The sequence below is a fragment of the Crocodylus siamensis genome, chromosome 2 (assembly GCF_052110815.1).
Source record: "Crocodylus siamensis isolate JL-2025a chromosome 2, ASM5211081v1, whole genome shotgun sequence".
Taxonomy (NCBI): Eukaryota; Metazoa; Chordata; order Crocodylia; family Crocodylidae; genus Crocodylus; species Crocodylus siamensis.
Genome location: NC_143396.1, coordinates 279,164,936 through 279,289,155, shown reverse-complemented (window position 1 = coordinate 279,289,155; position 124,220 = coordinate 279,164,936). Strand labels below are relative to the sequence as shown.

The 124,220-nt window shown below is 44.8% G+C and overlaps 2 protein-coding genes across 9 annotated transcripts; both read right to left on the bottom strand.

Annotated features, from left to right (window-relative positions):
- Positions 1-7,668: 7,668 nt before the first annotated feature.
- PLD4 (phospholipase D family member 4) lies at positions 7,669-27,902 on the bottom strand. Of its 3 annotated transcripts, none has more exons than XM_090035012.1 (11): positions 27,779-27,902; positions 23,704-23,793; positions 21,868-22,076; positions 21,361-21,544; positions 20,212-20,332; positions 19,646-19,773; positions 19,187-19,387; positions 18,128-18,267; positions 13,220-13,271; positions 10,968-11,064; positions 7,669-8,755 (listed from the first exon to the last, which is right to left on the bottom strand). In XM_090035012.1, the coding sequence occupies exons 1-11, from the start codon at positions 27,779-27,781 to the stop codon at positions 8,541-8,543; spliced, it is 1,440 nt and encodes a 479-aa protein (XP_089891138.1). In that variant the 5' UTR covers positions 27,782-27,902; the 3' UTR covers positions 7,669-8,540. The 3 variants fall into 3 exon arrangements, with proteins under 3 accessions (XP_089891138.1, XP_089891139.1, XP_089891136.1); XM_090035010.1 differs by having other exon boundaries at positions 7,672-8,755; positions 13,106-13,271; XM_090035013.1 differs by lacking the exon at positions 21,868-22,076 and having other exon boundaries at positions 7,671-8,755; positions 13,106-13,271.
- Positions 27,903-39,670: 11,768 nt separating this feature from the next.
- On the bottom strand, positions 39,671-120,869 carry CEP170B (centrosomal protein 170B). Of its 6 annotated transcripts, none has more exons than XM_090034154.1 (21): positions 120,727-120,869; positions 119,011-119,120; positions 118,100-118,235; positions 103,756-103,845; positions 96,748-96,826; positions 90,561-90,619; positions 89,025-89,163; positions 77,370-77,483; positions 70,542-71,018; positions 65,183-65,946; positions 63,217-63,405; positions 62,984-63,092; positions 60,175-61,953; positions 56,524-56,665; positions 53,263-53,422; positions 48,776-48,814; positions 47,932-48,075; positions 45,419-45,507; positions 44,690-44,783; positions 43,779-43,830; positions 39,671-42,196 (listed from the first exon to the last, which is right to left on the bottom strand). In XM_090034154.1, exons 3-21 carry the CDS (start codon positions 118,202-118,204, stop codon positions 41,961-41,963), a joined length of 4,860 nt encoding a protein of 1,619 aa, XP_089890280.1. In that variant the 5' UTR covers positions 118,205-118,235; positions 119,011-119,120; positions 120,727-120,869; the 3' UTR covers positions 39,671-41,960. The 6 variants fall into 6 exon arrangements, with proteins under 6 accessions (XP_089890280.1, XP_089890277.1, XP_089890276.1 ...); XM_090034151.1 differs by having other exon boundaries at positions 56,524-56,770; positions 118,991-119,120; positions 120,727-120,868; XM_090034150.1 differs by having other exon boundaries at positions 56,524-56,770; positions 120,727-120,868.
- Positions 120,870-124,220: the final 3,351 nt, after the last annotated feature.

The following is a 124,220-nucleotide window of genomic DNA, read 5'->3' as shown; positions in this document are numbered from 1 at the left end:
ACTGGGATGGGGGTAGATAATAAAATGGGAAGTGGAGAGGAAATGGGGGTGGGGAAATGGAGGAAGTCAGCTACTGAAAGGTAAAATAAAAAGAAGGAAAAAAAGAATTTAAAAAGCAATAAAGAGTAAGTCAATTAATGAAGGTCTCATTTTTAATACATTGGGGTTTGGGATTGGGGTATGGGGTGTGCTGGTTATGCTCCCTGGGGTGGCTGGGAGGTGGGAGTAGTGAGGGAAGGCATTTTTGGGGGAGCTACTGCCCCTGCTCCAGGAAGGAAGCATACATCAGATCATGGGGACCCAGTCTGGCTCCCCCACTTGTTCTCCCTCACCTCCAACCCCACTCCTGGACCAGTCCATGCCCTGCAACCTGGCTAGCTGGCATGTGCTCTGCAGGCTGTTTGCATGGGGTTGCATCCCTGGAGGTGGTCACAGAACTGCGCCCTGGGCAGTAGAGTTCAGGGGGTGAGAACTTTATCTACATGGAAATGGGGGAGGGGACACTGCATCCTGGGATGCTGGAGGACTGCAACTTGGGTGGCTCATCTGTGGGGAGTGGCTACACATTAATAGAGCATGAGCTGGGTAACACAGATCAGAGAGAAACCTGCGCTGGAGTGGCATAACTGTATTCTGCCTAAAGTGTGCTTAAAACTAGCTTCGGGTGTTAATGTGTGGACAATTCAGGGGTTAAGAGCTCCAGGAGCTGTCTAAAATTAATGTGTAACAAGGCCCATAGAAACAAAAAGAAAGTAGATGTTGAAGGCTCGTTCAGCACCACTGCAATCTGCTTACTAATTCCTACCTGCTGCATACTAACTCTACAGTTGGTATTAAAACTGTGCTTTCTTTCATTTATCATTACTGTTTATTTATCAGCCTCCAATATGTGCTAAACATTTATAAAACTAGCAACCGTGCCATTTGGGCCCAGCAGGCCTGACTGTCTTAATTTGACATGGTGCAACAAATGCCAATCATAAGTATACAGAAAAGGGAACAGAGAGAAAACGGGCAGCCCTCGAATCACCACAGAATCATCCAGTGAGGCATGGATGCATCCTTATTGTTAAGTTACTCTGGATTTAGTGAAGATAACTTAACACACACCCCCTCTCCTGACATATTGGTAAGATCCTAGAGCAGGGGCAGCCAGCCTGCGGCTCTGGAGTCACATGCGGCTCTTCAGAAGTTAATATGCTCCTTCTTCAATCTTTGCACAAGCACACAGCGTGTGCCATTTGGAAGCTCATCACCGTGTGCTTGTGCAAAGATTCAAGGAGATGCATATTAAATTCTGGAGATCCCCATGTGGCTCCAGAGCCAGAGGTTGGCCACCACTGTAGTAGCACCTGAATGTGGCCAGAAAGAGGTTTTGGACAGGGTCTGAGTTAGAAAGAGCTACGTGCAAGAAGCCACGGGAAGATTTGAGAGCGAGCGTGGTGGGTGGAGTGCTGAGCCTGGCATCCAGGATAAGTAGGAAACTCTCATTACACTGTGAAATCAACCCCTGCATGAATTGCTGTTACCATATTTCTCATATACAATGCGCCCCCCAAATGAAACATGCACCTTGTTTTTGTAAGGCAGAGCATAGAAAAAAAAGATTTTTCTACAGTCATGGCTGATCGTGTGACAGAGCGAGTCCTGGTAATGCAGAGCATCCAGGAAGTGTGGCACCAGGAACTTCCTTGTGCCAGCTTCCTCACCCCCTTGTTTCCTAGAATGCCACACTTCCTAGACAGTCTGCATTTCCAGGAGGACTTACCATGTCACGCAGAGTTAGGCCCCAGACCCTTGCATGGGCAGTAGCAACACTGCTCATTCTTTACATAAATTCATTAAAATAAAGTGTTTTCACATCCAAAGCCTCATCAAGATACCAGCAACTGACATGGTTATTGCATGAGAGCCCCAGCTGAGATTAGACTCCAACCCACATGTGGTGATAATCTCTGCCCTGAGATGATTATAACCTAAAGGGAAGAGATAGCAAAGAGTGGGAGATACGAAGGATTATTATCACCACCCTCATTTTACAAACAGAGGTGTGAGGCACTGGGCAATTCAAGTCCAGACTCGCAGTACGTTCCCTCTGTCTGGCTCTGGGTGGTAAAGGACCCCTAGTGTAAATGATGGTCAGGCTCTTGGTGACTCCTCAAAGGTCACACAAAGAGTGCCTGTACATGGGTGCGGATGCTGCTATGACGTGCTTGATTTACAGCGCGTTGGCACAGGCTCAATTAATCGAGTTTGCTGGAGCGTGGTAATTACCGCACTCCAGCAGCTTCCTGCGACTCGTATATCAGTGACTCCACACTTCAACGTGGTGGCACTTCAACTACTGTCGAATGAGCTTTTGTACAAGTGCCCTGCCGCCATTTTGAAGCATGGCAACGCTGATGCATGAGATGCTGTGGCGCTTTAATTAAAGCAGCTCTCAGAGCCACTTTAATTAAAGGGCTATCCCTGTCCCCGTCCCCACTCCCCACCCCCCGGAGCATGTGTAAAAGTGCCCGAAGGTTCCCTGAGGCACAAGTCACTGCCATTATCATGAACCTACCTTGGAAACGCAGGTGCTTTGCACGAAAACTTGGCACAGTACAAGTGATGCCAGTCAAGTAGAGGGAATTTCCCACATTTAAGAATTTCCCGGTTGCTTCCACCACATTCCCATTATCATTGATACTTCCATTGTTAAATGAATCTCCAGCCCAAAGTGTGCTTTTACACTCCGCACTGCTTCCCCATTGGCAAACCCCCTCCCCACCAGCTTTTCTCTGTGTGCTGCTCAAAGATTGCACCTAACCCCCTGCATACAGATCTGGCCCCATAGTCACAATTGTAAGGCTTCCCTAATACAATTTCTGTCTAGGAATGAAGCAACATCTTGGACAGACTCTTAGCAACATAAGCACAACCACATATCTGCTTAGAAACCCGAGTTTCTGTGACTCCATCATCCTGAGGGTCTCCTTTCTGCCCAGAGTCCCTAATAACAGAACTAAAATCTAGTTCAAGGCCTATGGCCTGCCTCCATGGAGTAGCCCAAGAGATCTCTTGTTTCTCCATAAACATGACTTGCTAGAACCAGCTCTTGGGGCAAGAGCTGGCTCATGAGTGCACAAGATAGAACTTTCTTATTCTTATTTCTGCCAAATTCGATACAAATCATTTTAGGTTATGAAAATATAGCTTTGATGCCATCTAGTGGAGCTAATACGGAGGATAAAATATTGTGGACAAGATCTTCAAAAGAGCGTATGCCCCTGTTGGACACTTGTGATGAAAGGAGAGGCCAGACTTTCCAATGGACTCAGCACTCTGAATCTTTCACTTGCAAATGTTGGTTAAGTGAGTGGTTTAGTGCATGCACCTGAGCTAAGTGTGGCTCATGATGAAACACAAGGATTGGCTAGGAAAAATAAAGCTCATCTGCAATATGATACCATGCGAGAGTTAGAGCTGGAACCTAGAGTTAGGCCTAGTTTCTGCTTTGCAAGAAACTCATGGCCCATTGGTAAATGACAGGCAGTTTCAGGCATTAAAGCAAGCAGAACATGTAAGTCAATTATTCAGCAGACCTTAAAATATGGAGAGAGAGCCCTAATACGAAATACATTCATGCAAAAATAGGGTAGTAGTAACCTTTTCAATAGCTATTCTGCAAATCCCCAAAATGCCAGCTCTAAAAGAAGTCATGTTTATTTAGCACGATGAAATTAGTGCATTTGCTCAAATAAATGTGCATGGTCACCAGACACCATAAGGAAACAACTGAGGTGCCCTACAAATATTTTAGAAATAATTAGAATAGGATGGGGTTTAACACTGGTAAGTGCAAGGTGTTGCACATGGGGAGGAAGAACCGGCACCACACTTACAGGTTGGGGAACTCCCCTCTTGCCAGCACGGAGACGGAAAAGGATCTTGGAGTCGTCATTGACTCCACGATGAACATGGGCCGGCAGTGTGGGGAGGCAGTCAAAAAGGCCAACCGTACCCTGTCATGCATCCACAGATGCATCTCGAGCAGGTCCAGGGAGGTGATCCTCCCCCTCTATGCAGCACTGGCCAGGCCGCAGCTGGAGTACTGCGTCCAGTTCTGGGCGCCGCACTTCAAGAGGGACGTGGACGATATGGAAAGAGTCCAGAGGAGGTCACTCGTATGATCAGGGGTCAGCAGGGCAGGCCTTATGAGGAGAGGCTACGGGACCTGAACCTGTTCAGCCTCCACAAGAGAAGGTTAAGGGGGGACCTTGTGGCCTGCTACAAACTGGTCAGGGGGGATCAGCAGGCATTGGGGGATTCACTGTTCCCCCGAGCACTACCAGGAGTGACCAGGAATAACGGTCACAAGCTGGCGGAGGGTAGGTTTAGATTAGATATTAGGAGGCACTACTTCACAGTCAGGGCGGCTAGGGCCTGGAACCGGCTTCCAGGGGAAGTGGTGCAGGCTCCTACCCTGGGGATTTTTAAAAGGAAGTTAGATGAGCACCTTGCCGGGGTCATCTGACCCCGGTGCTCTTTCCTGCCAAGGCAGGGGGTCAGACTAGATGATCTACCTAGGTCCCTTCCGACTCTAGCTACTATGAAACTATGAAACTAGAAGCATCAAAGATGCTGCATAAGGCATTTCATAGCATCATAGAAGTGTAAAGTTTGAAGGGACCTTAAGAGAGCATCTAGTCTGACCCTCTGCCTGAAGGAACGATGATTAGACCTAACCTTTTCAGACAAAACCTCCACTGAAGGAGGTTATAAAGAACAATACAGAAGATTCCCCAGTCCATTCAACAATTCCCATTCCAGTAAGAGGAAAAGAAAAGTACCTTTTCAGCATAGCAAAGGTCTTCCATTCCCACAGGTGTTGAAGTAACTGTTTTTAATATGCTCATGTATAATTACAATGTTAACAAAAGCAGAAGTGTTATCTCTTTGAAAAACTCATCTCTTTGGTCTGTATCTATAAAGAATCCACATTAACTTTCACCAAGCAATTAAATTACCTCTTGTTTTTCACAATAAAGTTTTATGTAAAAATGGGTTACTCTGACACAGAGCCTTGGGCAGCAGCTATATGGACATCTAACTGGCTGGTTCAAGTGAGTGAAAAATGCTACAAAGGCACGTTCTTCATAGCATTTTTGCAATAAGTCTGGTGATCTAATTCCTGTACAGGGGGGTGAGGTGTTTCCAAAAATATTCACAAAGCAAATCACACATGCAGACACAACTACTGCCTTCCATGCTCAACAGAGGATAAGGAATTAGCAAAAGACAAATTACCTCTCTCTTCCAGGGGACTGTCCTGGCATACAAGAAGGTTAACATCTTGATTTTACATCCATTTAACGAGCTATAAAATCCCCTTCTGTCTCCAGTGTCTAAGCACCACCTTGCATCACTGTTAAACTTATCTTAATCTTATCTTAAATGTGGAAAAGCTCACTGTAAGCATGCAGTGAGTTGAAGGCAGCAGTATTATTCTCAAACAGTGCCATCTTCTGGCATGTGACAGAATATTTTAGCACCTCTTACAAAATTAAAATTGGCTTTGGAGCCTGGGGTAGACCACAAGCCAGATTTTGCACTTGAAAAGCCCTTCTGAAATGTAACAAGGGCTTGAACGACTTCAAAAATGGACCTCCTAGTCCTGGAGTTCGCTGCTTTTCATGTCTCTGACATTCCCTATGAGACGTATACAATAAGAGATCACACAGGGAGCTTGCGCCACACTGTACGGCTTGTTTAAAAGAAGTTTAACCAAGGTGCTGAAGGGCCAGCCTGGTTTGGCCACTATCCATGTGACAGCCCCAGAACACCCACGTATACATGACGGATCCAAATGGGGAGGAAGATCTTGTCCGCATCCCCCAGCACGCCCAGCGAGAGGCTGCAGGAACAGATTCCCTAAATACCTCAAAGGCAAGAGATACCCACAGGTCGTGAGTCCACACAGTCCTGAGTGAAGGAAAACATCTCAGCTGCAGACAAGGCGGCACAGCCCAGAAGGCAGATCATTAGACAAGGATGTGGGACACCTGAGCTCAATTCCCTGCTCTGCGACCAACCTGCTTTGTGACCTTGGGCAAGTTGCTCCCCTTTGCAAGGGACTGGAAGGGGCCCTAGGGATCACCTGATGATCACATGGAGTCAGGAGTCAATGGGGAGGAGGGCACTGAAGGGACACAAGAGTGGCAATTATTGCAGGAGAAAGGCTGGTGGAGGGGGAGGGCCTGGTGGGCTGCAGGGAGAGCGCCTAGAGATGACCGTGTGGGTGGAGGCTGAGAACCTAGGGCAGCCTGTAGAGGGGCTTGCTCTGGGCCTCTGGGACAGCTCCCTGAAGCCAGGTATCATGGTGCTCCCTCCGTGACACAGAGGAGCAACCGCTGGAACCAACTTCCAAGAGAAGTGGTGCAGGCTCCTACCCTGGGGGTTTTTAAGAGGAGTTTGGATGAACATCTTGCTGGGGTGGTTTGACCCCAGTATTATTTCCTGCCATGGCGGGGGGTCGGACTAGATGATCTGCTCAGGTCCCTTCCGACCCTAGAAACTATGAAACTATGCCTTGTAGCTCAGGCAGTTTCTGAAGACTGGAGCTAGGATACAGCAGGTCCAACAGAGCTGCCACCTGTAAGTCAGAGCAGATACCTCACAAGGAGACAAACTGCCATCCTGCAACATGTTGGAGTAGGATCTTTCCTTGACTGGCTGACACATTCCCAAGACTCAGTGCCTAAAGCCCAGCGAGTGATCAAGGTTTCGAAATGCCAAGAGCACTTTCCCTACATTTGAATTAAAACAACCGTCCGAGAGCTCACATTCATATATATTCTCAACCAGCAGCAGGCAGAAATATGTGTTTTGATAAATGTTTATTAGCACATATGTGTGTGTCCTGAGTGTTTTTATCTGCATTATTTAGTAGCAGTTGTGGCTGAAATAAAGGCTGTTCTTTTTAAGAGCTACATAAGAAGTGGGGCACCCACAACTCTCGTCACTCCCACTCCTCCATTACAATAGGATGAGGGGGGTTGCCCTTCCCATACAAAGGATGAAGCCTTAAAGAAGTTTGCTGAGCCACATTCGGTGTTCTGGCTTTTCACGATACCAGCATCTGATGCTGCTGCTCTGAGCCTTTATTACAGTGTTTCCCAACCAGTGGGCCATCAGAAATGGACAGGCGTGCCATGAAATTTTGCCATGGCAATGAGCTACAATATGTATGAGGATGGGGAATGCCTTAACAGATGTGCTGCAGAAAATTTTTATTAATGGAAGTGTGCCTTGGGCTGGAAAAGGTTGGGGCACACTGCTTCATTGCTTATGTGTGGGTGTATCTACACATGCAATTAATGAGACATGATAAACTGTAGCAAAGTTTGCACTGGAGTTGGCTGCTTCCAGGTGCAGCGTCTACACATATCCGCAGAAAAGTGCATGTGTAGATGCATCCAATGTGTGCTATATTGGCTCCCACTGCTAATTCAAATCAACAGGCAGCCTTTGAAAAAATATGCCATGGGAAATGAACAAGTGTATCAGTCGATGACTAATTGCAAACGTGGATGACTTTGATCAGGGAAAGTGAAGGTACGACAGAGAGAGACGCATGCAGTGATAATGTGGGTTGTACTTTATTCCACCCCACACTCCAAGGAACCGTCACACCTTTCTTACAGCCCCCCAGCTAGTGAGCGTGGATGACCAGGACTATGAGATTACTCCACAGAAAGCACTATGCATTTGAGCTGCTTAAGACTCCTTCACTTGGTGGCATTGTTGAAAGGATACCCATAAAAAGATGGCCTCCCCATGCCTCAAATCTGCTGGGGATGGAAGTGGCTTTCCCCTAGCTCCATTTGGGCATCAGGTCTTGGCTCCAGCCACCCTCTAATGGTGGGAGGGGAGTCTTGAAAGATGTAGACACCTCGAGGCTGACCTAAGGAGCCAGCCAAAATATTTAGGACTTGGTCACTTAACTCTTTTTGATTCCACTGAGATTTCAGTACATAACTTTTTTAGACAATCCCACCAGCAGCTTATCTGTATTTTTAGTGCCAGGGTAATTTTTAAAATCTGGCCTTTAGCACCCCAGGCATCTACTTTTTTGACTCACAGCTAGTGTCAGGACTTCAGTAACCCTATGTCACTGGAACATTAATGTTCACATGTAAAGTCTTCTCAAGGCTGGTAACACAGGGTTCAAGAGCCCATGGACAGCTATATCGATGTCTTTCTGAAGCTTGATTGTATTAGGATCAAGTTATTCCTTAAAGGATCACTTAATACTGGATAGTGTGTTGCCCAGATGTGGACATATTTATTTCACACAATTGGTCAGCTAATCAAGTGCAGCATATGAATATTTTAGACACTGTCACAGATGATTTGATTATACAAGTGCTCTGGAATAAGAGAAGTTCTCAGAACACTAGGAAATTATTTCTTTGACAAATCATTGAAAATACCAATTATTTTACATATAAAAAATCTTCAGGTTTCACCTAGAAACGTAAGTATATTGAACTTTCTGATTAACTCTGGGATCCACCTTTCCATAGGCAGTCTTTCTGTTGATGCCCATCTTCCAAATTCACTGAGTATCTGGAATTCCAGTCTCGTTCAAAAAGATTTTTTAATTGCTCTTGCATTGATAGATTCTTTTTGGAGGGATCAGCTGAGACCTGGTTGATAATCAGCCCTACTCCAGCTGTAGTAGTAAAGTAATCTTCTGACCAATTGGAAGTCCCTACAGGGTAGAAAACATCACATTTAGTCACACTGAATAAACAAATACAATATTATGTCAACTATTTTATCAGGCAGATGAGAAAATGGGAGCATGATGGTGGACAAAATTATCAAGCCTGAGCTCTCATTTTACATTCCTAAATCCTTATTTAGGTTCCTAAATGCAAGTGGCCTGACTTACAGGTTTCTATGGGCCTCATTCAGTGGAGCCAGTGACTGAGATGCACTGGATTTCCCTATTATAGCAATTAATAAGGTTTGGCTATCAGTAGGGACCTACTCAAATCACGATTTCACTTTCCATGAAAAGCGGAGTTTCCTGTGATTTTTGGTGGAATTGCCAGAAAAAAAACCAACTTACTGAAAATAAAATGCTGGCTGTCCAGTGGGAGACAGCATTTCTCACAGTAGCTGGCACACAGAAGCTAGCCCAGATGGTGGCCACCCCCTTCTCCTTCCACCACTGACTAGTCAAGAGGACTACCCATTGTGCAGCCCTGTCTCTCTCCACCAATCAGCTGTGAAGGGTGGAACCACATGAACAGCAGCCCTCTGGTGAAGGGCAGCCCTTTCTGCCAATCAGCACTGAGGGGTTGGGCTGCCACTGGGGGCCCTTGGCAAATCAGCAGCATGGGGGGGGACCTTACCATGTAAAACCATGAAAATGGCAGTGGGCACCACTACCAGCCTGCAAAATCATTCGCCTGCTTCCTTGATTTCAGTAGGTCCCTAGCTATGAAGATGATGGGGAGGGAAATCAAATCTAACATTTGTTTTGGGCTCATGTATTTCACTCTTCCATCCCCCTCTCTTCAGTGGGGCCTGAGCTGCCCTGCTAGCAAAGCAATTTCTAAGGACTCCTATATACATGCAGGGAAGCTACTCTGACTTGCTGTAATTACAGCATGTTGGATCAGGCTCGATTAATCGAGTGTGGAAATTACCGTGCTCCAGCAGACTCCAGTGTCCTGTAAATCAGCATCCCCATGTTGAAAATGATGGCGGGGAACTTTAAGCCAAAGCTCATTCAACAAGCTTTAGTTCAAAGTGCCCCGGTGCCATGTTTCAGAGCAGGAATGCTGATACATGTGACATGCCAGGTGCTTCAATAAGCATGCTCTCGGACCTGTGCCAATTAAAGCCCCACCTCCCCTGCCTCCCAGAGCACATCTATAAATGCCCTAAAGTTCTTGCTTCTTCAAAAGGAAATGGCTATAAATAAACAATTTTCAAAGCTGAACCTGCTAAAAAAAAAAAAAAGATGGGCTCCAGATAAATAATACATATGGTGGTGAGTTAGATACACAGGTGGGACCCACAGGTACTGTGCTGGACCCATTAACCAGATGTTCAAAGGTAGAGACCTGGTTGGATCTGATCCCTGATGCTTTGTCAGAAGCCCCCCTGCCACATAGCGTTAAACACTGTGAATATATCATAAATCCTATTTTAGTACTTAGGGCGTCTCCTGAGGCCAGTCTTACCTGGACAAATCTATTGATTCCAAAATGACCATTGGTTAGAAAATAACTTTACTGAGAAACTACCTGTGTTTCTATCTTCAGAAATTAATTTAATAGGAGACCATCCTACATTGGTTAGAAGATGAAATGGATGACCTACCAAGCCTTTTTTAGCCCCTTACTCTGATCTACAATTCTACTATGAGAAGGAAAATAAATGCCAGTTACTAATTTAGCAGTGACTGAAGCTACTGTCTTCTTAAATCCACTCCTGGAGTTCTGTTTAACGAATACCCAGTAACAAATACCCTGTAAAGTGGATACTTGACAACAAATGATTTTATTAGAGCAAGATAATATTTTTCACTGGAATGTTAACTGTCACTGTGCGACTCTAGATACGCATCTCACTACTAGTGTGTTACAGAAATAGTTACCTCTGCTCATTTGGGGCCAGGACTTGTCTACTTGCATTCTTAATGGTTCACAATCTGATGAAATAAAGCTCTTGCTGATTTTGTCTGACATTATTCCCCACCCCTCCCTCCGCTTCTGCCCCATCATATCTTTGCTCCTCTATCGGGTGCAGAGATTCTGCCAAATGCTATCCACGGTGCTATGGTTCTGTACTTTTTCCTGATGAACTGAGCTAACATTTGACATTTCACCCAATTTCATTTCAGTGCTAACTCTGTTTTTTCTAATCATGTCTTAAACTATTCACATTTAGAGCAGCAGGGTGCTTACCAAAATAGGCCACCTTATCAGTGACCATGTACTTGTTGTGATTCACTCTCCCATAAGGAATGTTCGTGTGATTCAGAACTGGAACAATGAAGAGCTTCTGCATGGAAGGAAATTACAAAGCATACACAGAATTATTTGAGCAAAGCATAGATAATGTTATTGGACACTGAAAACTTTCCCTGTTTTCCAGAACAGAATAGAATCTACAAAAGCTCTGGCTTAAGATGAGTTAGAAAAGATCTTACACATATCCAGTAAAACTAACTTGGACAAAATGATGACTCCACTGTATGCATAATTGGATAATCCAGTGGGATCAATTAAGGATAATGTGTATTTCATACTGTTCCATCACTGCAACAACTATTACTACAGGAAAGACAACTAAGTGCAATTCTAGGCAGCTGTTTAATAGCATTACTGATCTCCAGTCATCATTCATTGGTACTTTATTACATGCTTGAATAGACTGGCCCCAGACAGGGAGAGGTATTGCAAAGAGTGACAAAGATTTTTAATGTTTTTAAACTCTAATTAAAAATTACATGTGAAGTCCTTTTTTTGTTATCCCACTAGATAGTCCTCCCTCTTGATCTTATTGCAGTCTTCTCTCCTTGTATCCACTCCAAGTTAGGAGGTCCCAACAGCCATCGATACATTTCTAAGTATTGCTTAGCATTGGTGCAGCGATTAATTTGTAGGTAGGTGGGCAGAGAGGAGAATCATTCATCCTGAGTTGTGCTTGGTATTAAATCAAAGTGTCATTGATGAATACCTCACACCACAAAAAGTAATGCTGTGGAATTTGATATTGGGTGTGAAGTGCATTCACGTACTATGTAAGCTGTCACAAGAATGGTGCTCAGTCTGCAACCCTGCCTTGGATTCATATTGCAAACTAGTTTTAAATAAATGCCAACACTTTCTTGAAAAATTGTACCTGGGCCCAGTTTTGAAAGGGCTGGGGCTGTAAGATCAATAAGTATACCTATTTATGCAGGCAAACATTTGCATTTATGTACACAGTAGGCCTGTACAAAGCGGCTAGTATTTGCTTCAGATTTGGATTCGGCTGATTCAGGGGACAATGATGAGATTCAAATCACTGTCCCGATTTGATTTGGCCGAATCTCCAAATCTCTGACTCAGCCAGGCCAGGCCCATCCCCACCAGCCCACTCCAGTTCCCAGCACTTGTTGAAAAAAAAAAGCCCCGCTTCACCGGGTGCTACTGGGCAAGGGGGGCGATCCACGCTGCCCCCAACTGCCCCATGCTGCATGGGGGGCTCTGCATGAGCCCCTCGACCCCTCCTCCCCTCCCCTCACTCCCCCAGCTCCCCCCACAGGTGCCCCGCCCAGGCCAGCTCCGGCCCTTTAAGAAAAAAAAACAATGAGAAAGTCTCTGGACTCTCCATTCCTGCTGGCAGGAGTGTTCCCCACTGCCCCCGCTGCCCCATGCCACATGGGGGGCTGAGCATGAGCCCCCAAACCCCTAAGGCTGCTACAGGAGTGGTGAGTCCCGGGCCTTTTCTTGAGTTTTTTTTTTCTTAAAGGCCCAGAGCTGGCCCAGCCAGGGCACGGGTTGGGAGGCCAGGGAGCAAGGGGTGGGGTCGGGGGGCTTGTGCAAAGCCCCCCATGCTGCGTCAGGCAATGGGGGGCAGTGGAGATCGCCCCCCTGTCTGGCAGCAGCCGGTGAGTACCGGGGCTTTTCATTAAAGTACCGAGCTGGGGCGGGCAGGAGAAGCCATCGGGGGGCTGGGGTCCCCCCATAGTCCCCTCCCCCCTCACCTGTCCCTAGCACTTACCAACTCAGAGTGGCTGCAGCTTCCTGCTGCAGCCACCAGGGACTGTCCGAATCATTGAAGCTCTCCAAATCTTTTCCAAAGATTCAAAGAGCTTTGAATCGATTTGGACCTTTAAATTGGTCCCCTGATTCAGTTCAGATTTGGAGATTCAGCCACCGAATCAGGCCAAATCTCCTCCGAATCGAATCAGCACCCAAAGCTTCGCACAGCCCTAGTACACAGCAGTGCATTTAGAACACACACGGGTGCAGTGACTACCGTTCCCAGAGACGCACACTCAGAATCTGCCTTCTTATAAGTACAGCCCATTACAGCAAGAGTTTTCCTGTCTTACCACTTCCATGCTGATGTGGGTATCTGGATCATTGAGAGCACGCAGTGACTGCAGGTAATGGAGCATATAGGGGTCAGTGTGAAGCCAGCAGCTGATTAAAAGCCGGATGCGTACCTTGCGGGTGAATGCTACGCTTCTCAGAGCATCATCAATATCTGGCCAGTATCTACAGGAAAGGAAGTAAATTAACAGAAAAGCACTTGCAAAACATATCCATCAAGAGGTCTAACATTACACAGGATGCATCTACATGTCTAATTAATGCAACAAAATAAACTCTGGAGCATACTATGCCAGAATTTATTGCTCACATGTGCTGCATTTGCACGTGCTCCTGGGACTACAGCACATAGAGCCAGGTCAGAGCAGCCCAGGCTGGCAGAGGATCCAGGGGGCTCAGCCTGCCAGCCGGGCGTTGCTCTGACCCAGCTCAACATGTTGCTGAGCGGTTGGCTGGGACATGCGGGTGCTTCAGTGTGGAGCTAGTCAGCGGGCAGCCCCTGCACTGAAGTACCCTTGTGCTCCAGCCAGCTTGGTCCCCATCTACACATGTGTTGTGGTAGAGTAAATTAGTCTACCACTGGATAGTACTTGTATATACGGTGGAATAAATGAGTTTATGCCAGTCTAATAGTGTTGTATGTGTAAACGCTGATGTTTTACTGTAGAGCTAATTAGTCAGCTCTGCAGCAAACATCTCATGCAGATGCACCTGCAGATAACTAAGTAGCTATAGCACTAATATAGTGCTAAGGCCAGACCTTTAAAAGGCACAATGCAGCATAAAGACAGTGTGGAGGTCAGGGGCAGTAGATTATAGTATACTTTAAGATGCTTAATTGCAATTTGGTAGAGCATTTGCTTGCATTCTCTTGACCAATGTTTGGGAAAGAAAAGAAGAGGCAAAGAAATGAGCAAGCAAATGAGTATCAGAGGCAAGAATAATTTTAGCAAGTACAAGTGAAACAGGTCAAAAGAAAAAGGCTGCATGTTGTTTGCATTTGTTTAAATGTTGAGTACATTTTGTGGTCAGTTAGATCTCGTTTAGGAAAAGATATAGTTAAATTGGGAGTAAAAATAGGCACATAAATATTGATTTGAGTAAAACTTACTAAAAACATCTTGTAAAATGTGGGCCTTACTAAGCTCTGTGATAATGAGCTAGGGAATAGAGGATAAAAATCTGAGTTCACCTTGGAACCTTTGCTCTACAGCCTCGAACTACAATTCTTGCTGAACAGCCCACCAAGATAAGTGCTCTTTTGAAGCTTAGTGAGAAAAGCTTAGGTGAGAAATCCTTTTCCCTAAAAAATGGGTATCCTGTGGGGCTGTGTGAAGCTTTGGCAGCCATTTCATTTCAGAGTTGTTCTGGCCCGTTTCAGTGCCCAAGACACCAAATCCAAATCAGAACAGGAGACTGAGAAAAAGCTCCAAAATAAAATGAAAGCATCTGAAACTTTTTGGAAACTTTCAGAGTTTTGGAGCTAGGCTTGCAGGGAACCAGAAACTAAGAAGAGGGAGGGGGAGGAAATGGGGGAAGGACTGCTCTGTAGCTGGCCAAAGTTTGAGATCTGTCCCTGAGGTCCTTTCCAATCCCAGTGCTCTGGGGGAGGGGGAGCAGCTAGCTGTCATCCTGCATGCAGATCCGGGGTCCGTGCCCCCCAGGAAGAGCCCAGCACAACTGTGCAGACTCCTCCTGGGTGGTGCAGGCCCCCAGATCTGTGTAGAGGATGACGGGAGGCTGCCACTGTCAGCTGGGGCCAGCAGCAGCACCAGTCCTCCCAGCACTTGGCGTGGGCTGCGTCGAGTGCTGGTCCCAGCCGGCAGCAGCAGCCTGCTGTCATCCCTCGCACAGATCCGGGGGCCCATGACCCCTGGGAGGAGTCTAGCAGAGCGCCGCAGCCCTCCTGGGAGGCGCAGGCCCTGGATGTGCACACGGGATGACAGCAGACTGCCGCATTGGCAGGTTATACGAATTTTGCTTTGGACAGTTTGAGGTGCAGTTTCACAAAAACCCCTGCACCTATCTCCTTGAAACTTGGAGGCTTTAGAAGGGGCTACCATCTCTCCAATTTTCATCTGAATCAGCCAAAAAAATGACAAAGTTATACATATTTCAGTGATTCCCCCTTATAGTCTATGGCTGAATCTCCAAAACAGCATCAAAATTCCAAAACCGTTTCGACCAAATCGAATCAGGACCGTGAATTTAAACACCGAATCAAATCACTCTGAAATCCGAATCCGAATCCAAACAGCCATTTCACACAGCCCTAGTAACCTGCTAGAGGCTATTCTGAAAACTTTAGGACTTAGAGATAATTTTATTTTTTAATTCTCTCACATGTTAATTTGATTGATATTTCTTTAGATGAATGCACATTTTAGACATTGTAATCATTTGCTTGATGTGTGCCTTACTAGTACTGTTCAGTGATTTATAGCTCATCTGTATTTCATTATTAAATTTGCTATGAAAGGGTTTCTATATTTGTGCTTGTGAGTTTTTATCGTTGAACCTTTCTCAGTTCTGTGAATATCTTTGGGGCCCTCAGGAGCTGTTATACAGAAAGCCTCTTGGAAATATTATGGGCAGAGCCCTGGCTCCCACTTAAGCTCCATCCTATTCCACCAGTCAACGCACATGGAAGTGAGCACATGGTACCACTTCCCGTCCATCTCTCCTTGCCCCTTTAGTATTCAGGACAAGAGCGTAAAGGAAGCACAGAGCTCTGCTCTCTGAATGTAGGGACCGTAATTCCTCCTGGCACCTGTAAAATATGGTTTCCATATTTTGAAACCAGCTCCCTAGTTCATGAACACATAGTTATTAAAACAGAAGCCTTGTTCCTTCTGAGTTCATCAGCCTCATCTGCTGCCACATGCCCTGAACTAATCAGCCTCAATCTGTAACATTATGGCTGGATGCTGTGGAAATGATCTGGGGCCCCAATCCCTTGTCCCACGGGCCATTCATATGCGCAAGTGTCAGATGAAGCCCTAGACGTCACAAACCAGGGATTAAGGCTCAAGGTGGAGAATGAGCAACATTAACAAATGGATTCTCAAGGGGGAAAACTGGTTGTCAGGCAACTAATTTTAATCCAAAACAACGGGTGGCAAGGAATAAGTCCAATCAAATCTATAACAGGAAAACAGAATTTCTCTGAATTGTTTGACTTGCAGAAGTATCTGTCCAGTGGCAGACAGACTTTAAATATTTGTTTTAAGGCCAACATCATCCATCTGTATCTCACCTCCATGCCCACAAGCTTCTGAAAGCCCCTAGCTGTAGCCTTATGCTCAGTGATCATCATACCAAAAGACACATAGTAGGATAAGACTGTTGATAGCAACATAAAACGAATGGAAATTCAGGGCTTCTCATTTCCTTACAAGCATCTTTGAGTGAAGCGCACCTAATTACATATAATCATCTCTCCTTATCAGTTCTTTGAGAACCACAGAGATGTCCCATGCATATCAAGTACATGTAAACGTCCCAATCAAGTGCAGTTGAGAGGTTTTTCCTTTTTAATACCTAATGACTTAATAGCTTTCTCAATTAGTCAAAGCTAAGGTTATACACAGAGTATGTAAAATATCTAGCCACAGTGCTTACAATTCTGGCTCCCGCTAGTTCCCAAAGCAGGAAGCAAACATACAATGCCATCTCCCTGCCCTGTGCAAGTGTGCATCCCTTCTTGAAGAGCCTGGACAACCGTAGATGCCTTCGTAATGTAAGGGAGGGAAATGCATACAGGCTTCATTTGAAATATGGTGGAAGGAAGCAGAGGAGCACAGACACTAGCAAGATATACAGTAAGTCCAGAATCAAGGGTTTTAGCAGGATTGAAGGGTAGAAATAGATGTCGCCGAACAAAAGCTGATCAGCTGCGATGGGACATGATCCACCACAACTAATCCGCTTTGCTGGGGGATACACACGTCGCCCCTTGTTCTGCTTCAGACCCCCTGGCTAATGTGGGACTAGGGGTGGTGTGCTCCCCTTGCAGTGTGGAGGCACAGGTCAGCACGGGGCCCAGCATGGGGAGATCTGAGAAATCTCCACTCCTGCGCCCTCCCTCCCCGCTCGGGCCAGACCCACGCTGACCTGCGCCTCTGCCTGCAGCACAGAGCAGAATAGGTCCCGGCAGGGAGGCAAAGGGCAGTGCAGGAGCTGGGAAATTCATGAGGCTCAGTCCCAAATTGACAGATCCTGGCATGGAGGCAAGGGGTGCCGGGAACTCCCCGGTTCCTGCATCGTCCTGGGCCTCCTTGCCGGTACCAGCGGTGACCCGTACTTCAAGCAGAGGCACGGGTCAACATGGCACAGGGTAACACAGAATGGCATAGGACCTGGGGAATCCCCAGCACCCCGGGACCTGTGGTTCACATGGAGACAAGTCAGTGCAGGTCTCAGCCTGGAGGCACAGGGTGGTGGGAATTACCTGGCTTCTATGCCCCGGCCCTGCCAGGTCCCTTACCGATCTGTGCCTCTGTATGGAGCATGGGCCAGTGTAATCAGCTTCTCCCAGAGCCAGAAGCCAAGAACTCATAGGGAAGGTGGCAGACTGGAGGTGTTGGGAAGCAGAGGAGGGAAACAAAGCAGCTCACTTTTTGGAAAATTTTGCACCAAAATATTTCTGCAAATCCACTCTCTCTCTGTCTCCAGGTTCTTGCGGTTTCAGCTTGAAATAAGCTGGAGGTTAAAGGCCTGATTCTCCTGCCCCTGTGTTGTGGTTTACTTGGATCCAAAGTGAGGGCAGAGCTGGCGTGAACTGCTACCGAACAAAAAGGGAAGTATTTCGTACCCACCTGGCAGTGACATGAATGACGGTCCAAGGTGCAGAGCAATGAAGAATTGGGTCCAAAGTCTCTGCTCCCTCACCACATGTGAAAGCACAATATTTACATGTGTGCAGGGGACGGGGCTGGGGCATTTCTAGTAAGAACAAACTGTTATAGCTAGCATTTAGTTATGAATATATTTGTCTGATTTATTTAGATTTAGCATCATACCTAGCTGGGTGTGTGAAGCGGCTTGTAGGGAAATACTCCATAACAGAAGCATATACATATTCCTGTGCATCTCTTATAATGCTGATAACAGAAAGGAGGTCATGGGTACGACCCTTCGGGCAAAAGGCAGGAGGAGATGCCTGCATGGTGGGAAACATAAAGCCTGATGATTATTGTATGTTTCTCTGTTTATAACCTACCATTTTCTCTGAACCACTGTTAAGACACTGGTATACATTAGTGGATATTCATATTTTGATTACACATAAAGATGGACAAAGTAGATTGAGCACAAAGGGGTAGACTTGCCATACGGCAGCTGATCCAAGGTAACGGTTGTGTATGTCTGCTCTGTCCCACAGCAGGTGAAAGCTATACCAGGGCAGCTCATCCGGAGGGTCAGCCTGCCCACCTGGGGCTACTCCGAACCAGCTCAGCATGCTGCGGAAGGGCTGGCCGGGTCACGATGGTGCTCCAGCATGGGGCTAGCCAGCAGGCAGCCCCCTCGCTGAAGCACCCTTATGTCCCAGCCAGACCTATCAGCATCTACATGCACTGATACTACAATGCACTGTAAGATTGTACTTGAGTTGACAGGTACTAACCTATAGCAGTGTAGTTACTAGTTTACTGTGACCTAACAGCACTGCATGTGCAGATGCTGAGATTTTACTGTGGAGCTAATTAGGCAACTCTGCACTAAATGTCTCGTGTAGATGCAGCCACTGAGTAATGAATTACTCCACAAATAGTCTCACTGAAAACAGTTGAACTACCTGGGAAGTAAAGAACAGGACAACGTAACTAATAGATGACAGGACCCTGCACTGTCTTCCTCTGAAGACAGAGGACTCAATTCTTTATCCCTTACTTACATTTCCTAGAATTTTAGTTTATGAGTAGTCCTAGTGAATTATGTGACAAGGGTCTTCTCAACACAAACTGGGTGCAGCAGGAGTCTTTAGTAAACAGCAATACAGAATAGGACATTACCAGTGTAATGTGGCATATTTTACAATGGATATAAAAATAGCAGGTTTGAATTTTAAATTCACTTACAGAAAAATAGACTTTTGTCAAAGTTCCATTAAACTGTACTTCCAAAGGCCTATCCTTGTTGATGTTGGTGGAGTAATTGGCTGGCCATGGGTCTGGGATGGAAGCATTAGCATGTCCTACATCCCAGTAAGTGCTAAATGTTTTCCAGAGATCTTGGGCTAAGCAGCTGCAGTTGTATATTACGGCACCAACTTCTTTCACCTGCAGAGTGAGTAAACAGATGTCAAAAAACCCAATAAATTGCTTAGACCTCAAGGGTATTCTTCGCTCTGTGCTGCTTTCCTGCTGTGCCTATATTCTAGCTTACCATTACCATGAGCTTTTGCAAGGAGAGCTAAGATAAAATACGTGCATGATGAAAGCATCTCTCAGATGGCTCTGAAATCCATCACATACCGGATGTCTAACTCCACCTAGATTTTTTTTTCTAAATTGTTACCAGTCAACAGTGCAGCTCACCTGAGATAATGACCTCCAGTCCATATTGGCACTGCCAATATAGATATGCTTCATGTCTACAATCCAGAATTTGGTATGCAGGACACCGTTAGTTAGTTTTCCAAAATCAATTCTTCTTACATGAGCCCCTAAGGAAAGATAATGAATAAGAGAAAAAATGGGTTTAAATACCAGCAATTCCCAACACAGTTTTTAAGTTTAATATTAACAAGAAAACGGTAATCTGTATCATTCTTCACCTAGCCAAATATTTTATGGATTTCAATCGCTTTCAATCCACCTAGCAACTATTCCACCAAAACTAACAAGCACAGTTTGCTGGAGATACAGTTACATACATGGTAACAGTTACTATAGCTTCACTTTCAGACAAACACCATAAAGACAAATCAAACTACATTGAAGACCTTTCCAATAAAGCCCTTCAGTACCTGATTAATTTTAAGCACATGAATAGTTTTACTGTGCTGATGTTAAGCATGATCTTAAGTGCTATGCCAGCTTGGGGCATTAGTGGCCATCCTACCACACTGAAGAACTGAAGATACTATTTGAATTAGCAATACCTTTTGCCTCCAAAACATTAAGGTCAGTTGATTTTACTGCTAAAGTTGGAAGACTGGTTGCTATATACACAGAGACATTCTCCATAAGTAAACTTTCCAACTTCTTCAGAATATCTTCACCCTGAATAACACATCATTCATTATAATGGATGATGATGAGAGAGTTAGGTAACCATATGAAGAAAGTAAACACAACCCGAGGGTAGGGCATACTTAATCTTGATTAAGAATGCTTCGACTAGAGAGGAATTAAAGATACAAAACGAAGCTCCCCATCCAATTCAGGAATACCATTTTGCTTCCTATAACTGATTAATATAATCAGTTTTAAGACACTTCCATGTAGAGCCAAACACAACACTGAAATAGCGTGGAGTTTAAAGATGAAACCTAAGCAATAACAACAATTCCTGGATGATGATACTTTTTAATTGATTTTTCACATAATTTTCCTTTAAGGATAAAACTTATAGGGACTATCCCAGGGTAAACTGGCCCATCAGGAGTGTTGAGATTCAGTTGCATGGGTGCTACATCTAACTCTCCCCTGCAGCGTGGTAGAAATGTGTAAAATAAGACTTGCTGGAGAGGCAAGGGCAAGGGCATGGGAATAGCAGCTTGTGATGATAATCAAGAAGAGAAGACCTAGAGACAGCACAGCCCTGGGAGCAGGTCTCTGTAAGAGTGGAAGAGCAATGGGTTCAGGCAGAGAACTTAGGAATGAGCAAGAGTGGTTGAGGCTGGTCAGAAAGTCCAGGGATATACAGTTCCCAGAGCATGGGTTCCTCCTATGTTGCCGCCTGGGGGAGGAGACAGGGCTTAGGGTGGGATGAGGCTGAGTCCCAAGTGGTGGGAAAGAAAACAGACCCTTTAAAAAAGGAGGTAGGGTTTATCTTTAGGCTAAGGTAGAAGAGTCTAGGCTTTGTGTTTACCTAGAGTTGGACACCTCTGAAGGGATGAACTTTTTGCATCTTGGCTGGGGGACTGGGTACCTCAGGGACTCAATCTCTGAAGGCTGCAAGAACCCAGATGAAACGAGGGGAAGCTAGAGAAGCTGATGTGGGTGTGGTCACCTGGGGAAAGTGCTCTTCTAGCTGTCTCTGTATGTCTGCACGATCACATATAAACCCATTTTTGCTTTCTTTTTACCTTTTCAGAAGACGAGTCATTTACACTTATATCTTTTCCAGTAAGAGACCAATAGTAGGAAACCATATGAATCCTGTCCTGAGCCATGTTGAGAAGACCCATCCAGGCTTGGTCTAAGGGTTTTGCAGTGGTGCTGTTGCTTTCGTAAGGCATATCGTAAGGAACACTTTCCACAAGTTCAAAACTGCAATGGCAATTGAATATCATGAAGCAAACATTCACAACCTGAGAAGCCCATGAACAAATATGCAGGAGACTGAATAACTCTCAGTATATTGTAACAGACATTTATAACACAACCTCTGGGCTTAGACAAGGTGACCCAATAGTGTTTTCTATTTCTAGGCTCTACAGTTGCATGATGTGTAATCAAATGGGTCAAATGTCCTTCGAAACTAGTGCAGCTTTATTAAACATTGCAGTAACTTGTTTGGTTATCTTGCGCCTTTTTAGACTAACACTAGAGCACTTTGTCTGCCAGTTAATTAATTATCAGAAGTGACTTACATGCATGAGTCCTTACATCTATTGACAGCGTCTTCCTTAGTAATCCTGTCTTCTACAATCTCTTCAAAGAGTACTTGATCATGTCCCTGATAGTAGATGCTGATAATGGTTTCTTCATCCTCTGGGATGACTACAGTGATGTGTTTTAGGATGTAAATAGCCATCAGGGCAACAAAAACAACTACTGAAATGGCCCCCATGAGCTGCACCTAGAACAGAGTTCACATTAGACATGGCTTGACCATAGCTGAAAGGGCCTCCAAGAACTGGTACATCATACTGAATACTTACCACGTTGCAAGCAAAGAGGAAAGTAATTGAATGTTAATTCTGCTTTCAGCTACTGTCAAGCACAGATATCTCATTTACCTTTATTTTAACTTTGTAATCAAGTTGACTTATCAAAATATCTTCCCTTACTCCAAATTTATTTGACATGTTTCATTTTATTTTAACACAGGAATAGTAGGTAGGTATTTTATCATACTTTCTCCAATCAAAAAAAAAATCTAGAATGCAAACATTAAACATGGAGTCATGCCCAGCTCCAATGTAATAGGTATGCTTACAAATGTGAAAGAATGGGCAGCTTTGCTGTTATGTTAATGCAAAGTCAGAAACAGGAACCATTTTGCAAGTTCAGACTGCTTTGCTTTTATATTGCAACTCAAAAATGTCAGTTTTGAAACTGGACCATCACAACACCACTCTTACACTACTGTTTTTTTTAATTGAAACTCAGCAGCTCATTAATCTATGAAGTGGACAGTGTTCCCTCTTTACAGTTTCATTGCAGTTAATCAGATTTGTTCACCTTTATGTGTGCATTTCAGAAGAAAAGCAGGCAGCTTGCACTGCCCACATCCACAGCATAACACTGTCTTCTGTAGTCAGGAGACAGAACTCTCCACTGATAACTGTGGGCAAAAGGATCGTTTTTACTCTATCAGTTAGGCTCTAGGACCCGATCCTCTGAGGTGTTGAATACAAGTCTTGAGAGCTGGGAAGGTTCAGCCCTTTGAGGAAGGCTCTCAGGGCATGTCTGCACCAATTCCATGACTTGCTTGGGATACGCCTGTGAAGGACAGCCAACCCCATCCCTGTTCTGCACGTGTTGACTCCCCCCAGTGAGGTGATGCACCCCCATTCCCAGCACATGTCCAGTACCACTTTTACATGTGCTTGTTAGCTCAGGGCAGCTGTAAAGCGATTCTGTTGCCTCATCTCTAGGATTTGGTGCATGTGGCATGGGAACAAGTGGACAGAAGGTAAGAGAGCTGGAGTCTCCTGCCTCATTACTGTAGGAAAAATGGGCTACAAGCCAGAGGTGTCAATGTGGACATGCAACAAATAATTGTGAAAAATAGAAATTGCCACAATTATTAATTAATCTCTTATTTTGATGCTAACCACTCCATAAGATACCAGTTTAAGATCCATTTACACCATAAAAAGCTACTTAGTTTTTTTTTTAATTTGGGCATAACTTCTCTAAATTATAAACAGCTGTTCTCAGAGGAAGGGTGAACCCCTTGATCATTTGACTACTAGGGAAAGAAACAGGACTGCTTGCATGAGTAGGGATTCCCCTGTAAGCAAAGACTATAGGATTTAGGCTTCGTGTTATTTCAAGCAGCAGGGTTTTATCAGACCTTTAGTTGAGTCAACACACACTTTTGGCAGTGAAATCAGCAGCAAACAGGATAAAAACTACACAATTCAAAACTTGTACTGAAGTATTATAATGAAATTGCTGTTTCTTTTCCAGGATTTTGGTACAATGGAATGCAGTTCCCAACTCTGATAGACAAAAAGCGATGTACTCAAATAACCTACCATTCTGGTGTCTTTTTGATCATTTGGATTTAATTTCTGATAAAAGTACTTTTTTGACATCTGGGACTTTTTAAATATCTTGCTCTCACCCTGAAAAACAGAAATGTGCATGTAAAAAAGTAAGAGATGTAAGGAAGTTCTAGAGTAAAGTTTGCCTAGAGCCTGTTTCATACAGGAATCCAGGTAATTGCTGTGTTTTATACACTATTCAGACATTAGAGTACAGAGCAATTGCTATACAGTGGGCCTTAGGTGGCATGAAAAGATTTCAAAATGAAGGGGAGGGTGAGTTTTCTGCAACTTTTTCCGTAGGGCTTTTGCACAAATAACACCTCCCTGCATTTACTGTATAAGGAACTAACCCCTCCCCCCCTTTCAGATCTCTCAACACCCAGCTTTTCCCATAATACATGCGAGTAAGGTGGCCACTAATAATGTCAAGGTCCAAAAGGTGGAAAGGACAGTGCAGTTTTTCCAACATCTAAATGATTTTACATTTTGACTATATTTTATTCCTCTTCCCTGCCCTTTTATGCACTGATCGTCGTCTCATTCTGCAGCCTCTTCAAGGCAGGGATTGTGTTAAGGGACATTGATCAAATAGGCCTAAAATGTCCGGGCCTCTTTTCCTCCAAAACAGCCATGTTTCAGAAGCTAGCTAATCCTGGTGTACAGGCTGTGTTCTCCCTGGATGCATGAGTTCTCCAGGTCCACATCTACAGAAAGCATGTCCCTGCTTTTGTGTTGGCACCAGCCAGCAGAAATTGCCCCAAAGAGTTAAAGAAAGCGTATTAATATTTGCAACACATGTGATGCTTTTATAATAGCAAAATATCACAAAGACACCCTGGAGCTCAAAGAGGGTTTACCTTTCTAAACACTCACAAGCAAACACTTCACATATAACTAAAGGATCAAAATGATCCCTGGAGTGACTCCACTGATTTCAGTGGAATTACACCAACAGTGAATCTGGTGCGAGGGGACATTAGTTGTTCCAGAAGCAAAGGACTTATCCTGAGGCAGGACGGATTCCATTACGATAGGAACAAAAAGTGCTAGTACAACATGAGCAGCCCTCTTGATCACTGTTCCTGAGCTGTAATGCACCCCCACAGTGCTTAACCTGCAATTGGAAGCATGATTACAGCATGGAGTTTAACCTAGCTAGCCCCACAAGTATATTCCCTTGGCCCAGGCAGGCTTGTACTGCCCACATTGTCAGGGCTTCCCTGATATTGTCAACCAAAGAGGCTAACGCTAAATGGGGTATGTCTGGCCCTGCTGCACTCAGACCTCTGGTGCCTATCCACATGCTGGTTTGCACTCTAATTAGAAAGCATCAGAGCAAATTCAATTAATCAGGTTTGCTCCACTCTCTAATTAGAATGCTCCAGTGTGGCCTCGCCATCACATGTATAAACGCTTGTGAGTTTTAAAATGGCTCTTGGGGCACTCTATCTAAATTTAAATAAAGCATCCCGCAGCTATTTTTAAATACATGGGCACTTAATACATGTGACAGTGAGGCTTTTTAATTAAAGCAGCTCTCCAGGAACCACTCTAATTAAACCCCCCACCCTACCCCTAAGCATGTGTATAGGCAGTTTCTGGTTCTGGTGTGGACATACCCAAAGGCTACTGAGTCCCAAGAGTCAGATGGAAGGGAGGAGAAACCCAAATGACAGTAAACAACTGAGGATGTGGACCTCAAATAGAGGCTTGGAGAAAAGGAGAGACTCAGATGAAAGTGTAAAGGCGGCAGAACAAGGACCATAGAACGGTGTGGAAAAGGAACAGAATAAAAGGATGGACACAGTCATGTAAAAATAAACAGTCCACAAATGCAAAGAGGACAGCTGTCAGCCTCTCTCAGAGTCAGAAAACGAGGTCTATGATTGGAGTGTTGAAGCACAGGGTCCATTGTGTTGAGTCCAATACAAATACAGAGTTGTAGACAGTCCCTGCCCCAGAGAGCTGATGAGACAGGCACAGGGTTGGGGAAGTCCATTGCACACCAGCAGTGACCAACATGAGGGCAGCAAATGTCAGGGCAGTGCCATGAATTTTGGGGGTTGTTTTAGTTAGGAGGAAAGCAGTTACGTGGCAAGAAAAGGGGACAGAAGAGGAAGACAGGGCTTGACTGGGCAAGGGAGGGTGAGGGAAAGAGGGGCAGGTGTGAAATGGGTTGAGGTGAAGAGACCACTGAGAAGGAAGAGAGTAGAAGCAAACAGCCAGTCAGCACAGGGCAGAGAAAGTCCACTCAGTGTGAATAGGCAAAGATCCTTTTAGCTGCTTCCACATCCATTCTTGAGGCCCCAACATGCATTACATTTAGAGATGCGAATGACAGGTTTAAATAGTAATCGGACACACATGCAACTCATTGCAAGATGTGATAATGCAGTAAACAAGCCACAAAGTTATTCCGCTTATTGTAAGTCCCTTGCCTATACTGTGGAATAACTTTGTGGCTTGTTTGTATCACACCTTAAATTGAAAGTGTGACCAGGACTGCCCGGGGAGCACCCAGCTGACAGGACCTGGTATTCAGGGAGCCCTGTATTGACTGGGTTGCTGCAGCCTAATGTTGAGGTCCCTGTGCTCTGGGAACTGTATAAGCCTTGTGTGCCACCCCGCTGAGCATCGAGCTCTGCATGTGCTGAGCAGATTGTTGACCAGGGTTGGGGACTGGATTGGTTCTTGATCCCAATTGACAACCAACTGATTGGATTCATCTTACTGGTGCAGGGAGGGTCTGCACCAGAAAATGAAGTGCAGTTGGGATCACTGATCCCAAAATTGTTCATCCTGCCATACATATGTGGATGCATGACTGTTGGAATCGAGGATTAGATCCCGTCATGTTTTAAAGTGAATGTCTGTCAGGGGTCTAAGCCCCTTGCACAGTTCTGGGTCCACCCTGCTGGGGAAAGGGTAGCCTCATGCCCCCACTCCACTCCTCTGATTTTGGTTGCTTTGGCAGGTCCTCCGACCAGTTAGAGTCTCTGGTCACAACCCCCCACACTTGGGCACCTGGAACCACAGCTCAGGGGCTGGAGAGGCCTGTTAGAGGTCAACAGCCCATCCAGATCCCAAAGCTAAAACATTTTCTGCAGGACATCGTCTGATGCTCTGATGCCAGCAGGAGCCTTTAGAGGAATTGCAACTTTCTGTGCACTCCCAGTGAGGTTATGCCTTCAAAGGGTGGCAGCTCGAGGGAGTTATAATTAATGTGTTTCAGTTCTCTTTTTTAGTGACACAAAACAGCTTTGGGAAGGAGCAGCTTTCTTTTTAAAACTGACTGAGCAATTTCTCATACGCCATAATATGCAAGAGGAATAAAACCCCATCTTGTTCAAATGAAGGAATCCTACAATCCCACTGACCATCAGGAATTCAACCCCCAGAGCTAGTTCTATTGACCAAAGCCCACAGAAACGCATCAAACCACAGCAACAGAGGATCTGGTACCAACATTTAATATTGGAAAAAAGAAAATGAAAGAGAATTGAAGCTTTTAAGAGAAAAAAACAAGCCCAGTTATGGGCTATTAATTCACCATAACTCGTTAACCACCTTCTTCGACTTCGCCAGCTGCTTCCAGTGCCTGAAGTCTACCAAAGGGCAAGGAATAAAATGTGTGTTTAATATTGCTAAATATTAGCAATATCCAGAGAAGCTAATCCTAGTATTTGGAGAGCATGTTGGACTATCTGATGCTGCATAACACAGGGTTGCTTTCTAATATATATATATATATGTATATGCATGCATGCACGCATGCACGCACACACACACACCCCCCTACATACATACACACACACACACACACACACACCCCTACATATCCCTTCTTGTTACAACACAAGAAAGCTTTAGGCTTGGGCATCTTTTGAATTTTTCTCAGCAAGAAATTCAAAACATGCATGTCAAGCCCTTACAAAGATGAGTTTCTAAAATAAAATCTCCTCCCTGTGAGCTCTTTGATGTACCTCAGATGAGCAAGGTACATTCATCTCCCTTTTTTGAAAAAAACCCACAAGACAGGAGCATAATAATTCAACGTACTTACCATCTTGGGAGCCTGCTCACAGCTCAGAACGCTGCCTCTTTCTGATCTCACTCACAGCTACAGTTACAGCAGAGAGCAAGCAGCACAAACCTCCAGTAGATTTGTATGCGTTATTTTTTTCCTTCCCCATTTGCTCACTGCAGCAAACACTTCCGCTTACCAGCAGGAGTTAACAAGATCTGCCAATAAAGGGATATTTCAGGTAGCTGTTTGGCAGTGGTTACCTTATTATCTGATCTTAACACCTGAACCTCAACAGATGAAAATCATCATGGATCCATTGGCTTGCTTTCCAGCCAGCCCCTGGGGACCTGGATCTGTTACAGGGGACCTGAATGGCAAAGTTCCCATTGCTTTCAAGAGAAAAAGGTCAGACTCTGGGTCGGTGCTGAGAGCTTGAAAAGGTAGGCCGTGTAGGAAAGAGTAACACATTTGCAACGCAAGTAAACTGTTATTCAATTTGTTGTGAGCATTTTAAAACCATCAAATGAGAACAAAGTGGCTCCAACATTCAGGCCTTTCAATACATCTTAGGGACAAAGGCAGCAAACCCACTCTTTCTTAAGGCAAACAAAAATACCTTTACTTACCCACCTTAAAGATTTCAATACAATATCGCCCCTCCATGCTACCCCTGACTCTCCCTCATCATTACTCTTTTCCCAGCAAGTCAGAGAAGACAAGCCAGTTAGCCTGAAATAATATAAGCAATATGCTTAGTTTGGAATTTATTCATTTTATGCCGTTTCGGCACATTGTTCTAGCCATCTTAAAGTGATGTCATCACCTGTGTGAAGAGTTGAAGGCCACCAGGTAGCATTGTAAATGGACATGTCAACAATGTGGGACATGGTTTGAACTTGTCCACATGGGCATTTGCTGCTATTTGAATGAAATATAATTTTACTGGGCTGGGCACCTTTTAGCCTACAATTCCCTCTTTACCAACAGTGTAGTAGAAATTGGTATTTAAGCAGCCGGGTGGAAAGGTTGGTGTCTACAACAGAGTGACACATTTTAGCTTTGAACGCAAGAGGTTATTGTCATCTCCTCTCATTAGCAGTGCTTTTTTTTTTTTTTGTGGACACAGTGTGGGAAAAGTAGTTGGAGAGTCTCCTGTGCAAACAAGGCTTTAGCATTTCTTGCAATTAACAGCCATGGATGGAAAAGCCACAAGAAGTTGGAGGAAAGTACAGGATTCAGCCAACACAGTCTGAGAAAGAGGAAGATGTTAACAGTCAAGACTGAATGGTTATAGCCAAGATATACCATCAACAAGACTCAAAGCAAAAGCACTGAAGGCAGAAGAACAGTAGTGATGATTAACTTACTAGCTAAAGCTTTCCTCGGTTGATTGCTTTGCTAGCTGCTGCAGCATGCTGATAAACCATTGCTGGGGCCATCCGCTACTCTCCTTTCAAAATTAGTCATTTGTCAAACCAGAAATAAAAGAAACAGGGCCCCAGGCACAAACTCAAGGGCATATACAACAGAAGTCTTACCAGCCAGCCATTCTACTTTGCTCTGTGGGTGAAAGCCAATACAGGACTCCCTTTGACAGGACCTGGATTTCTCCCCAAGAATAGCGTCAGGTCCTGCTTACCATTAGATCTCGAGCTAGATTTTGGTCACTTCTATCACTGGAGTAATCCTACATTATTTACCAGTATCCTCTCATTTATTAAATACGTGTTGGAGCCTGTGATAACAGCAATGTATCACAGTGCTCAAACCAAACATTACATGCAAATTCAGTTGGCCTGAGGGACAATCTAACACAGTTGTCATCAAACAGTGGATCTCGATCCACTGGTAAATATTGAAGCCTATTGCAATAGATCTTGGAGTCGATCTGAGGTTGGGGTGGGGGGCCAAGTGCCCACGTGCATGCACGCGTGCACCCCAGCCCAGCAGCTCAGTCTGTGGGAGGGAAGAGGCAGGGGCTAGATTAAGGTCACCGCAGTGAGGGACAGCGCTGCAGAGGCAGGAGTGGGGTAAGCTGAGTGGGGTCCTGGGTGGGTGGGACTTACCTGCTGGGGGGGTGCACCCCCAAATAATTTTTTCTCTCTCTGTCTTGATGTCTATGAAATCTATGAAATCAGGGGCTGGAAGGGACTTCATGAGATCATCGAGTCTAGTCCCCCTGTCATAGGCAGGAAGTCAGCTGGGATCAAGTGACCCCAACAAGAAATACATCCACATGTTTTTTTGAAAGAGTCCAGAGTAGGTGCTTGCACCACTTCTGAGGGGAGTTTGTTCCAGCCCCTGGACACTCGCATCATAAAAAACTTTTGTATTATGTCTAGTCTAAATAGGCCTTCCTGGAGTTTATGGCCTTGTTATTCCTTGGGGAACTGTGGTGAACAGCTGTTCTCCCAGGTCCTGATGCACCCCTCCTATATAATTATAGGCTGCCACCAAGTCCCCCCTGAGCCTTCTCTTCTCCAGACTGAAGAGTCCCAAGTCCCTCAGCCTCTCCTCATATGGCCTGCCCTCCAGGCCTTGGATCATACGAGCAGCTCTCCTCTGGACTCTCTCAAGCTTCTCCATATCCTTCCTGAAGTGGGGGGGCCCAATACTGGACACATCCCTCCCCCATAATTTGATATCATCCACAAACTTAGCCAGTTTGCATCTGACTCCCGAATCCAGAACATTAATGAAGATGTTAAAGAGTACCGGCCCAAGTACAGAGCCCCGAGGGACTCCACTGCTCACCCTGCACCACATTGATTTGCTCCCATCAACTAGTACTCTTTGGGTCTGACCCCATAGTCAGCTGCCTAGCCATCAGACCATATGATGATCAAAGCCACAGTTCCCTAGCTTAACCATGAGGACATCATGGGGAACTAGGTCAAAGGCTTTCTTGAAATCCAGATATACGATGTCTACGTCATCTCCCTTGTCCAGGGCATGTTACCTGGTCATAGAAGATGAGGTTGGTCAGGCAAGACCTGCCAGTCACAAAGCCATGTTGGCTGGCATTCAGATGCTTGCCTTCTGTTAGACTGGTGTTGATGGATCCCTTGACAATTTTTCCCAGGATTTTTCCAGAGATGGACATCAGACTGGTTGGTCTCTAATTCCCCGGGTCATCCCTCCTCCCTTTTTTGAAGATGGGGAACATGTTGGCTCTTTTCCAGTCTTCTGGGATCTTACCTAAGTGCCACACATTTTTAAATGGATCTCGCAGGGGCCCAATGCTATCTTTGTTCTTTTTTAATTTCCTACGCATCTGAAGAAGGACTTTTTGCTGTCCTTGATTCCCATAGCTAGCCTGAGTTCAGTTTGTGCCTTGGCTTTTCTCAACTGCTCTCTAAAGGTGTGGGTGAGTGCTGAGTAGTCCTCTTTGGTGATGCTTCCTGCTTTGCAGCTGGTGTAGGCTTCTCTTTTGAGTTCAGTGAGGTCCAACAGTTCCTTGTTCAGCCAGGGCGGCTTCCTTGCCTGTTGACTGCATTTCTTGTGAGATGGTATAGCTTTCCCTTGTGCTTCTAGGATTATGTTTTTGAGAGATGACCATTCCTCATATACTTCCTTTTCTTGGGGGGGAGGGAGAGGAGGGGAATGACCTCTAATTGCCTGACTGACCAAATCTCTGAATTTGGAAAAGTCAGCCATCCCAAAGTTAAGGACTTCTGTTTTACTGAGGGGTTTGCCTGCTCTTTGGTGAACTAAGGTGACCAGTTCATGGTCTCTATCACCAAGCTTCCCTTGGATCCTCACATCACTCACCAGGTCCTCCCCTTTGGCCAGAACTAGGGCAAGCAATGTCTCTCCCCTAGTTAGCCCATAGACCTCCTGCATTAGATAGAGGTTATTAAAATCTGTCCCCCACTTCCCTGCCCACAGACTTACCTGCTGGGTGGGGGACAGCACATGGTAGATCCTGGGTTGTTTTTAAATGCTGAAAGTGATCTTATACTTAAAAAGGTTGGAGACCACTGATCTAACACTTTGGTTGTAACCCCTGGGTAGTGAAAAGGGGATCGAAGTCTTGGCTCAGCATTTTCATGAGCACCTCATCCGAGATGTTATTGGTGCCCAACTTCCTTCTTCTGAAGAAGGGCCTTTCTTTCAGAAACTGCTGAGCACTTACCTGGGCCCCTTTAAAGCATTTTCTACCTAGGTACTAAGATGACGAGGCTCCAAAAATCCCAGCTTATACTTAAATTCTTCTCCCCCTCCATACGCTCAAAGCAATAAGAATCTACAATGTTGTGGCCAAATTCCAGGAAATGAGACCTTATTTCTCCTTATAGTTTCTGAATTTCTACCCATCTACAATTCTGACTGATATATAACCTCCTGCTTTTCAACTCAGTATGGCCCCTCTGTCCACTATTGGATCTCTCACACATTTTCTAACTCCTTTTCTTCTTTCTTTCAACAGTTGGGATCTCTGCATCACATCTCCTGTTGACAACCAACTGGGACTCCCTCACTTCCCTTCTATACACAAGGTAAATCCCTCTCACCTAAAGACTCTCTCCTTCACTTTAACCCATGCCTGATACTTCCTCCCTCTGAAAAGCATACTGGGCCCCAACGTTTGCTGGAGAGAAATATAGACCATAAATGTACTGGAAAGTTAGTTAAGCAGAAGCTACTAATTTAAAATGCTGCAATCACTAATGGTAAACAAGAGGCATTTTCAGAATGATACACAGCTGGTTATTTGAATATAGTCACAACAAGAGGCAAGAAGCACCAGGGGCCAGATGTACATTATTAATGCAGTGAAAAGTTCGAGGCAAAAAATGGTTCTTTTTGGTGGTGGTGTTGCCAGAAAATGCATATGCAGGTCAACGAAACATTTACAAAAATCACTTCAAACTTACTGAAGTTGTTTCAGTTGGGAAAAAACCAAAACAAACAACAAACATTTTTTTCTTCATTGCAAGGTCATGTTCCATTTTGGAAATTTACCTGGATTTAAAAAAACCCATAAACTAAAATAATGATAAAATTGTAACTGAAACAGTTTAGGGTTGAACAAAACATTTTGCTCAACCTCAAATAATGAATTTTGGCTTCATTTTGGTTGGAAAACAAACAAACAAAAACCAAAAACAGGACATTTCAGGTTGATCAGAAAGTAAATGAAAAAAATATATTCAAACAGGGCTATTAATCCTTTCAAAAAGAAGCACACTGCTGTTCTGTACCCATCAATAATTGGAAAGGATATCCTTTGTGTAGTAGCTGCCACCCATAATTTATCAAGGATAGAAACTTATGCATCTTGCTGAGTGATGAATGAAGTCTCCAGTATGTTTCTTCCCACTTTACAGTACCCCTGGTTTGTTCCAGGCTACCTCCTTGTCTTGGGGATGCTTTTTGAGCCAGACAGTCGCCAGCCGGATCTCATCCTTCTGAAAACCCCCCCAGCAAAATGTCACTTTTTCACTTCCTTACTTCCTGTAAGCACACACACGGCATTTTATTGTGACCCCAAGCAGCATCTGTCAGGCCAGCTAGCAGAGGGTGTGTAAAAAAAACCCCAGAAATTGCAGTCTAAATTTACCGAGTGAGCAGCATCCCCAAATATAGCAGCACCAGTGCTAGCATGGACAGACAAAGCTGCACTTTAGGCCTGTAGAGCTTTTCCCTCATGGGTTTGCAGTGGCAGCTACATTCATGGTTGCCTAGCTGGCATGGGCAAATTCTCTCCTGAGTGCAAAAGCGATTATGATATAGCTGTTATTTCTGCCATGGTGTGTATAGGGGACTTGGGGGGGAAGGGATGGGATTCCAGAGCAAAAACCTCACAGCAATGGTCAGCAATATTTTCTAGCAGTGGGTAGGAGCTGACTGCTGCCACTGCCACAGGCCGTGGCATGGGTGTTACCTGTCAGCTCCATGTTCTTGGGGACCCCTGACACAGGACACAGACCATCTGACTCACAAAGAATCACCCCCCATAAACAGAAGCTGATTCAGATGCAGTGAGACACACACCTAAAACCCTCCAGATAAGGGGGACAAAAGTGAAACAACTGCCCTAGGTCTCATTTGCAACTGAGATGGGAACAGATGACCATTCATTTACATGAGAGATGGAGAACAGAAAGCCTGAAGCAGAGACTCCAGTGAATTCTGGGATCAGCGAAGCAGGGAAGCACTGCATGATGGGGAAGCTGTGCTCCAAATGCTCATCAACCCGCACACCCAGCTCAGCATTTATCAGACCAGTTCTAATCTGGATTTACCAAGGACTTTTCCTCCCCCCCCACACACACCTTTAAGCAAGAGTAAGTTTACTAGGCATCTTGGGCCGTACGTTCCCCGGTCCCACTATGGGAGGCCGATGTAAACTTAATTGGCTACAACTCGGTTGCCGGGTTAAGAAATGCTGAGGCAATAGACCGAGTCAGAGGGGGTATGGGCAACATTTGAACAATGGTACAGGGTTCATCACAGCGTCCAGCCCATTGGAGCCCTGTCCACAAGTGTTGTCATATTTTTCCCGAGACGACTGCTGGAAGGCCTCTCCACAACCGGTTATAAACACTCCAATAAGTGCCTTAAGTCTGTTAAAAGACTATACTAAGATCTAGAAAAGTCATGCTAAGCTGAGACTTGTTCACGGCAAGTAAAAATCCAAAACGCTGATGCTAAAATCTATTGTTTCTGAAGACACCAGGAGATATCCCATCAAGTATATGTGCTATCCATAGGAATGTCAAGCTGGCTCCAAGTAGATGTTTCCTGAGTATCAATCAAGTTCCTGAGATGTTCCAAGCAGATAACCCCTTGTCAATAGAGAAGACAATTTGATTTACACTATTGAGAATGCTTGAAAGAAGCTGAACTGGGGGCATAAAAATCTGAAAAAGAAGCAGCAGTGTGTGTGCTGACACCACTCGCTTTCTTCTGGAGAGGCTGAAGGAGGCAGATCATCTCCCTTCAAGGATCATGCTGAGAACTTGGACCTGTCGGCTTTGCAACCTGAGTGCCTTGGACTGGTGAGATCCCAGCTCTCTCCCTCTCTTCTCTTCTCTCTCTCTCTCTAAGCAGAGATTTCTGAACTTGAACTGTATTAGTTAAGCTTGAGCTAAGTTTCCCCGAATACTTAGTGAAACCAGGGTATACTGTGACTGTTTGTGTTTGTTTTTCCTTTGCATGTCTATTACTACTAGTATATATATGTATTTCATCTACTTAGCAATAAATAACTTTTATAGTCAAGCTGGTGGTAATTGGGTATATTTTGCCTTCTTTACTTCTCTTTCCCCACTTGCTCTGCAGCAACGCCCCTTTTACCTAAGCTAAAGATCCCTGTGAAGCCCAGAAATACTGTGGGGTCTGCTCATCGAAAGGCTAAAAGATTGGGACATGCTGAGTGCGAAACACATAAGGGGATCAGCTTGTACAGGCTGATTGACCCAGTTTGGCTCAGATGCGCCCTAATGAACTGAATGCTGGCCCATGAGGGTGTCATCTGGACACCCAGCCAGATTCAGAGGTCTTCTGTTTAACTGTGCGCTTGTGTCTGATTGTAGTTTATTGTTGCTCTGATGAACTGATTCTTGGTATATGAAGGTGTCAGTCAGCCTGTCCATGCTGATCAACCCAGCCAGGTCAGGCGTGGCATGTTAATCCGGGTGTGTTTGTGTGTATGACTGATTTGGGGACTGGAGGAACCCAGCCCCACTGAACTGAGTCCTGCAAGGTAGCTCCATTGGTGGGGTGAGGGCTTGCAGAAGGGAGAGATACAGCTCCACATAGAAACACAAGTAACACAAGCAGCACATTGATAGAATTACCAAGACCCTAGCCCTGATAAATGAGCACACCCCAAAGTAGCGGGCAAATCTGGTAACATGGGCAAAACCACGTGCTGCTGGACTGCACCAAAGTCCCCTACTGCTGAAAAGCTGCTGAAGCCCCACAAAAGCCCACTGGGTCTGTGGGCCAGATCTGAGCAACGGGCCATAGGGCAGCTGACCCCTACCCTGCTGTTTGATTGCTCCTTTGGCAAGAACTACATTTATTTTTTCAAATTAATATCAAGAAAGACACCGCTTGTAAAAGGGGAGGGAATACTATAGCTGCACGTGGCATCATCTTTTTGCTTTAAATATATTCTAGATGCAGGGACCTCAACAATCCCCTGCACAGATTCACTTTTCTTAAACCATCTTAGGTAGGTGCCTAGGCCCCTTTGAAAACCTCCATAATTTCCCCAGGTAGCTTGTTTCACTGCCCTACTGCTCGAACAGTTCAGGAGCTTTCCCCGAGATTCACCTGCTTTGCCAGAACTCACACTCTTTGCCATGCATCCTGCTCCTAGCAGCTAGGGAAACAATGTTTCTCCATCTCCATCCTTCTTTTCCTCCATCTTCTTTATAGCAGCATTTCAGGTATGTCTCTCTTCTCTCAGGGGCGGCAGATGACAGAACAAGGAGCAATGAACTAAAGTGGCAGCACAAGAATTTTAGGTTAGATATTAGGAAAATCTCTCTCACCGGGAGGATAGTAAGGCACTGGAACAGGTTGTGGAACCTCCATCCTTGGCAGTTTTTAAGACATGGGTAGACAAAGCCTTGGCTGGGATGATCTAGTTGGGGATGGTCCTGCTTTGAGTAGGAAGATGGATAGATGACTTCTGGAGGTCCCTTCCAAACCTAATTTTTAATGATCATATGAAGGACTCCATATAAGCAATACGAGGCCTTTTTGTAAATTGCATTTCTGTTAAAAAAAAAAAAAAAAAGTGAGTTCAAAGTCAGACATCGCTGCTTAGTTTAGGAAATTAAGTTCGAAAGTCAGGACTCAAATCAGAAGTCCTTGCCAATGAGAGTAATTCCCAATGCCATTGAGCTACTCCTGTAAGAGAATGAAGAATCAGGCACACAAATGTCTTATGCAGGCCATAAAATCCTGAAAGATTATTATTTTTACTCAGCCAATGAAAAAAATAAATGAAATGGTTGCACAGTTGGTTTGAAAGGGCTCTTTGCACTTTAACATGTACAATAATTGTCCAGTGGGCATGAACAGAGAAAAACAATTATATCATTGTAAGGGGAAAGAGTTTCACAGTTTTGCTTTCATTTGTCTGATTCTATTCCACGACAAGTAGAAATGAAACTAAGGCAATTTACCCAAAAATGGAGCAGAAGTGAATTCCTACCATTTAGCTTCATTGCCTGTGAGATAGGAAAGGACAGACAAAAGGGTTAAAGGGTCAACTGATATGTAGTGAGGAGCAGCAGGCCTATTGTAAAGGTGCAGAGACAACACAGGAAAGACAAAAATCAGTGCTGCATTTTAGAGACTGTGGGGGCTGTGTCTGTAAAAGTGTGTTAGATGCATTGCTCCAAAAGAGCCTGTGAAATCATAAAAAATGCTGCAAACATAAGGAAAATGAAAACCCACCCCCATTACTAACAGGAAAAGCTAAACTTATGGTCTAGGGCTCTAAACATCACACTTCTACTTTTCAAGGGCCCGGTCCAAAGACTACTGGGACTCTGGCGGGTTTCAGCTGGGCCTTCCATCAGGCTGTGAAAAAAATGAAAACAAAAATGACTGACTTTGCAGTATTTCGATTCATCACTGGGATTATCTACTACCAGTTTCATCAGCTTTGCATTATCTACTACCAGTTTCATCAGCTTTGCATGCTGCCTTAGGCTGTTTGGTTACGAGTTGGGATGGAACAGAGGAACCCAGAACAGAGTCCCACTTCTGCAATGATGTGCGCAGTGTAAACTTCTGGAGCTCCTTAGAGAGATTGCAGAGGAGGAAACAACACTCAGGACTCCAAGAGAAGACTACAGAATTTGAGTATGAAAAGAAATTATGGTTAAATAGTGAGGCATGTCAAATCAGGTGCTATTTAAACCCTAAATATGCCATTGTTAGTTATAGACAATGAATCAGGTACTCCAAACTTCAGCGTGAACCCAAATATTTAGATTTATAAAGGTTTAAGTACAAGAGGGTCCTTTTTTTTTTCAGGTTGCTGTCCCTGCACCTGAGTATCCCTGCAGGAAACCCTGTGCTATTAAACTAGGCTCTACGAGATCAACAGGTATGAATCTAATTGCATTATGATCTTTCTTGTTACAGCAGAAGATTAATAGTTTAGTTCTCCAAACAATTTTCTCTCTCACAGAGTTAATATTAAAAAAACCCAGAATCATATTTGTCACATGATAAAAGAATGATTTATTAGAGCAACTTTATGATAAAATTATATAAAATAACAATTTATTTCTTTAAAGACATCCACAATATCACCTCAGAACAAAATGTACAGATACTGCCAATAATCCAAACAAAATAAATTACCTTAAAAAAAAAATGGGGGTGGAAGAAGAGGAGGAGAGGGGAAACGATGGTGCGAGAAACTAATCAAAATTGTACACAAGATTTCAAGAAGAGGGTGCAGAAAGGAGAGACAGTCAAATCAATTCAAGTTATACAAATGTGTTTCAGCTTTACTCTCCTACAGCTTGGCTTGCATTTGTGTAGCATGCAAATGGAATGATCCAGTGAACAGTTTAGAACAGCAGAATCAGCAGCATAACAACAGCAGATAGTCAGATACACACAATTCAGCACAGGGCACATCAGAAGTGAACAGGGGGTTAAGTTATGTAATGATTTTGCAAAACGTTATTTGCTGAATTTCAAAAATATCTAACGTGATCTACAAAAAAAAAAAAGAAGAAAAAACAAGCATCTTGCACTTCAATATTTCTAATGATTCTATTTTTCAGTAAGCTGTTTGTAAACATTTGGTAAGGTTTTGTTTTTTATTAAAATATTCAAGGACTATACAGGCTTTATTTTCATTCAGAGCATGACCACAACATAATGTTAGTGTAGACACACTTGGATGCCTGCTCACAAAGCATTTCTACATTCTCTCAGGAATTTACATTCATTCCATCACAACAAAGTAACAAGAGAGTTTTACATCTGAAAACAATCTCAAAGAAAGCGTGGTTTTCAAGTAGAGTAAAAGAATGAGGCCTGGGATTTTCCAGATGCTAAGGACAGGAATCAAACGAACCCCATCAACATTCAGGAAAAAAAAATGAACATCTTCTAAAATCCCAGCCTAAATTATTTTTATTCAAATATATATAAAAAAAATATGAAAACAACATACAGCCAAAATAACTTCCATATAAGTGACACATCTGTCAAAATCACTGAAAGCTTGCCACCAACTGAAAGTCTAACCTACTGCCTGCTGAAGCCAATGAAGATCTTTCCATTGACTGTCAAGGCCATGAATCAATCACTAAATGCTTGAGATAGTCACATTAGGACTGGACATAGGCCTTTTTTTTTATTTTTTTTATAATCATATACAGTACCATTTAGAAGAGTGAACAACAGACAACGTTTTACAATTATGTGGCTTGCTCTTTGGCTTAACTGCAGCAGATAAATGTAAAGTGAGGTGCACTCTGTAATTCGTACCAAAAGCTACATTTCGTCATTGAAACAACTGCAAAGCAGGATTGCATTTAAAACACCTTGAAAAGTTTTGAATGTGAACTCTGCCGGGAAACAGGTATGTTTTATATATTGGTTCTGTCGCACTGAACAAGTGCTAAAGTGAAATAACATCAAATTGTGCTTCCTCCCGTGCGCGCACACCAAAATTAAAGTGTTTTCTATACTCATTGTTACATCTTTATTGCCAATCATTTTAAAAGGTATCATGTTGGATGAGTCTACCCACTTGGCATGAAGATACTGGTAGAGTACCTCAAACCAGAGCAAAGAGCAACACCCAAGCACCACTGAGCCAGGAAAGGAAAAACTGGAAAGTTTCAAGCGAAACTAAACAGAAGTGATTGTTCTATAAAGGATAACCTGTCAAGAAACAAAAACCACCAGAGCAGAGCCATGGACATGGGGATCAGTGTGGTAGAAAGTAAAAACAAATAAAACCAGATGCTGATGAGTGAAAAAGCAATGATCTGTCTAGAAGTAAAACTAATGATCCCTTGAGCTGCTAAGATCCTTCAATTCACAATAAGCTGGAGTTAGCACCTTACTGACTGAGAACCAAACTGAGAAGGCCCTGAAAACTAATGGATCCCATGTGTTAAGAGCCATACCAGCACTTACACAATCAGCCAAAGACAGAGCCAAGTATTTCAGAAGGAGACATCAGAATGAAAAGACAGCAACAACATAACAGGAAGTCAGAGAGATGCATGCAGGCCAAATTCTTTGTTATTCTGTCAAGTATGATTTACTTCATCCTCCTCCTTCTGAAGTCCAGCATACTTATCTGAATCCCTAGCCTCGCGGATGAGCTTTGCTCTCTGTTAGATAACTTGGTCACAGAACTGTGCTTTTTACCCTCAGTCAGCACTTGCAGAAGACACTAGAATGGACTGAATCCGCTTCTGCCAAAATGAGTGAAATACTCCAACTGGCTTCACTGGGAACAGAATCGTGCCCTTTGCTAATATTCACCATATGAGCTTCCCTGCTTATTCATTCATTCATTTATTTATTTATATATAGGTTTACAAATTTTTAGCAGAAAAGGCTCAGTTAACAAATCTATTCAGCTGGCCCACCCTGTCCTACCCCGCCCCCACCAATACCCAAAAGCAATTAAAGTGGGGAAGCCATTTCCACTATTAAAAATATACTGAGTGAGGGCATAATAGATTTTAGCCTGCTTACCTTCATCAGTAAATGTACTTTCCACAACTATGTGGACAGATTTTTTTTGCCCCAATTACCCGATTTTGTTGTTGTTGTTTATCAATCAGAATAGATGAATTAATAGATCCAGATTCCAGATTTCAAATTGGAAGCAAAAAGAAAAAAAAAAAGTAATCTGACAAAAGTCACCCTCCACCAAAAAACCCACCAAAACCAAATAAAGCCCCCTTTCAACCATTAGAACCACAGACTTTTAACCATTTAGAACTTCAGAATTCAACTGACAGATTGGTATGAAAAGCATTTTTTATGATATACTGCTCAGTGCTGCCACAAAATAATCCTTAAAAAAAAAAAAAACAAAAAAACAGACAGACCCATGCCACACTGTAACACCTGCTGCTTTACACTGTTGAATAGGTTCTCAAGAATACAACAAAAGGACGTGTATTCATGCATATCTGGAGACAAAAATCTTATGACAACACTAGTAATAAAGGCAGAGCTATATTTAAGCCATTATTTTGGAGTGCTGTAGTGTGAACACTTTATTCACAGCCATTATGTGATTACGTTTATTACATGAGCCATCAGAACTGATATTTTTCTTAGTAACTGGCTGATCACAGACAGCTTGCTCTTTAGCTAATTTCTGAGCGATGGGAGCTCAGTATGCAAGATTCCCCACTTTATTTTTTGTTTTTACTTTTTCAAAAAAAATGCCGTAATACAACACAGTTGTACTGGAATAATAAGACTCTGGCAAGCTCAACTGTAAAAAACTGACCTTCTTATATCTACATCTGTATACCTGAAGCTTTGTGCCTGAAGTATGTTCAGAAATTTTAACTGCATTAATAGTTTTGCATCCATAACATCATACTTAATCTTACACCTTCCCAATGCACAAAACCAAACCAAACCACCACCATCTTTTTTGGATCAAAAGCATGATGCAGATATGTTCAAAATGGTTCCTTTTTCTTTTGTTTTCTTTTTGCAAAATCACCAAAAACATTTTCCATACAACCAAAACAGAAACCAACTGTACTGCATCATCACACAGCAAGATATTCAAGTTGATTCCTACAGAACTGTAATGCACCGTTTCAATTAAAAAAAATGTAGTGTTGACCAAAAAAGGTATATATATTTTTCAAAGAGCTTCATTATAACCGATCAGAAACAACGCTATAAACAGGCTAATGCAAGAACACTTTAGAGCTTCAGCAGTAGTGAATGGAGGATATACAAAGCCTGTTATTTTTATGGCACGTCAGAAGAACTGAAGTGAGTTGCTTTCTCAAAATCATAGCTTGCCTCTATGCTGAATATGTGCTGCTCCACAGTGCTAGTCTTGATTAAAAGGCATACACAGACTTGCCATTCACCCACACAGCATAGATCTTTTTTTTTGTGCAACGTGTTAGCAATCTAAACTGCTCCACACAAAAACTGTCCACAACCACTCGTACACAATACTAACGCCACAGTAAATTACAATAGGACTGCAATACAAAATAGTGTGTCAGATCACATATTTCTTTCCATCTGAAATGAAGTTAGAATCCTGCAAGCTAGAAGATGCACAGTTCGATTTCTGAGTGTAGTTTCTCATCTGAACTGGGGACAAAGTCTCCAGCGTAGACCCAGCCATGTTAACAGTCCTGACCAGAGGAGCACTAGATTGTTTAGCAGCAGAGGATGCTTTGTTATTTGCAACCACGTCCAAGTTCCCAGTGGGATCAATGATTGCATTTATAACTGTGGAAAAGGGAAAAGAGAGAGAAAGAGATTAGCAACATTCAGGAAATTTTTTAAAAAGACAAAATTCTCACTTTCAAAACTAGGTAATTCTTATTTAGCCACAGCACTCCATTTTCTGTATAATTAACCCTGGACCAAATGGAAAATGGGACAAGAAAGTAGGTGAGCACCGATAAAGATTTTTTTGGGCTGATACCAATTACCAGTATGCAGCCCAGCAGCTTAGAGATCAATGTCCAGCTGGTAAATCTGCTGTGGGGAAGGGGTATGGGGAGCAGATCGAGGCCCCTGTGGTGAGGGAGGGAGTGAGGCTGGGGCTGGGATAGGTGCTGCCCAACTGGGGCAGGGAAGGGCACGGGACACAGCTGGCAGCATGTTCGGGGGCACAGGAGGGCGTTTCCCACCACTGTGTGTGCCCTCAGGGGCGGTACGGGTGGCATATGCCCCCTGGATCTGTGTGCAGGGGAAGAGCGGGCTGCTATTGCACACTCATGCGCGCTCTGCACTTCTCCCAGTGGCCAAGCTTGGGCCAGGTGGGTGGCAGCGGTGGCACTGGGAGGGGGCCTACGGAGGTGGCTCTAGCCCCCCCACCCGTAGCCCCCCTCCCAGCGCCACTGCCATCTGTCCTACTTGGCCCAAGCACAGCCACTGGGAAGTTCCCAGTGCAGCTCCTGAGCTCCAGCCTGCAGCAAGCAGCCCACCCTTGCCCTGCACACAGATCCGGGGGGCACATGCCCCCCCATGTGTTTCCCTGGGGTGCACAAAGCAGCAGGATCCACACCTCCCAGATAAGCCACCAGCTCCACTACTTCCCCCCACTCCACCCATAGCTGGGCAGCACCTGCCCCAGCCCCACTCCCTCCCTCACCACAAGGGTCTTCATCTGCTGTCCCCAGGCCTCTTTCCCTCTAAAGACTTACCAGCCAGGAACTGCTCTCTAAGTTGTTGGGCTGCAGGCCTGGCTGTGTGCATGCACAGTGCATTTAATCGGCAGCATTATCGGCCACATCAGCCAAAAAAAAGCTGATTCCCAATAATGTCAATTTTTCTTTTATCAGTGAACCTCTACAAGAAAGTGCAAGCGTCCAACCATTCATCAATCAAGAGATTTTTACATGTTCTTGTTATGTCTCCAGTCAAGATTATGTTTGTATCTCTACAGCATGGATTTTTATATATACAATTCAAGCCAACACAAACGCTTGCTTAACACTCCAAGATATGGCAAATTGCTTGAAGTGTTGCCAACCATTTGCCTATTTCAAAGATGAGAAGCTTTTTTTTACTCCATGTTGTAGTGAAATTGCAACAGACCTGAATAAAATGTTTCCGCAGCAATCATGTCCAACTACCAGAAATCAGCAATTTTCTCTTTACATTTGAAGTAAGGGAAAAAAATCCCACCACTTAATCTGTACATACACACACAAACATGTACACACTCTGAATAAGACTACTTTACATTTAGAAAGTTTAAACTGACAAACCAACCAATAAACCTTGTTAAAGGATTTTAGAATATTCTAGTAAAAGTCAATTACATATGAGATACCAACTGAGAACACTGTAAATTACCAACCTTCAAGTTGTTTCTGAACTCTTCTTAACTCCTTTAGAATAGAACTGATTTCCTAGACATGAAAGAAGCCAAGAAGATCAGTTAATTAACCAAATATTCATTTCACTCAGGCAACAAGTCTACATGTAATACTTAACCTTTTTTACCTTTTTCTAATGAAGTAAATTCAAACTCAGTTATTTTATTATCAAACAACAATAAAATTTGTATCTATGTATGAAGGCTTGTTTGGGTTTGGGCTACCATACTTTGCTAAATGTTACCAGGCTGCTCAGACAAATGTTAAGAGTTATTTTATTTGGGATTTCAGCTGCTGGCCAGGCATATAGATCCCAGTCATACAAAGGGGTTGGCAAGTACAGACACTTTGATCCTGCTCTTAAAGATGTACACGCATCTTTAAGCGCGAATAGTTTCTCTGAATCATCTGAACTATTTACATGCTTAACATTAAGCTTATGCTTAAGGCTTCACATTATTCCTGTGGGGAATCCCATTAAGTGAAACTAGGTGTCTCTGTCACAGGCACCCAATCTCTATAGAAGAAGAGAACATGATGGTAAAAGCTTATGTCCCACCTGCATCAAGGATAACTAACAGTCGCACCTTAAAACAGAAGAAGGAAAAAGTTCAAGGTACACATTTGGACTAACGATCCAGGAAAGTCATTTGGTTGACTTCAAAGCTCACCACTTTTGTTTCTTATGAATGCCTTTCCCAACTGTGATCATGTGCCACTTACGAGGTGTTGAGATGAAGAACTGAGACAAAAAAGTGTAAGAGGCTCTGGCACTGAAACACCATGAAAATTTGTTAAGATAAAGGCATGCATCTGTTTCAAGAATCCCTAATTCCATAGGATTGTGCTATGCAAGCCTCTCAGCCCCTTATTTTCTTGTTAAACCCTTTACCTTGTTTGAGGTCTTTAAAATTGGCACTTCATTTTCAGAGTTAATTTTGGCCTCCATCTCCTCCCAGGTCCTTTCAGAGTTCTGAAAGAGAATTCTGAAGCGCACAAGATCATACGTTTTGTGACAACGCCAGTAAAGCAAGCCATGTGTACAGTATCAAGCAGACACAAAACACAGCCAAGGGGCCCAGTAGATGTACCTTCCTCTTGACTGCAACTCAGAAACAACCCCAAACCATTTCCCACCTGATGGCTGTTCTATGGACTGACAATCTGACCCCAAGAAGGCATCCCAAAATGCATTCTTCATGATCTGCACTCTTGATGAAATTGGAACAGGGGACAGTACATTGAATGGAGTGGAGAATGTACTCCCCTCTTTCTACAGGGGAGACTTCTTTAAAGCAAAGTTAAGATGTACCACTGGAGGCAGCCCACACTTAGAAGTGTCATCAGTTGTCCAGGACTAAGTTGTCAAGTCACGTACAGAAAAGCGTGTGGCTTTTTGCCAACCTCCTCAGGCAGCATTATAGGCAGCCAGATTAGGACTTTGGTAATTAAGGCACAGACTGTTTTACAGGACAAATCGATTGAGAGTGGAAAGTTAATGGCCATATTTCTAGTTCTACTCCCTGTGCTGTTCCCTTTCTGTATGCAGACAACCGCACCTCCGCTTCTAACACTCACTCCACAGCACACATACATTTCAAATCCAAGGTGAAATACTTACTTCATTTTTTCAGCCAGGTTTTCTGTATTTTCACGGATTGCATGGGATAATTGCGACACTGGGTTCAACATGAGGTTGTCAAAGATGACCTAAACGTAAACAGATGAGACTGAAAAAATATCCTCCAAAGTTACTGTTTTTGTATTCCAGTTTTGACAAATTATTCTATTTAGACAAAACATAATTCCAAGGGAGGCTTTATCTATATTTAAAGTTCAAAGGGAGATGAGGGAGAATACAGCTTTGCTGTAGCACTTCCCTGAGAGGATTAGCACTAATCTGCTAAGATTTTATTTTAAGGAGTCAAGGAACAGAGGCCTGCAGAATTGTTTCTAGGTTCAGAACTGGGTAAGCATCTCTTTTTCTAAAACCAAAGACCTCTCATGCTTTTAAAAGGCCAAAACAAGCAACTAAAAACCATACACAAAACAGTTTACAGCTTTACTGTAAATCAAATCCAAGTTGGTTTTCTGAGACCAAAGCTGTTAAAGTAATGCTACAACCTTATGTTAGGAAACAAGTATGTCTGGTTACCACCCAGTATTCATGGTCTCAGTAAGAAACGCTTCATATTCTTGTTACATCAGCCTATGCCATCTACATTCACAGCACATCTAGCCAGAAGACTACAAGAAGCATGTTATATATCACTGGTTCCCATGTATTTGGGGGCAACAGTTCAAGCAAATGACCTCAGATTAGTCTAGGGTCGGGTATTTGATTGATCAAATAACATTTGGTCAATTGACCAGTTAAACACTGATCAAAAATTGTAAAAAATTGCCAATAGGTCCACATAATACACAGGAAACACACAAATTGTCCATTATGAAATGTGGCAAAAAAATCCAATTAAAAGTCATACTTCTGTAAAGAAAAATCCAAAAAAAAAATGTAGTTTGTTTTGTAAATTGCTATGATCTTTGACCAGTCAAAATTATGCAGTCAACTGACAATACCTGACCAGTCAATTGACTGGCTTGCCAACCCTAGATAAGTCTGCAACCAGCATGTCCCATTCACACTGTGTTTTACCCCTCAAGGAAGCACCGCTGGGGACAGGACATGGAGTAATGTTTCACTGAAGACTGGAATGAAAACAGATGGGACTGGGATGCTCTGTTGGGAGCAGCAGAACACACCAGATTAGCCCAAAAGCTAGGTAGGAAGGGCCGGATTCTGCTGTCCCTTACTGGTACCTTGGTCCATCAGCAGTTTCAGTTTGGCAGCAAACCCAAAATCTCAAGCCACAAACAGTAACTGGGACCAAACCATTACCAGGGCCAAGACTTCCAAAAGTGATTAACTTATTGTGGGTACTGAGTCTGAGGCGTTTTGAAAGAGAAAGGCCCAGTTTTCACATAGCACTGAAAAGGAGGCCTCTCTAGATGGCGTTATGTTGGCACCCAAAAATGAGACACCACAATCAGCAATAAGTATTAAAAATCTCACTCCAGAGCTTCCTAGGTTTTCCTAGCAGAATTCCACACGAGACGAACGTTTACGCAGCCTCCTCCCATGGTCAAAGTAGCAAGGATTGAGGGATTTTTTTTTGCCTTCCTCTGTACTGTGGGACATGGTTCTCTTCCTAAGATCCTCTAAGCCAGGGGTTCTCAGACTTTGAGATGCTGTGAGCCTCTGGCAACCAATCAATGAGCCAGGGGTGGGGGCTGCCTGCGCACCCACACAGCAGCGAAAGTGGGTGGCACGCGCAGTTGCTCGCAACCCACAGTTTGAGAACCCCATCTCTAAGCACATCCCGAAAACCACTTACTTCTCTATCAGTGCAGCAGCAGGACTCTAGCCATGCTGTGTCCCCTGCTTTTATTGATGGCATGTTGTACGGCATTCTTGGTGATGCTGGTTTTGGCCCGTGAAGTTGTGTGTGGAAGTGGTGATCTGGAGCAGCGTTTCTCAACCCACGGGTCTCAACCCAGAAGTGGGTCCAAAGAATATACGAAAGGGCTGTGAACAAACTTTAAAAATGGATTCTCCTTTAAAGGAGAAAAATGTGGGAAACTGTGGCTTTGCCCTTCCAGACTGGCAGAGTTCCAGCCTGCAAGGGTCTGTTTAGGGGCCCCCATGTCCCACACACAACCCCCGCCCCACTCTATACACCCACCCCCTGCCCCAACAAACTAGGGATCTGAGGCCTGGTGTGGGCGCAGTGGGTCGGGAGCGAGGGGCACTGGGTCGGGACTAGCCATTGATGTTTACAAATGGGTCTTGGTACAAAAAAGGCTGAGAACCACTTATCTGGAGGAATGCTCGTGTAAAAAGCTGTTTGCAAGTGCTTGGAACTGAACTCAATAGCTCGGGAGGCTCCTTCGAGTCCTATATTCCCTGCATAAGGGATTATTTTAATCATATTTCTATGGCTACAAAAGGTCAGGGGCTCTAGAGTGGTTGAGTTCTTTGAATTACTTCTTCTGGCAGGTTAAAAAACACAGATACATAGGCTGAAACCTCAGTATTATTATTTGCCATCTTGTAATTAAAGCAGAAAACCCTGCCTCCTCTCGATTTCTTGTCCTCGTTTTTCTTGAAGGATCCTCTTCTCTGTTATCATTCATGTTTTGATCAAAATCCTTGAGTTCCACTGACCCCGGAGGCACCTTCTGGTAGTTCAGACTTGCTTCTGGAATGTGCTGCACCAGCTTGAAAATAATAAGCAATAATAAGCAATGAATCAGTCAAAGTTACCCACCGCATAGATTTAAAAGGGGAAAAAAGCCCCACAAGATGGGCAAAGAGATGGTTGCTGAAGGCACTGCAGATTAAGAAAAGCCCCAAAAGACAGCTGCCCAGCTCCAACCCTTCCGAAGCAGGAATGGGTTCTGAAGCAAGTCACCTAGGCCTTAATATAACGAACAGTTGCACATGCCTGGGAGTTTCCCATGGGAAAAAAAAAATAATAATAATAAAAAAAAAATTACAGGATTTGCAATACCAGGGCTTAAAAGCAAAATGTGTGCCTATTATGAATTCAGGACAGAACTAAAAAATAATAATTCCCTAGTCAGACCTGTTCACAATGTCTATTTTACACTTTACTAGGTCATGCTCTGAAAGATTAAATGCAACCTTAAAAATAGCATTTAAGTTAAGCTGAAGCTATCTGAAGCAATATATGGAAAAGGCAAAATTAAAGCAATAAAATAATTGATAAATGTTTAACAATAGAATGAATAAAAGTAAAAAGAAGGCACACACATATGCACAGACACACACACAAGACAACTACTCTGTTAAGTTAAAATGGATCAAGCTACTTAGACAAACTTTGAGACAGTGAAGAGAAAAACAGCACTGTTAAAAAGAAACAGCAATACAAAAGAATGGGATGGAAAATTGCACCTGAAATGGATATGCCGGCCGTAAAGATCTACGAGCAATCTGTGTTAAAACAGAAACAAACAGGACAAAGAAATCAATGCTGACAGAATGACTTTGATAGCAATCATCCAAGAAAGCACGTGTACAGTATCAACCAGAGCAGGTGGCATTCCAAAGGAGCATTCCAGGGGATGCATGTTAAAATGTGCCAACATGCGTCCATGGGAAGTCCTAGCATAACAACTTGCATAGTAGCATACTGAAAATGTATTCACCAACCAACTCCTCAGAGATGGTTTTTTTGACCATTCTGCAATTACATCTAAAAGAAATGGATGACACTAAAATGGACTATCCTTGATTGAAGTCAACACTCTGGGCAGCAGAGAACATGGACTCTAAACAGTGCCTTTGGCTTTTGGGTGGGCATAGCATACAGCTTGCGAGAATGATATTAAAAGAAATGGGGAAGCTTAAGCCTTGGGTAGTATTCAAATACTTCCATTGCAAGGCATGGGTTATAAACTAGCCAAAAGGAATGAGATAAGAAAAAAAGTGCTACTGTGCATCAGACCAATGGTCTTTCTAGCCCAGTATCTTTTCTCCAACAAGTAGTAGAAGCTTTAGATCAAGATATGAATGGGGCCTGCCTAGAGTGATCCATCCCATCATACCCTTCTGGGCATTAGCCATCATTGGTTTAGGGATGTCAAAGGATAACTATTCTATTTAATAGCTCCCAAAGGACTTGCCATCCATGACTGTTTCATGCAAGGTGAAGCGTACACAACATTCAAGATATTACATTTCTGTAGATTAAAACTGAACAACACAGGGCTGAACTTTATTAGGAGTCTGAAGGCGTACAGTGCCTTATGCTGGCAGAGGTAGTGGCAAGGGCATTAGAACAGTAGAAATGATCAGTTCAGTGATAACGAGCTCTTTGGAACCATCACAGCATAAATCATGTCAATGTCTAGGGACCTAGAACCCCCAGATGCATAAACTGGATTAATTCTCAAGCACTGTGCTCTGCCATTTCCCTATCCACTTGCCTATATGATGCCAATTAGTATCTTTTAGCAGCAGTAGGCAGCCTTTTAAGGCTGAGAACAGGACTGAGGATAGGCTGGCAGGTGCACAGAGGTGCTGCTTTTCCCTGTGCCTGCTGTCACCACCTCAACACAGGGAGAGCACCACTGTTGCCATTACTTCCTTGCATGGGTGCAAGGAAACCACCTACCATTGCTGCTCTCCCCTATACCCACTGCTGCTGTTTTTCCCTATGCTAGCAATGGGAAAGCAACTGCTGCCAAAGCCCCTGCTGCCCGATTACACCAAAGCCCCATGTCCATGGGCAGGATCAAAAGGCTCTGCAGGCTGGATGCAACCTGCGGGCCATAGGTTACCAACCCTTGCCTTTGTATAAGCCAGTGGGTTCCTTGTGGTACAATTCAATTTCTGCACACATTTACTACCCATGTCCTTTCTCAAGCAGATTTCTGACACACTTAATACTGCCTTGCTTATCAAAGTGTCTCTGCCCCAGTCTGCTCCTTCACATGTAGCATTTAATATGAAGCTGCTTTATAAATACTTCCTGATTAACATTGCTTGGCATCCCTCTCTTGTGAACTTTGGACATCTCTTATTTGCTTTTCTTGCATTAAGCTAAAATAATCATTTCAGCAGGGATTTAGCAGCACATGAAGCTTGCTCAACACCCCCTTCCCACCTCTCAAGGCATGAGCCTATTACTTTTAATCCAATTTCCTACAGATATTATGCACTTTGATTAAATCCCACCTGAGTCTGCATATAGTGCTCCTAAGTAATGTAAAGCAAAGATCAAGCCATTCAGCATTAATGGCTTCCTCAACCTTGCAGTGAAGTCACTGGAAAATCCCACTGATTTACTCTGTTTCCCCACTAATGTAGCTTGGCTCCACCTACATTTGTAATAGCTGGCCTTCCAATATGATTAGCTAGCCAGCTGCTGACATTGTTGTGAATGTTGTACCATCTAAACTCATTTGGAGTGAGTCAAAAGTCTTTAAAAGGGTTTTAGTTGACTCCTGCTTGCACTCTCTAGAACTGACAAGAGCAGGTTAAAAAAATAACAGGAGGGGTTTGTAAAAAATTCCATCCTTCCTTTTTCTTGGGAAAAACTTGTTTAGCTTCCAGTGTTGATTGGGGGAAAGAGAAAGAAGAACTACTGATCTAGCTAGCAAGACATTAGGGGGAAATATTTCTAATATGATAAAGGCTCCAGAGTAAGACACCCTCTCACTTGCACCTCACTTCTTAAAGGCTGGCTTTCAGCAAGGCACCAGGGATCTTTGTCTCGTGGGCCCCCTTCAAAACTGTTCCATTTGACCAAGTTTCAAAAACATGAATGAAAACCTTGGATCACACAAGATGTCTGCTAAGCACAGCCACTGCATCAATGGGCTTTTTGGTTCTATTCCTCCCCCCATCTACCTCACAGTTGTCTTTGATTTCATCGCAGGGAACTTGTCTGTCAAGCATCTCAGCAAAGTGCCCCACCTCTTACTATTACCATGTAAATAAAAACAGGCATGTGCCTCCCTAATGTCAGGAAGTGGGTTTTATCCATTACTCACAGGCATTAAAAGATTTCAGTTGAAACTGGGAAGTAAATGGTACATTTATTGCTTGGCTGCTTAAAAAAAAAAGTTCTACAGGTGCAGCCCTCTTATTCAAGTAGAGCAATAAAGAGGTCTTTATCTTGCACCCCGAGGGTATTGTGAAACAACTGAAGTTTGCACGCAAGAGATGGCAGCTCAGGCTGCACTGAGAAAATACCCACTGCTTACAAGTTGGGTCTGGTTTGACTGCAAGTGCAGACAGTACTAACTGTACCTTGTTTCAGGCTAAACTCTGTCATGAGCCTGCCAGAGTAAATGCAATGTGTCCTTCCATTGGGGCATCTAGGTACTACTCTCATTCAAGACATAATTTTTCCTACCTCTTTGAACCTGTTTTATAAAATGCATAAAATTAGATGCCCCATAGTCAGGCTTCCAATAACACTAGTATTCAAATCCCCACTTGCTTGTAATATAGACGGGTGCACTTCTGACTCATGTTGGCTAATACAAATCAGCTAACTCAGGTTAAAGCAGCAATGAAGACAAGATTTCGATTTCAATTCAGGTTAGTAAATGGAGCCTATAGAGGAGTGTGGGGTTGACCTTTAGCTGCCAAACCAAACTGACCCCTTGGCTGTCCTGGTTTTCACTACTTATTTAATCCTAATCAGTTCACCTGAGTTAAGAACATGCCCTCTTTTTTTTTTTTGGACAGTGTGGACCCGCCACTAGCAAGAATACAGCAGGCCTTGGTTTAAAATGTAAAAATATCAGTACATACCAGCATATACCATGATCCCTAATTTTTAAGGAAAGAGAAGCCAATCTGAAAGGGAACTTCCAGAGCTGGTGGGATAGGGGGCCTATGAAATCAGCAGAGAAGAGTCAAATCCCTTTTAAAGGGAATGAGCTATAAGGCCAGTCTTGCTTTAGATAAATTATTCAGCCTACTGCCTTTCGGTAGGAGAGGAGTCCTACCTGGGCAAAACTGTATGGACACAGAGAAGGAGTTACTTAAACATTTGCAAAGTACTTGGAAACATTTGGAGGAGTGGTGCTGTAGAATAAGGCTGTCAAATGTACTGCCTCTGAGCCAAATCCAGCCCAGAGCACTGTGTTGTCTAGCCTCCCAGAACAGCTGGGCATTTGGGGGTAAGAGGTGACTGATAGCTGCATTATTCCCCATAGGCCACCACTGTCACATCCAGATCCAGCCCACAAGGATGGGTGATACCCCTGCTGTAGATGTACAAAATGAGATACCTGCTGCTAAGAAAAAGCACATATTGTAAACAGCCAGAGTGCTTACTGCCAACACCTTTGTTCTAGGCATATTAAGAGGAAGAATTCTCTTTCCCTCTCCCCCTAAGTCAATGCCCTACGGTTCAGTGAGACTACAGAGACAGAAGGCCACTAAGCCAAGCTCATACCACCCAGAAACCAAACCCTACATGAAAGTCATCACCCCACCGCCCAGAAACCTATCCCCTACATCTGCTAATCCGAAAAGATTCCCAGACCAAGGCCTGAGTAGGAGGCTTTAGGTACTTGAGAAGCATACTCCTTTACCCTTCAACCAAAAGACTGTGCTTTTTGCTGAACATTAAAATTAGGCCGTTGTTTTCCCATGACTGAGTGAATCTGCCACAATCTGCCAGGGAACTGCGAGCTTTGAGCCAAGCCAAGGAAAAATTCTTGCTCCTCAGTGCAAACTGGCCCGGGCAGAGAGAAGCCAGGACAAAACAAACGTGCAATAAATCAACAGTGTTCTTTTGCTGTCCCCTCTTTCCTCCCCACCCCAGTGCCTGGCATTGTAGCCCCTGGACTCATCACACAAATGTCCCCATCACTCCCTTAATTTTGTGGCTGACATTTTTGCCCTTTCAGCTCTCTTACCTCTTCCCTCGCGGATATGGTAGAAGCAGGGGTGTTGGGCACTGAACTGTGGGAGGTACTCGGTCCAGTTCCTGAAGAGCTCTGAGAATCCCCGTCTCCAGCGACATCATGAATCTCTCTAGCAAGGATGGCTACATCTTTCACCAAGGTTTGGCTTAATCTGTAGCACACAGCATAGCACAATCAGAGCCATTAGACAGCACTGTCTCTTCCAAAGAACTTTATATGAACCTGCTGAGAGTCACTAGTGTATGGTGGCAGCTACAAATGATTCTTTATTGGACCAAAAATGTGAAAGCTATACAAATGACATCTCTTTGCTGGGGCTACAATGAGCTTTGGGTCTCACTCCAAGGCAGAACAGACACTTTTGGCACTGCTGCCATCTCTTGGGTGCTCTGAGAAGCACTACCCAGCAAGACATGCTAAGGCAGGGCTGGGCAATTATTTTGACTCGAGGGCCACTTAGGAATCTGGGTGAGCTGTTGCAGACAGGGGCAGCGGCTGTATTTTGCCCACCCCTGTGCTAAGGGGAGGCGCCAAGTTACTCAGCACACCCAAGACCACTTTCAGTTCTTGCGATGGCCTCCTCCGAATCCTAGCATCTGGTAAAAGGAAGTCAGCAATCATCTGGTGGCTCTCAAGTAGTGGACTTTCCACTGCCGGGTACCAAGGTTCTCAGCAGAGGCAGCTCACAGACACCTGGGCCCTAGAGCAAGGGTGGGCAATTATTTCCGGCAGAGGGCCACTTACTGAATTTTGGCAAGCCATCGAGGGCTGCATGACAGGCAGCCGGGGCAGATAAATATTAATTTTCTAAATTTTTTCGGGGCCCTGCTGGCTGGATAGAATGGCCTGGCAGGCCACATCTGGCCCACAGGCTGAATTTTGCCCGCTCCTGCTCTAGAGTGAAGGGGATTCAAAACCATAATGTTTTCAAAGGAGGCCCATCCTACTAGCTCTATGTAACACCAGGAAATGCTCAGTTATATTGATAACCAATAAATAAAGGGCTTTATTTTAGAATCATGATCAGCCTTAAGGTTTGCAAATGAACTCCTTTATACTTTAAAAACCATGCATATGAAAATGGGAGACTGACAAAAACTTAGTGCAAAAAATATTTTCAAATGTTCTTCTGAGATTTCAATGACTTCAAAACCTGAAACGTCCTTCCCCTCGCCCTGTGTGAAGAACCAGACTCCCCAGAACAATGGTAAACTTCTCAAATCTCCCACAGGTAAATACTGTTCTTGTGTAGGAACACTCATATAAAGCAAAACTGAACAAGATGAAAGAAGTAAAAGGCCTGATAACAAACTAAGCCTTTAAACTTTCAAGAGTGATTAGCGATTTAGGATCCTGAAGCAGACGTTTTAGAAGGACCTGATTTTCCAGAACACAGGGCCCCTGGGAAGCTCCAGTTAGCACCTAAGAATGAGGACACCCAACCTCACTGACTTTTCAAAGCTTGCTTTAGATTCCAAAAATTATGTCTAACAATTGTATGTATTACCAACACAGCTTTAAAACAGCTGATGTTATTTTTTTTTTTAATCTTGACAGTATTCCCTCAAAAAAAACAAACCTCTCCCCTCACTGGTTACTTTCATTTTAATGTTTTGTGTTTTTTTTTGACTAGTCAGGCAATGGAATAAAATCATGAGGCCACCAAAATATTTTGAAGGAACTTCCTCCGAAACTAGTTGTATATTTACACTAATTAAAATAATACTTAGATGAGATGCATGTCTAACAAAGCAACTGCACTTGTCCATTTCTGAAACAGTTGCGATGGGATGCATCAATTATGTGATTACGCTCATTGTAAACAAGGGGAATTTTTTCTTTTAACGCTTGCTGACAAGTTTAAACCACTCCCAGTTAATTCAGGAGCAGCAGCGGAAATCAGAGCTGCAATTATGAGCCAGACTACTTGACCGAGTTCTCCTGAAAGTGTTCAATGTGCCGTGCCAGACAAATCTGATGCAACCTCTTATTTATAGCTTTTGCAATCTAAAGTGCTTTCTCTCTCTCCTAAGAAATCTTGCTATGAAGCAACAAGTCAATTTTTTCTCCTTTCATCAAACAGCACAGGGGACATAAAATGCTGTAAACTTTAAATTGAGTTGAAATTATTTATAAACATCACTTATTAAAGGAAAAATCCCTGCAGACAAGTGGTACAGAGAGTACAGATAACATAGGAAGACTGATTGCAGGCCACAGGACTCCTAAACTAAAAGTATTTAACCCATGGCAGCCAAAATCTAATTTCTACACAGTAGAACCTGGATACTTTTAGGTTCCTTCCACTCCCCTGTGAAGATGAGGGTTCGCAAAGGATCTGAATACAGGGCTGCAGCTAACACCTGCAGGGGACTGACAAAGTGGCCCAGCTGCTTACTACAGCAGATTGCAAACCATCTGGATATGAATGATCTGAGTTCTACTGTGTTTCTGGAAAACTAGCACTTTTTAAATAATTTTTTATAAGGCTAGAAAGCTAGCAATTTTATAATCCAGTTGTGCAGTATCACTCCTAGACAAGCAGTGCACTGCCAGGCATTTCCAAGTTACAAGAGCTCATTATATAATGGCCACCATGGCTCCAGAACCTACTTCATACAAGCTCTCAGTGGCTTCAAAGTCTGCTTATTTAAATGTGATTTAAGAAAAGGAAAGAAATTTGTTTGAGTGGTCAGAGCAAAGGCCTAAGATCAAAATTCTTGGTTCTATTCCCAGATCTGCCCAGACGGTGAATTTGAGGCATATCCCCATTATCTTTGTATAACATCCGATAAGAAGAGGCCACCAATATCACTTACCTACCTTACAAGTACTGTAAGGCTTAATTCCTGTAAATCTCAATTTATATATTTGTATTTTTAAATGCTTCTATGTAAAGGGGGGGAGGGGGGAGATCAGATGAGCAGGAATCAGGTGAAAAGTTATTCTCCAACCACATTCATTCCTGTAATGCTGATAATCCCGCTGCTCTTTCCCGTCTGGTTCAAACACCCAGGTAACCCAACAGACTTTCATAGACGTTAGGGCTGGAAGGGACCTCGGGAGATCATCGAGTCCAGCCCCCCGCCCGAAGGGCAGTCAGTCAGCTGGGGTCATAAGATCCCAGCAAGATAAGCATCCAATCTGCTCCTGAATGTGTTCAATGTAGGTGCTTGAACCACCTCCGATGGTATGTTCAATGTAGGTAACTTGCATTTTGACAGCGGCTTGACGCATCACATTCCAGCTCACCTGGCGATTTCCGCTATCTCTGCTGTTTGCGCAATGAAGTTGTAGGGGTCAGCTTCATCAAAGTCTTCATCATCATCCGTTTCTCTCCCACTGTGCTTCTGCCGGCTTAGCCCAGAACCACGTGTCCGCGGCGTCTGGGTAGCTGTTGAAGTATGGGAGCGTTTGTGTTTAGGGGAGCTGTGGTTTGAGCCATACTCCTCCTCGGAAGTAGAAGTGTAATCTGAGCCCTGCAGTCTCCTCCTTGAAGCTTATAAGAAATGAATTGGTTTCAGATGAAGAAAAGTAGTAGGACTAACTACGAAGAGCAACACAAAAAGTAATATAACCTAGCCCAAGAATGTGAGAAGAGGTCTGGAGAGTTTCTGTGCATCTTTTTTTGTTCAAGGAAAGGTTGGCCAGAGTTTTTTTTAGAACCAACTGTTCACACTTTTTAATGGCTTTGCCGAAACGCTGCAAATTTGAAGCTAAAAAATTCCAGTGGAAAAGTGTACCGTCTGCATTAACAACAGCAGGCATAAAGATTTTGGGTGGCCTCATTTCCTATACGCAGAAACTCCATATAAATTTGTTAGATTCCTAGAAATCTCCCACAAAAACCTTTTCTACAGAGAGCCCAATTTTCAAGTGTACTAAGCATCTTAGAGGAGAGCTGGCAGGAAAAATAAAAAGTGAGATTTTTGTGGTGCTTAGTCGCATTTTGTGAAAATGTGCATCTATTTCCATTCCGTTTTACCATTCTTTAATAGGATTTCAAATTCCTTGCTGAAGTATTAAAAGGAACGCTTAATACTAGCCCCAAGGTCCTTAAAGTGAAGAGAAAAACCTCTCTTCATTCTAAGAGATTTTGAAGCAAGTAGTTCAGACTCCAAATACCTATTTTAGGTATCTAAGTATGATGTTGGTCAGATGCCTTCCTTTGAAAACTGGGCTCCCAGGATTTGTTTGATTGTTCATATTCTATTACAATAGTTGTTAACAACAATTTCTTCCTTTTTTACATGCTGGTGTGAGGATCCATAGAACACAAAAGCAGCCAGTGTATTTAAAACGACAAAGTGTGATCTGAATTCATTTAAAAGCTTCACTATGTTACCAACATTGAAACACCACACCACTGCATTCTAATAAAGCCAACACCACTGCAATGATATAGCTTATGTAGTTTAAATGAAAGCATTATATTTGCCATACAAAATATGGATAGTAACTACAAACACACAGTTACTATTTAACTAAGAATGCTTCCAAAACAAATGACTACCTTGATTCCAGCCCTCTAATCAGGAGCAAATTTAACAGAAAAAAAAAATCAATCTGCTCACAATTCAAATTCAAGGAATTAAAAAAAAAAAGTCACTAAACTTGAGAATCAAAGTGTTATTTTTGCATTCCCGATTCTCCTTTCACCTGTATCAGCGTAAATCAGAAATTTGTCTACTGACATTATTGGACTTATGCTGCATAAATCCAATGCAAAAAAAATATATCTGGCCTCATGCTTTTAGAATATATGCTTGAAGTTATGTTGACAATCTCCTGAAAACTCATTTACAGTGGTTTTAAGATGGCCTAGCAATAATCTGGCATCTTATGTCTTGTGGTCATCCATCTCACTCTGTTTCTCTGTTGGTAAGATTAATTTTCCTATGGGAATGGCTGGAAATAATCTTTGTTAGCTAAGCATTTTAAGACATCCTTGAGCAAGTCTGCTTCATCCATTTTGCCACCTTGTGTCAAAGCCCATTGAATTTAAATTGTTATTGTATCACAGTAAAAATGCCTTGACAACATAACATTTAAGCCTATATAAGTTTCTTTTTTAGTCCTAGAATCAATACTGGCTGTTCATTCACAACAAATACATCATTAGTACAAAAAAACATATTAAGCACTATGTACAGCACTATACAACCCCAGTCTATGTAGAACTTGTGCAAGGTCCAGAAGCCTATCAAAGAATTAGAAAGTTAAAATTTTAGAGTAATTAATTTAAAGGAAAGAATTAGAATTATCCACCATAATTAAAACACAGGAAAAGTTATTAGTATTTTGCTAAAAAGCAATGGAAACTAAAAACCAATTCATTTAGCACAAGTGGCGGTCAACAATTTTGTTTTTTTCCTTTTTTTTTTTTTTTTTTATTATATCTGAAGTCTGTGATCCAATGTAAGGATAGTATCTATCTGCTATTTAGAGAACTACAATGATTTTACATTGCTCTGGATTTGTCAATGTTCTAACCAAAGAGAATGCAACTAGCGGCACCCTCTCAGAAAATGCAGGGGGAAATGCCATGTATATTCTCTTGTTCAGACTCTGCATTGACAGACTTGCATGAAAGGCGTAAAAAACCCCCTCCATAAGATAAAAGGGAAGTTTGATAAGCTAAAGAGTAAAAATTAAAAACAATCAGCATTGTATAAAACATTTCTAGCATGCAATGCAGAGTATAGATGTCACTAAAAGGACAAATAATAACTTAATTTACAAAAAAAAGGTTAAAATGCCACTTACCAAGAACTCTAAGGTCCTTTGACACAAGTTATGAAAACAGATTGGCTGAAGCCACAAGTCTAACAGCTCCAGTCAAATTTCACTGACAACAAAGCTCTTTGCTTTCCCTCCATAAAAGCCTAAGGGATTTGACACCGACTGTTACCAGTCTTAGTTCCTTGACCTTTTGGAACTAGGAAGGTCCAGCAGGCCACGACGCTGAAGTGCAGATGATGCTCACAACCATCTCAGACTACTTTGCTATATCTCTCATATGCCTTATTCCATATAGTAATCATTTAAATGTGCCAAATATTAATGTTCAGGATGCTGTTTCCAGGCAATGGGTCTGCACAGCTCATAGCAGAATCATGTGCTCTATGGTCCTCAAATATGGACCCAAGTACAAAGCTTCTGTACAAAGGGCACATTTTAGAGACTGTACTTCAGACCAATAAAAGCAAGCAAAGGGAATTTCTCAAACATGAAGCATTTTGAATTTACAGCATTGACCATAACTGCCTCCCATCTACTTGCACCTTTGCTTATTCCTTGCTTTACTATTTCTAACATGCTCACTCACCACTGACTTCAGCTGCCACTGGACAAATTCTCCTGCTGAGCTAATGCACATACCCTGGATCTTCAAAAGCAAGCAGTGAAGACTCAGGCAACACTGGAAAATGCTTGTATTCTCTTTCTCTGCCAAAATTGGCCAAGATTTTCAAAATTAGGGTCTACTTTTGGTGGCTCAGTAAAGGAGTGCCCAATTTGTGGCACTTCAAAAGGGATAGCTGATTTTTAGAAAGCGCTAACCCATGGCCCTCCCAAAAATCATGCCTGCATATAGCATCTCATGTTGATGCATTCCCAAAGTTGATGCATTAAAAATCACTGTTCACCTTTTCAAATCCTTATCTGTGTTTAAAAGAAGTTTCAAAAGGGCATGGAATATGCTCTACTATGTCCAACTCTTTGGTGTGTGTGTGTCATGTTGAATTTCCCCAATGTGCCTATCTGTGCAAACCCTTCCCTTCATCCCATTTTCTTTCAATTCTTCCACCTAACAGGCTGCCAGCCACTGGGCTTGCTATTCCTGTAACAGCAATGCTAGCCTCTAGAACAGTGGTATAAAGAAACGTTAAGCACAGTACTTACTGGAAGAGGATGAATATTTGACACTGCTAGAACGAGTTCTACTGAAAGGCTGCTTGGTAGAAGCAGCTGATGCAGTTTTTCTAGCTGCAGTTCTAACCTCAGACACCACTGGCTTCCGATACAGCTCTGCATTGCGCCCAGAAAAACCTGTTCTTGATTGTGTTGTTTCAGAGTCACTTGGCACCGTAAATGAACCTGCCCGTTTCCTTGGCATGGCGAGGATGTCTAGCCTGGACAGTTTCTTAGCTTCTGTGGATTGCTTAGAAGATGAGCTTGTGGTTTCTACCCCAGAGGCTGTTTTCTCCATATCAACACATTCATTATCTGATGCATCTCCCAGCCGGGCACGGCGGAGCTTTGAGGCTCTGGTGGGCCGTGGGGTCGACAAACTGTTGGACCTGGTGAGAACCTGCTGGATCTTCTGTGCTGTTGCTTTGCTATGCTCCTCTTTTACGGTCTGAGTAAAAGGTTTCCTCCTGGATGTAGGCCTGGCCACAGAATGCTCTTGATCAGAGGACGCTGTTTCAGTAACTGGCAAATAAGGAAGACTAGAGCTCCTCTCATCATCTGTAAAATCCAGAGATCCACGTGTCCCAGAGCTACGTTTCATTTGGAAACGCTTGGTCGTTTCAACTCGGCTTCCTGTCTCAGAAGGAAGTGTCTTGCGCTTTTCCGATAACCTCTCGCGAGCAGTAGGTTGGATTCCCTGGTCTTGCATGGATGGTGCAGAGGAAGATTTTTCTTTCTGCAAGCTGGTGACAGCATTAAGTTTTGGGACAGTGACTGGGACATTTTTTCCACTGACCAAGCTGACAGTGCTCGCTGTGTCCACATCAGAGTCCCCAGATAAGGAGTCTTCAAGTTGCCCAGAAACAACTTCTGAAGGCTCTAACTGTTGGCTTTGACAAAGGATTTTGGCTTCTAGAGCTGCCAAAGCAGTTTCAGTATCTTTGAGGATAAGATGGGTGTCCTGACTGAAGTCCATACGGTTTGACCGAGTAGAATCTAAATCTTTAAGCAAGGGATGACTTGAAATATGTGGGAGTTTGCTTTGAGGAACAACACTGCTTGATTTATCTTTGGTAAAACTTTCCTGCCTAATGAAGGATGACATTTCCTTTGGGGCCAAGTTTTCTTGCTCTTGAGGAAGACTCTGATGAGGGGGTACAACTATTTTCCCTGCTGCACTGACGTAGGCATTCACATCTTTGACCAGTGGCTTTCCAGAAACAACCATGCTGGCTGCCTTGAAGGGAAACACTTGATCTTTGTAGTCTTTGTCTGCTCGAGAATGAGATGTGCTCAGAGTGATCTTGGAAGGAACTCCAACCTCATCTGCTTCATCGCCAATGTAGAAGGAAGTAGATGCTGTCTCACTTACAGCTCTGATACTTGAACCCCGTGGAGCTGCTGGCTGCCAGCTCTCAGGTTTTCCCTCCTCTCCCCTCTGCCTTTCTTGCTCAGGCATGTTGCTGTTCTCTTTGTACTTCCTGCCTTTTTCTAAGCCAAAGCCATCATCAGATTTGCTGGCATCACTAAGACTATCAGGATCCAAGTCTTCTTGGATGAACAGTCGGCTGCTGGGATCCATGTAGGCCTCTGTAGTGTGATTCTTTATAATGTTCCTCTTTGACACTTCAGGATAAGAGTCTTGGCAAATTAAAACTGTGGGTGTGGGACTGTCGCATTTATCACTTGGAGGGAGCTGGGGAAGAAGCCTTCTTGTCCTTAAAGGCACCATGATCTCTGGCTCCCCTGGTTCACGAGCTGGGACACTTTCTAAGAGGATTAAAAGACATTTATAAATTGCTGTGCTAAATATTGTATTTATTTTCTAGGGGCTAGATCACGTAAAGTGCAATATAGAAAAGGACTTAAGTATGTACTTGATTTATGCCTTTACTTAAACATGTGCTAAATGCTGCACCACACTGAGGTCAGAGTACTAAGTACCTGGCCCTAAATCTAAATGAATATTCTTAAGGTACCAAGATAAAAAAACAAAACAGCATAGTCCAGGATAAAAATTCTAGTACAATGTGCCAAATTGCAGAAATGATCTCTACTACAAAGAGATTTTTCTGGCTTTAACAGCTTGACACAGATATTCATGGCAGTCTGGAGTGAGGACAAAAGCTCCTTGTATCTAAAGGGTGGCATGACTGATTCCCAGTTTTGGACACAACTGTACAACTTTGTTCTATCCCCCTCTTGAACATAGCTCCACATGCTGTACTCCCCCCTTTGGCATACTGGCTCCATCAAATCCAAGGATAGCTTGATATATTCGGCATAGTCTGGGAGAAGCATAACAAAACACAGCCGAGAGGGACAGTCCCCCCACCCCCTCCATACACGCACACTTTTATACACACATTTTTATACAATTCCCTAAGGAAAAAATTTTGGATTTCTACTTTCTTTTTTGCATCATAACTAAGCACAAGAAGTGTCTGAAGAATGGTTATTTTTGCTACCCTCAAGTTTTTATTCCCCCAGTCAGATGCCCTAAATGTCAACTATGGCTGTCACCTTTTGTGAGAACTTCTTGATGACTCAAATGCATACTGGACACATTCCCTACCTTAGACAAAGGAAGGCAAGCACTGAAACAAGAGATTTTCCCCCCTAAAAAAATATTTTACCAAAAACTGAAAACATGCCTTATGAAAATAAAGGAGCATTTCAAGATACGTTTTTATACTTCTTAAAGGAACAACAAAAGGGTACAGTCCCATTTGTCCTTCCTTTTCACATCACCTTTAAATAAATGCTTCAGTGCCCCAAAGGGTGTCACTATAGCACTTACCTTGACCACCTTCTCCCTGCGTGGGAGCAGATCCTGGCTCTGAGTAGCTGTCAGCAAGACTTGCCCACCTAGAGACCCATTTTTGACTGCCTTGAGATGCTGAAGACATCTATAAAATATTTTAAAAATGCACTGTCTTTTTAAACAAGATTTTGCTGCAAAACCCCTCTGAGGTCCTATTTGACGCGTACAGAAATGCCCACTCCCCTCCTCCAAATCTCCCCCTTCTATACCTGCATCTCGCCTGGGGACCCACTAGTGTTTTTTGAAGGGAATGCCTGGAACAGAGGTGCTTTCTGACTCGTGCCATTTTCACTGATTAGATGCTGGTGAGAGACCATTTCTTCTTTTTCGCCCTTTATAATAGGTCGAAAGGCTGAAGAGATTCTGGAAAGCTCAGGAGACTCAAGCACACCAAACACCTGAAAGAGTTGTGGGCAGGGGAGAAGAAAAATTACCATGAAATCAAAATCCACAAAGTTTTATTCACCCTGCAAGGAAGTTGTAATCTGTGCTAATAGAGTCATTTTCTACCAAGGGAAATTTGGGATGAATATCAAGAAAATGATCTTGACTATAAAGCTAGGGAGAGAGTTTCAATAGAAGGAAAGGCATCTCTAGGCTCGAGACATTTAAAAACACAGTGCTAGACAACAAGCTAGTGAGAGCACTGTCAGGGAGGTGGAATTGATAACGTAACTGGTCTAATTCTATTTCTCTAGTCTATTAACAATTCAAAACACATAAGTCATTTACACAACTGCCCTGTGAGGATGGAATCAATATAATCTCTATTTACAACGCCCTATAAACTGAAGCGCAGAGTTGTTTTAGAAACATGCCCAAGGTCTCAGACTGTCTGTGGCAGAGGCAAGAACAGAACTAAGGTCAACTAAATAGCATTTGCCTGTGCCCCCCGCCCTGCAAAAATATAATTACTTGTATTCTTCTATTCAACTACCTTGATCAACTCTGTGTGCGCTAGGATCAAGGCCTTGTGCTGTGCACAGTTCCAACGCAGATAGTCCTTGCCCTAGTTTCAAATCTTATTTCAGAAAAAACTGATGGGCAAGTGAATAAAACAATAGGGAGGAACTGAGCAGGAGGCTAGATATGGTAACAGCCATAAGGCTACACTGTTACACCTGGCAGCTCTATGTACAGGTTGGGAACTTGATTCTGCTACAGGATTATTTTATACTTGCCTCCACGTCTATTTGGTTTCATAACCTTTGCCCATTTTCTTTTAACAATAAGCAGCAGCTGAGGACCTGGAAGTCAGCCAAGCTTCAGAAAGTCCTGGTTTGATCTGGGGGTTGTTTTGTATAGTTAAAGCCTCTCCCACTGCCTTATTTTTCTGTTTTAATTTTGCATTCTTTTAAACTAACTCATGCATAATCACTTGCATGACTGCTCCAGGCCTCGACAGGCAGGGCAGAGATGCGCCTTACAGACTGACTAAATCAGGCACGTACAAGCTTTCATGAGCTTGAACTCACTTCATTACTTCCCTGCAGGGGGTGGCTTCCATCTGTCCTGCAGATGGACAATTCCTCTTCAACAAAGCTAAATACTAAAAGACCCACAACCACGAAATGAGGATGTGACTGGAGCTCCCTAGGTAAAGAAAATCCATCCTCAGTCTCAGGTTCCTCTGGCTTATTGAGGAGAGCACAGTCATCTTTTGGGCTGTATCCCATGTACTCAGGAGGAAGGGACATAAAGGACATACTGCATAACCCCCAAATCCTGCAAAAGCTCGGGCATGCAAGCAGTCCCACAATGTCAACATACTCACACACACAAGCCTCAGCAGGACCACGACTCTGAGCATATTAAGCATTACTCTGAGTATGCTCTTGCTCTTCCCTTTGCAAGCTCATTCTTGCATCTTTGTACCCAAATCCTATTTAGACATGAAGAATAAAAGTTGCTCTTGTCTGCTTTCAGATGGGATTTGTTATAGCTACTTTATCAGCTGCTTCCCTCCCTCTCCAATTTACATTACAGTGTAGCCCCCCCGCTACACTGTGCATGCTACAAACCCCTCCCTGCACTGGTCCACATGGGATCAGAGTCTGCTAAAGTCCAGCTAAGAAGTCTTGGCCTCTTCAGAGCCAGTTGCAGCAGGTCTCGAAATCCCCTGTTCAGTTCCAGTTTGCCAGTCAAGAGCAATCCTCTCTATACAAGAGATTTTACCTGATCTATCATTTTTCTGGCTTCTTCTACTTCTTTGTCCTGTGACTCTGTCTCAATGGTGTAGGTACCCGTTTCGCTCAAGCTGTCTTCCTCGTCATTCTTCCTCATTTGGGCCAGCTTTGAATCAGTGGGTGGCACAGAGCCAGTTTCTGGCGCTGATGAGATGACGACCCGCGGAGCCACAACCACTGGTGCAGGGGCTGGCTTCTCCATGCTTGGCTTTGCTGCTTGTGAGGTCTCCCTCAGATATTCAGCAGCAAAATCCTGAGCAAGTTTAGACTTCCTTCCAACACTGCCATATGTCTTGGCAGATGTCCTCAAAGTGGAGGAGGATGAACTGCTGATCCGATCCTCCGTCTTCTCTCTCTTAAAGTAGCCGGTTCTCTGAGTGGGCCCAGAAGGGGTGCTGGGTGTCTTGTTCACCTGGGTGACCACATGAGGAGGGGGCACCGTGCCCCCTAGCTTCTCAGCAGGCACAGTTTTGCGCTTTTCAACCTTAGCCTTCAGGCCCTGGTCGGTGTCGCTCTGGGAAGAGTGAGCGCTGTGCGTGAAAGACTGTGACCTCTTTTTCCGAGGTGTGTCATCGTCGAAGAACTCGATGACAAAGGCCTGCTTGTTGTGAAGCATCTCATGAGGATCACGTCGAATTTGACGCTGAAGCCTGGCTTGCTCAGCTGTGCGGTCACTGCCAGCAGTCTCCTTCTCGGCTTTGGGGGCAACTGGGTCTTCAGAATCACTCTGTGTCCCGTCTTCATGTCTGTTGCCTGGGAATAAAGTGCACACAATTGATTTCTACCCCAACTTTTCCTAGTAACCCTCTCAGTAACACTGATGCAACCAAAGCTTCCCTTTGGTAACGAAAGATACGTTAGACAACTTATAGGCTTATTTACAACAATGCTAAAAGGGAGGGAAGGTGGGCTTCTTCCCTGCCTTAGATAGCCGGCCTTAGGTAGGTGGAGTTTCTTTTCTGCATAATTATTTTTAATGCTGCTGTGGCTTCGTTTTCTTTACTGTAATATTAATGATGTTTCAGGAGCCTGGAGCTTTGTTTCGTAAAAGCTTTTTAAATAGTGTTTAAATCAAAATAAATCAAAATCAATTCACTCCATGATTTTGCTGTTCTGAGCGACTGGAGTAGTAAAAGATTATCTTGTTATCTTCTTTTTGTTGTAAGATAAAAATTGTCTGTAGATTGTGTGGGGGAGGGGGGAAAACCCTCCAGATTGCATTCCCTGAATCCAAACCGAGCTGATCAAAGAGCAGTGGGATCACAGAGCTTCTGACAAACATGCCTCTGAGCTTCTAGCTTCACCTTTACAAAGAGCAACTAAACTGACAGCAAAGTGAAAACTGAACTTGCAGAATCATGCATCTTATCCAAAGGATTAAGGCCAGGCATTCTCAAAAGTCACTGTACAGTCTGTATGTCATTTCCTTGCTGTGAAACATGGCAGACCGAGGCGGGGATAGGCAGCAGAACACAGAAGAGATTGGGTAGGGAGCACCAGGCAGAAAGCAGAAAGAAAAGCAGAATATCAAGCAGGGAGCACAGGCCAGGAATCAGAAAGCAGAACAATGGATTAGACAAGGGAAGAGGATCAGGGTGGCACTAAGAGAGGGTGTGGGGTTAATCGGTGGCATGCCTGCCAAAAGATTGGTTCTTGCTGACCTAGGGAAGGAGGTTAATACTGTTTTTTGATGGAGGGTTGTTTCTTACTGAACGCTGGTTTGCGCCGATAGCAATAACACTGCTCTGCCCTGAAGCAGCTTTCTTTGGTGAAGTTCAGAAAGGCGGGGAAGCTGTGATAACCCCACAAGATGGGAAAGCGGAAATATTGAGGAGATAAATTACTTGTTCAAGGACTCTCAGGAGAACTGGGGAAAGAACTCTGTCTCCACACCATAATAATGTGTAGTGAGACAAGGTGGTTCGAACCCCTGCCTCAAGGAAAACCATTAGGGGTGCACTGATAAAGATTTTCTTGACCGATACTGATAGCCAATTATTAACCAGCTATATGGCCAATACCGATCTGATAACCGATATTTAATAATAAAGCTCATCGAATGAGCTTTAGTTCAAGTGCCCCCACCGCCATTTTTACGCGCAAGGACACCGAGACAGGAGACACTGCGGCACTGTAATTAGAGTGGTTCTTGAAGCTGCACTAATTAAAGCGCTGCCTCCCCCCCAAACTCCTGAAGCACATGTAAAAGTGTCCCATGGCACTTGCAGCTCCTGCCCCTCAGCCTGCGAACAGCTGCGTGAACCTAAAGCTGCCCAGGGATGGACACCTTAATCCTTAATTCGAACAGATCTCGATGCCGCTCTAATTAAAGCACCCCCGCCCTCCCCGGAGGTTTCCTTCCTGCTGCATGGGGGGTGGGGGGAGCAGCTGGCCCAGTCCCTGCCAGGCTCTGCCCCTGCTTCCTGGGGACCAGACCCCCAGGCTCTGTGGGTTGAGACATGCTGAGCTGGGCCAAGCCAGGCCAGGAAGCTCAGCTCCACCTGCTCGTCCCCACCCCAGTCATGTCTGCAGCTGTGAAAGATGAGGGTTTGGCCACAAAATGCTTCAACCCCAGATGCAGCCCTCCAAGGAGCTCATTAGGCCTTTTATCCCAGAAAAAAGTGAAAAAGGAAATAACTTCTGCATAATGCTCTAAATATCAATAAAATTTGGCTACTGCTGGAGGGGGCCTCATGAATCACTGGGTCCCTTCCCCTGTATTCTCAGGTAACTGTTTATCCAAGGAGCCCCAAAAATCTCCATTTCAAATCCTCACACACAAGCAGCAAAGCATAATTTCCAAAGCACCATGAACAACTTATAAAAGGCCACAGGTAAAAGCAGAGGAGATAAGGGAATTGTCAATACAGAGTCATTGCAACAACAGGGAATATATATTCAATTTAAATGCTCATAGCTGAGAGAAATCAGCTCCAAATGTCAAAATCTTGGGGCTGTAGAGGAAGTTTCCTACCAGACTGTTAATGTCATAGAATCACAGAAGTCGGGTCGGAAGGGGCCTTGCAGATCTTCAAGTCCGAACCCCCGCCTGGGCAGGTGAAAAACTGGACTCCAGCCAGGTAGGCATCAAGCCTCCTCTTGAAGACCCCCAGGGTAGGAGCCAGCACCACTTCCCTTGGAAGTTGGTTCCAGCTCCTAGCCGCCCTGACAGTGAAGTAGTTCTTACGGATGTCTAATCTAAACCTCCTCTCCAACAACTTGTGGCCGTTGTTCCTTGTCATGCCAGGGGGCGCTCGGGGAAACCAGGTCTCTCCCAAACCCTTCTGGTCCCCCCTAGTGAGTTTATAGACAGTCACTAGGTCCCCCCTCAGCCTTCTCTTGTGAAGGCTGACAGGTTCGGGTCCCGCAGTCTCTCATTGTAGGGCCTGCCCTGTTGTCCCTGGATCATACGAGTGTCCCTCCTCTGGACCCTCTCAATGTTGTCCACATCCCTCCTGAAGTGGGTTGCACAGAACTAGACGCAGTACTCCAGCTGTGGCCTGGCCAGTGCCGCATAGAGGATCACCTCCTTGGCCCTGCTAGAGATGCACCTGTGGATGCATGACAAGGTCTGGGTAGCCCTGCCAACCGTGACCTCACATTGTCAGCCCATGTTCATCTTCGAGTCAATGATGACTCCAAGATCCTTTTCTGCCTCTGTGCTCTCAAGAAGAGAGTTTCCCATCTTATAAGTGTGCTGCTGGTTACTACTGCCCAAGTGCAGCACCCTGCACATAAGAGATGACACCTTTTCTCATGTGGCTGGGACCCAACTCATATAGAACTTACAACCAAAAGCTCAGAGAGATGGTTAGTCATGTTAGTCTGAAGACAGGCAGAAGGACAGAATTAACAGTCCTTCCATAGCATGTGACAAAGTAGGTTGCTGCCTACAAATGCTCGTGCCACCCTGTCCTACCTTCAACTCAAGGTCAGGACATTGAACTGTTCCTGGAAGCAATGAAACAACCAGTAAGAATTTAGAAGACTGGTGTAAAATGTTTTAAGGGCCTCTACTGCTACTTGAGGAGGCAGCCAAGATGTCTTCTATGACAGCCTCATAATAAGGGCACACTGTACAGGCAGTCCTTGACTTACAACATTTCGAGTTACAACATTTATAAATTGACACCCGGTTTCAACTTTCTGATGTCAGTTTTGACTTTACAACACTTGATCTGACGTGACACCACGCCAGCGAATAAGTTCACTGCGTTGCACATCTCCCTGGAGAACATCTGTCCAAACTTCCTTGGACACTTTCTTTAAAGCAGACAAGACTCCAGAAGAACCTGCAGCCAAGACTCCTGAGAAGACTCCAGCCAATAACCCTTCAAAAAGTCCAGCAAAGTCACATCAAAGAAGTCCTTCCAAATCAATACTATTGCTATTTACAATATAAATACATTAAGGTAGCTATATTACTCATCTATAATTGATTGAGTACAAAATCCTGGGTTGTTTTTGGTGAAAACAGGGTATCAGGCCTTGGTTCAGGAGCCAATCTTGCATTTATAACATTGTTTCCTATGGGGAAAATCAGTTCTGAGTTGCAACATTTCAACTTAAGATGTGGTTTTCAGGAACCAATTGTGTCATAAGTCCGAGAACTGCCTGTACAGTAATCCAGTCTGGACATCACAAACACACAAATAAATACTGGAACATTCACATGAGAGACATCCCTTTACCTACATGTAGGCAGACAAAGAGATACTCCCAACTACCAATACAACTCATATTTTTAGTGAAAAGGATACAGTGGCATTATCTGCATAGTGAAACATCAAAATATTTCAGTAGTGTTCCCCAAGCTTCACATGCTTTTTGGCTGGAGTAACAAAAGCACTGAAAACCACCACATGGAAAAATCAGAAGAGCAGGCAGCTGTCCCAACTGGAATCTCTATTAGATACAGCCGAATCACTCGCATGCATTCTCACCCACTGCACTTGAGATTCATCAGCAAATCTCAGTCAATGACAGCACATCCTGCTAACGGATCTAAAATCACTGGCACGGGCACCTGGGCAGTGCTCAAGAGAATGTCAACCAGCAAGTATGTGAAAATGAAATGTTTGATTTCAATTAGTGCTTTTGAAGATTCCCCATTATTAAAGCAGGGCAGGAACCAGTTTAGAGAATCTCAGTGCCAGCATCACACGTGGCATCAGGGACATTTGCTGTACAAGGTGGAGGGATATCAGCTGTGATGAGAAAGTGCTTCTTGCCTTTTAAATTTTAGGTTGGGAAAAACTGATACAGTTTTCCTTTAAGGACAGCAATATTTCTTCTCCTTAAGCTGAAAGCTGGCCACCAGCATGGTGTGCTTCAAAACAAGAGCTCACCTTTAAGTGTCCTCACATGAACGGGCAGATCACTCTTCGTACTGTACACGTCATCTCCTGGAGACTGTCTTCTCATTAAACTTGGATCATTCTGTACCAGCCAATCAGCCACTTTGCTCTCCGCTGAGATCATCTCTGTGTGGGCAGGCTCCTTACTAAAGGGTCTTCTTTGTCTAAGTGAAAATTTAGTAACGTGATCTTTTATCTTTATTTTACCAGGAGTACCGTCATCAAATTCAATGGTAAAAGAGGCATGGCTTTGCACAACGGGTGGAACTACTGAGTCAACGTCCTTGGTTGGGATCTCATGGACCTGCGTTTCAGGAGCTTTGGCCAACTGTTGAAATTCTTTAGTGGGGATTTCAAAGTAACTGGGTTCTCGTCGGAATGCGTATACCGACTGTTCCTGGGAGTCTCTATAAGCATTAATGTTACCGTTGAGCTCTTCTTCATGTTGGGGCATCTCCTTTGTTCTTTCTACGGATTCAAAAACAAATTGAGAGAAAAACCATTAGATAATTCAATCATTTTTAAACAAAATACCTAATTAAGACTTCTGGCAGATTCTTTTTACACAGTTACAAACAACAGTGTAATTACTTATCTGTGAATCTTATCTGTGCACTGAGTAATGTGACTACCATCTATCTCATTTATTTTCTCTCATCTATCCAAAGGAAAAAATTGAGTACGCAATGAAGCGTTTGGGTCTTGGTTGGATTTGGAATTTCAGTTTTGCTTTAGGTCTGTTCTGGAGGGGAGGACTGGCATTGTCAGGTTTATTCCATTTGTGTGTTGTGAGGTGTTTGCATACCACAAGGCTGGCCAAAAAGGCACCTTTGGAAGGTGGCAAAGTCTGTGTTGGTCCTCCATCCCTGACATTTCAGCCAAACTTCAAGTGACTTTGCATCCAAGATGGAGACTTAAAAGGGTAGGAGGCTCTTCTCAGCCAGACTGGCTGACCTGCTCGACCAGGCTTTAAACTAAGCCCGCCAGGGGATAGGTGGATAACCGCCAATGCAAGCCCACTAGGCAACTATTGCCTAACCAGCAAGTTAGGGCACCCAAGGGAATCCAAACCTACCCCCGCCCTGCAATGGTGTCCACCTGGAAGCGCAAGGAAGCCTAGGGCTTCCAATGGGACATTTATGTGTCTGTACACCAATGCCAGGAGCTTGGGGAACAAACAGGAGGAACTGGTTCTCCTGCTAAACAAGAATGACTACAATCTCATAGGGATAATGGAGACCTGGTGGGACTCCACCTATGACTGGGCCACAGGTATAGATGGTTATACCCTGTACAGGAGAGATTGTGCAGAGAAGAGGGGTGGGGTTGTAGCTCTCTATGTCAAGGAAAGCTACACATCCCTGCAAATTGACATTGGCACCCAGGAAGGACAACTGGAGTCCCTCAGGGTTAAAACACGTGGGGAACATGGCACAGGGGACATCATGTAAGAGTCTAATACAGACCTAACAAGAGACAAGAGCTAGATCAGGAATTCACCAGGAAGCTGGCTGAGGCTGCATGCTCTCGTTGCATGATTATCATGGGAGACTAACTACCCGGACATCTCATGGGAAGAGCACTCAGCCACATTAATAGCTCACAAAGCTTCCTCGCATGCATGGATGAGCTCTACCTGATTCAAGAAGTCTATGGGTCGGCAAGAGGTAAAGCGTTGCTGGACCTGGTACTGGCCAAAGGGGATGACCTAGTCAGTGACCTAAGAATCAATGGAAAGCCGGGTGATAGTGACCACGAGCTGATCACCTTTACTATCCATCACAAAGCTGGCAAGTCAGTCGGCAATGCAGAAGTCCTCAACTTTAGGAAAGCTGACTTTGACAAGCTCAGGAGGCTCACTGTCAAGGCCCTAAGGGACCATGACTTGTCAGGAAGAGGAGTCCAAGAGGACTGGTTGCTCCTCAAGGGAGCGATCCTGACAGCACAAGGGTTGTCCATCTCATCTTGGAGGAAGGGTAGCAAAAGGGTACAGCGACTCCCTTGGCTCAGCAGGGAACTTGAGGACCTCCTTTGCCTAAAAAGAGAGGCTTATAAAGGATGGAAGACTGGAATCACCACTAAGGAGGAATATTCTGAACTGGTCCAGACCTTCAGGGAGTGAACCAGGAAAGCCAAGGCTGCAACCAAACTCCAACTGGCTACACATATCAAGGACAATAAAAAGTCCTTTTTCAGATATGTGGGGAGTCAGAAGAAAAGCAAGGGTAACACTGGACCCCTGCTAAGCCAAATGGGACAACTGACAACCAACACCCAGGAAAAAGCTAGCCTGCTTAATGGGTATTTTGCATCGGTTTTTCACAAGCCCGAAGGGACTGCCCTGCCTAACATGATGCGGGACAGCCAGGGCGAGGGAGTATTTATACCCAGCATTGGTGTAGATCTGGTAAAGCAACACCTTGAGAGGCTGGACATCTTCAAGTCAGCTGGTCCTGACAGATTACACCCTAGAGTACTCAAGGAGCTGGCAGGTGTCATAGCCCAACCACTGGAAAAAATATTTGAAAACTCGTGGCAGTCAGGTGAAGCACTCTGGGTCAAGATTCAAGGGGGCCGTGGGGAGAGCAATTTGACGGTGGGGGTCTACTACAGACCCCCCAACCAAGGGGAGGAGCTGGACCGGGAATTTTCAGGCCAGCTTGCAGAGGCACTTAAGGCAAGGGATGTAGTTGTCATGGGTGATTTTAATTACCCGGACATCTGCTGGGAGGAACAGTCAGCCAGGACGGACCATTCCAGGAGGTTCCTGGCTGAGATACAGGACCTCCACTTAATCCAGGAGGTGCACAGTCCCACCAGAGGAAATGCCCTGTTGGACCTGGTCCTAGCCACAGGCGATGACCTGGTAAGGGGCCTCCAGGTTCTTGACCACCGGGGCAATAGCAATCACCGCTTGCTGGAATTCACCATCCAGCGCAGGGGTGTCAAGGGCCTGCAGCAAGATGGTCGCTCTAGACTTTAGGAGGGCCAATTTCAACAAGTTGAGGAGACTAGTGGGAGAGGCGCTGGGGTCCTTGAGGGCAGGGGGACTCAGTGTCCAGGACGAGTGGTCGTTCCTTAAGGAAACGATACTCAGGGCCCAAGGGGGGTCCATCCCAACAAGAAGCAAGGGGGCAAGAGTGCCTGAAAGCCCCCCTGGCTCACCAAGGGTGTCCGGGAATGCCTGATTGCCAAAAAGGCGGCGTACACCCGGTGGAAGGGGGGTGCTATCTCCAAAGAGGAATATACCTCTTCTGCTCGGGCCTGTCAGGAAAGCTAAGGTGGACATAGAGCTAGAACTAGCGTCCAAGATCAAGGATAATAAAAAGTCCTTTTTCAAATGTATAGGGAGGATGAAGAAGGCACTGGGTAATGTGGGGCCCCTGCAAAATACGCTGGGCAATCTGGTGGTTGCTCCAGAGGAGAAAGCGGACCTCTTTAACCAATTCTTTACCTCTGTTTTCTTGTGCAGGGACCGGGATTTCCCCGCTATGATGCAAGACGGACTCGAGGGGAATGCCTCCAGACCTCAGGTTGGGTAGGACCAGGTTAGAGAGCTTCTAGAGGGGCTGGACTTGAACAAGTCAGCGGGTCCAGATGCTCTCCACTCCAGGGTGTTGAGGGAGCTAGCTGGGGTTACTGCAGGGCCCTTGGCACGGCTTTACAAGCACTCGTGGTGCTCGGGCCAGGTGCCAGATGATTGGAAGATAGCTAACGTGGTCCCCATCTTCAAAAAAGGGAAGAGGGAGGACCTGGGCAACTATAGGTCCATCAGTCTTACCTCAATCCTAGGGAAACTCTTTGAGAAGATCCTCAAGGACCACATCTGTGATGGGCCGGCTTCAGGGATGATGCTCAAGGGCATCCAGCACAGTTTCATTAGGGGCAGGTCATGTCAGACCAACCCGATTGTCTTTTATGAGCAGGTCACAAAGGCAATGGATGCAGGTATAGCCATGGACATAGTCTTTCTAGACTTCAGCAAGGCCTTTGACACCGTCTCCCACCCCATCCTCATTAAAAAACTAGGCAACGTGTGGCATCGATGCCTACACAGTCAGATGGATTGCAGATTGGCTCAAGGGTTGTACTCAGAGGGTGGTGGCGGACAGGTCATATTCGACCTGGGGGGAAGTGGGCAGCAGAGACCCCCAGGGCTCGGTCCTTGGGCCTGCGCTGTTCAATTTCTTCATCAGCAATTTGGATGACGGGGTGAAAAGCAACCTGTTTAAATTTGCTGATGATACCAAACTTTGGGGTGAGGTGAGCACGCTAGTAGTGAGGGAAAGATTGCAGCAAGATCTGGGTAGGTTACAGGGGTGGGCTGACATAAACAGGATGCACTTCAACACTGACAAGCGCAGGGTGCTGCACTTGGACAGTAGAAACCAGCAGCACACATATAGAATGGGAAACTCCTTCCTTGAGAGCATGGAGGCAGAAAGGGATCTTGGAGTCATTACTGACTCCAAGATGAACATGGGCTGACACTGCGAGGTCGCGGTTGGCAGGGCTACCCGGACCTTGTCGTGCATCCACAGGTGCAGCTCTAGCAGGGCCAGGGAGGTGATCCTCCCCCTCTATGCGAAGCTGGTCAGGCCACAGCTGGAGTACTGCGTCCAGTTCTGTGCGCCACACTTCAGGAGGGATGTGGACAACATGGAGAGGGTCCAGAGGAGGCCATCTGCATGATCCGGGGAATGCAGGGCAGACCCTACAATGAAAGACTGCGGGACCTAAACCTGTTCAGCCTTCACAAGAGAAGGCTGAGGGGGGGACCTGGTGACCGTCTATAAACTCACTAGGGGGGCCAGAAGGGTTTGGAAGAGACACTGTTTCCCTTGCATGACAAGGAATAATGGACACAAGTTATTGGAGAGTAGGTTTAGATTAGATATCCGCAAGAACTACTTCACAGTTAGGGCGGCTAGGATCTGGAACCAACTTCCAAGGGAAGTGGTGCTGGCTCCTACCCTGGGGGTTTTTAAGAAGAGGCTTGATGCCTACCTGGATGGACCCATTTGAGTCCAGTTTTTCTCCCACCCAGACGGGGGGTTGGACTTAAAGATCTACAAGGTCTCTTCCGACCCGACTTCTATGATTCTATGAAGTACCCAAAGACTGGAAGAAGGCCAATGTGGTACCAGTCTTCAAAAAACGGCGGAAAGTAGATCCTGGGAATTACAGGCCAGTCAACTTGACCTCAATCCCCAGTAAGATTCTGGAGAATATTATCAAGAAGGGTCTATTTGATAAGATGGCGGATGGCAACATCCTGAGGGACAGCCAGCACAGGTTTGTTGTGGGTAGGTCTTGACTAACCAAATCTCATCTCCATCTATAACCAGGTGACGTATCACTTAAACAAGGGAGAAGAGATTGACATCATATATCTGGACTTCAAAAAAGCCTTTGATCTGGTGTCCCATGATCTCATCATGGAAAAACTGGCAGATGGTGGCCTCGGCTATACCGCAGTCCTCTGGCTGGCCATTTGGCTCCGAGGTTGGATCCAGAGAGTAGCAGTCGATGGATGCAAATAATTATGGAGTCCTGTGACCAGTGATGTCCCCCAAGGCTCTGTCCTTGGACCGGTTCTCTTTAACATCTTTATCAATGATGGGGACATTGGTGTCAGAAGCGGACTGTCCAAGTTTGCCGATGACACTAAACTTTGGGGCATAGCCTCCACACCTGAGGATAGGCTAGTGATCCAGGCTGACTTGGATAAGCTTATTAAGTGGGCAGACAAACTTGATGATGTTCAATATCGAAAAACGCAAGGTACTACACCTTGGGGGGAAAAAAAACCCTGCAGCACGCTTATAGGCTTGTCTGTGCTATGCTCGCTAGCAACATGTCTTAAAGAGACTTGGGGGTCATGATTGACCACAAGATGAACATAAGCCACCAATGCGATGTCACAGATGGTAAAGCAAACAAAACTCTGTCTTGCATCCATAGATGCTTTTCAGGTAAATCCCAGGATGTCATCCTCCCACTGTACTCGGCCTTGGTGAGGTGGCAGCTGAAGTACTGCATCCAATTCTGGGTTCCACAATTCAAGAAGGATGTCAAGAAACTTGACAGAGTCCAGAGGAGAGCCCCATACATGATCAGAGGGCAAGAGAATAGGCGTTATGATGAGAAGCTGAGAGCCACGGGACTCTTCAGCCTGGAAAAGCGCAGGCTCAGGGGTTACCTGGTAGCTGCCTATAAGTATGTAAAGGGTATGCATCAGGATCTGGGGGAACATCTGTTCACCAGAGTGCCCCAAGGGATAACAAGGACCAATGGTCATAAACTCCTCCATGATCATTTTAGGCTGGACATGAGGAAAAACTTCTTTACTGTCCAAGCCCCCAAGGCCTGGAATAGACTCCCTCCAGAAGTGGTGCAGGCACCTACTCTGGACTCATTCAAGAAACATTTGGATGCTTATCTTGCTGGGATCCTTTGACCCTAGCAGACTTCTTGCTCCTGGGACAGGGGGCTGGACTTGATGATCTTCAAGGCCCCTTCCAGCCCTAATGTCTATGTCTATAAGATGTCTAGCAGCAACTAGTGGCGTGATGGTGAAGTAGGATGCGACTCCTTAAAAAACTGGAGTACTGGGTCTAGACAACACGCATATAAAGTGGTAAGTCATGAGTATCAGGCAGCTTTTAGCCATAGGAAGATGTTGGTATCTGGCTTGCATGGGGTTAGGAAGTTTGGACACCCTTGTACTAATTGATTATAAAAAAATCCAGCAGGCCTTTTGGTGTTGCCCATTTTGTGTATGTTGAGTTTTCTTCTCAACAGGGCACCTCTGCTTACCCAAGTAATGTTCCTCTTGCCTTCTGTCCTCCTGTCTCTCTAGCTTGTTGTTTGCGTCGTCCTCTCCCCACCAGGAGGGCTGACCATAGAGCGGGGTGCGGTAAGCAGTAGTTTCTGGGAAAGGTAAAAGTGAAGTTAGAAGAGCAAATATCACTGGAAGCTATCGGATTCAAACAACCAACTGTGTACAGCCTGCTGACAGGAAATGGAGAAAATGGAACAGATAAGAACACATCCCTGCCTAGCCCACAGTCATCAAACTAGTCCTGATCTCCAGCAGTAACTGCATTTGAGCAATTTTTATGCACTGCACTACAAAATGTTGACTGAAAAAATCACCTCTCCCTCCCCTCCTGTTTAGTTCATGCCTCTTGCTTTGCTGTTGGGGAAAAAGAAGAAAGTAAAGAGAATATGTAATGCATGCTGTCTGCTTTTTTTTGCATTTTAAATATTCCCTGCCACGTTGTGAACCTAAACAGTATCATTATGCTATTGCCTAGAAACCAAAGAGCAAATCTTCCTTAGCTCAGTGTCCAACCTGAGCAAATGCAAAACAATAGAAAAACAGTGAAATAAGTCTTCCTGCTCTTCCTAGTTAAACAAGGATGGGTTAGCATGGGGGTTTTAGTTGTAGATGCCAGGCCTGTAGTGCTACAGTTTTGAAAGCTATGGAAGCTTTGTGATAACCTGCAAGATTGAACTCTAACAGAAACAAAATAAAGAAGAAAAGAGGCAGAAATATATGAGTAGGCCACCCACAAAGATCAAATCCTGCTCACAGCACCAAGCCCATGTAACAGGCAATCTTACTGGGCAAATCTTCACTGCAGATTCTCTCCCATGATCCAGGCACTTCTCGAGTTAGCCCACAGCGAGTGTGAAAGTACTCATACTGCAAAGTCAGTCAAACTGCTGTAATGCCATGGTGAGGAGAGCCACAGCATGAATTCTTTCATGGTGTATGGAGCAAGGAATGTGTTTGCCTCTGTTAAGCCCATAGGAGGAAACGTAGCTAGCTCAAGAACTCTTTAAAGTCAGTCTGCTTTGGGTTGGCATGCTCCTTTTTTTCTGCCTGTGGTCTTCATTCCAGCCGGCGGCAGGCAAGAATCCTATTTTGACTCGTGCCAAATGCAGGCATTAATGAAAGCCACGCAATGCTCAATTTGGAAAGAGGAAGCTCTCACAGGGGCTAGGAGACATACTTTCATTTCCCTATTTCCTCCTCATGGACTGGAAAGACGCAGTGCATCCCCTGTGTGACTGCTACTCTATCTCATGCTGACAAAAATCACAGAAGAGCTCTGTCTCTTGTTTAAATGCAGTTCCAACTCATCATGGCCAGGTACCCTATGTACCACATATTTCATTCCCTCCCTGACACTAATGAAATCTAGATTGGCATTTAGGAATTAATTTCAAGAAAGTGTCTGGTTAATTCCACTCCTATCCCCTACCCCCAAAATAGGAGTAGAATTCAAGAGGGAGGTGGATTTTTGGGGAAGACATTTGGATCGGTTCTACAGCAATACATTCCCACTAGCAACCCCTGGCTATGAGTTCTTCCCAAGTGAAAAGCTTCAACTGAAGCTGCACACGGAAGGGAGCCTGACTGCATGGAATTCCTTCTTACGGAGCAACCCTCAGTTCCACTGGGAACAGCTATAATTCATCACTGCTCGGTTTGAGAGGTTTCTTTGCCTGGCTGGGTTTGACTGGTCAACTGAGTTGCATGGCAGGATTTCCCAACTGAAGCTACTTGCAGGATAGCGGCCCTGAAAGAGAAGGCAGGGACCTAACCCCAGCGGGTTTCTGATGCTGACCAGGCCTCTGCACCCTAGTGCTACATGATCAGAAACCTTACATTCCCCCATTTACCTAAGGCAAGGGGTTTACAGAGGCAAATAAAATTGCTTTTATTTTTCATTGTCTGCCTGGGCTAATAAATATCGTATTGCTGCAAGGATGAGTTCCAGTGCTCTTCAGACACCCGCACCTAAGCATCAGCTGCTTGTATTGATGGTGGCCATTACTGGACATGTTCTAAATACTGAATCCTGCTACAGAGGCACAGCTAAGCTTTCACTGACAGCTGGTGCCCAGCTTCTGATTTAAAAAAAATCACATACAATGAGGTTGAAAGAAATCCTCAAACAGCCCCAGCACTATTCTATCATTCCAGTTCAGCGTAGAAAATGACTGCTCTTATTCTTAGGGTTATGACAGACATAGCAAAATAAGTACCTTTAAAAGGGAGAGAGGAAAAATATAGCCACAAATCTAATGATGGCCATTTGGAAAATCCTAGAAGAAATCACCATTCAAGATTTATGAACTGATACACCCAGAAAGCTGGCTTTGAAAAATCAACACCATGCAAATGCAGTCTTTTTGCTTTAAAAAAACAAAAACAAACCCCAAACAGTATTTACAGCTCAACTGGCCTTTCCCATAGGCTTTTCTTCATGTCTGGATATTGAACACGAAGTGCACCCCACAGCACCATGGATCAAAAGAGGTTGGAAATATTATTCTATACTTTCTGCTCGGAGTGCTTAAAAAAACAACTACCTACATTTGTACAGCTCACACGGCCTTTGAAAGTTCAAAGGAGAAAGCATCTCTCAGGATGAATAAATCATAATTGCTAAATTATAAGCTCCACAACTACAAATGGGAATAAAGTGAGAACTGGCCAAAAGCTTTGCTTGCTCCCCAAATCCCACCTACTTTTCTCAGATTGTGCATTCTGTTAGGAACCTACCACTCCCCTCCACCTGAATACTCCTTGGTATGTCCTGAGGTCCTACAGCCTTTCCTTCCATCTCCATCACTGTTGTTCTCCGATTTGAGGCCATACCACAATGGAATCCCAGTCTCCTCTGTGCCCAGGGGCTGTGGCTGGGCGATGGGCAAGGAAGTCCGCACAGTGGAGTAATGCAAAGGGGAGAGGAGATGACCCCAGGGGGGCAGGGCAAAAAAACCCAGAAGTGGCTGCACTGTTGGACCAGCCACTGCTGTGCCACCAGCAGCATGGCTTGTGATTCAAGCATCACTTTACACCTCTGAATCAATGTGCTATGGTCACAGTCAGGAAGTGACGACAGTCAGTAAGATCAGATGCTGTTAAGACGCTCAAGGAGAAGGAGCAGTAAGAAGGCGGCAGGACCCTGAATAAGCATCTGCCGTGTTGGAGGGTTACCGATTACTAAGAGACAATGGACGTGTCCAAGCCCCTAACATTTTTTTAAGTTACTGGGGGAATCATAAGGATATCGCACGCCAGGTGAAATAGGTTTATATTCTCACACCAAGCTCCCACGCTACCAGGGGCTTCCCCTTGTGTAGAACATCCTTGGCTAACAAAGCCAACACAGGACCACAATCAATGGGACACATCAAGGTATATAAGGGCTGCTTGGGATAGGGCCTGAGGGCAGTGCTTTCCTGGCACTTCAGTACGTACATATTAGAACAGCCCAGAGCCTGCTCTAAATCTGAATTGCTAGGAGAAGAGGCCAGATAATACTCTCCAAAAGGGACACCTGGCAGACTTCAGGGCCCAGCCAGGTGGGTCCAGCTGATGAACTCCAGCCTGCAGTTTGTTAGAAGTCTTATATATTTATTTTAAATTCATTTTGGGGTGAATGAGCTGTTCCTGGCCCTCCCATGAACGATGTGACTACATTGGAGCCTCACTCACCTCAGTTTCTTAGAATACAAAGTACATGGAAGGAAAGTTGGAGAAGCTCTGTCTTGCTTCTTATGTGCAGCTTCAGTACTGAAGGAGCAGGCTACCAGCTTCCAGTTTAAGCTCCACAATTTACATGATGCAGATGGTGAGATGCTGCCACCTTCCAATGACAGCACAGAAAACAAAATCCTGAGCTGATGGGGATTTCCGCATGTGCGCCGATTTTGAGCTGTACAGATTTCTCTTTCCTGAAGATCTGGACCCCAAGTGAATTCTTGGATTGTTCTGAAGATTATGAGGACTGTATCATTTGGCCCATGCCATATAATACTATATGTACTATTAACAAGTATCTTAGTTACATATTACTTTGAATCAAGTACATTTGTGTTTTATTCTATCAGCACACCACTGTTAGAAGTGCACAAAAAGATAGCGACTACCCAATTTAGTGATGCAACAAAGAACACCAATAAAAAGCAACTGCTCAGTCATTTTAATGTTATTATAATTACCTTGATTGATGGCAGCTCATTCCCCCCCCCCAACTTCTAGCAAGCCTGTCCAGATGGTGCAGTTTCATTCAAAATATTTCTTGGCTCATCAATTCAAACCGACAGTCTGAAATCTGTCCTTTCAGATGACCAAATTGAGGTCAGCATGCGCAGTCAGCTAGATAAATATTGAACTATGGGCGACGATGTAATATGGCAAAGGGTATGCACATGCATGTGTTCCCTTCATAGATTTATCCTTTAAGAGGCAGTCATTTAGAGAAAAATGAAAGCTGTTTTATCACAGAATAAGAGAGATGCATTCATTTAAAAGTCTGGCAAAAAACATGGCCCGTTGCATTAATACAGTGTTATTGATCTTTTGAAGGGAAAGCCTGAACAGTCAAAGAAAATGAAATAACTGAATACAAAAAACTTATTCGTGGAGTATTGAACCAATCGACCCAAGTAAGACCACATGGGGTCAGGGAAAAAACAGTCCAGCTGACCATGCCAGCAGGGGCGGAGGTGGGGTGTGTGTGAGGAGGGAAGAGCAGAAAGTATGCATTAATGCAGCCGGTCTATCAGACTTTCAGAAGAACGCTTTCATGATACGCATACAGCTTTGACTAGGGGCTGTTTCCTCTGAGAACATAGCTGATGCTGGGTTCCAGACAGGCTCCTGGTTTCATTTTTGGGTCAGTACCAAAGGTTACGCTTCGCTCAGGAGTCCTAAAAAAATTCCAAACGAGTAATAACACCTCCGCCTGCAAAAAACTGACACCTCCCCGCAAAAACGAACCCCCCCCCACAAAAAAACGACAAGAGGGAAGGAATAACAAAGGTAAGTGTAAACTGCTTTGAAGCCTGCTACAGCCCTCTATGACAAGAGCCTCAGAAATCCATACTGCTTCAAGTCGAGCCTGGTTTGATTCATTATTAATAATGTAACCTCCACATTCAGAAGTGCAGCAGGCTCCTTAAGGAGAAGGCTTCCAGGGTTAAAAAAAAAAAAAAAAAGGTAGTTTAGCTCTAACATTTTAAAACTTCAGTAATTCCTAAAGTCGCTACAATTTTTTTCCAATGCTGGATTATAATTTAACTGGAAATGACCCAAAGCAATTCTCTGGCATTTTTCTGTAGTGTTTTGGGGAGGGAGGTTGGGTGGGTGGTAAGTATATACTATGCATATTCATCTGATTCACAAGAAATCATACTAAATCTGCAAGTTTTCAGACAGGAATGGTTGCCACAAATTGACTGGCACCACTTTACCATGCAGCCTTTGACACAGGCTCAGATGTGGTGCAGATACAGCCACCCTCTCCTCCCTAATGCAACAATGCTTCCCAGTTCTCCCGTTTCAGTAGTCATCAATTACCTTGACCTCACGCAGAAAGAAGCCAATGGGCCAAACAAACCACTAAAGCAGCAGGCCCAGCTTCCACTGCATGTTTGAGCCGTGCTTACTTACTTTAGTGTTGGATTGGGATGTAAGACTGAAGTTGCCCAGTCCATTTTCACCGTACTCCATAATTACCCAGAATTTTTAGGAGCCAGAACAGCAGCTAATCAGTTACAAATGGTGCAGCTCTTTTTCCTCAATGGAAGGTTTTAAATGTCAACTCTTTAACTTAACAAGAAGATTACAGGAGTAACAATGACCCGTGCACTGTACCAAGAACTCAGCAAGACACAAATCCTGCTTTGAATGTCTTCTATGTTAGACGGAAAACACAGGACAAAGGGTAGGGGAAAGACCACGTCAACCCATTTTATAGATGGGAAATAGGAGGTATAAGGACATTAAACAACTTGCCCAGGGAAGTCTGTTGCAGGGCTAGAACATGAAGCCAGCTTTCCCATGTCCCACGCCCCAGTCCAGGGCTCCTCCACAAGCCCTTCTGTCCTGGCAAAAGCACAGCATGGTAGTGAAGCACAACCTGCCTGCACACAGATCTATTTCAATGAATTCAAAAGAAATTCAAATGATCTCCCTGCTCTTAAAAGGTCTTTTAGTTCCCAGGAATCTGCACTTCTGGAGGCTGTGGAAGGCCAGTAGGGCGTGCTCCTGCATTGAGCCACCCACCTCACTGCGCCTGACCGCCTTCCAGGCTCCGAGTGCCTCCCTGGGGGTGCTTCACATCTGGCCGACCCCCTTCCTGGAGCACACCCGCTAGCCTGGGGTAGAAACAAGGTTGGCATTGATTAACAGCACACTGGACCCTGTATCCAGTTCCCCGACAAGGGCTCTCCTGTTATCTTAGTCTGGTAGAAGGCCGTCACCTCCTCTGGGTTTGTAATCCTGCAGCAACAGGCATGCCCTTCAGAGTGGCTCAGGTCTCCTCCCTCACTGCTTACAGCTGTTGCACGCCTGACTGGCTTGGGTTTGTTGCTTAGCTTTGGGCAGTTGGGCCTGATGCGGCCCGGCTTCCCGCAGTTATAGCACCCCCTCTTTTCTGAATTGGGTGGTGTCAAGAATCTGGGGCCACCTTGCATCAGCAGGAGGTGGCCCTCTTTCCCTTTTTGGGCCTGGCCCTTTCTTCCCCCCCTCTTTGGAACCCTTTCTGTTCCTTCCCAAAGTAGGGCAGCTTCTTGTCTATCCCCTCACGATTTAGCAACAGCTGCTCTGCAATTTCTGCGGCCTCTTGGATGGTTTGGGGGGCCTTGTCTTTGACTAGGGTTTTAATCTCCCTTGGACAGTGGTGATAAAATTGGCCCAGCGCTATGAGGTTTAGCGTCTTCTCTCTATTGTCAGCCTTGGCTCCATCTGCCCATTTAAGAAGTGAATCCCACACCTGGGCCACAAACTCAACCACTGCCTTCCCCAGTTGTGGGATGGTATTCCGGAATTTTTTCTGGAAATAACCTGAACCTCGAACACACAGCATTTTTAAAGGCATCATAGTTATCTGCTGATTCTGGAGGCAAGCTGTTCAGGACCACAGACATGTCACCCTCAACCAGAGGAGCCATGTGTTTCATGAACTCTTCCTCTGGCAACTTTCGTTGGTGAGCTTGGTTTTCGAAGATGCTTAGGAACACTGTTGGATCATCCCCGTCTTTGTAGCAAGAGACGATTGGGGTGTTCAGTCTGAAGGATGCATCCAGTATGAGCTGGGTGCCCGCAGCTTCAGCATTTGCCTGCATTTGGAGTACTGCAAGCTTGTGCTCATGCCTGAGCCTTGCCTCTTTGGCCTCTGCCTCGCGCTGGCGCTAGGCTTCTCTAGACTCATCCTCATGCTGTTCCTTCTCATGCTGGTGTTGGGCCTCCAGCTCCATCCTTTTCAACTCCAGCTCATGCCTGAGTTTGCACTCTTACTCCTCAGCTTCCAGCTGCAGCTAGAATTTCTGGAAGTCCCACTCAGAGGGTGGCCCCTCAGTGCCCCCCCCATGGGTTCTGGAAGGACATGCAGAGGTGATCTTGCAGCCTGATCATTATCACATGGGATCTTAATCGGGTTTTCTCTCTTTTGCTCCTTCCTCACTTGAAGGCCTCTCACCTTCATCAGATCTCTCAAGTCAGCCACCGACAGGTGGTCATACTCGTCAGCCATCCTAGCTATCTACACTGTCCAGTTGCCCCAATGCAAAATTAGAAATGGCTTGCTCAAGGGTTTTCAGTGACTCTATTCCCTTCCCCAGATTATGCCTTCAATATAGCAGGTTGTCAGATCCTACCATTACCACCACATGTGGCAGACCAGTAGGGGGTGCTCCTGCGTTGAGTCACCCATCTCACTGTGTCCAACCACCTTCCAGGCTCTGAATGCCTCGCTGGGGGTGCCTCACATGTGGCCAACCCCTTTCCTGGAGAACATCTGCTAGCCTGGGGGTAACACTGCCACCACCCAGGGATGGGCTTGATTCTGGCTCTGCGCACCCTGGGAAACACAGGTCGAGTAGCCCTCGAGGCTACTTGATTCACTTGGGGTGCTTCCCTCAGTCGGAAGCACAAGTAGTGGTCTCCCTTAGTCAGCCAAACCAAGGGGACCCCAAGGCATAATCTAGACCCACTCCCAAAAAGTCTCCCATGCTAGGTACAAAAGAGAACTTTACTGGTTCTGTAAAGTTTTTGGAGCTATTGTTACTCCTGAATCATAGAAAATTAGGCTGGAAGGGACCTCAGGAGGTCATCTAGTCCATGCCCCTTCTCAAAGCAGAACCATCCCAGCCAAGGTTTTGTCTAGCCAGGACTCAAAAACCTCCAAGGATGGAGATTCCACCACTTCTCTAGGTAACCCATTCCAGTGCTTCACCACCCTCTTAGTGAGACAATTTTTCCTACTATTTAACCTAAACCTCCCTTGCTGCAACTTGAGACCATTGCTCCTTGTTCTGTCATCTGGCCCCACTGAGAACAGTCTACCATTCTTCATTTTACCTTTCAAAAGCAAAGCAAAACACTTTGGGGTGTTGTACATGAAAAATACAGTAAAAAAAATCTAGTGTTATTTCATTGGCCGAAGGTACTGGAGGACTCAAAGAAAAAAAAAGCAACATTGTTTTTAAACTAAAAAGGCAGTGTGTTAAAATAGATTATGCAAACATTATAGGAAGCCTACATATGTATAATATCTTTTTATGACCATCTCAAAGCCTGTAATTACATGCAGAGAACACAGAAACCTATCTGTGGCCTCCCTAGTCCAGTATGTCAACCCAGATATCAGCCAAGGGCTCCAGAGAAAGCCTTAAAGACTGTATAGCTGTGTGAAGCTATACACCTGAGAAGTTTCCTAATCCACTCTGGTGATCAGTTTATGTCCTGAAGCATGAGAAATGACAGCTCTGAGTTTTAATACCAGGTAGTCAAACTGCACATGCTTTTCTTATCCGTATAAATGTCTCATTAAAGGCAGTATACAGTAAAAGCTGGGCTATCCGGCATCTTACAAGCTGGCATGCTCCGCTAACCGGCATGCCAACTTGTAAGATAAAGTGAAACCGGAAGTGCTCACCTAACCTTCCATCCGATTCACCATACTCTCACCCCCCAATCACCTCCTCTCAACCCCCATCTTCAGCCAGCTCTAATTTATTAAACTCTTTCTCTTATAGAAGTCCTGCATCTCTGCTCCTCTCTTCTTCCATGTTTTACACTAGAATGACAATATATTGTTTTAAAGGCTTTTGTCACCACAGACCTTTCTTTAAATTACTAGATGCAAGTCACTAAATAACTACACGCTTAGCAGAATTATCCTCTCTTCCAAGCATCTTAGTGCCATTCAATAAAACCCACTCGCTGTACTGTTATTCTGCTCTTCTTTCCACTGATGTTTTAAACTGCCCCTACCCCTCCAGGAAATGGAGGGACATTGTCTGTAACCTAAGACCGAGCAAATTAGTCCCAACTCTGAAGGCGACTGAATACAGACACACCCTGTTAGAGAAAGGAAAGCACCATCTGAAGGGTGAGGGAGATGCAAAGCCACCAAGTACTCCCCAGCGATCCTGCTGGACTTTGGACCCAACCCTGTGAAGTACTGAGTACCTCCTTCAAAACAGTCAGACTTACTCAACTCCGCTTTGCTTCAGTAGGGTTAGCAGCTTTCACACACTGGGCTCAGCATTTTCAAGGACTGAACATTGAACTGTCAGTCAATATTAGTAAGAACAGGTCACATCTTCCCTTACTGAAAAATTCACCACTTCTGTGCAATCTGAACCTTTGTACCTCAGATTTAGTGGCTGGTGCCTGCTAGTGAAGATTAAACTGAATATGCTTTCCCAGAGTTACACCCTGAGGAAGTGGGTCTCTGTGCTGGAGCATCTGCTTATGTTCTGGATTCAGAGATTTTCCCAAATATCGACTGCCATGGGCTCAACAGAAAATACCCTGAAAGCCACAAATTTTGCAAGGTGATAAGTGATGAAAAGAACAAAAACAATAAAGCTCTCTGAAGATACCAAGGTGTCAGCCAGGAGGTGATGAAAGTAAATCTGTTATATTTGGAGCTTAAAGACCAGTTATTTGCAACACATTTTGAGAACCTGGCTCGAGTTACGCTACAGCTGGGTAGTTTTTCCCTCCAGATAAAAGTTCACCCCTTCTCACCCTCCTCAGTGTCACAGTTAATCACAGCTAAGTACATTCTTCTGAGCGCTCACAAAGGACTCCCAGGAAGGCAAAGCTGTATCTGCCACATCTAGTAAACTCACAGTAGGAAAGTGACCTGAGTACACAAGTGAAGTGATGTGGGAAAGGTGTCCATGGCACAGGGACTGAAGTCAGGAGTGTGACTGTGTGTACTTCCACATGCAGCAGGAGGAAAGACTGAAGGGAAACAATACTCTGCTTTAATATGCCCTTTCCCAGCTTAATGGGATTTCCCCAGAAACAATGCACAATAAAGGAGATTAAGGTCACTAAACTCACTCTGGCCAGAACTAGCAATGGAAAAATCTCAACCAGTACCTGCGCAGATGTGACGTTTTTGTCCCAAACCCATGCACCCCTTGTGGTCTCTGGGTCACCTCCATCCTACAACTCAACCACACACTCCCTAAACTCTTTTCCCTTTCTCTTTCCTTTAAAGGCTCATGGGACCCCCTCAGCAAGTCTGACAGCATCTCTCTGCTAACCTCCAAGCCTACTACTTTCTTTCACTGTCCTGGCACCTTGGGGCATCCAGGGTTGAGAGCAACTGTTGTATTCAGAGTGCATAAAGTGGGTCTTGGCTCCCCTTAGAAGCTTAAAGCTTCAGAAGACATGCAACGCATTCTCAGGCACAACCAAAGGAGATGCACTGGAGTGTGGGGATGTGAAGAGAGACTGCTATATCCATTTGCCCTATAGGTCTGCAGCAGTGCAGGGGAGGAAAGGAACAGCAGACATTCTGGTTGAGACTGGACCATGGTAGGAAGACCATGGACTTGGGGTGGACAGTACTGGCAGACACAGGAATGCTGGGAAAATGTTATAGAAGAGCCTCAGAACCAATCTGTCCTAGCACAAAACCCAGTTCAATTGCCTAAAGTAACTGTCTGTTCCAGGAGGAAAAGACCAAGCAGAGTCTCAAGGACAAATTCTATGCTGCTTCTACCCTTGCTCACAGGGGAGCATCCACTGAAGCTTTCTAGCTCTCATTCCAAGTCACTGGTGGTATTCACTCATTAGCTTACAATTCAGAAATTAGAAGCAGACCAGACAGTTGCCAAGAAGTAGCCAAACCAGGTCTCCCTCCTCCCCACCACCAACTGAACTAATAGAAAACATCATTACAACAGCAAAGCGTGCTTGCAACATCAAACCGGCAGGTTTCTTTTGAAGGCAGAATCAGAGAAGGCAAGGCTCATAGTCTGAAACAAGTCAACTCATAATAGAGCTTTAGAAAGATGACACATCTGTAATAGCTTGTAGATTCAGCCTGTTATTTGTAGATCTATTCTGAATCTGTATAGAAAGCAGAGTGCATTGTAAAGCAACTGTTGCAAATCTCGAATAACTGGTTTTTGAGCAAGTACCTGTAATTGCTTTCCTCTCTCCTTTCTCTAGTTTTGCTTGTGTAGATTCGTTATAACCACCATGTTCCATCGACTGCTCCACCCTTTTTATTGCCGTGCCCTTGAAATTCATCTGGAGTTGGCTAGTGTACTTCTCATGCTGCAGAGACAGAAGCAATAATGGGTATGGTGTTTTCGACTGCTGTCGAAATGGAAAGAACAATAGTTCAATGTACTCGTATCAAGACAAATATTGTGGTTGTGCTCTGTAACAAGAGGAAAACACACACCTGAACAAAAAGCTGTGGAGTATAGTAATAAATGCCAGCTGAGAAGCTTTTGAATACCTTCTTCAGAAAGGTCTAAAATGACATAGCTAGTCTGCACAAAGGTCACTATGACTTAGCTCCACAAAACATCTCATTAGAAAATGCTTTTAAGAATAAACTAGGAACAATTGGAATTAATGCCACTTCCATTCAGGATCCCAGAGCTGAAGTCTGCTTTATTCTCACAATGGCATTATAAATTCTTTCAAGCTGTGCTTTTTACGTATCTTATCTTAAACGTTCAGTGATGCCACAGAACATATTCCTCATTATTTCCACCAGATCTGGACAGAAGGATTGGGAAGCTATTTCAAATTAAGAGGTTGCATTATTAAAGTGCTAACTGATCCAACCAGAACTGAATCCATAAAAAAGGGTGTTCCTATTTAAATCAGGTCTGAGTAAGCACAATTAATCACCCACTCAGTCCAAACCTCCCACACACTAGACTATGCTGGTGTGCTTAAAAACAAAACCTGGCCAAGAAAGTAGAATTCAGTTAAAGACTGACATTTGGCATCGGTATTTCTAGGTCTAAGCAACTTTGCAATGTCACTGTGAGCTGTTAAACCATCACTGTCCTAGAGGCAGCTGCTTTTCTGCTGTGACCAAACTGATAATGGGAAGTTTTGTATCTGCTTCTGTGCTACATTCAGGAGAGCCACCTCACTGATGCAGGAGGGGCTGCTCCATGAGAAAAGATTAGGAGTTTAGAAGGTGAAAGGAACTTGTAAAAATCAGGCAAACAGCAAGAGTAAATTGAGCAAATTTTAACCCACCAGAGGAAATATTAAAGAGCCAGTATAGGCCACGCCATCCAAAAAAACCAGATTCATGATTTGCTACTTGATTTTTAAGGGGATACGGACTTCTTAATGAATCAGTTCAAGGCTGTGGCTGTTCCTCTTTATGTTCTAAAGCTCTAGTAACTTTATCTCCTGGTAATCACAACTCCATAAATAATTTCAGTTAAATGTTAGAATCGGGACAGGAAGATTAGAACCGAGCTACCTGGGAGATGCATCTATCCTCAAAGCAAGGTCCTACCAGTCGCATATTGAAGAGAAACTGTGAGTTGGGGTTGTTTCCAAACTGCTTTACTGAAGCACATAAGAGTTTCAAGCTGGCACAAGCGCTCAGAAAAAAAGTAAGGATATTTAGCATTTTCCTGATTAATGGTGTCATTACCTGATATATCTCTTTACAAAAACAGCACATATGTGCTTACCTTTAATGCTTCCTCGGGAACTTTGTGTTGAATATGTTCCAGGACATACATGTTTGAATGTACAGAGCTTGTTAAGGAAGTAAAGAAGGAAAAAAAAAACAACACAACAAATCTATCCACAATTTAGTTACTGAAATGGAGATTATAAAACTCAGAAAGCACAAAGGAGGAAAAAATACAGATATTTATAGCAATCTTCACTCTTTCAAAACTGTATGACATAACTGTCTCAAAACAACACCTGCACCTCTTTTACAGCAGATCGCTGATCATTTCTATAGACTTGATTGAGCTGTTCGACCCAGTGCTAAGTAAAGAGCAGCACGTACCCGGCCCACATCAAGGGGAGTTGTGGGGAGAAATACTGACTCATTGCTACAAGGAATGGGAGGATCCAGGGCCATGATACCATTCCCTCCCTCCTCTTGAACTAACTCTCTGCTGCACGGCTCCTGCTCTTCCTCCTCAGTACCCAAGGCATAACTGGATTAGCGCCACATGCTCACGTGCAAAGATGGAAGAGGAAGCTTTCGTACCCTGAACGGATGCCTCAGACTAAGACATACGCCTGCTGCTCTGCATTAGCAAGGTTTACAGTCACTACAGTTTCACATATGAAGAGTAAATCAGGTTGTGAGCAGATATGCCTTCTTAAAACGTGATTCTGCCAATATGTATGGAACTCAGACTATAACCTCCATGAAGTGCTGGGCAGAAAATGAATAACGGAAGCACTGAGAAAAGCCGTCAGAAACAGCTCCATAAAAATTATACAAAACCAGGGGAAAGAAAAATAATGGTGGGAAATGTTAAACTAAAATAGACCAAGTAATATTGGTAGAGGGCGAAACTACATTAGTTTGTAAGGGATGCCGTAAATGGAAGAGCATGTACACCCTTGTGCAACTGAGCACAGATGACTCACAGAACATGAAAAGATGCTGCCATCTGTACAGAGCTGAGCAAGGTGGGCCTACGAACAGTGTGAAAAAATGGCATTTAAGCGGCAAAGGAGAGGGAGGATGTATACATTGGGTACATTAGTCATGTTTTCTAAAATGGACTGATGTGACAGGCCCTCATAAATCTACTTGCCAAGGGGTAATAAATTCAGCAATTCATTTAATATGAATAGCCACAAGGGCTGCAGGCATAGGCACTCCAATTCCAAAATTCACGTTTTCAGAATTACTGCAAGTTTAGGCTCCACGCTGTAGCCACTGTCCTTCAATGTATTCATGTTTATAGTAAGTCTTCTTCAGGTTTCTGTTTACAGCAAATCAGAGATTACAAGAGAACTTATACACTGCATAGAAAAAAAAAGTACGTGTGAAACACACTATTAAGGTTGCAAAGTCAACCACTCTCTAAAGTTAGGGAAAACCAGAAATGCAGGGCACTGACAGATGGGGGGGGAAGCACTTTACTGGAAGCAGCACAATAATTCAACCCAGCTCTGCAGCATCTGTATAGATCAAGAGCTTCAGCAGGGATTTTTGGTGTTTTTATCTAAAGCTGATTCAATCAGCTATTAGATAGAAGCACCAAAAAGTCCCACTGAAGCACCTAATCTATACAGATGTTGGGCAAGCAGGATCTAACTAATGCGATGCCTCTTCTAGGTACGCACTGCGCTTGGTGCTGGGGCGTGCTGAGCTTAAAGCGCTGTTTGTTTTTTTCCATGTCTGTAAGCAGCCAAAGTTGCCTGGACAACCTTAATTTGTGCCTTTCATGTATGTACATGATGAAGTCTTCAATTACATGATGAATTACCATCTTCCACAGAGCCCTGCCCATGGGACGGACATCACTGGCTGGATAAGTAGCTATTCAATACCTTATTTTCTTCTTGTTAACCAGTCTCCTAGGCCTTATTCAAGCCCTATCCTGAAAGCAGAGTTATGAAGATTTTCTCCTAGGATTTTACAACATACACCACTACCATCTCCGAGCACTTCATACATGCTGGCTAACTTATTTTCATAACACCACTGTGAGGCGAGGGACAGGCACTCTTGCCATTTTGCAGACTGAGAAATGAGGCAGAAAGAGACTAAGTGCACATTGGATCTCCAATCTGAAACGCTGAGGATTTGAATTTTCAGGACAGTAACATTAGATATCACGTCATATGGTCAAAGCACAGCTTCTATTGGCCTCAGCTGCACACCTCACTGTGTTCACTACCTCTGCAAATCAAGCCCCAGGATATCATACTGGAAACCCAAAAAATGACACACACACACCAGTAGTGACCACCTGTGACCAGCCCATATCACAGGGAACACTGCGGCTGACAAGAGTGGAACCCAGCTCCCCAGGCCAGCACTCTTGGCCCTGAACCATGAATTTTCCTTTTTCTGCTTCCAATCCTCCACCTCATTTACTCCACCCCTGCCAATTACTATAGCCAATAATGAAGGACTCCCACAGATGACAGTCTCACTACACAACCTGATTCATCCTGTAAGCCAGCCTGTGCTGTGCAGGGGATGAGACAGGCAGCCTCTAGAAAAAACAATATGCATGCGAGCATGTAACTGGAGCCTGCATTAAGAAGGCAAAATTAGGGCTGCACAGGCAATCCTTCTTGTATTTCCTATCTTTTGAACGTTCGACTTTGCTATCTTAATAATACTCTTTTAAAGGTAGCTTTTGGTGTGAAATTTTCACGGTTGATTAAAAAAAATAAAGTAAATAGAAAGGACATCACAAGATCTTAGATACTCACATGGGTCATCAGCAGAGCTGAACCCTCTGATCTGCTACAGCTAACTGACAGACCAGCACTAGAAGGGGTTGGGACCTTTCCCAGCAGGTTTTACGGAGACTGGCTGACAGCAGAGGACTGCTGAGACTCTGGGGTGTTCTAATGAGCTTGGCCTTCTGCTCCGTTCGTGCCAAGCTAGATCCCTTTTAGCCTTCTTCAGCATGATCCTGTCCAGTCCTTACCCCTTTCCTGGCTCCTCATCCCTGTTCCATCCCCCCCGACCTGTGAGGCTCCTCAGTCAATCCTAGTCCTTTTGCCCAGCCAGTGCTCTCTTCTACCCGCTCTTCCCCACTCCTGGCCACCAGGCACTCACCCATGTTCCCATTCCCAGGGGTTCCCAATCATCCTCTCTTCAGGCTTCTCAACTTCACTGTCTTCACCTCCTTGCACCAGCCTCTTTGCCAAGCCACTTCCAGTTCTCCCTCTCCATGCTCCAACCCTTCATCTAATCTTAGCTCCCTGCTCTCTCCCCTTCTTTTTCCCCTCCCCATTTCCCAATCCAAATCTTGCCCCCCAAGTCCCTTTCTCCACCCCCTTGCAAGCCTTCAGTAGCAGCCTGTGCCTCACTGTGCTCTCACTGAACTCTTCAATCCTACCTTGCAAAACCCTACATCCCTTCTGCACTTGTCCCTGGTGGCTCCCTCCTCCATACTGCCTGATCAGCAGTAAGAGAGGTCACTTGAGTTCACAGGAAAAAAAAAAACAGACCCCGCACCCAGTTCTGGTGCCTGGTTCTATTGCAGACTGGAGCTGCCGTTACAAGGAAATTTCAGCATCATCCCTGGAGTCCTGGACTGGAGCCTGTTCAGGTTTTCAGTGACGATGGTTCCTGTTCAATCCAAGCAGCATTAGGAACCGAGGGACTGAAGCACGCTCTGTAAGTACAGAATATCTGGAGATTTTATCCATTAACCTCTCTCAAGCTTCCAGTGAGCCTGGCCAAACTGGCAGCAGGACAAAGGCTTATTAGAAAGTCACAGACAGCAGGGCTGTGCGAAATTTTGGCAGCTGTTTTGCTTCGGAGGTGTTTCGAGCTGTTCTGACACCCAAAACACCAAATCCAAATGAAAATGGAAGGATCAGAAACTCTCCGAAACAAAACAAGGCATCTGAAATGTTTCGAAAATATTTTGGAAAATTTCAGCGTTTTGGAGCCGGGCTTGCAGGAAAACAGCTATATGCTGCTACCCTGCTGCATGACTCAGCTCCACAGGGAGCACAGATCTGTGCCGAGGGTCTGTTTGTCACTGCTGCTTGCCCTGGCAACGTGGGGCTGCATGGGGCGGGCAGTAGCAGGGAGGAGACCCGGCGTGGATCCCTGCCCCCTGCAGATCCAAGTCATGCGGCAGTAATGGTCCCTGCCATACGACCTGGCTCCACAGCGAGCAGAGATCCCTGTGGGCTGTCTGGGATGGGCAGTGGTGAGAAAGAGACCCTGTCACGGATCTCTGCTCCATGTGGAGCCAGATCACATGGCAGGGACCAGCAGGCTTGCTTCCCTGACCAGTGACTTAGCATGACAGGGATCAGAGATCTGCACAGGGGTCTCCTCATCTACATGGAGAGTAGTGGCCCTCCTCCTCCCCACAGATGAGCCACTCACAGCCCCATCCTGCTCCCCACTGGGGCCCTGCAGACCCCAGCCCCAAGCCCTGCACAGCTAGGTAGGGCTGTGCAAAGCTTCCCATGCAGCCCTTTGAAATAGATTTGGCCAAAACAAAACAGAACAGTGAACCAAAACACCAAAACGAATCACTGTCCCCAAAACGGCCAAATCTGAAACCAAATCCAAACACAGCTGTTTTGCACAGCCTTAACAGATAGCTTAGAAAGAGTCCAGCAGTAAGCAGTAAAAATGATTAGAGGCCTGAGAAGCAAGATTTAGGAGAAGATGAGACCTTGGGGGGATTTGACAGAAGTCATCAAATACCTGAAGGGTGACTATAAAAAGAGGATGGAGCTAGACTTTTCTCTGCAGCAGCAGGGGACAGGACTAGGAACAACGATCTCAAACTGCAGCAGGAGAAATTTAAATTGGAGATTAGGAGGACCTCTCTCACCATGAAAGTTAGCCTGTTTGAATGCACGAGCAAGCATTCAAACAGGCTAGCTAGAGAAATTATGGAATCTCCATTCCCTGAAATTATGGAATCTCTGTCCCTGAAAATTTCCAAGAGCAGGTTAGACTTGACTGGATGGTTTAGTCAGGGGTGATCATGCCTTGAGCAGGGGGCTGGACTAGATGATCTCACGAGGTCCCTTCCAGCCCCACTTTCCTATGAACTTTGTCAAATTTGCATGGATTTTTGCAGGGAGTGGAAGAGGCATAGCCCTGACAGAAAGGACACTCTTCTTCCAACTATCAACAGCCACAACATGGCAGGTGTTAGAATTTTCCAAAAATGTTCAGACTATATTAATAGTTGAACAGTTTTTTCTAGCCACATTCTCAGAAATTCCTGAACTTTGCTGACTAACATTTTCCACATAAAACCAGCCTATAGCAGACACCCAGCATAAAAAACTTGAGCCCAGCCAGGCAAAGCAACTGAAGACAGGGTTTTTTTGAAAATGGAAATCATTGAAAAACCTTAAGAGTAGGCAGTACTCACAGCCCCACCTATATAATTAACCAATTGTATAGACTCTGTTTCAGCAAGGCATTTAGACATGAGTCTAACCTTACGCATGAAAAGTAGTTCTGGGATGAGAAAAAGGAGAATGAAGATAAAGTAACAATGATGTTACAGCAAAGTCTAGCACATTTTGTAATAGCATTCGTGTCCAGTACCTGACCTTCTTCAACGAGCAGCAATGCTTGGAAATAAAACAAATGTGCCCACATATTCTGTGCCAGCAGCAATCTGCAGGGGCAAATTTTAGAAACCACCCATTCAAGTAACTATCAGAGAACATAAAAGTCATGTAACTAGGAATATTTGCATACACAATTCCCCTGCAAACACAGCAAGAGGGGTGCATTTTTGCAAACAGGCTGTGCCTTGGCTTTGGCAGGACTAAAAATCTGCTCTATGAACTGATTAACAAAACCCACCAAATCATCACATCTGCAAAAACCATAAATAACTTCACAATGTCAGTATTGTGCCAATGGCTTAATACGGAGGTCTCCTAATTAAAAAATGTATACAACTCAGGAGTAATGGTATCCAAACTGAATGCAATTCTTGCCAAAGGTCCAAAGCCCAGTGAAATCACTGGAAGCTGATATAATTATGCTTTGGACTAGGCCCAAAATGAAGGAAATAGGTTGATGAGACATCTAAAAGCTCCAAGTGGCAAAATAAAAGACACTTAGTCATTAGTAGTAATCAGTGATATTTAGCTCTCCACAGAGCAAACAGCAGGGAACTTAAAACAAAAATAGTGCATTACACCTCCCATACACAAGGATATCGTAGCCAAAGCGAATCACGTCATTCAGTTTTAACGTGATGTACTTCTGGTCAGGAATCCGCACGTCGTTCACGAATGTCTGTGAGGAGGAAGCACAGGCACTATGTTGATGGAAGGGATAAAGCTGACATGTTAAAATGCATCCAAGCAAGCCAATGGAACTGCTAAAACTAATGGAACGTGCATACAAATCCAAAGACACCGTGGTCTACCCACCGTTTAGTGAAAATGAAATGCAGTTTGGCAATGGCCAGAATAATATGCGTTCTAGCTACTGAACTGAGTTTGTTTTCACACAGCTATTGCTGAAAATAAAACACTGCAAACATAAAACAAGTAAGAGGAAGACCTTTTTTACATGGTGTGTAATTCACTTGTGGAACTTGTCACAGGAGGTCTCACCAGGAGTAGATCCAAGAACAGGGAGCCCCATTCATTTTGGCTGCACCATGCATGCATAGTGAGCTCTGACCTCGCTGCCCAGGTAGTGCAAGCTCCTGCCAGAGCATTGTGCAAGCACTGAGCTCTGACCCCACCAGCTAACAAGGGCAGAGTCTAGCCAGAACCCCTGCTTCCACATGGTTCTGGAGTCCAAGGCATGAATGCTGCTCATGTTTGCCTTCCCCTCCTCCTTTCTCTTGCTCCACTGAATTCAGCAACAAGGGAAAGAGAAGATTAGCAGTGGCAGTATTCACACCCTGGGATCCAGAGTCCCACAAAATCAAGGGCCAGTCAAACCCCACACCAAGAGCTGTTGTACAGCAGAGCAAAGGAGGGTGCAACTATGCTGCTGCACCCACCCTGGATTTCACACAGTCAAAAAGCCCAAGGCTGAATCGATTCAGTCTTTGCAGGTTAATCTAAACTGCAGGGATTGAACTGATAAGCAAGTGAACAGACATTCACTTTTGATTCCAGAAATTCTGTCACATGCCTGCAGTGGCTCAAGCCAGAAGCCAGGGGGCATTAAAGCAGCCTCCCTGCTCAGCTGGACCAGACAGCTCAGGTACATCCACCCTGCAAGAAGGGGTTTGTGGGGGTGGTACAAAGCATCCTGGGCTGCTGGTGGACTGTGAGTTACTTGAATGTGGAGGGAACCTGGGACAGAAGGTCAATAAATCAATTTAACCTAACTCGGTTAAGTCTGATACTACATCTATCCAGGTTTATTTTAAACTGGTTTGGGCCCTTCTGAAAGCAGTTTACGTGCATTGAGCTTCTGTTGTGTTACAGATTTGAACTGGTTTCTGATCACTTATACCAGTTAGTGTGTAATTTCTGACCCTAGTGCAGAAACGCTGGACAGAACTGGGAATACAACTCAGCCCCCATGGCCACATCCAGACATGCAGCCATATATGGTTTGTGGTACTACAAACCTCAGGTAGGTCCTTCACAGTAAGTATAACCAGTTTCTATATGACCAGTTCAAAATAAAAACAGATCACAAACTTATGCAAACAAGAGTTGGCCTGCTGATGAGGGACTAGGCACACAGCTGCCTTCAGATGGCCATTGGGGGAAAAAAAAAATAAAAAAATTCAGGAGTTGTCCGATATTCCAAGATAGAATTCATAGAGCTACACAAACAGGAAATGAACAGCAGCTGTCTTCTGTTAGGTTTTGGGAGTGACAATACATTTACCACAGAGAATGTAGCCCTTGTTGGGTGCATGACAGTGAGATAACTGCTTGTGAAATAAGGGAAAAAAACAATCTGAGAAGTGACTTTGAAGAAACAAGCTGACTGATAAAAATGACGTAATACACCTGCAGCCCTGGGGCAAGACTCTTCCCTCCTCCTCCCCTCTCAATGCTCCAGGTAAAATACTCCTGACAAGAACAAGTATTAAATTGAGAGAAATATTTATTGAAAGCTAGAGCTAGACCCTTGGCTAGTATATATATAGCAACAACATTCCACTGGTCTGGGGGCAAAATATTCCCATTAATGAAAATGTGGTTCAACATTAACATTTACTCTCATTTTTAATTATTTTTACTTTGAAATTATTCTGCAATGCATCAGAAGTAGTGTATAAGGTCACGACATAAAAAGAGAGAAAATATTCTATTTGATATTATCCCACCTAACCATACCCACCCACACTATATAGGGCATTATAATAAGTATGGATTCAAATTTTTTTACCTAGAAATTAAAATAGTTCAATCTGAATTAAGTAAGGATACCCTGAAATAGAACAGAATAGAATAGCAAAAAAGAAAATCAAACTACATACATGAAATGGAATATTTCACTATCAAATTAAAATTACTTGATATGGTAGTACTTAACAAAGCTACTGACAAGTCTGAAATTAATTTTAAATATCAAAATGAAAAGATAAATATTTTTAATAAAAATTCCTTTGAAACAGCGTTTAGTTTTTTTCTAAACAAAATTTCTTGAAAGGTAAAAATATTAATTGAAATTGCTATTATACAAAAAATTCAGCTTAGTCCATACATCTTTTTACAATAGAAAAGTGTATTTTCCAGCTCTGAAAAACTGGTACCTGGAAAAAGTTGAAAAACCTAGTACTTGGGTCACTACACGGATCGTAATTCTTCTAAAGCTAGCTAATTACATAATAATATTAATGACTACTCGTAGGGGCGTACCGATAAAGATGTTCTTGACTGATACCAATAGCCGATTATTAACCAGCCATATTGGCCGCTACCGATACAATAACCAATTTACAGGAATGCAGCTGTGCAGTGTGGAAAGCAGGTCCCTGCAGGTAAGTTTGTGGGGGGGAAGGGATGGGGCAGATCAAGGCCACCACAGTGAAGGAGGAAGCGGGGCAGGGGCAAGGAGCGCTGCCCAGCCAGGGTGGTGAACGGGACGAAGCCGTGAACAGCTCATCCAGGGGATCACTGTCCTGGTGCTTAAAAATGACAGTGGGGGTGCTTGAACTAAAATTCGTTGAATGAACTTCAGTTCAAGTGCTGCCACTACCGTTTTTAAGTACAGGGACGCTTTTAACCAGAGTCAAACAGGGCAAGGACAGATGCAGGCTGCTTGTTGGACTCGGGGCTCTCTGCCCTGCTGCCTTTGCTCCAGGAGTCCCGTGCTAGCTGTGCGCTCTCTGCTAGCCTGGCAGCAGGAGGCACAACTTGCTGTCCACACTGCTGCCAGACGGGCAGGGGGCGCACGGCTGGCACAGGGCTCCCAGGGCAAAAGCAGCAGAGCAGAGAGCCCAAAGCCCACAGCAAGTGGCCTGCATCTGCCCCACACACAGTGGGGGGCGGGGGGGACACAAGGCATGCCCCACCCACGGTGCTTCCCCCAGGGGATGCATGCAGTGGCAGGGAGCAGCACCGCCCCGCTCCTGAATGAGCTGCCTGTAGCTGTCCAGCTCCCCACCCCAGCCTGGGTCCTATGTACTACAATGGCTGGGCAGCTCCCCCAACCCCAGCCTCTGCCCCTCTCCAGTGGTGGCCTTGATCTACCCCTCCCCATTCCCCTTCCTTCCCCCATGTCCCTTCCCCTCCACAGACTTCCTACAGGGAGCTGCTCTCCACACTGCTTAGCTGTACTCCTAGCCACATGCATGCGGCCGCACGCATGCACACGGTACCCCATCTCTCACGCCTGGAAACCCCAAGCAGGGTCCGCTGCAGGCTAGAATGCTGCCTGCCTGCAAGGGGAAGCCCGCCATTTCCTGAGGGAACCCAGGCATCTGGAGGTCCTGGCCATAAGGCTTAATTCTTTATATTTATTGGTGAACATTATTGGCTACACAGGCCAAAAAAAACCAATAGCCTATAATGTAAATTTCCCACACGTACTGGTGCCGATCTGATACTTCTAACTACTAATAGTAGTACAGCAGTAGTAGTAATTTAAAGAAACAGTTATAGCAGAGGGGGCAATTATTAACAAGTTTTGGCAAGGTGTCGTGGGTCGAAACGGCAGCTCAAGTCCTTGACAGGTGCTCCACCCCTTGCTCACCATCTTGGGACTAGAAGTCCCACCCCCTAACCCCTGTCCTTTGTCACCGGAAGTCTCTCCCCTTGCCCCCAGAAGTACTCCTTTTGGGAAGGGGGTTTGCCATCTTGGAACTGGAAAAAAAAATTATATACTAAAAATCAAATATTGGCAATAACATAATTTTATTTTTTAAAAATATTTTTGTCCTCATCTGTGTGCATTCGTGTGGTGTATATAGACGTGATTGCTTAATCATTCAAAATTAAGCCTTACTCTTCTATATTGTAGGGGAGTGTGATGGGGCAGGGGGTATAGAGGGGTGGGTGTGTATCTGTGTGGGTGTGTGTTTAATGTGGGGTAGGGAAGGGTGTGAGGGGTGGACGTGTGTGGGTATGGGAGATTGTTGGGGTCTGTTTATGGGGGGGGTGTTATGGGGCTTGTGGGATGCGTGGAGGGGGACAGTGGACAGTGGCTGGGGGTGCATGGGAGGGTGAGTGTGGAGTATGTGTGTGGGGAGGGGTGCATGTGGGTAGCAGTGAGTGGGGCTCCTCCCTGAAGGACGCAAGTGTGAGGCTGGGGAGGAAAGGGAGGTGCATGTGGGAATGGTGTGGGTAGGTGCAGTTTGTGGGGCGTGTTACTGTGTGTGAGGGAGGGTTTGTGGGTATGGTGGGGTGTGCATGGGAGCCCCCTCTGTGTACCCACCATGAGCTGGTCAGCACCTGCCCTGCAACAGCTTGGAAACCGCACACCTTGTGGTGCCTCCCCAACTGTGGCAGCACACAGCCCCAGCGTGCCCTGCACCTATACTACACTCACCCCTTCTGGAGTGGATCAGCCAGAACCCACACAGCCCTGAGTCGGCCTGCCCTGTGCTGCCCAGTCGTGGTGCATCCTGCCATCCCAGACATGCAGCAGACCTGGGGCCGCTCTGCAGCTGGACTGCCTTTCTAGGCAGCCCAGGTGGCAGGCGGCTCTTTCTGGCTGTCACCACTGTTGGCCCCAGCCCTACAGGAGCAGCAAGGACCCACACTGCACAGCTCCAACCCCATGTGCCTCACACCTGCTCCGGGCTTGCCCACCCAGGCTCAGCAGCAGCAGCAGCAGCAGCAGCAGACAAAAGCTGTTGTCCAGCAAGGGGTAAAACCGGTCCCTCCTCCCGCTACTGGCAGTTCCTTGCTGCAGCTGCCCGAAGCCCATGCGGGGCTGCCCTGCACCTTCACTGCCATCATCACCGCCTCTGGACTATGCCACAGGGTGGCCCAGCGTGGGGTCCAGGCAGCTGCTGCAGGGAACTGGCAGCAGCAGGAGGGGGAGGGGTCACTTTTGCCCTGGACTGAACAACAGCTTTTGTCTAGTGCCACTGCTGCTGAACCCAGGCAGGCACTCGAGCAGATGCAGGGCACGCAGGGTTGGGGCTGCGCAGTATGGGTCCCCACCGAACTGCAGGGCTGTGGCCAGCAGCAGCGGCAGCCAGAAGTAACCGCCTGCCACCTGGGCTGCCTAGAAAGGCAATCCACCTGTGGAGGCACCCCGGCCCTGTTGTGTACCCGGGGGGGGGGGTGGCACGATGTGCCACAGCTGGACTGTGCCTGGGCCAGGGGACCCACCATGAGTCAGACAAAGTCTCACCACAGGCTGTATATTGCCCACCCCTGAGTTACAGTGTGTATTACCCCTTTTCTCCTTCCCCTAGCAGTCTCTTTTAGCTGTTGCTGCTTTGCCCTAGTGACTTAACCCCATCACAGGTTCTAAGCTGGCGAGGAAGAATCATTCTTCTCGCTTTCCAATGACGACACTGGTGGAAAGGTCAAGACTCTGTTTTACAAGCAGTGTTTCTCATTGGTGTAACTATTTCTATTAGGCACGAGTTATTTTTAACCAAAGCAGCACACTTGATTACAACCTCCAGCTTGAATGTTGTTATACCGGTACAGCTCATTTCCATTCCTGTACAGGAACAGCTACAAGAACATAACTGCGTCCACACTATGGGAGAGGTCAGAGCTAAAAGCTGGTGAAAGTGGGAAAGCCCTGAGTCACCCAAGGCCCCACAATGAGTTAGTGCCGGAGCACAGAGAGAGTCAGGAGTTCTTGGCTCTCAGCTGTGCTGGATTCATTATCCCACATAACCCCTCAATCTTAATAAGCAGCCGCCCAGCAGAAGGGGACCTGGCCTGATTATCGAGAGGCAGCTTTTAAACAGTTTACCTCAGACAAATTAAAGAGACAGACTATACCGTACATCATTCCTTCGCATGACAGCTGCCTTGGCCCAAGGTCACCTTACTCAGCAGGAGCAGCTAACTAAAGAATGGACTAGCTCTTTCATAAAGTTGGTCAGAACATTGTTGTTGTTGTATTTTTGCTTTGTTTTGTTTTTGGGGGAGGGAAGAGGGGTTTAATGAAAAAAGAGTATCAAACCTATTTTGGGGGAGGTAATTTCCCTCTGTCCCACAACTGAATCTAAGATTTTTTTAAAAATGGAGAGTTCTGCAGGGGTAGAGAAGATAAACACACATACATTCTCATGCGCTCAGGTTTTCGACTTTAAGCAGCTTATCACTCCAACTACAGAAATTTCCGAGGGCCGAAATGACAGGATCTGGGCATACTACAAGCTCCCTTGTAGCACCAGAAGCCTACACTCTACCATGTGCAGAAAGGCTTCTGCCACTACCTGACAGCTGAGGGCATGTGTAGATGCACCCATATCTTCATCCATCTGGCATGGTACATTCATCAGATGGTACCTTCCCAGCATATAATTGGTGCTCTGGTGGCACAGATGCTTGAGTGGTGCCACGCAGAGCCACAAGAAGTACACAGATGTGTGCAGACTGCGGTGGCAGCTGCTGTCTGCCACCAGAACTTCCAGTGACAGAAGCAGCCAAGGGCAGGCACAGGCTTTGGCAGGAGATTTGTTCTGCTCCCATAAATAATTCCCGCTCACTCAACGGGGTCTACTTTGGCAAGTAAAAGCTATGCATGCACGTCAACATGCACAGGATCGGAGCCCACCAACCTATGTATATAGCGCACATCAGTCAGCTGGCAAGTTTATTACTTACCCCGTTTAAGCTTCCAAGATCCTTCACCCAGTGCTCATCTTTTTCCTTGTCATAGTTGATAACTGCATGCTGCTTATCCACACTGCGGGACTAGAAACAAAGGCATAATGAATTAAAGACTGGTCAGACATAGGATACAATGGTAATCAGAACAGTAAGGGTGATATTCTGCGAGGTTGGTATGAGGGTACTGACAGGAGAGGATTAGACATCATATTATATATGCAGAGGATCAATTAAAAGCCGCCATGGTTGTTCCAAAATATCTCACTGGAGGCAACCAGCTAATCACAGGCTGCAAGCTAAAATGTTTCTCCTAATCTTTCAGATAAATGCCCAGATATATAAGGTTGGTCTCACTCTTTTTTTTTTTGTTAATGTGTTACTGTTCAAAAAAGAAAAGAAAATCATTTCAAGCAGCAAAGACTGTAAGCCAGGATTTCAGCATCAACACGTACACACACAGCCCAAGGCAATCAGACTGACAACCTAAAGGCAGACGCTCAGCTGGTGCGAGCTGTCAGAGCTCCACAGTTACAACAGCTGAGGCAATGCAGCCAGGCCCTTTGGGACCTCCCCATTTTTCAACATTTCTTTGTAACCAAAGTTTACTTTCCACCTTGTACTTTAAAAAAAAAAAAAAAATTCTCTTAAATTGATTTGATTTCAGGGTCAAAAATGGAATTGATTTCAGGATTTTTAAAATTATTTTTTAGGGAGATTAAGCAAAAATCAACTTTTAAACAAATATTTCAGAACACAGGACTGAAAACAACCTCCTGAATTATCCAATCCAGTCACCCCAGTATTGAAGTCAATCATGTCACAGAAACCTGGTTCATATTAATACATTCTGTTTAATATAATTTATTAGCATCTGACCCAAACCAAGAGGTCTTCTGAGGTGGGTACGTACATTTTCCACTTAATGCTATTTAAATTTCTTTTTGAATAGGAGAAAAGTGCTAACATTTTTATATCAGAAGTCAGTTTGCTATTCAAAATCCATCTCCTGGAAAGACTTGAAGACATCAGTAATTTCTCAAATGCATAATCCCAATGTTTTCACATGAAGCTATTTGGACTTAGTAAATTTGGTCTTCAAAAATGCATAAATTTACTATGGGTAAAAGACTATACTCTCTTTTTCTGGGTTTTTTTTTTTTTTTTTAACACATCCTTTATAATTCAAAACATTTAATAAAGGTTACAAGCTGAAGGTACTGATAGACTCTTTACTCCACACTTAATGTAATTTGCAGTTTCCCCATGTGACCCAAATTCTAATGGGAAAAACTAGATCAATCAATGAAAAGTACATCAATATAAAACTCACTGAATACCTGTAATAATGAACATGCCATCAAAGTAAGAAGGCAAGCTACATCAAAACTATGATGTAGTTTTCCTCTTCCTGAATATCAACCAACCAACTGCTGAGAGAATTAATCTTTTCTCTTCTCCAAGTGTAATTATATTGGCTTCCATAATACCATCCAAAAACTGACCCTACCAACTTGCCTATAAGCAAACAGAGGCTAGTACTTTTTTATGAGGATTCTACAGTTGAAAGAACAGAAAGACCTTCTGTCCTGAAAAAAAATATATTGTTACTGCTTGCAGGAATTTTCTCTCCCTTGCAGATGTCAAATGCATTAATAATGTTCCCAACAGCAGATAAATCCTCAGCAAGTTTTGACCCAGAAATCTGCCCTCCAGAATAACCTCAGTGGGTCAATTTGAAACAAACACATCATCAACTTGGAGGTTAGGTTCTCAAGCCACATGACGTCCCATGTCATTTATAACATGCTGCAGCAAGCAGACGCTATTGCTTAGATATTGAAAAAAAAACCAGAACTGCCTTGGGCTGTATCACCAATACCAGGTTCTCTCACAAAAAGAGAAAAACTCTATATGAGTAGCCTTGGTTACCACTGGATGAAGACCCGCTGAATCTGGATGGACAAAAGTGCTTTTCTGCTGAAACCCCCCTAATTACCATGTCAGCCAATGGACATTTGTTAACAAGAGTGGGCACACCAAGAGGGCACCATGGACATAGGGCAAAGAAGTCACATTTGAAAATATCCTCCAAGACCCTACATGTTAAATCGCCATCCTCCCAGCCACAAACATAGCAGGCCGTGTGACCGAGACCCAAACCAAGGGGCATACAAATACAAGAGGGATCTAATCTTGCAGGAGACTTAACATTTGTCTACACATAAGCACAGAGGAGCCCCCGCCCAGCTGCAGGACCCCCTCATGCAGCTAAACCAAAATGACAGTTCGTAGGGCTCTTCCCTTGAGGGTACGCAGTTCTTTCCATTACTCAGTAGCACAGCTGAGTGGGGGTGACCTGGGTGCCAACTCTGTGGGGTGCAAAAGAAGCCATTATGCAGTGCTGGTTGATCATGTCACTGCATCTGCTGGCACTGCCCTGGAGGAGCTGCACTGCCACACCTCTGCCATTGCCTGTTTTATGACTTTTTCTTATTTCTGAGGTAGATGGCTTGCAACAAGACAACTAAGACGTTACTTTTGGGTGTAAATGAGGTAAGTCTGGAACTTTAGCAAAGCAGTGTTGAGAGGGCTGCAGGCCTCAGGATTATGAGCACCTTTTTATTACAGACTGCTTCCTCCAAAGTGTCATTCAAGCATCCCCACTGGGTAGAGTTGAAATCTCCCACCGGGTTTTGCAACTTCAAAGACATCACAGCTGTGCCTGACGAATACACAGCTACTGTAACCAGAAATGGCAGAGGAACCTGTCCTGAAAGATGCTGAGTGCTCACTACTTCACTAGGATTTAAAGGTTCATTGTCACACTAATATTAGGACACTACCCGACACCTTCACACAAGATGCCTCTACATTATAGTCAAGATAAACCCACCGCAGACAAAGGAAACTGCAGGTACTTTGCACCCTGAAGTTTGGAGAATGACGGAACCAAATGGAGAAGAAGGTGAAAGCTACTGCTAAGGTAGGCGCAAGATCATGGCTGGACCACTCACATAAGGCCTTGTGCCTCCCAAAATAAAACAGATCAAGGATGTTCGGACTGGGTAGCTCTACAGCTGACAAAAGGGCCTTCCTGGATCTTAGGTTAGTTATTATCAGTAGCGTCAGCAAACGCTGGCAACGCTTGTGGCAGAGCCAGCTCCAACTTCTAGCTACACAACACTGATTCAAGGACGTGGCTATTTCCCTACATACTCCCACAAGAAAGCATCAGAGGCACACTCCAATCAAAAAGAAGACAGATTCTACCTTGCACCACAACCTACCCGGTGCAGAAAAAGGGACATAAGAGACATGGATTTCACAGAGTCGGTCCCGTCTCCCTGATTTTCAAGATGCCCTGGACTTGACCCTGATGTATGTTAATGAAGCCTTGGGGCTGGTGGAATATAGCACAGCTAATTTCACCTTTTAGGGGCTACATGCCAGCCACAAATCACTGAAAGGGGGCAGAGAGATACTCCATCCCCCTCCTCCCCAGGAGCTGACCTATGCCCCCTGCAAACCCTTTCTGGGGAGGACATCTCATCTGCAGCCAGATTACATCTACCTGGCTGCCCCTGGGTAGTGCAAAAGGACAGATTTGAGGTGAAGAATCTGGCCCCTAGTCTTGAAGGTACTTTAATGCCTTCTTAAATGCTGATGAGACACAGTAAAATATCAACTGCTATTCAATTAATTCACATGTGAAATACCATGCTCTCATTGGTCCAAACAAGTAACACCACAAGAACCAGTTGCAGGAGGATTTGTTAAAGGGAACTGGAACCAAAATAGCTATAGTCAGTGTAGCTCACACCTTTCGCTGCATCACTACAAACCTGCCAAAAGCCACAGTTGTTTGGAACAGGAGAGGCTATTCCAGCATCACTTGCTTTCATAGCAAGTTAGTTTCAGAGGGCACCTATAGACATGCAGTGAAGTTGCTCCGACATGCTGTAATTCCAGCATGTCAGAGCATACCCGATGAATCGAGTCTGCTGAAGCGTGATAATTACCACACTCCAACACGCTCCAACGTCACACGTATCAGCGTCCCTGTGCTGAAAAATGGCAGCGGGGGTGCTTTAACTAAAGCTCGTTTGTTTAGTTGAACAAAAAATGGTGGTGGGGCACTTAATGCCCCTGTCGCCGCTCTTCAGTGATGACGCTCCAGGCCTGTTCACTAGAGTGACTCACAGAGCTGCTCTAATTAAAGTGCACCCCACCCCAGAACAGGTATATAAAACACCCCAAAAGTCAGCAAAAGCAGTTCTCTAAAGATCTGGAGGCTGATCAGCCCTTTGTCGTTCTTATTTAGCATAAAATATATAATATCCGACACAAAAAAGAGGGTCCGATAAGTTTCAAGTACTAACAACCACAAGCCACCTTTACCGCTTAAAGTTTGGTGCAAATGGATATTTAAGTATCTGATCTCAATTACGCTAATGAAGTAACTGATGCAATGATAAATACTTATATAAAAATCGCAGCCTCTGCCGTGTGTTGGGGAGAAGGGGAAAGATGCACAATTAAAAATGGAAAAGCCACTGTCTAAATTTCCTGCAACAATAAGATGCTTTTTAATACACATACACAACACTGAACTGTTTGATCACAAAGCAAAAAACAACCCCCATGTGCTAACAGCTGTAACCTAAGGGCTAAACATTCAAAACTAATACAAGTCTCACTTCTATTCCACTTGGAAAAAAGACAAGGAACAAGACTGCATCTTTGCCTTTGAGGTGGGGGTTGCACTCTTCATTTCTGAGCTGCAGAGGAGATAAGGCTGCAGGGTGCTAGGGGCCAGGATAGGAGGAGGAATTTAAAGTTCTTCCCAGCCTCAGCATGGAACCTACTATCAGTTCAAACAACTTTTCATGTGCTCTGTTGGCATGCTGGATAACTGTGCTTTCTGAAGTGTAAACCTGGAAAACGAATCAATACAATGCTGATTTAATAATATTCATTTTCTAGCTACACTAGCACTTCATGTTGTGCTAGACAGTGCTAGAAATACTAGCACTGTCTGCAGTCATACACACTATAATAAGGTACTTTTTAAACAACCAAAACTCTCAAGTAGACAGCCAAAGAGAAAGAGACAACGTGTCATTCTGCTCACCTCCCTAAAGCCTAAATGAAATATGGACTCCTCCAAATCACAAGCAGGGATTTCCTGCTGTACACCACAAGCTTAGTATCTAAATGGGTATATGCCAAACTAAGGACTTGCCCCAACCTCCTCTGTCAGCTTTATCCATCACTTTGAACATACATGTGGGCAAGGTGCTGGCTTGAGATCCCTGAAATTACTATATCAGTCATGCTCCTGTTGAGTCACAGCCAAAAGCAGTGTGGATCCGCAGCTCAGCAGTCTAAAACAGCAAGTCTCCAAAGCAGCACATCTTATGTTAACATGTGTCCTACAAAGAACTCTATGGCAGATGTTGATGGCTTCACGTGCGGGACAGGTGCCATGCTACGTATGGACTAAGAAACTGAGATTAAAAAAAAGTGACCAGACACGTAGACAGCAAAGCCACAAAACTGCTTGGGAAAGGGAAAGGATAGGGAATGTATGAAGTGAAGTCTCTTTCATTGCCCGACAGGACTTGGTTACAATCACAGCCCAGTTATAGGTACTGTTCTGATTTTCCCAATGTCAGCACAGTTCCCATGGGCTGGCCTTTCTGCTCAGACTCCGCTCACAGGATCCAAACTTGGACCTTGGCCCTGGCACAGCCAGGAGACACCATGTTATTGGAGATAAAATAAATAAATGAGGACAGTTACTGTATGCTGCTCACAAAGGACAGCATGATGCGCCTCCCTGGCCCTCGGATAACTGCAGCACACTGGCAGCAACAGGAATAAACATTCATTCTTAGAGAAGTATTTTCCATACAAAACAAGCTACACTGGTGTCATGAACACTTGCTGCTGAAGCGTTCTGCGCAGCCAGTGCTCCAGCATGGAAATACAAACCCCTTCACATCGGCCTTTAAAGAGAGACACAAGCAACCTTAACACCTCCACTCCATTCTGAAATATGATTAGCTATTGCTGTTAAAACTAAGATCCAAGCTTAACCTCTCATAAAAGCTATAACTGGCTAGATTTCCCTACCCCACTGGTTATTTTCTGCATTTTGGGTCCGTTTAAGTTTTTCTCCAAATTAGTCAGTCAAGCCCCCATCCCATGTAGTTTGCATGTGTGACACACTCACTCTGCACCGAATTCGTGGGGGATACAAGCCTGGTAGCACAATGGGTTACACAGCCTTGGTCCCAAACTGTAGAAGCTCATCACAGTCAAGATGGTGGGCATCAATGGTACCACTGCAAGGTCAGTGACTCTGGTTACATCCAGCTCCTCTTCAGGCCCCTCTGCCATTTGCCACTTGGCCCCTACCGTCAGTCTATGTTCCAACCTACCCAACTCTGCTATCTTTTATTCATCCCCTCCCCACTCTCCCTCTCTCTTGTTTAAGCAGCTCCTCCACACAGCAACAAGGAGGCAGACATTAAAAAAAGAAACACACGCAGGAAAAATGCAACTGTAACCCCCAGAACTTGGCAAGGGGATTCAGAGGCTGGCGCCATAACCAAAATGACTTAAGCCATTACTTGGACATAGACAAGATTTATGGCGGCTGGTCTCCCTTTATTGAAGTGGAGCTCTTACAGCTTTGTGCTAGTGGCCACTCACCACTTATCAAGAGGTCCAGACTAGCCAGAAGGAAATACATTTTGGCAGAATTCAGCAACTCGGGAGCTAGACTCTTCCAGCACAGGAGGCTTATCCAGATCACATCCAGAACTTCCCAAGATAATCGTGTGTCTGTAGTTCACCGTCAGTCTTGCTTCCCAGGTACTGCAGCCTCCATGTCCCCCAGGCTTCCTCAATTCTGCAATCCATTCAGAGAGCTGCCACAAAAGCCTGCTTTGTATGTTTGCTAGGGGAATGGAAACACTCATGTCTCTTCACACATTCAAACAGCATAATCTGGTCCTACTTCAGACATGTTTGCTTGTTGATGCTTGGCCTTCACTTCCAGCCTATGCTTTGATCCACAGAACTTCACTCCTACCTCCTTCTCTCATTTAATTCAGCCCTTTATCAACTTTCCCGTGCTTGTGATGCTCAGCTCTCCACCTACTTCATGTCACACTACTGCCCAGCTCCTCCCATGCATCTGGCCTCCCAATGCATCCTCTCTCAGTGAGCTGGAGAACCCCAATTCCTCCCAGGCCAACCAACTAGAGACAGTGGAAAATGCTGAAATGGAAAAACCAACACTACACTCAAACATTGTGGAAGAATGTGGACATACACTAGCCCCACTTGTGTCCCTTTACTTGGTGTTGTAGCCTGCCTCACATCCCCCACTTAAACATGGTCCACTGTAGACTGCAGACTCGCCAGAACAGGATCTTTTGGCTTCATAACTGTCTGCAAAGCATCTAGCTCACTAGTGATAGTTATTGAATTATTAGAGTAGGTTCTAGGAAAACATGGAGTCAGATACACTCCAAGGAGAGAAGGGAAGCAAGTGGTGTGGGCACACAACATGCTACTTCACTGGTACATTATGGATGGAGCATAGATTCACCCTGGCCACACTCCACTGGCTCCAGGAAATGCCTTTGCAGGAAGAAAGCAGGGGCATTAAAACCAGTGAACAGTCTCTGTGGCTTCTAGTGAGGCCTCCTGAGATAGGGGATTACCAGAATGGGGGGAACGCTTCAGCATGTCAGTGAATCCACCCAAAGAATATTAGGAAAACTAAAAATATAACCAAACGGATTGAAGAGCCTACATGTCAGCTTTCTCCCAGCTTCAAATCTGCATGCTTATTATTCTATAGTCATTCTGTACATCACTCATATAACATGGGGTAGGCAAAGTGGGACATGTGCCCTGAGTGCTACCCAAGTGGAGATATGCCAGGAGGACAGGATGCAAGCACCTCACGCTGGAGCTACTGCTGCTGCCTGCCTCAATATGCCTGCACCTTCCAGCTGCAAGCAGCAGCCAGTGCAGGCATTGTGCATCATGAAGCACAAAGTATTCTGGGAATCAGAGTTTTGCAGGGTGACAATGGAGTTCACTGTTGCTGGGGGAAGAACTGCCCTGAATTTTGCTGTTGAAACAAGCATTTTTTTTTGCCCTCTGAACATAAGTTGTGGCAAGAAAAAGTGGAGTGAAAGTCTCCCCTGCAACCACTCAGCAGCAGTTAACTCCATTGCCACTCTACAGATCTATGATTCCCAGAATGCCTGGCACTGACTGTTGTTTGCTGCTGTTCCTGCACCTGCAAGCCAGAAAGGCGGGGCTGAGGACTGCTCATGGTGCATTTTTTCCACACTACACTTCTGCTGTATATACAAAGACAGAATAAAAACAACGGTAAAAAAAACATTATTAAGGTTGAAGAGTCAAGCCCTCCCAAGTTGCCAGAATTCAAGTGGTCCCTTTGACCATAATTTGTCTCCCTTGTGCACGCGTATATAGACTTCACAATTGCAAATCCAACACTGATAAATGCAACGTAATGCTCATGGGGAAAAAAAAAACCTAGTTATATATACACTTGATGTACAGACTGACTCTGAAATGGAAATTACCATTCAGGAATGGATTTTGGAAGTCATTATGGACAGTTCTTGAAAAATCAATGTGCGGCAACAGTCAAAAAGGTAAATGGAAGGTTAAGAGTTGTTAGGAAAGGAATTGAAAATAAAACAGCAAACATCTCTGTTCCCTTATGCATCAATCCATGGTGCACCCACATCATGAATACTCAAGCATCTCTGGCCAACCCATCTGAAATAGGATAATAGAAAAGGTAAGAGAAGGATAACAAAGATGATCGTGAGTATGGAATGACTTCTATACGAGAAGAAAGTGAAACAGCTGAGGTTCTTCAGAAAGAGAGATAACGGGGGGGGGGCGGGAATATAATAGAGGTCCATGAAGACAAGTGGTGGGAGAAAAGTGAACAGGGAACTACTGTTCACTCTCTCTCAAAAGAACTAGTTGGACACCTAATGAATGTATCAGGTGATAAAGAAACATGGTTGTTTTGGGGTTTTTTTTAACATAATGCATCATGACCTTGTAGAACTCATTGCTACAGGACACCGAGGTGGCCAATAGTAGAACAAGGCTCAGAAAGGGGTTCAACAAGTTTATGGAGGAAAGGGCCATCACGGCATGTAACATCAGGCTCAGGAAATTCCTAACCCCACAAATACAGGTCGCTACAGTGGCAGCTGTGATTTTTCTGCCCGCCACCAAGTTGGTGCCTGGGGCTGCTGCCCTGGTTGCCCCTCCTTAGCTACACTACTGCCAGCTCCCAATCCTAGTTTCCTCCTGTAGGCTCTCAATCTCCCCCTCAAAATGTTGTTGATCACCTGCTCCCATCTTTTTCTTTCTCAATTCCTTTACCCAGTCTCAGCCCAGCTTGTCGTGGTTCCTAGTTGTGCTCATCCACTCCCCCAACTGTAAATCCATTTCTATCTTCTCACCAGCTGACTGGCTTTCGACATCTCCTCTGATTTCCAGTTCTAGCCTCCCCTCTGCAGTCCCAGTCTCCTACTATTACACCTCCCTCCTCTGGCTCTTGTCCAAATCAGGTACAAAGAGAAAAGCTTCCTTGTCTGTGTTACCAGAATGCCAGAGCCCTGCTCTCAGCCCCAGTGCCTGGCCAAACCCTGAAGTTGGGAACAGCCATTATAGGGAAAGCCTGGCTCTGTCCATAAAATCCAGTGTCACAGAAATCTCCAGCACCCCTTGGAGATGGTAGTCTGGTCAGCACCAGGAGCTGAGACTCAGACTTGCTCAGCAGACATACGGTCCATTGTCTCTACTGATCATGTGAGAACATCACCTTTTCAAAGGCTTATTACCTGGCCACATGTGGGCAGAAATTCATGAGACTATGAAAAGGCAAAACCATCAGCTGAAGGCCAGCACCAAATTTCAAGTCTCTGCTCCAAAGCAGTGGAACTTTTCAAAGAAAAAAAAAAAGTCGCCATAAGTTTTTAACAAGGACAAAGTAACTGCATTTTTCCTTAGGCCAGTCCAAGCAATTAAAGCTTGGCAGAGTTTTAAGCAAGTGAGAACAGGGTCTTATAATGGGATGTGCCACCCAACCTTAATAACAGCAGCACCACAAGCCCCACCTAAAATAAAAATTATTAGGCAATCTTAACTGCAAGCGTAACTGCCAGGTGCCATCTGTAATTGGTGTTCAGACATGCAGTTTTATGCAAGGTAGATTAAAAGCCATACACACACAAACAGAGCTTTGTTCCACAGAACCAGTATTTAAGGGAGTGCTGCTCAAATGTTTTATACCAACATTTTTTTGAAAAAAAAAAAATCATTTTTGTACCACGGCAAAAACCAATTATATGAAATATTCTCTATTTTAGTTTAAATGTTCTGACTTTTTTGACAAAAAAAAAGAAATAGATTGTCTGGGAAAATGTTTGTTTCATTAAGAATTTTCAGTTCATGAAAATTATTATTTTTTAAAACACCCAAATACCAACCAGATTAAGCAGAAGATGAGATCTGATAAAACTGCCAATTATATTTTTTCACAGAAGTTTTTTTTTTTTGCGGGGGGAATATTCAATTTTCTCTCAAGTTTCTATTAAAACAGTTTTCATCTGAGCAGAGGTGAAAAAAGGGGGACATACTTCAAAAACAAACAAACAAACAAAAAAAACTTTTTAAGGTTCAAGACAAAATTTAATTGGGCTGGTTTACTAATTGAAGCCTGATACTGATACCATGACTGCTTGATGATACTAAATAGATAATCCCGCAGGAATCAGGGTGATTATTCACAGAACACAATTCCTCTCAACGTAACAATGAGAGAACTGAGCCCAGAACCAAACTGAATCCTCCAGGCGAAACCTCAAAATATAAGTTAGATTTAATTTCCTTCCCTTTCAAAACCAATGCAAGCCACACAATTACTTGCACTAAACTCCTTACCACACTGAAAAAATATTTTAAATATTTCTAATCCTTTCAGTACTTGCAGATTTCCAGAAAGATTATGTTTCCCCACTAGCAAACCCATTCAATCTCAAGCTTGAAGGCTACAATTTTCTTCAGCTACTTGTTTGCCAACAACAGTTCCTGCCTGAAATACATGAACACGGGTCAAAAATAAAGCATGCAGCATCCCTTTATAATTTATTAAATATTCAAAAGGAGAGGGGGGGATATTTCTTTCTTGAGGAGTGTTTTTTTTAATTGGACCGACCGCATGCAGCTTTCCTGAACCATTAAGAGTATGTCACTCCAACATTATCTTGTTAAAAACGAAAACAAAAAACCCCCCAAAACCCCAACAACGACCCCACTTTCTGACTGCTTAGGGATCCAATAAGTGGATGATGCAAAGTAACAATTAAAAGGTATAAATAAGAATCTACCCCAAATAACTCCTAGAGCAGTAAAATCAAAGTTGACCAACTCACTGTGAGCTTCTTTACACAGGGACTGCTATGGCATCATGTATTTGTTCACTGCCCAGCACACAGGATTGTGACACCACTGTAGTCTAGCTGCTAAGACAACCATCTGCCCCATTCCCCTGACAATGCCAGTCTTCTCTGTGCTGTACATTTACTAGGAATAAGCCAATTCTAAAGTTTCTTCCCTCAAAAGCATGCTCACAAATCAAACTAGCCCTACAACAAGGATTATGATACAGAAGGTGAAAGCTAATAGCATTGGTTCTGGTCCAACATCCCCACAGAATTTTGCCAATGCACCTCGATGAAAACGTGCAGCACATCTACATTTAAGGTGAACTGCAGTGCCAGTCTGCATAAGGGCTTTGTGACATGGGCAGCCATTGTAGGAAGGTTTATTTTTAGGTTCTTGGCTTCTATCTGCTTGCACTCAACTTTGCAAGCATCCACTTGACATGAGAACTTGTGCCGTCTGTCCCAGGTGAACTCGTACTGCTTGGAACACAAGCCAGCTTTGAGGAATGTCTCTGGAGGTGAAAGGGGCGAAGAAACAATCCTCCATGCTGCTTGAAATGAGAACTGAGGTGCCATCTGAAAAAGGTGCGTTACTGAATTAACATGCTCAGACAGGGTCACTGCAATTTGCTTCATGAACATTATTAGCTCATCAGCCTAAACAAACAGTCCAGAACATTGCTTCTGGATAAACAATTTAGTCCCTGCAGAACCACTGCCCTGTCTCAATTACATCTTCCTTGCAGATCCCACTGTAGCACCAACTAAATTCCTGTCAAATCCTACTTTGTTTCCCCCAAGTGAGATCTGTGAAGAAAAAAGCATAACTTGAATGTAAAAGGATCCCCACTGCCAGGCTCTCGTACTCCAGGTGCACCATGTCAGACGTGCCTCAAAGCAGCTCCTCACTAGGAAGTCTTCTATGTGGCATGGAGAGGTTCAAAGCCCGAACAATTCAATCTATTAATCCTGCTCAGCACTGCCTACAGCAATTTTTGGGCCCAGGCCAAAGTCTTTGGTTGGGACCCTTTTTGTTAGCTGGGCCACACACACAACTCTTTACAGCTCCCAAATTTAGGATCGTGGCTGCTTTAATTATGCTAGTCCCAGAATGGTTTTAAATTTCAAAACATCGGGAAGCTTTATATTAAAGCCATTCCTGATCCAAAAAAAGCAGCCAGTATGAGTCTCTCTGAATGCCAAGGTGTGGGACAATATTCCCAATTTTCCCCTCTTCTGTGGGCAGCACTGGCCCTGCTAACACCTGACTATACAGACGTCTAGATCTTTAAGAATGACTAAAACTGGGTATCTCCATTATTAGGTGCCCAGATTAAGACATCTGATTTTCACAAAGTGCTTAGCCCATCATCCTATAAAAGTCAGGTTCTTTTCAAAGGGCCCCAAATTGTATATTCAAAGGTCAAAGTCCTTTTGAAAACCTTGGCCAACAAATGCATTTTCTTCCTTAGGCCACAATAAGAGGATGGGGAAAAAAAACCCAAGGATTTTGTCCAGATTAATACAGCCTTACAGAAGACACCAGGATGTTTCTGACAGCTCTTGCGTCTCACGTTCCAGGCAAACATGTAAAAACACAAGCTAAAACAAGATTGCGTTAATCATGGGGAAACCCAAACAACTGATCTGCCATCCACCCATCACAATGCTGGAGTTTCAAAACCTGGAATCCCGCTCTAGCTGCTGCATGCCCTGAACAGCAGCAGAGTGTCTTGAGGCACATCAAAGTTTCTCTTCTGAAAACGCCTACTCATATTTTGTCACAGATAATCCAGTCTATTAGGACTTAATCTTCTTTAAAGATACAGTTCCTCCCAACTACAAGTTCTACCCACTAAACTCTCCTCCCATTCACAAAGTCCCTTCAACTACCCCATAAAATCACCCACCTGGAAACATATTAGGAAAACATTTAATATGCGTCTCTACACAAATTAGCAGATGGAAGCAGGGAATGGAACCCAAACTGTGCAAACAGTTAGCTCTCTGCTGACCACCACTAAATGCTACCACCAGTGGTCCATGGACCACTGCTTGGAAATCTCTGCTTCAAATAGCCTAATCCAAAAGTTTCGGTTCTGAACGTCCACAAAGCAACTAGGGGAAGCTAGTCTGCCAGTTGTGCCTTCAACGATACATAATGGACTTCACGTGAAACATCAGACCACCAAAGCCTCAAAAAGGTAGATTTCTCTGGGGTGGGTGAGTGAAATCACCTTTCTGCACAAGTAATACAGTAATTCTGATGGATAAAAGGAAGTCACTTAATTCATTTTAGACAGTAAGATTGCTACATGGAGCACAAATGCTTCCTTTCAGGTTAAAGACCCAAACCAGGGACTTAAAGCACTGACAATATAATTAAACTTTCAGTTAGCAACATACAAAATCCAAATGTGCCAATGCACGGTACATGCAGCAAGAGCTGCATGAGAAAAAGTAGCTGAACCACTCTGCATACCAGGACTGGACTGTGTTCCCTTTGTGGAGTACGTATGCCAAGGTCAGCACTGTTAGTCTGTTTCATTTGATTTACAGCCAGTACAACACTGATTCCCAATCTAATGACAAGGCTGTTTGCAAACATTCGCTGTCACTTTCACCAGTGCATTAAACCTTTGGGGTGTGGTGCACCGAGTTTAAAATCAAGTTCTCATTAACTAGAGAAATAATTCAAACCAACCAATACCTCTGCAGCATCTACCTCACCTTTACTTTACACTTGTTATAAATACCCCTTAAAGGTGCAATGGATATTACATCGGAAGAGATATTATTAAATGCACACTTACCTGGAGCATTAGTTCACATTCATCTCTGCCGACAAATATCATCTCCCGCGGGAGGCGGTGGCGAATGCCAGTGCTGCTCACCAGGAACCACGAAGTGACACTCATTTTGGTGTTTGGCACTTATCCTTTAAACATCCTGAGAAACAAAACACATGTACATGATGTTCTTTAGTTCACTAGCCATCCATGGAAGCAAGTTCACCAACAGCACTGACCTTACTCTGAAAGCATGGAGGAAGGTGTGGGTTTGGGGGGGGGCGTTAATAGGTTAAAGGATCTAACAGCCTGAAAACTGAAGCTACTTGAATCCAACAGCCTGAAAACTGAAGCATGGGGAAGAAGCAGAAATTCAACCCACTGTGTGCTCCAGACTAGTAGAGAGCACAGTTTCAGCTTCCTCTATCTCTATACTTAAGATACCTTGTCAGAAACTACTAGCTGTGCTAACTCAGAAACTGCCCAGCACAGGACAGGGATGTAATATTTCCTCTTGCTTCTTCTGTGTGATACTCACATCACAGATCAATGCACCAGGGAGTGGTAGAAGGAAAGTAGTACCCTCAAGCTTGTAGTCTCCATCCCCCGCAGATCGTGGGAGTAGGAAGAAGTCTCATCTTCCACCTCAGTGAGCTGGCCAGAGTGGTGCTGATACAAGGTGAGTGATGAAACCTTCTACTAATCCACTCCAATACCAGATTATTTCCCACATACCAAGGCAAGAGGAGGAACCATGGGACGAACTATGACACTCTAAGTCACAGTCTGCCACTGCCCCAGGCTTTCCTTTAATACTGGGCAGATTATAATACTGCAATCTAGTCCTAAAGAAACAGCAGAGATCAGCAGAGCTGACATCTAAAGGGAAAGCTGTAAGCAAGTGGCCAACCAAACCTGTTCATTGCCTTGCTCACCCCTCAGGTTTCTGTTGTCCCTGGGAAACAGCATGTAGATTAGAAAGCCACTGGTGACATTTGTTTCCTTCTCAGTCTCTCTCAGGCCCCAGGCTCACCATCTCTTTCCCCTGAAGAAAGAGAGAATGGACTATCACAAATCAGACTCCCTTTCTTCCCCAATCCATTTGATTTTTCCCTCCCTCTTCTCAGCTCCCGCCTACAATATTCCCCTGAGTTAAGTTTAGTTTTGTTTCTAGGTGGGCTGTAGACAGGAGAATTAGACCTTATTTTCCTGTCATCTCTGCTCTGCAATAGTTTACTGCAACCCTGATAAACCAGAATTCCCTCCTGTCAAGGGAGGAAAGGCCTGCAATGTCAATGTATTAAAGAAATGGGAATCAATGACAGGAACAGAGAAAAGACAATTTAATAGACCAAACGGCTCATAAATCTTTGCCTCTCTTTGAGGATCTTGGAGAATATTAGAGATGCTACTTATACTCCAAAGCTTTATGCATGAAATCATGAACTACCATGCTCATGCAAAAAGATGCATTGAACAGCTTGGGTTTGGATCTCAGGCATCGCATCCTCTTGTTGGGTAGTCTACAGAGGCAATCCTGTACCACTAAAAATGCAACCATCCATCTCAGCTACACCAAGTACTTTTGTCATGAACTCCTTGGGGTTGGGGTCCTGCTCTCACCTCCATCTGGCATCACACCCACCACCAGTGCTTCAACAACCAGAACTACCCAAGCATCCCTGGCCTGCCTGATTTTAGTAGCTGTGAATGCCCTTGAGCTACACAAGTCCTTTGCATCCCTTTTCAGCCCTTCCTCCTTTGGCCGATCAAAGAGCCAAGGGGCCACTAGGCAGAGAAAGCTCCCTGGCCTCTGCGGACAGCCCGTCGCTGCTTCTCAGTCCCATTGCTCATCATCTCCAGCCGCGCACACCCCAGGGCCCCACACACTGACCACACTTATGCACACACGTGTGCACAGACGCGTGCACACATGCATGCATGCGTGTGTTTGTGCATATGTGCATCTTGGATGTCACTCTACTGTCCCATCACTTATCACCTCCAGTCTTGTGCACCCAGGGGGGCCTGGCCCATTCTCAGACACACAAGCACACATGCACACACACAGGCATCTTGGCTGTCACTTTGCAGTCCCATTGCTTGTCACCTCCAGCCTTAAGCACCAGGGAGAGGGGCCAGGGCCATTCCCCCCATACACACACACACACTGCTTCCCTCAATACAGACCCATGCATGCACGCGCACACACACTGTATGCACGCGCACTCTGCTTCCCTCACTAGACGCACACATGCAATGTAGACACCCACCCACACCCAACGTACACACACACACACACACACGCCCGCACACACCCAATGTACACACACACACACACACACACACTCTGATTCCCTCACTACACACACACACACACGCCCGCACACACCCAATGTACATACACACACACACACACACTCTCTCTCTCTCCCTCCCCCCCCGTGCGGGCAGAGCCGGGGGGGCAGCGCGGCGGCCCCTGCAGCGGGCGGAGCCGCCCCAGCCCCGGCAGGCGGTGCGGTGCGGTGGCCGTAGGGCCTCTTTTGTGCACGGGGCCGGGGCGCGGGGCTGGGCCCGCCGCACGACCCGGCCTGCCCGGCGCCAGGTGCCCCGCGCCCGCCCCCGCGAGCACCCCGGAGCCCGCCCGGTACCTGCTGCGGCTGCGGCTGCGGCTCCCGCCGGGCGCGGTGGCGGTGGCGGTGGCGGCAGGCAGGGCCCGGCCCAGCCCAGCCCGACCGCGGCTACGGCATCGCCCGCTCCGCGCCGCCGCCGCCGCCGGCTGCTGCCGCCGCCCCGCCCCGCCCCGCCCCGACGTGAGGGGCGGCCCCGCGCCGGTCCCGCCCCGCCGGCAGGTGCGGTCAGGTGACGGCCGGGCCGGGGCCCCGCGGCTGCCCACGGGCCCGCTTCCTGCGCCTGCAGGCGGGCCGAGCAGCGCCTCGGGCCGGGGCCTGCGCCACCCGGAGCCCGGGCTTGGCCTGAGACGCTTCTTTTGTTGCTGCCTAGATCAGCCGCTCCCAGGCAGTAGGTCTGAAACTCTGGGTGGAGCAGGAATCAAAGGAGGGTGCAAGTGCACCAGTACCCGCACCCTCCCCCCGGATCTGCCGCTCCTTCTGCTCCACATGTGCCCACATGCCATCCAGAGCAGGCAGACGTGTGCTGCTACTTCCCCCACATGCTCCTAAAATTTCTGGCCATAGTTCCAGCCTTTGTAGCAGCCTGCAGTCCAGTGTTGCAGCCTTGTTAGCTGTCCAGCATCCCTTATATTTCCAAAGGTGCCTCTCACCCTGCTACCCAACCTCTAGCTCCAACTGCAGCAGCAGTAAACCCTAATCAGATTTCTGGTTAATTGGCTTTTCCACTCGTATGGAATACTAACATTGCTTCAACAGCATCTTTCATTCAAGGCTCTCATAGGGCCTCACAAACATTAATTAAGCTTCATGGCACCTCTCTAACACAGATATCAACATCGCTGCTTTGCAACAGAGCGAGCTAAATGAAGCAAGTTTCGTATCGGGGCAGGAAAGGAATCCCGACTCTTCTGACCGTTTAGGAGCCAATAGCCAGGACTGCCTCTTTGAGCCTCATTGGATTACTGACACAGGCTGAAATTACTCTCGGCACACTTAACCTACTTAGTAGCCTTCTCTGATGCTCCAGGAAGAAAGCTATTTCAGAGGGATCGACAAGGGATTGGGCTTAATAGGAGGGTGTGCCAATGGAAGAAGAGGCTGGTTAGGAGAAGCCTGTAAAAGGGCATGAGGTTCCCTGCTTTATGGCGTGGAGGTCACTGGAAGGGATACTCACTGGCATGGATAGTCATCAACCTGCTCTTTCCCATGAAGGAGGAACTGGAGCCACAGAGTATCATGATAATGTATCCAACTGTTTGCCAGTGGTGTTAGAGGGAAGAACCCATCAACACCAATTGCATATCCTTGGTATCTATTAGGCCCTAAGTAATCTCCAGGACATCTCTGTTACATTTTTTTTTGAGGACGTAACAAGCTCTTTACAATGGCAGACTGTGGCACAGGGTGACAGCGACAGGCTATGGAGGAAACAAGGGGGTAGTCACCTCTCGCCTATGACAGTTCCACTTCACGGGAATTTCTACTCATTTCAGGAATATTCTTTCTTCTTTATCTGGTTCATGAAGGAGTTCCGAGTCAGCTTCAAGTCTTTGGGTTAAGATAATAGTATCATTCGCCTCCCATGAATATTGGTAGCTATCCTGCCCACTGGGAAGAGAGGAATATTGGTCAAAGCTCAGAGTTAGGGAAGAAGAAAGGAGCTCCATCAGGATTAGGAGACTTTTATGGAGCTCTGCATTTCTTCTCTTTCCCTCTTGCTCTAAAAAGAGTGGTAGGACTTTATTGTCACTGTAACGAGCACCTGAATTCTGCCCCAGGAAATGCACTGTCTCCAAACATAATTCAAGATGCTGATTAAAACCCTTCATTGCCTAGAGCCCATCTCCCTCTGTGATTGCTTCTCCCGCAGCAGCTCTGCTAAGCTGACATGTTCTTGATGTCTGCTCAGGGTTGAGTTCCAACAAGACACGCTCAGACACAGCCTTGGAGCTATGAGGATCTTTCAGACTAGGGCATCTGTTCAGTTCAGTGCCTTAACCAGCAACAGATTCAATGTAGGAAGAGGACCTGCTTCATTTCTGTGTTCATTTTGACTGGTCCTTCAGAGCTGTATTGTTTTTTAATTTTTGTATTGGGTATTGGCATAATGTAATGCAGGCCCTTTATGAATAAAAGTGGACTTTTTATTCCCAGTTTACTCCTTGGTTACACTGTGCTGTTAGTGTTCATTATAGTATCATACACTTTAACTTGCACAGTTACACACTTAGTGCTCTTTGAACTACCCACATGCGTTGGAGAGGTTTCTGTATTAGTCTAATGGCAGAATAGGAGGTTAGAAATGCTGTGAAGTGTCATAATTTACTTCTCTGTGCAAGCCTGCCATCTAGCCTGTTTTTTGTTATCAGGTATCTATAAAAAGACTTGCATTTGTTTAGTCACTGTGAGGTTAGCACATTTGAGATCATATGGGCTATGTATAGGGTGGTCACTACTGTACAAAATACAGAAAAAGATGCAGGACCTGTTCCATGGGGGCTGTGTTGTAATGTGAAATACAACACACTTCTGACAAATCCAGGGCTTCGCTGTTGGTCGCATTGCACCTCCTTTAAAATGTATGGCCCTAAAGGCTGGCAAATCCAGCCCTCAGAGAATAGTTTTTAGCATGTGGGATTCTTTGGTGGCTCTATGGTGCTACAGTGCCCAGGCTAGGCTTATGCCTGGGGAAAGCATAGACATGGCACTGCATACTTCTCTTACCAGTCAAGTCCAAATTAGAGCTGACCTAAAGCTAAGGCAGGCCCCAAGCCTGAGGGGAAGATGGGATATGATTGTAAATGTGTCTTTAAACAACCTCTACCTTCCCCAGCCCTCAAGTTCCTGTGCCAAGTGAAGCGACTGGTAGTCAGTACCATCACAGTCAGTGGATAGAGGCCTAAAAGATACCATTTAACTATTGCTCTTGTTGCATGACTCATGGTGGGTTCACGTTGACAGGGTTGCAGCGAAACGCATTTTTAAGGAGAGTTGTGAAGACGAGAATGCAGTTGATTGGCAGGGGAGTTCCAGGCATAAGGACAGAGACTGCAAAGAGGAGGAAACACCATGGGACATGGTTGGGGGGGGGGGCTAGGCAGCAGCGAGTGAAATAAATGCTAAGTTGCAGCTAGGAGCCAGAATGAGCAGCACCTTAAAACTGACAAAAACTTTGATTCAGGTTTATCACCATTTTCTGTTGTTTCAGCCCTCACTCTCCAAGTACAGAACACAACTGACCGTATGGGGATCTTTTAACTCCGCAAGTGGAAAAAGGTGGTTTTTTGCACCCCCTGACATTCAGCAGCCTCAGCATTTTTCTGGTAACACCACAGCTTTTTATATATAAAATTTGCTAGTGAACCTTTTCAGACTGCTGAAAGGCTGTCTCTGCCCTCTTCTTCCCCTGCTAAGCACTTTCAGCAAATAGCAGGGAGCAGCCCAATATCTGGCCCACCTGCAGGTCCATTATAGCTTCATAGACTTATTATTATTGATCACTATTTGTGCTA

Bases quoted from the DNA above. Each gene is read 5' to 3' on its own strand.
- PLD4 (XM_090035010.1), bottom strand. The intron at 21,545-21,867 runs GTAAGTCACTTC...TTGCCATTGCAG, and splicing joins AGATGTAAGGACTCATGCAT to TTTTGAACTTGTGGAAAGTG. The intron at 19,388-19,645 runs GTGAGCTGCACT...CTCACTCTGCAG, and splicing joins ACTGGAGGTCATTATCTCAG to GTGAAAGAAGTTGGTGCCGT.
- CEP170B (XM_090034151.1), bottom strand. From the start codon at position 118,204: ATGAGTGTCACTTCGTGGTTCCTGGTGAGCAGCACTGGCATTCGCCAC. The intron at 90,620-96,747 runs ATATCCTTGTGT...CAAGCTCTGTAC, and splicing joins CGTGATTCGCTTTGGCTACG to ATTCAAACATGTATGTCCTG. The intron at 63,093-63,216 runs GTATAGAAGGGG...AATATTTTATAG, and splicing joins GGTCCCCAGGCGAGATGCAG to ATGTCTTCAGCATCTCAAGG.